At 42.1% G+C, this 144,179-nt stretch overlaps 1 protein-coding gene and 1 long non-coding RNA gene across 3 annotated transcripts; one reads left to right on the plus strand and one right to left on the minus strand.

The window, feature by feature from the left end:
- The first annotated feature begins 20,986 nt into the window (after positions 1 to 20,986).
- LOC102462652 (chondroitin sulfate proteoglycan 4-like) lies at positions 20,987 to 90,257 on the plus strand. Its single transcript, XM_075932467.2, has 10 exons — positions 20,987 to 21,151; positions 35,420 to 35,583; positions 39,104 to 42,664; positions 44,358 to 44,828; positions 47,197 to 47,373; positions 55,274 to 55,472; positions 66,752 to 66,883; positions 79,663 to 79,835; positions 84,143 to 84,326; positions 85,107 to 90,257. The coding sequence occupies exons 1-10, from the start codon at positions 21,082 to 21,084 to the stop codon at positions 87,143 to 87,145; spliced, it is 7,170 nt and encodes a 2,389-aa protein (XP_075788582.2). The 5' UTR covers positions 20,987 to 21,081; the 3' UTR covers positions 87,146 to 90,257.
- Positions 50,363 to 101,486, minus strand: LOC142829953 (uncharacterized). 2 transcript variants are annotated; one of them, XR_012904914.2, is made up of 4 exons: positions 101,324 to 101,467; positions 61,992 to 62,067; positions 57,491 to 59,872; positions 50,363 to 50,444 (listed from the first exon to the last, which is right to left on the minus strand). It is a non-coding gene; the product is annotated as an uncharacterized LOC142829953 (long non-coding RNA). The 2 variants fall into 2 exon arrangements; XR_012904912.2 differs by lacking the exon at positions 50,363 to 50,444 and having other exon boundaries at positions 56,986 to 59,872; positions 101,324 to 101,486.
- Positions 101,487 to 144,179: the final 42,693 nt, after the last annotated feature.

Consider the following 144,179-nt stretch of genomic DNA (forward strand, 5'->3'; position numbering starts at 1 on the left):
TATGTCTGCAAAACGCACTATGCGGCCTAGAACTTCAAACACAATGGGGTCAGCTTGTCTGTTCGAGTCATCCGTTTTCCAGCAGCATACCTCCATCAACTTCAGTGGCTTCACATGAGTGTGACTAGCAGAATCAGGCTCTCTAAAAGCAATCTATGTTTTTTTTCTCCTTCAGAGAAACATATACAAGCATGTTGCATGAGGTCATTTCTAATCAGCAGTCTCAGAACTGGCATTAGCCTGTATCACCAATCATTGAAAAAAAAGAATTGCAGAAACTATTTCTGGTTTTAAGATTTTTGGATAATATTCAGCTACAATAGATTCCCCATGCAACAATCCCATTAACAGCAAAGAGAATAGAATCCAAGAACATTACCAGGTGAAGATATACAGGATTCAATTGCCATTCAATTTTATGTCCCGGTAATATAGAATTTAGCAATGCTTATTGAGAATGCAAACCTATTTTTCCTTCTATTTTGTTAGTGCTACTTATTTGGGCTAAAGAGAATGACAAGGCCAAAAATACACAGATATCCTGTTGCTTAAAAGTTACTGTTTGCGTAGAAATGTTGTTAGGGTATGTTAAAAGAAATTTACCTTTCCTCAGTAAGTAGAAAACAAAACTAGTCTCAGGAAAAACTCTTTTCCACTGAATCTTATTGCAACATACACACATATCAGTTTTTAATGGGTGCAGTCATTAGGTCCTATGGGGAGCCGCATAAGCGTGGGATATTTAGGAGGAGGTTCAAGTAAGAATTGCATATAACTTGCCTGCTGGCCAATAGAAAGTTCTATAAGCTTTCAATCAAGTTAAATCATTTTATTTTTTTCTCTTTTTTTTAGTAAAAATTTTTTGAATCAGGGTTGTGACTGGCATTTTAAAGTTCTGTGTGTAAAAGGAGAAGTGTCTGTCACAGAGAACATTCGAGAATACATTGGAAGGGTAGGATACGGTAGGTTGGGCTGGGCTGGGCTGGTGGCTGCCATTTCCTTCTCCCCCCTGCACCAAAATGAGAAAGTGGAGGCGAGGTGGGGAGGGCAAGAGGGTGGCACGGGGGAGGGCAGGATGCAGGAAGACCAGGAGGGCACCGGCTCGGGAGGGCCGGGCTGAAGTGCAGCGGGCAGGGATTTACCACTAGCACCACCGCTTGCAGCATCTCCCGCTTCTCTCTGTCCCCAAGCCAGATGTGCCACTCTGAGAAGTCATTGTGCCACAGCAGCAGTTGTTCGATGATGCGAGGCACTGCCCGCCACCATGCTCTGCTGCCCCCATCTGCTGGACAGGCCACCCCCAGGGCACAGGAGCAGTGTGGGGCTCCAGCTCGCAAGCTGCCTGCCCCAGTGGCCACAGGTCAGCATGGTACCACTGCCACCGCCAGCTCCCCACTGCACCTGTTGGCCACTTCTTAGGGACGTGCCCTTGGGGCGGCCTATCCAGCAGATGGGGGTGGCAGGGGAGCAAAACATGGCTGGGGGAAAAGCAACACCTCACATCCATCGAACAGCTGCTTCTGTGGCACAATGATCGGCCTGGGGACAAAGAGAAGCAGGGGATGCTGTGAGCAGTAGGGATAGTGGTAAGTCCCTGCCCGCCGCGCTCTGCCCAGCCCTCCATTACCCCCGAGCCAGTGCCCTCCAGGTGTTTCCGCACCTGCACTCTGCTGTGCCTGCACCCCGTGCTGCCTACTTGCCTGCCCCACCTCACCTCCGCATCCTATCTCTGCCGCCCCTCAGACTGCTGCACTGCAGCCGTGAGGCGGGATTCAGCCAGTAAATATAATTCCTCTAGCTCACCCAGCCTTAGTGAAAATGCGATGGCTGGCTCTCCACTCTGTGCACTTTGAAACTGTCCACATGTGGGGTACACTGCCAAGGCAATAGTTTCTGTACTATGAGATTAACTAGTTAACTGGGTGACTCAGTTTGTCAGCTGGAAACAGTTAAAAGAGAGGCAGGACGAGCCAGCAGGGAGGGGAAAGGCTGGAAAGAAGGGTCAGAGAGGCCCAAGATCTCAGAGCAGCCTGGGCTTTGGTAATAAGTAAAAACTTGAAGAAGAGCCTTATGCTATGGAGAACAAACATTTAGAAAGCACCTGGTAAATAAAGCACTTAGGGTTGAACTTGCCACTTGTGTGTGAAGGCTGTTTGCAACTAGGAATTCAAGGTGAGGAAACCCTGCTCTGTGACAAGGTGGTAAAATAGATAACTAGGAGACTCATCAAACAGTCTATTGGCTAGTTACCACTTTTCTGAAAGTCCTATGTAAATCGTGCCCACCTGAAATGCAAGCATGACCCTGAATGTAAATGCAATGAACAATTCTTTTCTTTTCTTTTTTTCTATTCAGTATTTGTGTTTCCCTTGGACTTGTCTCCCCTTGTCTGTTTTCCTTGCCTCCACACCTTCTCGTTCTCCTTGCTCTGCATGTCGCCTCTTCCCACGATCCCCTTTTTCCTTCCTGGTCCTTTGTAAAAGTCAGACCTAACCATTGCTTAGCATCCAGATTCTCTCTGTCTCAATTAATCTTCTTAGAGTTTGGCTCCTGTGCTGCTGCAGTGAAGAGCTTTCCACTTTGAAACTGCTTCACAGGCTGGGCTCATCTTCAAAGGACACAGAGCAGCCTGGATACCGTTCAGCAAGCAGTTTTGGAACACAGCAGGTTTGGCCCCGTCTCTGCTTGCTATTAATATTAGATCAGATACACTAGTGTTATTCTAGGATTCACAGTGGAGATGGATCTCTAGCTGCAGCCATGATCTTTAACACAGTATGAGAATTGCTCTGGGCAAGGTGCAGGACACGGTGTTCTGAATGCTATTGACAACTAGTCAACATGAGAAGACTTAATGATACAAGTATTGTTAGAGCTGAACCTGTTGTCAACAGTGGGATAGCATTAGAAAATATTCCCGGTATAAGCAAGACTAAAAATCTGCCAATATACGGGATGTGTTCTTCCAATAGTATATGGTGAAGGGAGAGAAAGGCAATGCTGGCCTAGCAGAACAGAGTCAGCTGGAGAACAACAGCATTATAATGATTTTGAGACACAAAGAAGAAAGGGAAAGATGTATCCATTAATATTTAGATATGTATTGTATTGTAAACATGAGACAGCTGCTCTAGAGCAGTGGTTTTCACACTTTTTTTCTCATGACCAAGTTAAAGAAACCAACATAATTAAACTAGAGTGTGGGCTCCGGGATGGGGCTGAGGATGAGAGCTTTGGATGTAGGAGGGGGCTTCAGCTTGGGTCAGGGCTAGGGCAGGAGGTGCTTACCTTGAGCGGCTCTCAGTCAGTGGTGCAGTGGCAGGTGCTAAAGCAGGCTTCCTGCCTCTTGTGGCACAGCAGACCATCCTGTGCCCCAGAAACAGCCAACGGAATGTTCCCAGCCTGTGGGATTGCAGAGCTAGTGCTTGGGGAAGGGGCAGTGCACCGAGTCCTCTGCGCTCTCCATCATCCCTCCAACTAGGAGCCAACAATGAGACCCAGTGCCTGACATTCCATGACCCACTACTAGGCTGCGACCTGTACTTTGAAAACCACTGCTCTAGAGCAACTATTTTCTGGACTCCTATTCCTCTTAGAATCTATCTAGTGAATATGAGCAGGGTGATAAGGCCAGGGAAATGGTCAGCAAAGACTCTTGGTGACCATCTAACCTCACAAGACCTACCAACTATGTTATGACAGATTTCAGAGAGATAGCCATGTTAGTCTATTTCAGCAAAAACAAGGAGTCCGTGGGCACTTTAAAGACTCCCAAATTTATTAGTGCACGTGAGCAGCGTTTCCCAAACTATGGGCCGTGGCCTGGTACCGGGCCGTAGGAAAAAAATACAGGGCCTCAGCGTGGCTGCCAGGAGGGGAGCAGAGTGGGGCGGGCTGGGAGGAGGTGTGTGTGTGAGGGAAACGGGCCACCGGGAAACAGGGTTGGGGGCAGCGGGGCTGTCCCGCGGAGATGGAGATGCACTCAGGCAGCGTGAGCACATCTACCAGTCAGGCAATTCGCAGCTAAGGACTGATACAGCTAATTATAATAAAACTTACCTAATTAGAAAATACCAGGCAATTTATATGTCTGGTAATTTCTCAATTTGTTTCCCAGACAAAACCCTCAAATACCAGACTGTCTGATGCAAAACCAGACACCCGGCAACCCTACCCTTCCTTGCACCCTCCCTCCTAGCCAGATACCCTACCCCCCATCTGCTCCTGCTTCCACCTGCTGGAGTGCCCATGGGGCGCCAGGTCCTCCAAGCCATGGCGCTGGGTCCCCAAAAAGTTTGGGAACCCCTGACATATGCTACGTGTGAACTTTGATTAGAACTTAGAAGCTGACCAGTGTGTGCAAGTATCTTTTGTAGGCTTCTTTTTCAGCAGGGTTTTGTTTCATATTTGTATGTTGACATTACTGGTGAAAGATCACTGGATCTCCGTAATTTAGTTCACTCTAAAGTACAACCAGTTCTACTATCTGACTCTGTCCTATATAACATAGTTGAAACAACAAGTGCTCCTGTGGCACATTAAAAACTAACAAATTTATTAGGGTACTAAAACATAAGCTTTTATGAGTTACAACTCACTTTCTCAGAGAAGGAAGGAAGGAAGGGCTATAGAGATGGTACTTTACTTTTTTCTGTCTTTCTTTCTTTTTCTCTTTAGCATCAAGGAAGTGAATTGTAGGTCATAAAAGGTTATGCTCTAGTACAGAGGTTCCCAAACTTTTTGACACAGGGACCAGTAAATCCATTCACGAGCTTTTGGAGGACCGATAACATTCATTTGCATATTTGCATATTCATTAAGCAAATGATAAATAATCAAATACGTTGTTTCTGGTCCTCCCAAAGCCCCCAGTGCCAGCGTTAGCAAAGCTTTTGATACAGTCACCCACAATATTCTTGCCAGCAAGTTAAGGGAATATGGATTGGATAAATGGACTGTGAGATGGATAGAAAGCTGGCTAGATCAGGGTTTCCCAAACTTTTTACTTTAGTTGGAACCCGTTTTTTTTCAGTACTGTTTTTTGCATCCCAAAAATATAAACACATATATAAAAGAATGAAAAATGAATAAATTTTCAGTGTTTCACCCGGCTGCATCCTCTGCCCAGCCTGGGCCAGGGCTTGGGGGACCCGGCGCCGCATGGGCACTCCAGGAGGTGGAAGCAGGAGTAGATGGGGGGTGTGGTATCTGGCTAGGAGGGAGGGTGCAAGGAAGGGTAGGGTTGCCAGGTGTCCGGTTTTGTACTGGACAGTCTGGTATTTGAGAAAGAAAATTGAGAAAGAAATTGAGAAATTGGGAAAGAAATTGAGACATTACCAGACATATAAAATGTCTGGTATTTTCTAATTAGGTAAGTTTTATTATAATTAGGTGTATCAGTCCTTAGCTGCGAGCTGCCTGGCTGGCAGATGTGCTCATGCTGCCTGAGTGTGTCTACCTGCCAGGCAGTTCACAACTACTCGAGTGAGGGTATGGGGGGGGGGAGAGGGGGCAAAATGGAATCCCCGGCCAGACTCATTCGTCTGCCAGGGTCTGCAGGGTCTGCATGTGCCTGGGTCAGTCCTGTTCCCCACTCTTCTCCTCCCAATCTCCCCAGTCCAGCCCTGCTGCCTCCGTCCAGCCCTGCTTCCGGCAGCCGGTTCCCACTGCCCCCCACCAATCTCCCCCGGTCAGCCCTGCTCCCCCAACAACCTCCCCAACCAGCCCCGCTGTCCCCGTCCAGCCCTGCTTCCAGCAGCTGGTTCTCCCATCCTCCTCCTCCTGATCTCTCCAGCCAGCCCCACCCCATCTAGCCCTGGTTCCGCCACCTGCCCTCCCCGATCTCTGCAGGACAGCCCCACTGCCCCCAACCCTGCTTCCACCGGCCGCCTGCCTCCCTCCATCTCTGCGGGACAGCCCTGCTACCCCCAACCCTGCTTCCTGGTGGCCCGTTTCCCTCACATGCATACCTCCTCCCAGCCCGCCCCACTCTGCTCCCCTCCTGGCAGCCAAGCTGAGGCCTGGTATTTTTTTCCCGCGGCCTGGTACCGGGCCACGGCCCATAGTTTGGGAAATGCTGGCATATGTCTATACTGCAACCAGAGGTGTGATTGAAGGTGAGGTAGGCATCCCCCCTCCAGCTTTAATTTAGCTAGCATGGCTATAAATTGCAGTGAAGAGGGGGTCTGAATCTAGGGTTTTGGGGAGGGACTGGACAGTCCACAATGAAGAATGTGCCCCTATCTGCATGGCTATTTTTATCCAGGCTAGGTAGATTAACGCCTACATGAGTTGCAGTCACCCTTCTGACTATAGTGTAAACATGCCCTCAGACATCCATATGTTTTCATAAACTGACTTTTTCTAGCAGTTATAAGAATTGTATCAAGAAATTAACAAACACATGTCTACTTAGCTGTTATGTAATATTTTTTCATAAGAACTCAAAATATTCTACAAATGGAGAGTACGTACTGTAGAACTCAGACTTATGAACACCAGAGTTATGAACTGACCAGACAATCACACACCTTGTTTGGAACCAGAACTATGCAGTCAGGCTGCATTAGAGACTGCCCCCCTACCCAAGTAAATTCAGTACAATACTATCTTAAATATAAACTACTAAAAAAAGGAAAGAAACATTTTTCTTTTGCATAGTAAAGTTTCAAAGCTGTATTATAGGGTTTGGGGATTTTTTTTCTTCTCATTGTGTGTGGCCCCTGACTGATTTTTCTGAGAGTCAGTGGTCCCCAATCCAAAAAAGGTATCCTACCCCGCTGTATTAAGTGAATGTCCAGCTATGAACATTTGAAAAAATAACCTGAATGTTTCGTGAAAAGTTACGAACAGCCTCCATTCCTGAGATGTTTGTAACTCTCAGACTTCCCTGTCATTGTACTCACTTTATCGATGACAAAACTGAGGCATGACTTTGCCCAAACTCACATAACAAGTCAGCAATAGAGCTTGGAATAGAACTCAAATCGCCTCACTCTGACTTGAATGCCCACCTCACTGTACCACTGGCTCTCTTCAGAGGAGCAACTGGAACCAAATTATCTGAAATTCAGTAAGTCTGGAGTGTGGTTTGGGATGAAACAACCATGCTGCTACAAAAATGTATTTGCAATGTTGAAATTCAACAGCGCAGAACGGAGTGTTCACACAAGGGTGTAGGACAATGAAAGCTCTGCCAGATTGTATGACTCAAGTTCGTGCCTGAAATGTCAAGAGGAAATGCTTAAAATTGATCCCAGGCCTCTCAAGAAAACTAAAAGAATTAAAAGATTAAAAATTACATTGCTCTTCCATAAATAAACATATTGGAAGGAAAATTTTGAACTATAGGAGATGGTAAATTTGTCCAGGATGATAGAAAATAAAAAAGTAAGGTCAGAAAAATGGATTCTCACTAGCTTCTGCAACCTGGCAAAAGCGTGATTGCCAAAAATAATTTCCAGTCCATTGCTATGTCCATGTCACCCCAAAGATCACTACCACCTTCCCATTTTTCTGTGTATTAAATTCTGACTTTTTGTATTAAATTGTGGTCTCACTCGAACCAATGGCAAAACTCCAGTAAAGCCATACTTCTACTCTTGGCTTTGCATTCAAAATCATACATCACTTAGTTCCAGTATAATTAGTGTCCTCTTACGTTGCCTCATCTCGTTTATTTGACTAATGACCCTAGTTTTAATAATCACTTTGATGCCTCCTCCTCTCAGTACATTTTTCTTGCCAGTCTATATATTTGCAATGATCCTTCAGAACCTATGTGCCTGCCTCATTCAAATCCTTCCTTAAGATCTGTTTCTAGAAAAAGTTAATTACAATATTTTAACTTACAGAAACTTTCTCTAAAATATGTACATGGGGTAACAGGGTCACTGTTTGGACTCAGTTCTGTAATCCAGACCATCCTCTCCCTCTCTTGTTTGTGCTCCCCTACTTGGTAATATCATCATGTCTACATTCTAGATGATAAATGCCTTGGGTTGAGGCCTCATTGAACACTCTATTCAGTGAGGTGTCTATTCGTCATGCATCTGACGAAGTGGGTCTTTGCCCACGAAAGCTTATGCTCCTACACTTCAGTTAGTCTATAAGGTGCCACAGGACTCCTCGTCGCTTTTGCAGATTCAGACTAACATGGCTACCCCTCTGAAACTCTATTCAGTGAGGTGTCAAGCATAATCTTGGCACAGATGGAGAACTAGCAGAAAGTCATCATGAAAAGTATAGCATAAGGTGACTTTGGGAAAAGCTGAAACAGACCTTTAATTAGCACAAGATAAATGAAGACATCCAAAGCTTAAATGCAATACGCAGCACATACAGCCACCACAGTGTGCAAATCATAGATGACGCAAAATAGATTTACAACAGCCTAAGAGTTGTAGCTTTCCCCAGTATAGTGAATCCCAGAGTGGTATAAGATTAACATAGGTGTTACCCACCTTGCTACTGGGGACATACAGTGTACTGGTGTGTGTGGCGACAGTGTACTCTACTCCAGCAATCACTAGCAATGTACAAAAGCTTCAGAGGGGTAGCTGAGTTACTGTAACTGAAAAAACTTAAAAAACAATGAAGAGTCTTGCAGCACCTTAAAAACTAACAAAACATGTAGATGGTATCATAAGCTTGGTGCCCAAGCTTATGATACCATCTACATGTTTTGTTAGTCTTTAAGGTGCTGCTAGACTATTTGTTGTTTTTAAAGTTTTTACTAGCAATGTAAACTGCCTTCAGGAGCCCCTGACATTGTAGTACAAGCTAGAGAGTTTCAGCACTGGGAGATAGCCATCTTTTCTTACATCTCCAAATTTACCATATCCTGAGGTGATGAGCAGAACTTACCTAGACTTGAGATGTGGGTAACACACATATAAATGCTTCCTCTGACGTTAACATGAGAAAAGATGACAGAATCTCATCTACAAAAGGGCTAAGGGGAGAAAAGAGAAGGTGATTGCTCATTGGTATAAATCTAATCATTTAAATAAGTCCAAAGTAGTTAATATCAGGCAGGTATATAACAAACTGAAATGATGTTTAAAAAGTGTCACAGATGCATGCCTAGGAATATCTGCCAATGTCTGCACAGGGTAAAAGAGCAAAGCAGTCGACAGAGGGCCCACTAACAGATGCTAGCAATAGCCAGGTTGAATTTACAATAGGAGTCAACTTCTACCCAGCCAGGGTGAGAAATTATTGTAACTTCAACTTGACAAGTAACCTCAATAGCACAGCAGAAAGCAGATGCAGTTTTAATGCTAATGGCTTGCAACAGAACAATTTCAGAGCCTTCATTCACTTCCTGAAGAATTTCACGGGGATTTCAACAACTTCTACCCCACCATCAACCTCAGCCTGGACCAGTCCACACAAGAAATCCTTGACAGTACAGTACAATTAAATTATGGATACATATCCACCACCTTATACTGGAAACCTACTGACTGCTACACTTACCTTCATGCCTCTAGCTTCCATGCCAGACACATTTCTCAATCTATTGTATACAGCCAAGTCCTAAGATACAACTGGATTTATTCCAGTCCCATAGACAGAGACAAACACCTACAGGATCTATATAGAACATTCTTAAAACTGAAATACCCACCTGGAGAAGTGAAAAAACATATTGACAGAGCCAAAAAAGTACCCAAACATGAACTACTTCAAGACAGGCCCAAAAGAGAAAACAACAGAATTCCACTTCTCATCACCTAGGGTGTGTCTAAACTACACTTGACAGAGGGATGTAGATTAGACACATAGCTATTGCGAATCGGGGATTTAAATATCTCACGCTTCATTTGAATAGAAATGGCCGCCGCTTTTTGCAGATGCGGCACTTTACCGGCAAAAAGCAGCAGTCTAGATGGGGATCGGTCGATAAGGAAAGCCTTTTCTGACTGATCCTGTAAACCTCGTTGCATGAGGCATAAGGGATCATTCGGAAAAGGCTTTCCTTGTCGACCGATCCCCTTCTAGACTGCCGCTTTTTCCCCAGAAAAGTGCTGTCGGCAAAAAGTAGAGGCCATTTCTATTCAAATGAAGCGTGGAATATTTAAATCCCCACTTCATTTGCAATAGTGATGTGCCTAATCTACATCCCTCTGTCGGCAGAGGAGTATAGTTTAGACACACCCCTACAGTCTACAACTTAAACCCCTCCAATGCATAATCAACAATCTACAACCTTTCCTGGAAACTGACCCCTCACTCTCAGAGGCCTTAGGGGAAAGGCCAGTTCTCGCTTACAGACAAGTCCCTAACCTCAAACTAAATCTTTCCAGTGGCCACATATGAACATACAGATCAATGCAGGGCTGCTAGAACAAATTGTACAGTGGGAGCGCTGAAAGCCATTGAACCAAACTGTAAACCGTGTATATGGTGGAAAACACATCAAGTCAGCAGCATCTTCAGCAGCCCTAGTTTCAGCACCTGTGGGTCAGTATGAACAAATGTACATTAATTAACTTAAATGTAAAACTCAGTCTAAGCTAGAAAGGGGAGCTACAAACAGCAATCATCAAATTGCCCCATTGTGTCACTGCCACTGCAGTTTCCCCACTGTGAGACCACATGCCCTGTGATAGACCACAGTTGACACTAGTGACTGAGTGGACAATGTGCAGTTCTCTCTGCTCTGCCATTCTAGAGCAAAAGGTGTAAAATCCTACTCCTCCAACTGTCCCTCTCAGGGACTCTGCTCCTTTTAGCCTGAGCAGTGTTGCAGGTTAAACCTCTGCCTGTAGTTTTAGCTTAAAAGTATGTGACTAATAACAAGCCAACAACTTCTTACATCTGTGTTGGACTTTGGCTGTCTGCCAGGTCTCTCTGCTTTGACAGATGAGGGTTCAGGAGTCTTTGCCCTACAAAATTATTCCTAAAAATAGGATGAATCCTTAGGGACTCAGACGCTGTAGAAATGCTTTCCTGCAAATGGTGACCTGAGACCAGGATCTAGAGATGAGAGTATTCAAGCATATGCTGAATTTCAAGCGTGTGAATAGTACCTTTGAAGTCAATGGATTAATCACAAATGTAAATTAGGTACATGCTTAAGTACCTTAGAAAAGCGATGCCTGAATAAACCATTCAGAACCAAACAAGCCAACAGCAACAATCTAAGTCTGCTGTATCACAAAATATACTTGGCTCATTTATTTTCACAAGTGGCGTTTCACTTTAATAATACTCCATACCATAATAGCCCATGTACTTGGTAGTAAAAGCTGTAAAATTAAGGAAGACTTGCTAGTATCAGAATGTAAAATAGCATTTTGCTTTTAAACCCCTTGGAAAGAAATGCAGAGAGGCTAGTGTCAAGGTTTTCCAAATTTGAACTAAATTTGAAATCCATATTCAGATGCCTAAATAATAAATGGCCTGATTTTCTAACATGTAGTGCTGCTGTACCCATAAACTTCCCTTTGATGCAGGTGCCTGAATATGGGTTTAGAAACCAAATTTAGCCATCTATTTTTTAAAACATTGGTCTATAGTTTTAAATGTGTTAATAATATTATACTTCCCTAACACTGCTTTCTGTGTGAGTCACTTTGACTGAACTATGGCTTTGTCACAAGCCCTGAGCAAGTAGCATTGTCTAAGAGCAGCTCAGGAATCAAATTCTGACCATGGAGCCACAATCTGGGCTGTGCTTCTTTTTTACTCTATGTGTGCTTGGAGAAGAAATAATCATAGTCGCTCTGCTGGGATGGTCAGTGCATTGAAGGACAGTGGTGGTAAAGAAAAGGCTCTGCTCACAAGTGTGGGATGGGAAGTAGATATCCTGCAGAGGTTGTTCTCCCCATTGTGTTTTGGGAAGGAGATGGAAAGGAACATGGGGGCAACAGATACCGCCATAGCTACCAGTGTGAGTGTCAGTTCAGGGCAACTGCATCTACATTCCCCTGTACAGAGCTGGTCTTGGGGGGGGCAAGCCGGGCGGTCGCCCGGGGCCACCATTTTCAAGGGGCCGCTGACAGAGCTGGTCTTAGGTGCAGGCTGCAACCGCATTTCGGCCCGACCTCCCGAATCCTCCCTGAATCCTCCCCCCAGGTTTCCCTGGTTACTTCCAGCCCCCCCTTTTTTTTGCTAGACAAATTTTCATCTGGTATTTTTTTTAAAACCATCTGGCAACCCTACGGGCGAGCTGGGCAGTTGCCCAGGGCCGCCAATTGGTTAGGACTGGCCCTGCCCCTATATCATATACCAAGGACACCCACTCTCAGGCTTTTGGCTCCCCTGACTGACAGCTGTCATGTGTGGAGACACAAATCTCATTTCCTCTTGACCAAGGTAGTTCCAGGTTGCACAGCTACCCTATCTTTGCTGTGTTGTTGCCAACAAAAGACAATTGACCTAAACAGGCCTGCTTGCTTTCTCTTTTGACTAATAGCAACAACTAAGTTACCAATGACAAGCTACTAGACAGCATTTCTTGTGCAAGTCCGTTTTTTTTTTTAAGGTAACAGCACTACACACACACAAAACATTATTACAGCTGCAGCAGAATCTGTACAAATGCTAATAAGCTGACCAGACCTTGCTCCATCTCTCTCCTTTATGGGTTCTGTCAGGAGGGTCTTTCAACAAAGAGATCTCTTTTGTCATCATGAGTTCATAACAATCCACTACCAAAATAGAGAATTCTTACCTTAACACAGTATCCTTTTTTAAAATTTCTTTTGGCTTATTAATGGAATCTGTGTTAAACTGGGACTTTAGAACTTGTGAATAGAATATTGGTCGAGCCCACTTGAACTGAACCATACTAGTTTACTGTTTTCTTCAATTTTACCAGAAGCTGGAATGGAGTGGTATTTTATTTTATAAGAAATTATATAGCTAAGAAAATGTTACATGAGCATTTCTATTTGGCAACCTAATGGCTCCACCTAGTGGTTCTGCCGCCCAACTTTTTGCTACATTTCCAATACTGGTGTTTTTTGCAGGTTTAATCACAGTTCTGAACCAAACAAAAATCTGATATGAAGTAGATGAACAAGGTGCAGAGATGTTTTTGGTTTTTGGGGCGGTGTTTAAACTACCGTCCAGGTCCAATCAGCAATTGTCTCTGCTTGGAGATGGACAGCACCACTATAGCAGCTCATGGATCAACAGGAAATACTCTACAGGTTATTGTTTGAAACTAGACATATAACCAGATTTAATTGAAACTTCTTACTTATGAAATTGAATAAAGCAAAATTAGCACATGATATACAGGATTGCACATGAATCAGTCTTAGCACACATTAGTCTCTAAATAGTTGATGTATTTGATGTTATATTTGGTAGCTACCCACAAGCAGGTATGGAAAGAATCCATTAATTCCTCTCCCATGGGATCAATGCTTGATCCCACATTATCACTTTCCCCCTATAAATATACCAATATCAGATTCTCAAACATGGGCTGCTAGTGAATGGGAAACATACAACTGAATGGGTATTAATACTTTATCAATCACTGACTTTATTCAACATGAGATCTGCTGTAAATTCTTTAAATTTCTATATCTTTGCATAAGTTTGCTTAGAGCACTGGAAAGGGAATTGATTTTTAAAACACTGGAGTTCCTAAGTAGGCGGCGTTTTGATGGTTAATGCAAGAACTTATGCCTTGAGCCTTAGGATTTGAATAAAGGTGGGTATTTTCATTAACAGGGTTATACCTTGAGCCTAGGAACTGGGTAAAGGTGTGTGCCCCTACAGTGTGGGAGTGACAGAGACTTTTGTGCAGTTAACAATGCCTAATTCCTATTAAAATCAGAGTCTTCCTGCTTATTCTTCTAGATATTCTGCCCCCTGACATCTCTTTGGCTTCCCATTCCTTTCTTATAAGCCCCATCCTGCAAATTACTGAGTACCAACAAGAGTTGAAAGCACTCAGGCCGAGGTCTTCAATAGTACCTAAGGGTACGTCTACACTAGCCCCCCTAGTCGAACTAGGGAGGCTAATAAGGGCGACCAAAATTGCTAATGAAGCATAGGATTTAAATATCTAGTGCTTCATTAGCATATTCCCGGCCCGTCGCCATTTTGGAAACTGACTAGTCCGAAGTAACTGCCCTCGTCTACACGCGGCAGAGAAGCGGGATTCTGAGATAAACCCCTTAGTTCGAATTAACTGTTAAACCTCATTCCACGAGGAGTAATAGTTAATTCGAACTAAGGGGTTTATCTCGGAATCCCGCTTCTCTGCCGCGTGTAGATGAGGGCAGTTACTTCGGGCTAATCTGTTTCCAAAATGACGACCGGCTGGGAATATGCTAATCAAGCGTGGGATATTAAAATCCCGCTCTTCATTAGCAGTTTCGGTCGCCCTCATTAGCCTCCCTAGTTTGAACTAGGGGGCCAGTGTAGACGTACTCTGTGAGCCTAACTCCCATTAATTTCAGTGGGACATGCAGGATTTGGGATTCAGTACTGCCTAGATTCTTCACCACCTTGTGAAGTGAATTAATTCAATAATAATAGTAATACAAATAAATGAAAAAAATCAAAATTTATTTTTGCATCTCCTTCTGCCCTAGTTTCCTGCAGGGATCTGTTCCAAAGTAAATGAAAAACAACCTTTACCATTATCTAAACAGCTTCCCTGCAGTAGCACAGGAGACAAAAAGTGACTTTGATATTGTGTCACTGTTTGAAGTATGTATTTGAATCTGTGTTGGAAATATGGGTACACTATATTCCTTTTTTATCACTTGTCTTTGCACACTCATATACTAAGAGGTAGGGATAAATCACATATCTAATTTGGATTATTATTTATATGATATTTGAGTGTTTTCCCTTTAAAATAAATACTAGCAATTATGTTCTTTGTAATTTTGAGTGCCTGCTGAATAAACAGACAGCATAGCAAGATTATGATAAATGTGATATGAGCTGATCATTAGATCATTTCTTAGTTCATTAAGCAAACTGATGTTATATTTGGACCTGCAGCATTCTCGATACTGCAAGGAGAAATCAGATGTTAATAACTTCCAGATATTCTAGTCCAGAATGCACAGACTTAATAGGGCTCAGAAACAGTCTATTTCATGTATTTTCTTCATATTTGTATCATCTCTTTCTATATGCATTGCTATCTTTCTTTTAAGATTATCAGTGCACTAAAAGAGTGTGTTTTTAACAATATTAGTCTGTTTTGTAGATGTGGTGAAAAACACAGTATCTTTGGTCTTTGAAGTATTTCTCTTTGTGTTTGTATACTTTATACATTTAACAGTGCCTAGAAAGCAATCATTTTCATTGTTTTCCCTGCACTCTCTGTCTGTTTCCCCTTAAATTCGTACCAAAAGGGTATACAAAATTTGAATTGATAGAAACATGGTGGTGTAAATCCACTAACCAGTCAGAAGGGATTAGGTCAATGTAGCATCTGGCATCACTTGTAACTAATTTTTAACATTGAGTACAAGGTAATTTATTAGAACTCACAGAGGTTATGTGTTGAGAGCATACTGCTGAGCAAAAGCTGGTTTCTGAGCCCAGCCCATCTGAAAGGGAGAGCACAAAGAACAGAAAAGCAGAATTTTTTATATTCTGTGTTTCTGCCTCACAAACCACACAACAGCAAACTTTGAAAAACGAGTTGTGCTATGAGCTCAAATCAGGAGGGCTACTTGGGAAATAAATATAACAAATACCAGTTATAAAAGAGACCAATGATTAAAGACCTAGAAAACGTGACCTTATGAGGGAAGATTGAAAAAAAATGGGTTTGTTTATTCTGGAAAAGAGAAGACTGAGAGGGGTCTTTCAAATACATAAAGGCTACGTCTACACTGCCCTCTCTTGAGCAAGAAAATATGCAAATAGGGCGAAGTGGTGAATATCGTCACGCCTCATTTGCATACTTAATGAGCCACCATTTTTACGCAAGGGGCTTTTGCGCAAAAAGGAGCCATCTACTCTGCTCCTTTGCAAAACCCTCCTCTTGTGCAATAGCCGTTCTTCCAGAAAAAAAGTGGCAGAAAGGCTCTTGCTCAAGAGGGTTTTTTTGCACAAAAAGGAGCTGTGTAGACAGCTCCTTTTTTAGCAAAAGTCCCTTGTGCAAAAATAGCAGCTCATTAAGTATGCAAATGAGGTGAGGCGATATTCACCGCTTCACCTCATTTGTATATTTTTTTGCACAAGAGAGGGCAGTGTAGACGTAGCCAAAAGGTTGTTACAAAGAGGAGCAAGAGTGATTATTCTCGTTCACCTCTGAGGATAGGGCAAGTCGCAATAGTTTTAGATGGAAGCAAAGAAGATTTAGTTTGGACATTAAGAAAAGCTTCCTAACTGGCAGAGTGATTAACCACTGGAATAAATTACCTAAGGAGGTTGTGGAATCTCCATAATTTAAAAGTTTTAATAACAGGTTAGACAAACACCTGTCAGGGATGATCTAGATAAAAAATAATCCTGCCATGAGTTCAGGGACTGGATTAGATGACCTCTTAAAATCTCTTCCAGTCCTATGATTCATAAACCTTAAGAGCTGCAAACACCAAGTTTAAGAGTGTGATAGCTGAGTTATTGAATTTGGATAACTGGGTCACGTTAGGCCATAAATCTTATTGACATAGAAACACAGGTAGAGATGCTTGGAAAATTGGAATAATTCCCGAAGTATTTATGTGATTCTGGAGTGCTATCAGGGAGAGTAAGCACAATGAGGATTTCTTTAATGGGCAAGCTTGTTTTGAGGTCGAAAGCCTGTCTCTACATGGATTAAGACTTAAAAATACTATTAAATCTCTGTGTTGAATCTGATAGAATAGGTATTCTCTGTTTCTAGATTATTGGATGTTCAAAATTCTTGGAGCTTCTTGAGCTTTTTGCCTATATATTAATCCTATTGTGCAGATGAGAGACAATAGTGATAGTAACAGACATTTCAGGAGAAAGCCATGCTAGGAATCATATTGTTTTCCAGCACGTTTAATTCCACAGATGATTAATATTTGTCCAAGAGCAGAAGAGCAGAAATGAAAGATATAAACAACCTGCTAGGCTCATAAGTAGCTTGTAAAAATGGACTCCTAGAGTCGTATTTACAAAAAGTATTTAGGTGCCTAGAGATGAAGATAGGCACTTCCTGGAATTTTTAAAATGCCTAAAGTGGGTACTTAATTCCCATGAAAAGGGAATTCCCTAACCGGCTGCCATTCCCTTTTATGGCTGGGCTCCCTGGTTGGCTATATCCCCTCAATTCAATGCTGTCTCCCCTACTCCTTGGTGCTTCATAATTTCAGTAGCAATTAGGTACCTAGGCACTTATGAAAATGCTACTACCTATCTGTCTCCATAGGTGCCTAAATACCTTTATAATGCTGGCCATCAAGCACTTAGGAGACTATAGATAATATTTTTAATGTGTATAAGGCTATGTCTACATGACAGTCTATGTCAGCATCACTTCTGGGGCTTCAGGGTGTGAATAAATCACCCCATGTGACATAAGTGCTCAGTGATGTGAGTTTTTATGTCAATGGGAGAGCTGCCATGCATTGGCATAGAGTGTTACCACAAGATGTACTGCAGCAGTAAAGCTGCAGTGCAATATATGTAGACACAACCCTAGGTCCAGATATTCAAGTGCTAATTCATGAGAATTAAGTACCCACCTTAGGCATTTTAAAAATCCCAGGAAGTGCCTATCTTCATCTCTAGGCACCTAAATACTTTTTGTAAATACGACTCTAGGAGTCGATTTTTACAAGCTACTTAGGAGCCTAAGTTAATAGGATTTAGGGTCTGAAGTGTCTAAGCCACTTTTGAAAATGAGAGAAGTAGGGATGTGGAGGTTGAACTTGTTCAGCCCCCACTTTGTGATGGAGAGTTCAAGGAGGGATGTGCTTCCCCGAGGCTCAGTTTTCCCCAAGTTTCTCTTGAACTGGGCAGATTTGCATTGCTGTATGACTATAAATCTATTCTTAATACAATAGTCATATACTGCTTGCACCTTTGAAAGGCCTGTATTTGGGCAGCCTCTGTGGCCAACTTTTGCCAATAGGTTCTGCTTAATATTTAAATTTTGTTTTGTGCTTCGACACAACGGACACAAGAGATGCGCAATCAGGAGTATGGAACTTCCTCTGGATCTGGCTTGAGCCTGTGGCAATTGGAAGGAATTCACTAGAAGTCATCAATTCCAGTCTCCTGCATTCATGGCAGGACCAAGAACTATCTAGAACATCCCTGACCGGTGTTTCTCTAATCTGCTCTTAAAAATCTTCAAATGATGGAGATCCCACAAGCTTCCTAGGCAATTTGTTCCAATGCAGACAGTTAAAACGTTTTTTCCAGTGTCCAACATAAGCTTTCCTTGCTGCAGTTTAAGCCTATTGCTTCTTGTCCTATCATCAGAGGTGAAGAGAACAATTTTCTTCCTCCTCCTTGTAACTCCTTCTTAGGTACATGAAAACTGTTATGTCCCCTCTCTTGAACTGGGCTTGTTTAATTTAGAAAAGAGAAGATTGAGGCTACATATAGACTGCAGGCTTCTTGTGCAAGAGTGCGTCCACACTGCAAAAATGCATTGGAAAAGTGATGCACTTTTGCACAAGAGAGCGTTCACTCTGCATGGACGCTCTCTCGCAAGGAAGCTCTGATTGCCAAAAACAGAATGGCCAGCAAGGCACCTGTGCTTCTTTTGATAGGCTGTTTTTGCGCAAAAACTCCTGTTTCCTGTCTACACACACCTTTTTGTGCAAGAGCTCTTGCAGTGTGGATGCTCCATGAGATTTTGTGCAAAAACTCAGAAGTGTAGACGTAGCCTGAGAGGGGACCTGATAGCAGTTTTCAAGTATCTCAAAGGGTGTTATAAGGAGGAGGGAGAAAAATTGTTCTCCTTGGCTTCTGATGATAGGACAAGAAGCAATGGACTTCAATTGCAGCAAGGGAGGTTTAGGTTGGATATTAGGAAAAATATCCTAGGGTGGTTTAACACTGGAATAAATTGCTTAGGAAGGTTGTGGAATCTCCATCACTGGAGATATTTAAGAGCAGGTTGGATAGACATGTATCAGAAATGATCTAGACCAGTGGTCCCCAACACGGTGCCCGTGGGTGCCATAGCGCCCGCGGGGGCATTTGTGTGCACCCGCCAAGTGCTTGGGGCTGGCCTGGCCCCGGGCACGTGGTACATGGTGAGCGCTGGCCCCGGAAGCGCCGCAGATTGGCCGCCCGCGCTCTGGGCACGCAGCACATGGGGGGAGCGCTGGCCCCAGGCGCGTGGCACTCGGAGGAAGCGCTGGCCTCGGGTGCACAGCGCTTGGGGTGAGGCGCCGGCCCCGAGCACGCAGCCCTTGAAGGGGGCCTTGCTATGTGGGGGGGCCCCACCGCCAGGCATGCCCCCTGGTACCTAGCAACCTCAAATGGTTGGGGACCACTGATCTAGACAGTGCATGGTCCTGCAGTGACGGCAGGGGACTGGACTTGATGATCTCTCAAGGTCCCTTCCAGTTCTAGAATCTATGATTCTATATCCTATGCTCAGAAGCTTGTATGTGGGACAAAGGAATTACTAGTCACATGGGGAAGAAAAAGAATACAAAAGGCAACTGCATCATCTTCATGTTGTCTTCATTCCTGCTTCTTACTTCTGCAGTAACTTTTCTACAAACTGAATCTCTGAGGAAACTGAATGACCAAGCTGTGAATGTGTTCCAGAGGGACTTTCAAGCCAGAAAACTCCCCAATACTGCTAAGAACCTGATATACGGACTTTGCAGACTTCAGACATATCTGAGAGCTTTACCATTTAACAACTCTCATCTTATTCTTCCATTTATAACAGGGGTCGAGAACCTTTTTTGGGTTGGGGGCCACTAACTCACAGAAATATCATTCGGGGGACAAGTGAGAAGCAAAGTGAGAAGCAAAGTGAAAAGACCCTGACTGAGAAGGAGAAAGACACTCCCCACATTACCCTTGCACAGTAGAGTCTAGGGCAGCCCAGGCTAGTAGATTTTGTGAGCTCCAGCTCTGTGGGTGGGAGGCATGGGACTTGCAATGCTAGCGCAGGCTCTCCAATGCTGAGCCTCTGGCAAGCAAGGGGGAAGCATCTGGCCCCCAGGGCCTGAGGTTCCCCACTCCTGATTTATAATAAACATTTAAGTTTAGATACTAAAGGATTGGTTGGCAATGTGATATTTTGGATAAGATCTAAGCTAATACTGATCTGGTAACATGGCCGATCCTTTGAGGTCAGAAGAGCATTTTGTGTATAGCGAGCAGTGTTTCAAATAGCTCCTCATTGGACTGGACTATGTGATGACTGGAAGCTAGAGAACTAAAATGCAGTAAAGTGGGAAGGAGAATGTGTTTTCTTCCTTCCCTCCCCCCTTCTTGATATGCATAATCAGGATTATATTTTCTCATGTGCATTACTTTGCATCTGCCCCTGAATTCCATCTGCCCTTGTGCTGCCCAATCACCCAGTTTTGTGAGACCTCTGTGTAACTCTTTGCAGTCTGTTTCGGATTAGTCACTGTTTACCCCTTTTTCAAGAACATTTATGAGAAGTTTAACAGCAGTGGTTCAAATGCAGTTCCATGCAGCACACTCATTCCTACCCCCTCTCCCCTTTTAAGTGGAGTGCCTGTCAATGTTTTCATGATGATCTAACAATCTCTGGAATGCCCAGCCTTTTGTTACTCCGAATCACCTTGCTTCCCTCTGCAAGCAGCTCAAACTCTGTTGCAGTTAAGAATGGCCTCTGGAGTCAGGGCATGGGCTTTAAGCAGACCTCAAGTAAAATTCAAGGGGTTCAAACTCAGGAGTCCGCCTTCTTCCCCCATATATGGAGCCCTTGTAGCAAGGGGCTTCAGGTAGTATGGGTTGGGGGTTTGGAGCTGCCTTGTAGCCCTCCTGCAGCCTCGTGTCCCCAGGGCCAGACATCCCCGAGCCCCGCCCCGGGAGCAAGCCCGCGGTCCTCCCCTGTAACAAGAGAGACAGCTGCTCCGGCGGGGCGGGGCTGCTGCCCCCTTCTCCGTAGCCGGAGCTGGAGCAGGCGGCCCGTGGAGCCGGGAGAGCTGGCGGCACAGCGGCATGGCTCCGGGCGGCGGCCTCCCCGGCGCCCTGCTCCTGCTGCTCGCCCTGAGCGCGCGGGCTCTCGCAGGTAGGCTGGAGAGGGGCCGGGCGGGGGCAGACGCGGCCCGGAAACGTCTTGTGTGGTTGGGCTGGGCCGCCGGAGAAGGCTGCCCCGCTCGGTGTGCGCCGCGGGGGGCTCGGCTGGGCCTCCCCCTGCGCGGCCTGTCCCGGGCTCTGTGCCGGGCGGGCGGCTCTGCAGACACACGCGTGGCGTGTTTGGGGGAAAGGCCCGAGCCCCCCCCCCCCCGCGTGGGTCTGGGGCGCTGCTCCCCGGGCGGGCGGTCCCGTCCCCTGGCATGGGGCACTTGCGTGCGGACCCGCGCTCAGACCCGCATGACAGGCACGTCCCTCGCTTCGTATTGACGCTGTGCAGAGCAGCTAGCTCATAATCGGTGCTAACAGGAAGGACTTTGTCGTCTTGTTCGTAAAGAGTGGCCCAAACCTCCGTTTGGTGGAAGCGGAAAGGCAGGCTCAGGAGTCTGAATAGAGGTGTAAGAAACACCAGGTCTTAAATAGGTGCTGAAGTCGTAGCCCTTTTCTTTGGACTATGTTATATACCTACAGAGGCTTGAAGATGTATCCCCGCATTCAAGTGGTGTGGCAGAAGACATTGCTTGTGCTATTTCTTTATGATGCATAACAGAAGCCTTCAAGACTCTTGTTTAAAACTTTTTCCTACCTTTTTTTGCTTCTGAAATATCAGGCATAGATTCCTGGTATAGTTTAGAGGACTGTCGGGAGAACTAGGGGGACAATGACACCACAAGAGAGACACCGTGGCTGTGTCTACACTGGCGCGATCTTGCGCAAAAGTGGCAGCTCTTGCGCAAAAACTTGCTGCCTATCTCCACTGGCCACGTGTTCTTGCACAACTAAACTGACATTCTAATGTATGAAATCTGGCTTCTTGCGCCAGAACTCTGATGGTCTTGCTCAGGAATAAGCCCTTTTGCGCAACTGTTCTTGCCCAAGAGGCCAGTGTAGACAGGCAACATGAATTTCTTGTGCAAGAAAGCCCGATGGTTAAAATGGCCATCAGAGCTTTCTTGCACAAGAGAGCGTCTACACTGGCATGGATGTTCTTGCGCAAAAGCACATGCCAGTGTAGACGCGCTCTTCTAGAAGAGCTTTTGCACAAGAACTCTTCTGCAAAAGAGTTCTTGCGCAAGAAGCTGCCAGTGTAGACGTAGCCCTTATGTATTCATATTTATTCATGAGAGTGTTATGCTTAAACGAAGCACACAAAATCTTTTATAGAGGAAAAGGCAGCATGCCTCATTTATTGAGAATACAATAGTTGCATATGCTTTTCAGTCATTCACACACAAACACCATATAAACACAGTCCGGCCAGATGATGTTATAGTTACCAGTCCAGAGACTGGATCAATCTAGTGGCTAGCCAGATCGATCACATAGGGGGAGCTGGGCTCTGTCGATTGATCTGATGCTCCTCTGTAGTTGGTGGCAAGACGAACCCAAAGTTCCATAGCAAAGCACCCTGCTTTTATAATCCTTTTCTCTGTTGAAGTCTGTGGATTCCACTGTGTCAGTCTGTGACCAGAGTGTTATCTTTTTGATGTCTGTGTTCCCAAAACATTTTTCAAAGCTCATCCTATAATCAATAGTCTTTCAGGGGTGCTGGCTTTGCTTTAAGGCTGTCAATCTGCCAATAATCTAATTATCCTGTGAGTAAGGGTACGCATCGATGGTTATAGATGGTTCTTCTCTGATGTCGGGTCGTCTAGTTTTCACCCACGTTCACCCCTCCTTCTTTAGCCATCTGGTTCTGAGCAATAATTTTTGCACCGTTATCTCGACACATACATACCACTCTCACACATAAACAATCTCTTAAAAGGATTCTCAAGGAAGCGCATAATATCAATATCTGCATTGGGCAAAGCAAAAGGGCATTGTAAACCAGACAATATCAAAACCCTATCTTTCTACTTTTAGGCCAATTACTAAACTCACTAAACTTTAAAATGAAGGAATATGCATTTAACTGAAAGGACTTAGTTTAATAAAATATTAAATGTGTGTTAATATGTTACCTTACATTACTATATTATTGCTACATTATTAAACTACATTGCTACAGTGCTTACGTCATTAAACCTAAAATACAAATATAAAAAGGATAATATAGAAAGGAATTAGGCAGATACATAGAGGCTTGCAGGAACAAAGCTGGAAATATGAGCTGTAGCTGCTCTGTCCCTCAGTAGAAGGGGAGTTGGTGTTCAATTTTTTATATTAATTTTTTGTTAAAACTGGTTTAACTAAAGCTCCTGACAAACAGGATAGAAGCCTTTTGTGAAAGAGTCAGCATCTCTTCCCTTTCAACTATAGGCAAAGAAATGTCACTGCAGTCTTTTGTGATATGTCTGTTCTGCGGCTACATCTACATTGTACATTCTTGCCAAAGAAGATATGCAGATGAGGCATGGTGATGAACAGGGCTCGTTGAACCGTGGCGAGCCATGCTCGCCAGCCGCACTGTCCGGCGATCTGCGCATGTGCAGATCGCCCAAACCCGGCTCTTCCGGGTTGCAATCTACTCGCCACAGGCATTATTTGTCGAGTCCTGGCGATGAATATCACTGTGCCTCATTTGCATACCTAATGAACTGCCATCTTGCGCAAGAGCTATTCTGCCATTTACTTTCAGGCACCCCTGTGAAATTGGAAAAACTTGGTATGTCTCATCTCTGTAATAAAAAAAACAGAGAAAACACTTTCCTCTCCTTTTAAAACTTGCAGAGAGTCATCCTACACCACAGAAAATAAATAAGATACAGGCAGATGGTTCTTCCCTTTTATTTAGTTCACTTGTAAAGTAGTGGTCCAAATTTTCAGAAGTAGCTATTAAATTTGAGGCACCTCAGCACTTACAACTCCCCTAGACTTTAAAGAACTTCAAAGTTCAGTCCCTTGTGCAATCTTTAAAAGCAACAGCGTAACTAAAATTTCAAATCTTTTACTTATAATGGCACCAGCTCTAGTGTTTCTTACTACCTGTATTCTAACAAATTTTGCAATTAAAAATAGCCATTTAGAGAGTCATGCATTGTAGCTGTAGAAGTGTCTGTTATAGCAGAGCCTCAGCTTGCTTCGGAAGTTGAGGGTACTTATCATTTCAGAGGTCCCATAAGTGTAATATGGATGTCTTAATTCTCTGGGATTAAGCATTAAGAGATCATGCATCTTGGTAAAGAAAATAAAAATTTTTTTTAAATAATTTGCAGTACTTCAGCTCTTTGGTAGTGTTCCCTCCAGAACTAGTTTAATGCATTCTACATTAAATATAGCAGGGTTGTGTTGCAATATGCTATTTTGACCTTTGCTATGTAGTACCAGATTGTGTTCTCACAGGATTTTCATCAGGGGCAGATGACAATTTTGCGGGGCCCAGGCAGCACAATTTCGCGGGGCCCCCCCTTTGACATGGTGCATGCGCGGGGCTTCTTGAAGCGCGGGGCCCGGGGCGGCCGCCCCGCTCTCCCTGCCCTATGTCTGCCCCTGGTTTTTATGATAATAAATCCTAATTACAGTTGGGAGTGCTTTTAGGTATAGTTCTGTGGTGTGACTTTTTTTTCAGAAGTGCTCACTTTGGCTGAGCTCCCATGGAAATTGATAAGAGTTTTGCCATTTACTGCAATAGTGGAAGTGTTAAGCCCAGGTTGAGCACACTTTCAAATCTCTTGACTCTTGCAGCCTCTCTCTAAAAGTGAGTTCTTTAGAGAAAGCACTTGCATCTATACTGTATGTCTTAGTATAAAATAAGAAGTCTATAAACAGTGTTTAATCTATATTTGAAAGGTAAGCATTCTGACTTCTGTGTTAGGAAACTGGTTTTAAATTCTTTGATTGTTTTTAAAAAAATATGTAGTAGCTGAAAAGGGTTAGTTCTTATATTAGTAAGATCCCAGCAGAAATTGATTTATACCATATTTTCATCATCATGTTGATGACTAAAAATGAAGCACACCAAGTGAATGGACTTACATTCAAAACATATTTTTGCTGTGAGACTGCCTTTATGAGCCAGATCCTGCAAACTTCTGAGATTGATAGGTATTCAACGTATTTTCGGGTTGCAGATTTGGGACCTAAGTTTGTCACCATTTTTTCTTTCTGAATAACATTTTATGTTAAAGTGTAGTGTGTATATATAGGTTTAATGATTTTGGATCCAATCTAAACATGCACATGGGAATTACTCACACATAGTTTGAGTGGCTTCCACGGATTAGTTTCACTCACAGAAAGATGTATATTTACATAAATGTCCCGTGGACCAAGATTTTTCTTCTTAACTGTCATCATATCTGGGGTGTTTTAGTGTGTTTTACTTACTGGAGTGTATATTCATTTTCCAGGAAATTGCATTTTTAATTAGGTAGATTTTTGTCTATTAATTAACATTTATGAAAGATTTCACTTCTTTTATGTAACTCTGTATGCTCTCACATTATTGTAAACAGCAAGCAGTAAGGAGTTTTGACCTTTTTGGTGTCAGCACTTACCAGTGATAAAATACCAGATCTCCTTTCTTTGCTCTTTACTTTTAAGGGAAGTGTGCTTGGCATGTTGAAGATTAACATCAATAGATTATTTGTTCTGATCTCAGTGTGCAAGAGTTACATGTGGAATTTTCCATTCACCAAGATGATACTAGATAGTTAGATTAAATAGCCTTCTCTTTGATTACAATGCATAGTCCCTTTTCCCAAAAAAGAGTTTCTTTTGTATTTCAATTATTTTTTGATTTCTCAGCCCAAAATATTGAACATGAGTATTTTTAGTAAGAAGGGAAAAAGAAAAAATGTACCAAACAGAACATACAATTAACAGTGGTTACTTCATTTACAATCTCTTTTGCATGTTTTTATGTGGAGAGCTTTCAATCAAGATGGGTCTGCTTTACAGGCACATTCTTCTCTAGGTAAAAAAGGTCCAAAGTAAATTTTTCCCTAAATCAGTAGAAAGTCCCATTTTAGCATGTGGATTAAAAAAAATGTTTGTAGATGAGCAAAGGAATTAATTTAAGGGTTAGTGAATTGTGTTTATCAAGGGTGATTTAAACAGTTTATATATGGTCAGGGAGAGAAACATTAGCTAAGTCCTAAGAACCAAATAGAGTATTTGCTTTAAAAAAAAGGCATTCAAGGAGGAATCATACACTGAAGTTGAGCTAATGTGATGCAGTTATGAAAAGGGCAAATCTCATTAACAGAGGTGTATTAACAGAGGTGTTGTATTTAAGACACGGGAGATAATTGTTCTGCTCTGCATTGGTGAGGCCTCAGCTGAAGTAACTGTGTCAGTTTGGGATGCCACATGTTAAGAAAGATGTGCACAAATTAGAACAGGTCCAGAGGGAAGCAACAAAATGACAGAAGGCTTAAAAAATCTGATATATGAGGAAGGATTGAAAGAATTGGACATATTTAATCATGGATGGGACTTGATAAATTTTCAAACATTTTGATGGCTGTTATAAAGAGTATGATGGTCAGCTGTTCTCCATATCCACTGAATGGACAAGAAGTTAATAGCCTTAATTTTTGCAGTATGTGAGATTAGGTTAAATATTAGGAAAAATGTTACAACTATAGGAACAGTTAAGCAATAGAATATGGTTTCAAAGGGAGATTATAGAATCCTCATTATTGGAGGTTTTTAAGAACAGATCAGATAAACACCTGGTAGGAGTGTTTTAGTTATACTTGGTCTTTTCACAGTACAAGGTACTGGGATGCATTGCCCCTGGAGGTCCCTTCTGTTCCAGCCCTCCATTTCTGTCAGACTGTGGCATTGATACTCAGACCTTGTTGGGTCAGGAGCCAAATTACAATTAACAGTAACCAAAAGAGCCACAGTAGTGTGAATTCCTTGTTTTATTTATTATAGTATTATTCATCTGTAAACAGAGGGAGAGGGAAAATATTTATGTATTCTCACAGCAAATAAGTTATCTTATTGCGGGTTGATAACTTAATTGGTTTATAACAGCAAAAGTCTCTTGATTCATTAATAATTAAATCTCTCACATGCAGGCTGCAAAAAGCTGCAGGGGACACATTAAAAAACTATTTGCAGCTTGTGAACTGCAGTCTGAGTATCACTGATGTATGGTAAACAGACATTGTAAATATGGGTTAGACATTTCAGTAGCCAAAATGACATAAGTACTATTAATGCTAACATCTCCTTTTTAGGGTTTGTAAGCACATACATGGGATCACTTTGTGAGAGGCAAAGAGGAACAAGTGTTACCAATTTCTGCAAAATTAAATTAAAAACACCCCCCCCCCCCCAAACTTCTGTCTCTTCTGTCTGGGAAGATAATCTTCCAGATATGAACTGAGTGTGAACAGGTGTCTTATTAACCTTTAAAACTGCAGATATAGTTCCACTTCCTTTGCAGCTGCAGATATAGTTCCACTTTCCTGAACTGTCTTTACTAGTGTTCAGAACTATTGGGCATCAGTGAAACTAACAAGAATTAAGTCAATTTCACTTCTTTTGTGGCTTGGAAAAGCTGTGAGCAGACACACAGGCACCTGCTATAGCAATATAGTTGGAGGACTTAAACCATACAGTTACATATCCAGACTTACAACAGTTAATATAAATAAATAATTCAGGATTTAAGGGACTAGGAACAAACCATCATGGGGCAGATTATTTCACATCAGACTACTGTGGGAGTTTTGCACTCCTCTCTAGGACATCATTCTGGCTGCATCTAGACTGGCAAGTTTTTTCGCAAAAGCTTGCCAGATGCCTACACTGGCTGCTTGAGTTTGTGCAAAAGCACTGATGTTCTACTGTCCAAAATCAGTGCTTCTTGCGCAAATGCTTTGACGTTCCCGTTCGGGCAAAAGCCCTTTTCCGGAAATGTTTTTGCACGAGGGCCAGTGTAGACAGCTAAAACTGTTTTGCGCAAAAAAGCCCCGATGGCGAAAATGGCAGTCGGGGCTTTCTTGCGCAAAACCGTGTTTAGATTGGCCCGGACGCTGTTCCGCAAAAAGTGCTTTTGCGGAAAAGCGTCCGTGCCAATCTAGATGCTCTTCTCCGGAAATGCTTTTAACAGAAAAACTTTTCCATTAAAAAGCATTTGCGGAAAATCATGCCAGTCTAGACGTAGCCTCTGGTTATAGGGACCATGGATCTAACTTAATTTTGGAATCCGCATGTTCCTAACTTTGAAGAATTAACTCCTTCTGTGCATACTAGGGACAGCAAATGTGTTATCTCCTGAAGTAGTGATCATGAAATTTAGATACTATAACAATTTAAAAAGTAGAAACTGTTTGACAAATACTCTGCCTTTCTATACTTTGAACTTTAATAGCTAGATAATTTACTAGATTGCATGACATTTCACACCATAATATCACACAGGTTATGTAAGTGGTTGTATTCTCTAACTGTGTGAAACGTAACTAGGCTACATTAGTGCAATTAATCTGAGCAACAGTTGTTCTCTGATCTAATTCTGGTATTTCTTTTAGAACCAATAAATAAATAAATAAATAAATAGCTTAGCATATTTTTAGTTCCATATCAGAAGGGCTCAGTGTTTCTGGAAGTACGTTCAGCATTAGTTACATTATTTTTGCTTGTACTGTGGGCCTACAGCCAAATTTTTTTTTATCTTTTAAAAAAAAGCACTGATGCCAATGTTTGTTAAACACTTTGAAGACCAAAAATGTTCTGTAGTCATTCTGTCTTGTGGGAGCTGAGTCTTGAATTGTATGGGATGTGATTTGTTGCTTTTAAGAGATGGAATGATGTAGTTCAAGATTTTTCATACAAAAAGACTACCAATTTTAAACTTGGGAAGGGCAAGGGAATCTAGTTAACTCTCATTGTCTTGTACCTCTCATAGTTAAGTCTTAGGGTACGTCTAGACTATATGCCTCTGACGACAGAGGCATGTAGATTAGACTACCCGGCATAGGAAAATGAAGCGGCGATTTAAATAATCGCTGCTTCATTTAAATTTACATGGCTGCCGCGCTGAGCCGATCAGCTGTTTGTCGGCTCAGCGCGGTAGTCTGGACGCACCTCCCAGGAGGCATACCGCCAACAAACAGCTGATCGGCGCTGAGCCGACAAACAGCTGATCGGCTCAGTGCGGCAGCCATGTACATTTAAATGAAGCGGCGATTATTTAAATCACTGCTTCATTTTCCTATGCTGGGTAGTCTAATCTACATGCCTCTGTCGCCAGAGGCATGTAGTCTAGATGTACTCTTACTGTTTTCTACCTTGAGGGACTTTCTTTGATCTCAAGTCAGGCATAGTAGGGAGGACAGGCTTCATGTGTCTGCTGCTTTGGGTGACATGCAAAAATGGAATAGCAGAGCCTTGGTTTCTCTCTCCTCAGTGCACTGGAACTGAGCAGATGTGATGGAGGATGTGAGCTGCGCCCTGTAAAAGCCTGAAGTAAATTATTTCCCTCCAAGAGCACGGGAATAGCCAGGAAGGAGTTGTGACTCCAAGTTCACCTTTCCTTCATAGGTTTCCTCTTGAAGCAGTGCAGCTAGGTACCACCCCTTTTGCTGGGCTTCGTCTAGCCCAAAGTGAGCAATTTTGATGAACAAATTGTTGTAAAATCTTTGCAAATTGCAAGTAGAGTCTTTGATCCCAATTTTGTTTTCATATATGCATGCACAGCTCCCGGTAACTGCACAAGGAACTATGTGAGTGGAATTGAGTACAGATTTAGGCTTCTTGTGTTTGGTAGTTGCATGTTTTGACTGTTGCTTTTTAAAATTTTAGAAGATAGAAGTTATTTATTGCGTTGTGTTGCAGGTAGAAAAGGCCAAGAAAAAAATCACTTGAAAAGCAGTCTTCAGTGGGACTGGAGAGCTTAAACAGCAGTGAATTAGGGCTGAAGGTGGACTACATGTGATCTTTGTTGTATGGTGAAAGTGAATATGTTCTGCATACAAAGTTCCTCAAAGGAGCAGGAGATGCCATGCTGCCCTGCACTAGAACTAACACAACTGGATAATTACATCCTACTGTAAATGGTCCTGATCAGAGTAGTGATTTATTCATAAATACTAAATGGCTAATAGATCTGTTTGCTGAGTTAGCTCTCTCCTTCTATTCCCACCCTCCACACAACTATGGAGTTTAAGGGTTGACTTGTAAAAGGCAAAATTTATAATCCCAAGAATTCTTCTGTCAATTCTTCTGACATTTCTACTAATATTAAGTATAACACTAGTTATTTTCCCCAGAAGTTTACTGTAAGGCATTTGTTTGATCCTCTGCGATCTCTATCCTAGTTCTCTAGTTCATCCAGGAAGATATATATATAAAGGTATAGTGCCGTGCATAATAAAGCCCAGAGGGATGTGGTAGGTTCTCCAAGACTTGGAATCTTTAATCAAGATTCGATGTTTCTCTAAAATATATTCTCTAGTTTTGCCACAGGGTATCAGTCTTGGTGCGGGAATCACCGGATGAAATTCTGTCACCTGAGTTATGCATCAGGACAGACTACTAGATGATCATAAAAGTTCCCTTCCAACCTTAAAATCTGTGAAAGGTTTATACTTCAGCTATAGATTTACTAAGGGGCTGTATCTACATTGGCACCCTTTTCTGGAAAAGGGATGCTAATGAGACACTTCAGAGTTGCAAATGCCACGGGGATTTAAATTTTCCCCACGGCATTTGCATGAACATGGCTGCCGCTTTTTTCCGGCTCGGGGCTTTGCCGGAAAAAAGCGCAAGTCTAGACAGGGATCTTTCGGAAAATAAAGCCTTTTATGGAAGATCCCTTATTCCTCTTAAAATCAGGACTTAAAGTGTTTCACATACCAGTAGAAATATAACTTTTTGAAACCTCTGCATTCCTTCAGTTGAACTTCTTGCTGCCCATGATATTATACTGCTTTCCTGAAATCTACTATGGCTATAGTAGAAGAGGTAATCTTGTGGTTAAGGCATAGGATGGTGATTCAAATAATCTAGATTCCTTTTCCATCTGTGGTACAGACTTCCCAGAAGTCTGGACAAGACACTTAATTTCTCTGTGCCTCACACTGACAACTGTAGAGGGGGTTATAGTACTTCTTTTCTCAGTTTCTGTTGTCTTTTGGGTAATAAGCGCCTCAGGATAAGATCCATGTTTTACAAAGTGTTAGTACAGTGTATAGCACAATGTAATCCTGACCTCAGTGGGTGCCTCTACACACTTCCACACTACTACTTCTACTAATATCATGATTAATATCCATTCTCTTGCCCCTGTATTTCCTGTGAAAAAAGGGAGATGCTTACATTCCCTCTTGTTATTAGAGCAACAGCATTTTATCTGAAGAAAATGCCAAACAAAAAGGTCAGAAGAACAGCTTTTGATTTTTCACTCACAGATTAGAACATAATGGCCATACTGGGTCAGACCAAAAGTCCATTTAGCCCCGTATCCTGTCTGCTGACAGAAGTCAACGCCAGATTCCCCAGAAGGAGTGAATAGTACAGGGAATCTTTGAGCAATCCCTCTCCTTTCACCCATTCCCAGCCCCTGACAGAGGCTAAGGACACCATTCCTAATCATCCTGGCTAATAGCCATTGATGGACCAAACTGTTGTGAATCTATCTAGCTCTTTTTTGAACCCTGTTAAAGTCCTAGTCTTGACAACATCCTCTGGCCAGGAGTTCCACAGATTGACTGTGTGCCGAGTGAAGAAAAACTTCCTTTTGTTTGTTTTAACCCTGCTGCCTATTAATTTCATTTGGTGACCCCTAGTTTTTATGTTATGAGAGCAAGTAAATAACTTTTCCTTATTCCCTTTTTCCACACCAGTCATGGTTTTATATACCTCTATCGTATCTCCCTCTAGTCTCCTCTTTTCTAAGCTGAAAAGTCCAAGTCTTTTTAACCTCTCTTCATATGGGACCGGTTTCAAACCCCTAATCATTTTTGTTGCCGTTTTCTGAATGTTTTCCAATGCCAATATATCTTGTTTGAGATGAAGCAACCACATCTCAGTATTCAAGATATGGGTATACCATGGTTTTATATAGAAGCAATAAGATATTTTCCGTCTTATTCTCAATCACTTTTTTAATTATTATTAACATTTTATTTGGTTTTTTGACTGCTGCTGCACATAGAGGGGATGTTTTTAGAGAACTATCCACAATGACTCCATGATCTCTCTCTTGAGTAGTTATAGTCAAATTAGTGCCCATCATATTGTATGTATAGTTGGGATTATTTTTTCAAATGTGCGTTACTTTACGGCTACGTCTACACTGGCATGAATTTCCGAAAATGCTTTTAACGGAAAAGTTTTCCGTTAAATGCATTTTCGGAAAAGTGCGTCTAGATTGGCAGGATGCTTTTCCACAAAAGCACTTTTTGCGGAAAAAACGTCCGTGGCCAATCAAGACGCACTTTTCCACAAAAAAGCCCCTATTGCCATTTTCACGATCGGGGCTTTTTTGCGGAAAACAGTACTACGCTGTCTACACTGGCCCTTTTCCGCAAAAGTCTTTCGGAAAAAGACTTTTGCCCGAACGGGAGCAGCATAGTTTTTCCGGAAAAGCACTGATGATTTTACATGAGATCGTCAGTGCTTTTCTGGAAATTCAAGTGGCCAGTGTAGACAGCTGGCAAGTTTTTCCGGAAAAGCAGATGATTTTCTGAAAAAACTTGCCAGTCTAGACACAGCCTACATGTATCAACATTAAATTTCATTTGCCCTTTTGTTGTCCAATCACTTAGTTTGATGAGATCTTTTTGAAGCTCTTCAGTCTGCTTTGGTCTTAACTATCTTGAGCAGTTTGGTATCATCTGCAAATGTTGTCACCTCACTGTTTACCCCTTTCTCTAGAAGATCATTTATAAATAAGTTGAATAGGATTGGTCCTAGGACGGACGCTTGGGGGACCCCACTAGTTACCTCTCTCCATTCTGAAAACTGGCCATTTATTCCTGTCCTTTGTTCCTGTCTTTTAACCAGTTATCAATCCATGAAAGGATCTTCCTTCTTATCCCAGAACAATTTACTTTACTTAAGAGCCTTTGGTGAGGGACCTTGTCAAAGGCTTTCTGGAAATCTAAGTATACTATATCCACTGGATCCTCCTTGTCCACATGTTTGTTGAACAAGGTTGTATGAGAGACTGTAAAGCATCTGAAATCTATTGGTCATTTATTTGTCTCTGGTCTACAGCAGGTTTATGGGAAGAGGAACTCTTCTCCATTCAACTCCAAAACTTATTTTACTAGAACAGGGGTTTTCAAACTCTTTTATTCTGCATATTATTTCATTGGAGAGAGATCCTTTAGCGAACCATGTAACTTTCGGAATATTCTACTTACTATGAGATTTCTCTCCTTTCTGGAGATCTTTAGACCATAGATTGAGAACCAATACACTAGGTGTATCCCCTCTTTGGTGTCCTCTGCTTTTGCTGTAGAATTATGAACAGTGATAATATAAAAATCTCTTCCCTGCTTCTCTAAAGATTAGACACTTAGGGTATGTCTACACTACAGCGTTATTTCGAAATACCTTATTTTGAATTAGTTAATTCAAAATAGGTTACTTTGAAATAATGCGTCTACACACAAAATGTATTTAGAAATAGCATTTTGCTATTTCAAAATAGCACATCCATACTGAATCGCATTTAAGGCCAGCCGGAACCAGGTCCAGCAGAGCAGCAGGTCAGGAGTTACTTTGTGTGGCTGCTGCCTGAGGCTATCTGAGGCCTGTGCTTAAAGGGACCTCCCCCCCGGACAGCCAGTTCTCCGGTTTCCCTGCTTGCTTATCTACCTCAATGAGGGACAGCAAAGCATTTTGTCTCTGCGTGCTCTGGTTGCCCTCACTCGGGACACCACAGCACTCTGCAGCATGGAGCCAGAGCTGCCCCTGGGCATTCTGGTGCTTCTCTTGGACGTGTTGCTCTGAGCCTGGCTGCACTTTCTTCCAGCTGCCATCCAGGAGGTCCATTGGGGGGCTGTCAGTATCCAGGAGGCCCTGCGGGAGAGCTTCCACCCTGAGGAGCACTAAGAGCCTCCCTGGTCTGCCCCATTGGGGGCATATGCTTCATTCCTCCCTCACATCCTTCCGCTTACCCCTCCCTAACCCCGCTTCCTGATGTCAAATAAAATACATGTATTTTCATGAACACAAACTCTCTTTATTTAACAAAAGTGTGTGTGTGGGGGGGGGAAATGAAACTCTAGTGAGACTGGGGAAAGGAGGTGGAAGAGGGGAGAAGAGAGGGTGGGGGAGGGGAGGGGGAAACCTGGGAGGAGGGAGGTGGAAGGGGGAAGCAAGGGAAAGAAGGGGGAGCGAAAGCTCAGAGCTCAGGGTTGGGGGTCTCGCCGGACCAACTTAATTTTCATGTAAACCTGCTCCTGGGTTTGCATGTGGCCTTTGGTGGCCAGGCTGGCAGCTATCCTGCCATAGACGGCCGCATTCCTCCATTTAGTGCGGAGATCATGGACGTTGGGGGGCATCCCCCCAAACCTGAATAAGGTCCATGATGTCTACCCTGGACCTGAAAGGCGCCTGCCTTCTCTGGATCATGGCAGGCTTTTGGGAGCTGACAGACTGCTCCTGGGGAGCGGTGGCGGGCTGGCTGCCAGTGGCTTGCTGGCTTATGTTTTGGGGCCAGTGGGTCGGGGCAGTGACTGCTGGCTCTGGGCTGGCAGGTTTGGAGTTGGCACAGGCACTGTGGCCAGAGTCAACCCCTTTAAGGGCTACGGGGAGGGGGGAGGGAGAGGAGTGTTCTTGATTGAGGCTGGAGTGGCCACCAGGGCACCGTGGGAAGGCTGGAGGCCCCCTATTTCGATATAAGTGTCTACACAGCTCTTATTTCAAAATAGCTAATTCCAATTTAGCATTATTCCTTGTGGAACGAGGTTTACCAAATTTGAAATAAATGCTCCACTATTTTGAATTAATTTCGAAAGAGCAGTTTGGCTGTGTAGGCACTGGTAAAGTTATTTCGAAATAACTTTGCTGTGTAGATATACTCTTAGAGGCATCTATATCTTTGACTGTTGGCCACAAAGTCCTCAATAGCATTATTTCTGTGATATAGTGTGTATCTATGTATGATTCTATACTGCATAGCACTGGCTATCTGGATTGGCATATTGTAATGTGCAGAAAAGGAAATCTAATTCTTATTCTTCAGTTAAGGATTCAGTAGACACTGTGTAGGTGTGTTGAATTTGGTAAGGATGTGGATGCATTTTGCAAATGTAGATATATTATAATTCTTTCTTTTTTCTTTTAGCATCATTTTATGGTGATAGCTTTGTGGAGTTGAACATTGTGGAATCGTCCACTCGAACATCACTGCAGTTACGATTTCGAACTAGCAGGCCACAGGGATTGCTTTTTCTTGCAGCTGGAAAGGAGGATCATTGTTTGGTGGAACTTCACTCAGGATATTTACAGGTGTGATTTTTATTACAAAAAATAGATAGCACATCTACTGGTTTGCCTAGGGTTTGTCTTTAGAGTCATAGAGTTTAAAGCCATAAGGGACAACTAAGTCATTTAGTCCAGCAGTTCTTAAACTGTAAGTCGGGACCCTGAAGTGGATTGTTACCCCATTTTAATTGGGTCACCAGGGCTGGCTTAGACTCCCTGGGGCCTGGGACCAAAGCCCCAGCCTACCACCCAAGGCCAAAACCTGAGAGTTTCAGCCCTGAGTGTACAGGCCCCCTGCCTGATTCTGAAGCCTTTGGGCTTTAGCTTCCTTGTAACCCCTGGGGGTCAGTGACACTCGGACTGAGGATTTGGTCACCCGTCCTGGGGTCATGTAGTAATTTGTGTTGTTGGAAGCAGGTCATGTAGCAATGACGTTTGAGAACCCCATAGCTAGTTTGATCTCCTGTGCATCACGGGCCACTGAACTCCACACAGCCATCTCGGTACCTTGCCCAGCAACTAGAATTAGACCAAAGTCCTACATATCTTGGGAGACCAAACTGCTGTGTGCTGCAAGCAGAGAAGAGGTGGGACCAAGGTGTACCAATGCCTGAGGCCCCTGCAGTGGCAAGAAATTGATAAAGAACAGTAAAACCTCAGAGTTACTAATTGTTGGTCCATTTCATACTTCATTTGGAACCGGAAGTATGCAATCTGGGAATAGAGCAGGGGCAGGCAAAATGTGGCCTGGGAGCTGAATCTGGCCCCCAGGCCAGCGGGAACCTCCGCCAAGCTCCCTGCCTGTGCCATCCCCGTACACTGCTCAGAGCAGCTCTCTGAATATTGCGAGCCCAGGGAGGAAGGAAGAGGTGTCATATGCTGACCCTGCCCCAGCATAATCTTGCAGCTCCCATTGGCTGGTTTCTGATTTTCAGGACAGGCAGCGCATGAAGTACATATTCTCTCCTCCTCTGGGCTTGCAGCATTCAGAGCAGCATGTGCCCTCTTCTGAGCAATGTGTTGGGGGTATTGAAGGCATGGAGCCTGGCTGAGAGAGCAGCTGGGATGTTGACTGGAAGTTGCCCAGTTAACACCTGGTGCCCAGACTCTGCCTCTCCTCAACTTTCTATCTTCCCCCCATCCCTACCAAGCACTCTGCCCTCCCGTTCCTGCATCCAAATCCCCTCTCAGACCCTGCACCCAAATCCTCTACCTCAGTCTCATTCCAGATCACTGCACCTTTCCTGCACCCCTACCCCAAGTCATAATCCCTTCCCAGACCCTGCACTTCCTCCTCCTCCAGGTCACAACCCCCTTCCAGACCTTGGACCCCCATCCCGTACCACCAGTCAGAATCCAAATCCCTGCTTGACCTCCTGCACTCCTGCCCCAGGTCATAACCCACTCCCACTCCTTGTACCCATTGTACATCTCTCCTCCAGGTAAGAATCCTCTCCAGCACTCATATCCCTTTCTGGATCCTGCATCTCACCCTGCATCTCAGTACCCTGTCCCAGGTCACAACCCTCTCCTTCACCCAAACTCCCTCCCAAATTCCATACCCCTTGTGCACTCCAGTACCTTACGCCATGTTCATTTCTACACCCAACCTTCATCCCAAACTCTGCCTCACCTCCCACCTCCATTAATATCATGGAAGACTGCAGCCCTCAACTACTTACCAAATTATTGGCGTGGCCCCTATAAAAAAATATTGTCTACTCCTGGAATAGAAACAAAAAACCAACTACAGATACCATACAGTACACTACTGTGTTAACTGTGAAGTACTCAAAATATAAAAGGAAAGTTTAAAAAAAGGTTTGATGAGGCAAGGAAACAGTTTCTGTGCTTGTTTTATTTAATTGAAGATAGCTAAAAGCAGTATTTTTCTTCTGCATAGTAAAGTTTCAAAGCTGTATGAAATCAGTGTTCAGCTGTAAACTTGAAAGAGTGACCATAATTAACATTGTGTTCAGAGTTTTACAAATAGCTTCCATTCCCGAGATGTTTGCAACTCAGAAGCTCTACTGCGCCCAGATAATCCTGGCAAGTGAGCCATATCCCATGCTGCAGAGGAAGGCAAACACCTCACCGGGTCTGACCGGGAGGGAGGGGGGTAAATTCCTTCCCAGCCCTCAATATGGTCATCAGTTAGACCTTACTCATGTAAGTAAGAATCAGCAAGCAAAATATCTGAGACACAATGCTCAGTGTCACCTTGGAGCCCTGGCCCTTCCTATCCAGTGTCCTGTTTCCAGCTATAGTTACTCTTGATGCTTCAGGGGAAGGAGACAATCCCTTCCTCTCTCCCAGAATATACTGAGGAGAAAATTCCCTTCCTGGCAGTGTTCCCTCTAAGCTGTGGAGCAGCAGAGCTTCACAGGTGATTAATCAGTCCTGCCCAGTCAGATTCTCAGGGCTCTGTGCATGGAGCCTACGGAATGGATGGGTCTGATTAATCACTTTTGAAGTTGTGCTGCCACGCAGCTTAGAGGGAACGCTGTTCGTGGCCCCCCTACAAGTGACTAGCTGAAAAGAATGAGATTTTTAGGAATATAAGACATAAAGGGACCCCCCCCAGGACTGTCAAATGCATCCCTCACACCACCTCAGGCAAATCTTGTCATACAATGTCACTTAAAAGTGTAACAAGAGTGATCTTAAAACTGATTGAATTATTTGCCCCCACTACTTCCAGAATCTCACTCCTCTGATGGTTAGAAACCATCATCTTAAGTTTCAGTCTGCGTTTATTCACAGCCAGTTTACACCCATTTGTTCTTGTGTCTTGCCAATACTGTTCTTTAGATTAACTAGCTCTTCTCTATCCTTGGAGAAATTTATAGAGAGCAATGAAATCCCCTCTCCGTCTTTTTTGCTAGGCCAAGTGAAGCAGGCTCATTTAATCTCTTGTTATAAGATAGACTCTCATTTCTCTGATCATTCTAGTAGTCTTTCTCTGCACCTTTTTACATTTGAGTTATCTTTCTTTAACACAATTGTACACAATATTCAGAGTGGAGTCTTTCCAGTGCCTTCTCTCCTGCAAATACCTCACCTAACACGTCCTAGGACTGCATTTGTCTTTTCCATAGCTGCATCGCGTTAGTAGCTCTTAATCATCCTGTGATCGACTTATACACTTGGATTTCTCTCCTCTTTCACTTTCATCTGTTGGGCCCCTTCATCCCAGTTTATAGCAGAAATGTATGCATCACCTTGCGTTTTGTGTTCACCTTGGGCTTTTGTAGAACTGGAAATAGTTCTTTCCTGCTTTTTCATCTGACCTCGACTCAAATTGTGTTGGCAGGTAACCTTCCCAATATGTATAGATGGTTTGGTTTTGAGGTTGTGGTGTTGGCACACCCATAACAATAATAAATACATTTGTGCTCGTAGTTTGAAAATTCAGTGATTGAAACTTAAGTTGAGCTACTGTCAAAACATTAAGTATTACTTTTTTCTTTGAGACAGACACAATTCATTTAATTGTCATCCATCCACTCACTGATTTTCATCATTAAAATTTTTTCTCTTACAGTTGAGAATTAACTTGGGAGCAGGGGAACGAGTGCTGCATTCTCAGCGAAGCTCTCGACTAAATGATTTAGCCTGGCACCTGGTTGAATTACATCATGAAAATGATAATGTCACCTTGGTAATTGATAAGCATTATAGAACGAGTACAAAAATGCCTGGGATTCTATATCAGTTAAACATTGAACATGGACTCTACGTTGGTGGGAGTGGTAATCTTGATGTTCCTTACCTCGATAGAGCACTAGCCAATTTCCGAGGATGTATTGATAATCTGGTATTTAATCAGCATGAGATCCTAACATCCCTGAGACCTTATCCTGGGTTCAGAAATGTTCACGAAGTGTCACTCGGATGCAGCGATGAATTCTTTGCAGGGGAAGATGAACCTATCAGTTTCTTTAGTTCCAAATCTTATGTTTCTTTCCCTCTGTGGAATGTCCAGGGAGAAGGACGTTTGGAGTGTGCAATACAGACCTCAGCACAGAGAAGCTTGCTGCTTTATAATTCTGGACGAGCAGGAGATTTCATTGCAATGGAAATTGAGGATGGACTAATTAAGGCCCATATTGGAAGGAGTAAAAGCAGAATGCACCTTTCCTCTCTAAAGACAGTCAGTGATAACAAGTGGCACTCCATTGAGTTAAAGTTTACTGCACAATATTTGCAGCTGATGATAGATGGGGAAACTGTGAAAACATCATTTTCTTCCCATAGCAAGATGCCCCTTCTTAAAGGGCCACTCTTTGTAGGTGGTGTGGATGACAGCACACGGGTAGAAGTGATAAAGTTAGAGCTAACTTCAGTTTCTGGAAAATATGCCAGAGGAGGATCCTTCAAAGGTTGCGTAAGAGGCCTGAAAGCCAATTCGGAAAAGAGATCATTAAAGAACGTACTGGTTACAAAGGATGTTTCAGCTGGATGTAAAACAGATAATTATTTTAATACAAATTCTTCTGTAGTAACAACAGTAAAGACTCTCGTAACAGCAGCTCCCATTTTTGTCTATTTTCCTGAAATCTCTGAACCCCAAGACAAAGAAGATAGTGGTCATTTCTTGGTTCTAAATAACTTGATTGTTCCAGAGGGTGGACAAGCTTTACTTGAATCTAAACATATTAAAGTCAATTTAGAGTTTAAAAAATTAGGGGTTCGTCAATCACAGATTCTTTTTAAAATAAAGGAGCAGCCCTCTCACGGTGAATTGAGGTTAGGTGTTGAGCAAGAAGAGGGCACATTTACCATGTTAGATTTGTGGCAAGGAAGAGTCCTGTATGTCCATGATGGATCTGAAGACACTTATGATTATTTTACTTTTTCCATTTCTGTGAGTAGTAAAAAGGACATGCCTCCACATCTACAAGGAAACGAGCGCCATGTGTTTAGGATTATTGTGTCTCCAATAAATGATGCTCCTGAACTTATGCTCCCTAAGGGAAACTTATTCCTTTTGATAGAGAACTCAAAGAAACACTTGACTGCTGACCTAATAAAGGTTTCAGATCAAGACACTGACTCTGCAGATCTCAGCCTTTCAGTACTTGGAAATCTGAATACAGATGCAGGATTTTTAGAAAATTCCAGGAATCCCGGGAGAGCCATTACTACTTTTTCTAATGAGGACTTAAAAAAAGGCAACATTTTCTTTGTTCACACTGGGGTCAAGAACTCAAGGATTGTGCTGCGGGCAAGTGATGGAGAGAAAGTGAGCAACACAGTTGTGTTGCGTGTCATGGCTGTTCCATTGGATTATAAAGTGGCAAACAACACAGGAATAAAAGTGCTACAAAGCAATGCAGCTTTGATCACACTCAGCCACTTAGCAGTTGAAACAAATGCCATCCAGCAAGAGATGGAGATACGATATGAGATCACAGAATCACCCCAATTTGGTGAAATTCAAAGGCGGCTGTCTAGCGGAGAGTGGAAGCAAGTAAATACTTTCTCTCAGCGCTCTATTGAGCGCAGCCGTTTGAGATACTATAGTATTTTCAAGGAAATGCAGCTGGGAAATGTTACAGAACACTTTAAATTTAAGGTTAGCGTTGGAAACAAAATCAGTGATGAACTTATGTTTCCAATCACAGTGAAATGGTTGAGGTATAATTTATTGAATCATGCTCCTCTAGAAATTGAAAAAACAAAAAAGAAATGCCTGAATTCAGACAATCTTTTCGCTGCAATGGTGGATATAGAAATACCTGAAAGCGAACTTAATTATAAGCTGTTGTCCTTGCCCAAGAAAGGACAAATGCTCCTTAACAATCAGACTTTGAAAAAAAATTCAACTTTTAGCCAAACAAACATTACAGATCATCAAGTGGAATATGAATTAATCAACAGACCCCATGAGAACACTCAGGATTCCTTTAGATTCCTTATTTTTACAAAGTATTTGGAGTCAAATGTCTATGATTTCAAAATCAATATTAAAGCAGATCTTAGGAGCATTATTTTGACAAATAACGGCTTGACCATAACTGAAGGTGAAGGAGTATTAATAACAAAAAGCAGATTGTTTTCACAAACCCTGGATAATAAGGCCTTTCAATATAAAGTTACAAAGAGTCCTCAACATGGGAAATTAAAACTCATTAATTTTTCAGATTCACCAGAGAGTAATGATAATGTCACTATGTTCAGTAATCAAGATATAATGGGTGAGCGCCTTATGTATGTCCATGATGACACTGAGACCACATACGATGAATTTCTAGTCATGGTCTCCACCAAAGAATCAGGAGAATCGGTGAGCTCTGCTTCAGGACCAGAGCCTTTATCAGCAGAGATTAGATTTAATATTTCTGTTGAGCTGAAGAATGATGAAAAACCAGTGCGCGTGGTTGAGAAAGTATTTAATGTTGTTAAGAATGGGCATCGCTTATTGACCTTAGAAGACCTATGCTACCATGATCCTGATTCTGATTTTGATGATGGACAGTTGCTGTATACTAGACGTGGTATTCCTAATGGGGACTTGACTCTAGTGAATGATACCACTCATAGACTCTATCAATTCAAACAAGATGACCTGGAGCAAAAGCGAGTTCTGTTTACACATAGTGGTGCAGATTATGGGCGCTTTGTGTTATTTGTAACTGATGGCAAACACTACACCTCTTCACTTCTAGAAGTGAGTGCTTCAGATCCCTATGTTAGACTAGCAAACAATACCGGTTTGTTGGTACAAAAAGGAAAAGAGAGAACTATTACAACAACTAACCTTAGTGCCATCACAAACCAAGACATTAGAAGGGAGCATGAGATTACTTATGAGATCTCCTTATCTCCAAAATATGGAAAAATCTATGTAAATAATCTAGCAACAGATTCCTTTACCCAACTTGATCTAAAAAGAGGACATGTGATTTATAGGCATGATGACAGTAACAACCTTGTTGACACATTTAACTTCACAGTTTATGCTAAGGATATCCACCAGGATGCTGCAGTGTATGTTCGTATGTACTTGGAAAGCCATCAGCGTCCTCCAAAGATTGTACACAATTATAACCTTTTAGTTGAAGAAGGAAAACCAGTTAAAATCAGTAAGGGGAAATTGCAGGTAAGTTTAAAATTTAGCATTGATCTTGTAATGGAAATCAATTGTAATTGTATTTTCGTTTTTATTCTTGTTTTCCTTGCTTAGCAAGCCTCTTTAATTTCTAATCTTTAACCTAACTAACTTCAGTTATTTCTAGATATTAATTTTGAAGAGTAACTCCAATTCTTGTTTAAAAGCTTCAGAGGGGAAGCCGAGTTAGTCTGTAACAGTAAAAACTTAAAACAACAAGTAGTCTAGTAGCACTTTAAAGACTAACAAAACATGTAGATGGTATCATGAGCTTTTTGTGGGCACAAGCCATCTGAAGAAGTGGGTTGTGCCCATGAAAGCTCATGATATCATCTACATATTTTGTTAGTCTAGTAGCACTTTAAAGACTATTTGTTGTTTACGCTTTTCGAATTATAGTGTCTACATTTGAGAATCTGCTGGCACTTCTGTTAGCTCAGCATTCAATGATTCCCTAAACACTGGTATTGAGAAAATTAAGATGCAGGAACACTGCTTCTCAACACTACAAGAAAACCAATATTTATTTAAATATTTTTACCCTGCCTTTCTATTTAAAATATTCAAGGCAGCTTAAATACATTTTAAATACATTTATCAATGTACAGTAAAACCTGTGCTATCTGGAACTTAAGCATCTGGAAAACTGTAGAAACAGGCAAATTTCTAACACCGGGAAAAGCAAAAAAAAAAAAAAAAAAAAAAAGGAAACTGGCCCTTTAAATGCTGGGCCATTCCTCAGAGGAGTGTCCAGCATGTACCTGGGGGAGGGGCAAATGGCAGCTGGAAGCAAGCAGCAAGCATCTTGGCCCCCTCCACAGCTCCTGGCATCCCCAGCAGGCTAACGCTCGCCCTCCCCCCCCCCCCCCGCCCTGCCATCTCCACCTCCTGTCCCTGGCTTCCATCCCCTGCCCCCAACAGGCCGCATTCCTCCCTCCTCCCCGCGGCTCGGGGCCCCCCTAACAGGCCACATCCTAGCCCCCGTATGGCTCCTGTGCCTCCCCTCCCTCCGTAGTCCTCGCACGGCTTCACCCCCCCCCCACTCAGATAACCAGAATTTTTAGGTTACTGGCATGCCCTAATCCCCAGGCGTGCTGGATAACACAGGTTTTACTGTATTTGCATTTCACACACCATGGTAGCTGAACCAGTAAAAAATTTCAAGCAAAATATTTGCTTGAATATAATGGATCTGATTGGAGCTATGACAAGTTACACCAGCTGAGAATCTGGCTTCAAATTTTAAAAGCATCAGTTTAGAAGCATTGCTTTTTCTTTGCACCTATTTGGATCATTTTAATCATTAAAATAATTATCACAAAAAGGCTCATATTGCACATTATTGTTCTAATTGTAAAATCCTCATTCCAGGCAGCATTCCACAGTTCTTAGATACTTAACATATGATGTTTTTTGTTTTGATTTGTATTTTCAGTTGAGAAATCTTATGGGGCATGTTTTGGATTGTGAAATACTTTCTCATTCGGTATTACTTAACATGATCCTTCTTAACCTAATATTGGAAATGCTTTGTGCTAGGCAGACAGAGAATGACAGCCAAATGGGTGGATAAATAATCCATGATTTACTGTCCCATGAGTAAAAGTGAGGAATTCAGAATAGAATTAAATAAATTGTCTTTTTAAAAATTTTAATGACTTTTGTGTGTGTATATAAATTCAAGGTTGTGCATGAGAACAGTTCTCCAGCTGAGATAGTGTTCACATTAAGGGTCCCTCCAGTGCATGGATACATTCGGAAGTTTGCATCAGCAGAAGGTTATCTTGGTGCAGAACAAAAGCCAGTTTTGACCTTTACCCAGCAAGATATTGATGATGGCAACCTTCAGTATGTGCAGACAGTTTCTGAACAGCTACAAGACCATTTTTTGTTGGATGTGACCAATGGAGTCCGAGTGGTCAGTGGAATAGAAATCTCTGTAGACATCATCCCTAAGCTGATTCCATTAGAAGTGCAAAACTTTACAGTAATAGAAGGTGGTTCTAAGGCTCTAGTGGAAGACTATCTAAAAATTCCTAATCAGCATTTCACAGGACTCAATTGTGAATTTATTTTAGTTGAGCCACCAAAGAATGGTCATGTTGGAAACTCTCGCTTTCCTGGAGTAAAGTTAACCAGATTTACCAGAAAACAGGTAATGTAATTATGGTAAGCTTGATTTAAATGTCAGTCCTTTTTTGTTTAAGGGTTTTTCTTCATGATGATTATTGAATTGCATTTATACCTGTGTGTTAAGCACAATACAAACTCATCAAAAGACAATCCTTTACCCAAACTTACTATCTAAGATGATGAAAAAGAGAAGAAAGGAGAATGAGGGAAAACAATGATAGGCACACATATGTTTATATGCCTGCAGCTATGTGATTTAGAGTCAGTTAATTTTTAAAAAATGAACACAACACAAATAATATGTCACAATTCCCTAATAGATCTCATTTAGCTATTACTAATTAGCAGTTTTTGGCAATATTCATGATAACAGTGGCAGAGGGGAAGACATTGTTTTTCAGTCTAGTTAAAAGTGATTGCCAAATTAGTGGCAAGTAAAAACCCTTAAATATGCTTAGTGGAGAAATGGAAAAATATTTGGCGTTACTGGTAGAGCAGAGAAAATGGAGAATCCATTATAAGATAGAAGTGCAAATAAGTTTTGTGCAGCCTTGGAAGACTATGGAAAAGGGGAGAGAGCCAGTCTCAAAATCATCTAATTATAAGTCCAGAACAGAACATTATGATGTTTTAATCTGGTCTCCTGCATAACAATAGACACATTATTTCACCAACTAATTCCTACATCATGCCCATACTTGTGGTTGAGCTAGAGCATGTTTTTTAAAAAGACATCCAATCTCTATTTAAAGACTTCAAGTGTTGGAGAGTCTATCCCGTTCCTTGGCCTGGGACAGGAGCAGCAATTAGGGCAAAATGCTTTGTGATTCATTAGCTTCAAATAATAATGTTTCAATACTGCAAAATAATTAAAATAACTAAATAAATAATACTGATAGTTTGCAAACTATCTTCCATTTTCAAACATCTGTACCAGGGTTATGGGTGTTAAATCCATATAAAAACATATATATTCCTTAGTATGCTTATTTGAAACTGATGTTCCACATTATGTGTTACTCTAATATGTCAGATTCCAGTGTGACAACTTCTGCCTGTACATGAATGTGCATGATTTTATATTACTTTTCAGACTCCAGAGTATGGGAAATTGTCTTAAATGGTCTGGGATGTAATAAGTCAACCATTCAGAATGAGTAGAGTCCTGAAAAGTATCACATGCTGTCAGTGTTGCGAAGGTTCATTTTTTACAGCTGATAACTTTTGATAACTTTCTATTTTGAAGGTTTCAATATTTAACTTGCTCCAGACTGCATAAACTGAACTGTTACCCTTTTAAAAATGTTAGGGTGCATCTACACAGCACCCTACATTTGAAATAAGATACACAATTTGTGCTACGCAAATTACGTATCTTCTTTCGATTCTATTTCAGAATAGTTTATTTTGAAATTTTGCGCATCTGCACAAATGCCAAAATTCGAAATAACACACTGTTCTGAGACATCGCTTAACCCTCATGGAACAAGGGTTACAGGGATGCCAAAATAGCGCACCCATTATTTTGAAAAATATTTCAAAATAACAGGCAGCTTGTTAAGACTCAGAGTAGCTTTTTTAGGATACCTCTGGTATCCCAAAATAGCTGTGTAGTGTAGACATACTCTTAGTGAATATGGCTATTTAACCTTTACAGCCCCAAATCCAACATTTAACTTTCTGATAGTGATGCCTTAAGTCATTTTGCTTCTATAAAAATCTATAAAAAGGAATAGAAATGTAGCCGTGTTAGTCTGGGGTAGCTGAAGCAAAATGCAGGACTAGGTATACATGGTTGTGACTCTTTTCTTCCACTATTTGATCTGAGGAAGTGGGTCTGGCCCACGAAAGCTCATCATCTAATAAACCATCTAGTTAGTCTTTAAAGTGATACCTAGTCCTGCATTTTGCTATAAAAAGGAAGCACTTAAGAAGATTCACTTTTGAAAGTTAACTGTGCTTTAGCTACTTTTACAAGTTCTTTGGGATGTATTGATTTGTCTCTGACCTTCTGATATAGTGAGGCATGTATGCAATTATATCTCAGGTTATATCGGAATAACCAGTGTCCATATGGGGGAGGTCTAGGTTGGATATTAGTAAAAACTATTTCACTAGGAGAGTGGTGAAGTACTGGAATGGGTTACCTAGGAAGGTGGTGGCTTGACAAAGCCCTGGCTGGGATGATTTAATTGGGATTGGTCCTGCTTTGGGCAGGGGGCTGGACTTGATGACCTCCTGAGGTCTCTTCCAGCCCTAGGATTCTGTGATATGCAATCTGTTATGCAAAGTGTGTATCAGAGAGAGAAGAATGGGATCATGAAGGTTAAGAGAATTTCAAAACAGCTTTTATTTTAATTTCTTTAATTTTCAGTCCATTTACTTTTCAGGTAGAGCAAGAATTAATCTACTATATTCATGATGATAGTGAGAGGCTGACTGACAATTTTACTGTCATAGCAAATAACACAGAACTGTGGAAACAAAGTTTGCCTCAAACTATATTTGTGACTGTTATGTTGGTAAATGATGAAGCTCCTGTTATAAGTACAAACAAAATACTTAGGGTAAGTAATGCATGCTTTCATCTTTATGATTTTAAAATCTTCATTTTAATCTGATATTATTTTATAGGACTTCATTAAAGCAGTGAATAGAGGTAGATATGCGTAAACCTAGAATTATATGTTATGTACAAGAAGCTAGTTGCAGTGCTTAAGATACCATGCTGATTGGTTCTGTACATAAATTGGACAGTGCTAAGTTTTCATTATACAGTCCTGGGGATGCAAAGCAGACCTTAAGCTCACCTAAGACGCTGGCTGCTGATTTCTTTAGTCTACCAGGAATCCTTGAGTAGAGCAGGGCCTTTTAGCCACATCTGTGCCACCGCCTCCAATGTGGGAGATGGTCATGTGGTAGTGAACAGTGTTTGGCTCAAGCACTCCTGTGTTTTAACATTTCCTGACAGCAGTAATGGCAACTTGGATGCAATCATTAGCCTGCATAAGTCAGAGCAGTCCTAAGGCATTTGCCTTTGGCAGGCTTCAGGATGGAAGGCCCATAAAGGTTGCTTCCGATGATTTTTGCACCATCGTTTGTATTGTCTGTCTGGCTTCGTTGTGCTATTCCTAAGGATCAGGCCCACTGAGATTAATTCTGCTCTTTTTCATATCTCTGTAGCTCCCACCAAAGTCAGTGGAAATAACAAAGCTGTAAGAGAACAGAATGTCACCCACTTACTATGCTTTATGAAATTGATTAAGTAGCTGACATTTCTGATAGGAGATATGAAAGCTTCCCAAAAAAAAACTTTAATTTTTTTAAAAGTTCCTTAATAAAAAAAATAATATTGTCTATTATATAGTGAGTGTCCATTAAGGATGTTAACCAATGAGTAATTTACTAGTCAAGTAGTCAATGGAATTTCCACGACAGCTCAACTAGTCGATATGTACTTCCGCATTCCTCCTTTGAAATATACAAGAGCCCCTGCTAGTCTCTCATGCATTTCAAAGTGGAAGCACCCACATGGAGCCCGGAGTCAGCAGGACTTCCCGCTGGCCCCAGGGTGCATGGGGGGGTGGAGTGGGGGTGACGGGGCAGCTTTGAAATGTACAAGAGTCTCCAGAGGGGGCTCTTGTACATTTCATAGCTGCATTTCTGCAGAACCCAGGGAGTCACCAGCTGATCCCAGGCTCTGCTTGACATTTCAAAGTGGCAGTGCCATACGGAGCCCTGGATCAGCTGGGGACTCCCCAGCTGACTCCGGGTTCCGCAGAAATGCCGCAGGGAGTCCAGGGTCAGCTAGGGAGTCCCCAGCACATGGCGCTGCCGCAGCATTTCAAAGGGGCAGTGTAACCCACACACCTAGTGTGGTTACTGAGTACTGCAAGTGGCACCTAGACCACTGCAACAGTTAAGATCAAGAGACCTCTACAGCACGGGCTCGAAGCCAGCTGGCTTTTAGCTCAGAGGGTAGAGGCTCCTATAGTCAGGTCCCAGGTTCAAATCCGCCTTGGTGGTGGTTACAGCAGCACCACATGGAGTCTGGGGTCAGCTGTGCAGTGCTGCCTCTTTGATACACTTTGCAGTACCTTCTCTTCCCTCCCCCCCCCGTCTGTATCCGATAGAGGGAGGGAATTGACTAGTCAACTCGGCTATCCGATAAGCATTTGCTTATTGGATAGTCGACTAGTCCTTAACATCGTTAGTGTCCACAATAGAACCACTTTTCATAGTATCAGTAGTGAGACTGGAGCTACTGCTGCTGCTACTGTAGGCTTTCTGGTGGTGTGGCTGTTAATCATGAATTAAATATAATATTCTGAAACACCCAAAGGTGATTACTTTGTATATTTCTTAGAGAATTTGTGGATTTTAAGATTGTAGTTCTGGTCTGTTTTTTTTCTACTAATAACCATAGATAGCATGTAACCAGCCATTCAAGACTAAAGGATGTTTTTTTTTCTCATACCTATGTCACATTGGACTGGATTCATTCAGCTCAGTGGTACAATTCCAGATTTACATAAGTATGAAAGGATTATTATCTATGTTAGAGTGGTGCCTGCAGGCAAGGGCCCCTTCTTGGAAACATTGTAATAACATAGGAGACAGTTCTGCCCCAAAGAGTAGATGACTGGTGACTAAAACAAAGATTCAGGGAGTGAGGCACAGATAATGAAATGATATGGATCATCTTGAAAAATGGTGGTCACAGCATATCACCAGATATGTCTAATAGTAAACAAGCTGCAGACTTAATTTAGGCATGACATCAGAGAAGAGTTTTTTAAAGGAGAGTTTTTGAAGAAGGATAATGTTCCACATTTACGTAGTGCATTAGCCCTAGTATAGCACAGTGCAATTTACAAATTACAACATTTAAAACATATTTGCATTTAATCTCGAGTATGAATGGAATTTGAGTTTGTGTAGACAGATTGAATACTGTAGTGATTACCACATTATAGTACCATCCACAGACCTTTCATAGATGAAAAAAGGAGAGAGAATATATTTTATACTAATCAGTTTTGCAGTGTTGGAGTTTACAGTGTTGGTATTTTCCCTTTGCAGGCATCCATGCACACTGCAGTGCACCATAGATATTAGGCTTCTCTAGACCATGCTGAGCCCTGTTGATTTGGCATTTTTCTCAAAGAAGGAGTCAAATAGTACACAGTAAACTCCCACAGGGAAGGATAGTTATCCATTGGTGGTGCTCTTCAGGCATCTATCCACACAGCAGGAATTAACTATAATCTAATATTACACTAAGGGGGAGAGATGCCCAGCAAGAGTACTTCCTAATTTCTCTTTCCTTGTGTATTATTGCTTAGAAGAAATACCCTTTGTTAGAACCAAAACTCAGAAGTACAGCACTTTGGTTTTTTTTAAAATGATTGTTATGACAAGGCTTTGTAGAGCATATGAAGTTAGTTGGCAGACCCAAAATTTATTGTAATTTTGAAACATACATAAATAACACAACTTTTCAGTCTAATCTTGAAGTATATCAGTCACCCAGAACATAAAAAGTTCTCTACTCACTTGGGCAGCCTGTATTCATGGCTGTGGTTTTGCTTGTCATTCTTGACCCCTTACTGTGCTTCCATGCTCTGTTCTTGTGCACCTGCACAAGAAATACAGAATTACTACATTGCTGATTTATGTGCACACTATACAAAACTGAAGAATCTGATTTATTCCAACCAGACACTCCAAAATTGAATGCCTAAAATAGATGGGAGAAAATGGATTGTAAAGATTCTTCTTGAGTCTGCAGGCTGGCTGAGTACTGACTGTTATCATCAGCTGGGAGCTCCCAGGCAGAACTTACTTAGGGTGACACTTCCTAGCTTCCAGATTCCAGCAACTCTGTGCTTTCTCATCTGGGAATCCTATTAGGGATGTTAAAAAAAAAAGGGGGGGGGGGGGAAACCACTAACCATGTAACTGATTGAAATTCAGTCTGTGCCAACATGAGTGCCAGATGTGTGGGCTCCAGGCGGTTGCTGGACCTGCGAGCTAGTGGTATGCTGGACCTGCAGGCTGCCAGCAGTGGCTGGAACTTGAACCACTAAGGTTAATTGATAAGCTAATGCTTATCGGTTAACCATTTCTTAGGTTAAACTCTAAGATTCCTAAATCTTATATTGCTAGGTGTTGAATTTTAACCTGCTTGTAGTAATCTATGTATTTTTAAATACAATATCATTGGCTTAACTTATATCTTTTTAGAGAAAAGAAGTAAACATGCAATGTGTTGAATGAAAATTCCCTGAAAAGCACTTGATGAACTTTTTGCAAAACCTTGTCTGGAGGATAACCTTTCATGGAAGAAACTTTTGCATTTCAGACAATAAATTAGGTCATGTTTCCTGCTACAGAACTGGAAATATTAGTTTTGTGTAGGAGTGCTGGGGAGGCAAAAACCATATCTTTATAGCTAAAAAAGCTCTATTATTTCTTAAATTAGAACGAGGAAAATTCGTAAGCTGTGCAGAGGGTTAGCTAAACATTTGCACATATTATAATTTTACATACTATTTACCTCAGTAGGACTCTTCACAGTGCATGAAGCTAAGTACGTGAACAGGACAAAGTTCTTAAAAGAATTGCAAAGTCAGTAACAAAGCCGAACAAAAAAAGTTCTAAGTATCAGATGTCTTTATGGGCCTTCACTAGTAACAACTGGGTCCTATAGAAGTAAGTACAAGTTGAACATCTCTGGTCCAGGATTCTCTGGCCCAGCAACATTTGTGGTCTTGCAGAAGCACAGACGTTGCTGGACCAGAGAGCCCCAGTTGCAGAGGTTGCCACTGGTTGGGAATGGAGCTAGTCTGGCAGCTGGCAGCCCTCAGGGCCAGTGATCTGGGGACAGGGAGCCTAGTCAGTGGGTAGCAGCCAAAGCAGGGCCAGATGCAGGGAGCCCTGCTAGCCCAAGTGGGGCCAGCAGCCCAGAATGGAACCCTGCCAGTAGGCTGGGAGCAGCACACTGGCTGGGCCAGCGGCCAGAAGGGAAGACCTGAGAGAGCCCAAGGCCTGACCTCCCCTGATCCAGCAAACTCCCTTGTTTGAGACTGCTCAGGCCCTGAGGGTGATGGACTAGGGAGGTCCAACCTATTTTACACTTTTGGTGTTCTTCAAATGGATGCTGAAGTTAAATTTTTGGTCTTGTAATGGGACTTTGTGCCAAACACAGCAAACTGTCAAACTTACCTGCTCATATGTAAAGTGATCCCTTCGACTTCAGTCCCCATTTCTGAGGCCTCCTTAGCATTCTCTGTTTACACCATGGTATTTATGATTGGTATCAGAGTGGTGAACAGAGCAGGGTTTTTTCCATCAGGGTTTTGAGGGGGATATGACGACATTGTTTTGGTTTTGAAGGAATAAGGACTATTGGATTTTCCTCTCTTTTTTTTTTAACTTACGTACCATTCTGAAATATTTGCATGACTATAACACATTTGAAAACTTTTATTTTTATGAGAAACATTAGTCTTTAATTTCATTCTGTAACTTAAAACCATAAATATTCTATACAGTTTCTAAGGGAGTAAAAAAAAATAAAAAAGAGAAGAAACCCTGTCAGAGAACAGCTAACACGTGTGAGCTCTGATTCAGAAACGCTCATAAATATGGGCTGAGTTTGTCCTTATTCGTGACCGGTCTAGTACATGCTAAACGTTAAGCACATATTTGAAATCCATTTACCTAACCAGACGCTTTTTAATTTAAGCATGTTTTAAGCAGCTTTTTTTTAAAAAAAAATCGGGGGATTCCGGTTGGAGAAAATAAAAATCCTGATATTACTAGTCCCATTTATCTATGCATTTAAGTAAGATGTAGTAGTAGTAATTACTTGTGGGTTTACCTCTGTGTAACCACAAGGGGGCTATATTTGCATGCATGTAGAATTTTTCTTTTAAAAAAAATCTAACACTTTTATCCTTCTTGTTAGTTAATTCTGCTTAACAGGATATGAAAATGATTATGTATGTAGACTAAATAGTAAAAAGAGAATGAAAAAGAAGCACAACTAACCTAATGAATAATAGCTGATTGGTATAAGTAGAACACAGTGGATTAGGTCAAGGGAGTATTTTTCATTTCTCAGAAAGCAAGGTCATGAACCTTCCTGTGTACTGTGGTGGTGGAACGTGTCAGGCAATTGCGGAATTAGTGTAAAGTTGACATCTTGGAAGTTCTGCATGCAGTTTCCATTTTGTTTTAAAAGAAAACTTTGATTTCGACCCTGTGAGATGCAAATAAATGTGGGAAATAAGCCACTTGTCAAGTATTTGTAGTATTTCAAGTGTTTGGCGTCTGACATTCCATTTCAGCTCATGAATCTCCTTTCATTCCTCCTGTATCAGCACACAGAGAATCTTAATGGATAGTGTGCCCAGAAAAAGGCATTGTAAGTGTGCTAGGAAGGCACAGAATAAACAATATTTTATAGCTAATTAGCCCTGTTGTTTCTTAAATTAGAATGAGAAAAATTCATTAGCCCTGCAGAGATTTAACCTCGGCGTTACATATGGTTACACATTTGCATACTGCTTTGTAAATATTCTCTCTAGTGTTTTACCATTTATATGCAACATACTATATTTTTCTATATAGAGGAAGATGTAGCATAAAAGTATTATTGGCATATGAGGTTCGGGTGATTACAGATCATCAGACAAGTGACAATAAAACCCCTATCTGGTGATCATTATTAAAAAGTCAGCATTTACCATAAGTTGTGTGTCTTTAAAGATACAGCTTTGTTTTTAAATTAAAAAAAAAATTAAAAACCTCATGCTTTTAGGTTGAAAATGCTTAGCTGTTGGCATCAGGAAGAAATCTCCTATCTTTATTTTTAGAAGTGAAAGTGAAAAAGGGAAAAAACTGTTTTTTCCCCTCTTAAACTACTACTATAACCGTACCATCAAATAACTACCGATAATAAATTAAAGAACAGGAATTGGGCAGAGTTAAGAAAAGCTAATGGAATCAAATGCAGTATATTAATACATTAAAAATCAGAGAGATACATTATAATATCTGTTCTGCACCTTAAGTAGCATTGTTGATTATCAAAGATTTTATATTTTATAAATCAATTCTTCATCTGATGAGTTGGTGTGCATGTGTTGAACGAATGAATAGCTATGGACTTGATTTCAGTTTATAATAGATGTGTCCTGTGCCAGGCTCTAAGCAACTTAATCCATAATTAAAAACACAAAGAGATCAAAAGTAAGCCCAACAGTTGCTCTCTGCTTTCAGACCACAAAAGAACTGCTCAAAATTAAGTGAAGACCACACAACGCTCACTTCCTGGGGTATGGTGCTTATACTACTCTTGTCTGTCCCCAAACCTGGATAAACAGAGGGTTTTATCTCTGCCCTGAAGACACAGATGTCACTTGCACTAGAATTGGTAGAATTAAAATGGTGTGTTTTGTGCTGTTTTCACAAACTCTGGTTAGGGCTTAATGCAAAGCACTGAGCAACTGTCAGAAGTGTTGAGTGCTCTCATCTCCCAGTGCAGTCAATATTTCTGAGAGCTATTCAATCCTTTATAGAATCGAGCCCTTGGTGCATATTGTGAGCAGATGGGAGTTGAAAGAGAATATTTAGTTTTAAGAAAGTGTTGTCTTTTTATTAGTAGTTGTACTTAATCCATTGTCTTTCTTATGCCCAAATCTGTGACATCTCCATTGCCATTTACTGCAGTGGAATTTGAGGGCACTGAATGTTTTGCCCATAGTGAAGAACATGGCACCATCACTCCATGAAAATAAACTGCTGCATTTGTCAGAATATAGACATTGTCAGAAAAAGCACACATTTCCACTGTCCTCTGAAATACTGATTTATAGGACCCTAAATATTGGAGGATATCCCCTTTATATCCACAGGTATCTGCATTTGTGGTTGTGGAAGCGGATATTTGCAGCTCAGTTTTACAGAAATGGGTGCAGATGTGAACACAAATTTTGCATCTAGAACCCTGCAAATTTGTGGATATCTGCTTTATATCCACAGATATCCGCATCCACAGATATTGATGGGGATGTCCACGGCTCACAGGTACAGATACAAATTTTATATTTATTTAGGGCTCTACTGATTTATGCAGGATTTGATTGATGGTGTTAAATAGGACAAAGGTCTGGAGGGGTATTCCTCGTTCATCAAGTCCAGTTCTCTGCTGTCTCAGGAAACCACATTATATAATCCTGTTCATAAATTGGATTATATCATTTATCAAGCTCCATCTTAAAACTAGTTAGGTTGTTTGTTGGTATTGCTTGATGCCTTGAAATTTTAAATAATTTCAGAATGTTAAGTCAGTGATAAGAAACAATATTGGATTATCGAGTTACCTATTTGAGCAACATGAGGTACAGTGAATCAATCCAATCCATGTCATTTTTCTTCACCTGTGTTTTGTTTTTTAAGGTTTGGGTGGGCTCAGTAACGGAAATAACAGTTGATGACCTCTGTGCAGAAGATAAAGACTCCACAGCATCAGAACTAGTGTATTCTGTTACTCCACCTAGCAATGGCCGCTTGGCTCTTAAGTCTTCTCCAAACAAAAGCATCCTTAATTTTACCCAAGCTCATATAATGGAAGGACAGCTTGTATTTGTACACAACGGTAGGTAGTTCTAAAAATACCCCACTCTGTTAACAGAATATTCCCATAAGGGAGTATTCTGCTATGTAATCCTATGAAGAGATTCCTGTAACACGATGTAATTTTAGAAGCACTGATCAAGTGATGTATAATCTCAGAAGCAAAAGAGGGAAGGGTTCAGATCACTACTTAAGTGGGTAATCTCCAGCAAAGATGTAGGTGTTTCAGGAAGTAGTAGTATTGGTAATTCAGTAGATTCATTTTTTCATTTACTAGAAGATTTACCTGGCATTGCTCAGGTCAGCAATGTTCCCATATGAATTGGTGCTGGAGGGGTGAGCTTCAGTGTGCCCCCCACACCTGCCCTCCATAAAGGGTGCCTGGGGGGTGGGAGGCTCAGATGCGGATGGGGGTTTCAGTGTGCTGGCTGCCACCGGGAGAGAGGACTACTCCATCCCTCTCTCACCGCAGCAGCTTGGGTCCAGGTGAGAAGCACCTCTCCGTGGCTGCTGCAGTTCCAGTGGGCCAAGGAAGAGGTGAATGTCACCCCGCTGGGGGAGGTCCAGGTTTGTCTGTGCCCAGTGCTCCCCAGCCAGAGTGAGGATTGCAGAAAACTGCACTTACCCTGTGTTGGGGATCAAAGGGAAACAGCCAGCAATGTTCCTGTATGAATTGGGGGGGGGGGTTATCCCCCCCCCCCATCCCTGAAGGGCACCTGTGGAGTTAGGGGCTTGAAAGTAGGGCAATTCCAGCGGGGGATGTGCTCCCAGCCAGCCCCTTTTACCTGCCTGATGATTCTGTCTATTTTCTGTATGGTTTTATGAAACACAGTTCCATTCCAGAAATATCCCATTTTCCTGGCATAACCAAACCCTACCTTCCTTTCAGTTATAAGAGGAAGAGTATACTGAGTGCAGTAGTCCTAGATCTTCCTTTTAGGAGGAGTTCTTGACCAAATAGACATATGAGCAGACAGACACACTCTCAAATATATGGTTGCTTTAGTTAGTTAGTTATATTACCTTAACACCTAGCAGCAATGCAAAGAGAAGAGTGACATGGTCAAAGCAACAGGCTAGAAATATTTTAGAATTTTCTAGAATTTTAGCTGAGTGGAAGAATAGGGAATGGAAAGTATCTCTGGTACTTTTCCTTCTGTGCCAGTGCTAAACTGATGCCCATGTGTTATATTAGGAAATACTGTGATGCTGAAGAGGCCATTTTTAATGAGATTTAAAACTTAGTTTCTAACCACTGTTAAGAACATCAAGTGATTCTTTTGTAAAGGAAGAGTTCTTAACACTATTGTTTCAGCTAGATGATCGCATCTGTATTTATTTATCCTAATTTCCTTTGTAGTTTCAACTGGATATAATATTCTTTAGATGTAGAATATACCTTAATTCCTCTTCTAAACTTTTGTGTATTGTTGCTGTGTGCTATTTGTCAGTGGCTGCATTTTGTTACACCTTGGTTCGGTGATGTGGTGGAAGCCTCAAGGGTTAAAGCCGATTACCCAGTGAAAACTACTGGATGATGGTGTAAAACAAATTATTTTTATTAAGTTGAGTGATTCTTTTATCAAAACCAACAATTAGAGAATGGTCTTTTTAACTAACAATTGCCTAATGCTTTTACAGGGTAGAAAACTTGAACACGACTATACCTAACTGATTACAATTCTTAGATTACAATTTACTTATATTAAATCACTATCTCTAATTCGCTTAACAAAAATACAAAAACGAAGACAATATAATGATAATAAAAACTCCGTCTAAAGCCAGCCTCTCTATGGTTATTTTAGGGCAGCTGGTGGAGTTAGTCATAAATCTACTTTTACAACTTAACAACTCTTGGACTTCTATTTCTAACACTTACACTTAACCTAAATACAACACTACTACACAACACAAAATTATACGATTTACACAGTGTGGTTAACAGAACTTAGATACACTTTACAGAATTACACAGTGAAATTAACACAATTTAACTATTAATTAAACCAATAACTAATACATTTAAGCAATACTTACAAATCCAGCATCGATAATAACACAAAGACACACTAGAACTCGGAGCATGCTCGGGACTCGTGTACCCCTATATTTGACTCGAAGGGTGGGGAGGCAGCCTCAGGGTGATCAATCCTTTAGCCGGGCAAAAAAAAAGACACGTGCTCTCAATACACGGAACCTCCGTCGAACAAAGGGGTTGAGGGTCTTTTATACCATAACCTGATATCCGGTACCTTATTAGGGTTAGTTCCTTGGCCGGGCCTGATAGGCTGGTAATGAGGTAACGTGAAATACTGCCCTATAGGATTTTTCATGATGCGTGCCTGATGGCCCCGTGGACAGTGCTGGGTGTGGCCATGATCTGTGTGCATGGCAGTTGCGTCTTATCTCCCTATGCCTACCTCCCTGCTTTCAAGGACTGGTCAAGAGAGTCTTATTTATCTCTTGCAGCTTGTGTTCTATTTTTTCATGCTCACCTCCCTGTTCTATGATGCCTACAAGGCCAAATTCCGTTTTACAGAAAGCTGCATTGTGCTTCCTATGCTTCTCTGAGTATCTCACAGTCTGGGTTTTCTGTGAGGGGCCTTGTGTGGCAGGATGGGCGATACGCGAAGGCCATGGACAGAAAAAGCCTGCTTTCCAACACATTTCTGTGGTGTAGGTGAAATGATTTTCCTGTTTAGTTCTTATTTCAGTGTGTATAGTAAGAAAGGATATAAAACAAACCTTTGTTAAGCAACTGATGTCTAGTACTACCTGACTTAGGGTTTTTTTATTTTCATTGCTCCACTAAAGAAAAGTGATTCAATTGATTCTACTTTTATAGACTCAGAGAGGTAGCTATGTTAATCTGTAACTTTAAAAACAGCTAGCAGTCCTGTGGCACCTTAGCTAGAGACTTACAGGTATATTAAGTCATGAGCTTTCATGGGTAAAATCCACTTCGTCTGATGAGTTGGAGTGGAAATTATAGAATCTACCCAGGAAAAGCAGTTATCTGTCAGTTGTATTCAACTCATGTTGAATGTGTCCCATTCGTAGGATTTGATGTGGAAATGTGAATATCAAAGATGGGAGAAATTGCCATAGTAGTGCATTAATCAGTTAATATCTTATTCTAGCCCAAGTTGATAGTGTTGAACTTGTAAATGAACTCTAGTTCAGCTGTCTCCCTCTGTAATTAGGTGATTAAAATTCCTTTGTAGAAGATCAGCTACTTTTAAATCTGTTATTGAATGTCCAGGGAGATTTTAGAGGGTTTATTAAATATCCTTAACAACAGTGATTAAGACTATAGGATATAAGAAAGCAAAAAAGAATGGTACTGGGCTGTGATTTGGCTACATAAATTAGAAAAATGGTTGATATTTAGATTTTCAAAATAAAATTACACAAAGCAATAGAAAATAAAAGTTGTACACAGTTAAGTGAAGGAGATTTTGTTTAGATTTTTGACTGATTCCTTCAGAATAGGGCCTCACTTTTGTCAACTGGCTATCAACTCCAGTGTTGCTAAGACGATAGAGAAAAAACAATCCAAAACTGGATCACAAAAGTTTGGTCAATTACTTACAAGCCAGTTCACCAAGGTCTCCCTCTGAATAGATCTATAATAGTCAACCTTTTGTAACCTATTTCCCAGTGAATTATATTAGCCCCAGAATACAACTAAGCCTTCTAACTACCTAAAATAAACTCCTACATTTATGACAAATTCTAGACTGTGTGTAGTACAAGAAACTTGTTCACTTGGTCTCATTTTATGTCAGTATACACCTAGAATTTGAAAGGTAGTATTAAACTATTAAGTATGATAGACACATGCAATTCTACAATCTTAATTACTAATTGTAACTTACTCGGTTTTAAAGGTATTATACAAAATTTTTGAGTGGAACTGGATCCAAAACAAAGACACATGCTCTAACTCTGATAATCTTTAAAATACATACACTAATTAGTCAGTTTTAGGAAATGATCAATTGACAGATTTGGGTCATTATCTAAGAGAAATTATATTTGGTACTTATCTCCGGATCTTTGCTCAGCTATCCACTTTCAGCTCAGTTATTGTTCACAACAGGAGTTAACACTACAAATACTGCTGGAACAAAGGATGGACATGACTGTAGTCCTTTCCTGATATGCTGTCAGGCAGCCCAACTTGCTGGAAATTAGTAAAAAGGCTCATATCTGAGATACTTCTGGTCACCAAGAGGACTTCCAGGAAGCTGGCCCAGGACCTCTAGTTGTTTTTGGCTTTTGGGAAGCAAGGTATCGAAGGAGGCAGGCCATTTTATTCTCTGCAGTATGATCCAACTTGATTCCTCTGCTTGTAGATGGTTGCATTGACCGATTACAGAGTGATCCATACTTCTCCCAAAGATTTGAATTGTCCAACTAAAATGAGAATCATTCCCACAGTCAGAGACATTACATTAACTTTTGAGTTCTTGTAGATGGGAGTGGGTTTTTACAGTCTCTTTGTGTAATACATGTGATTGCACCAACTTGTGTAAGAAAAGTTAGGTCATAACTGTTGGGGCAGTCATCTTGAGACACACGCTGGATGTTTTGCTCCAGCAACTTACCTCTGCATATTGCTTTCCATTGGCCCCTTTTCTACCAATACAGGCAGTCCCCGGGTTACGTACAAGATAGGGACTGTAGGTTTGTTCTTAAGTTGAATCTGTATGTAAGTCGGAACTGGCGTCCAGATTCAACCGCTGCTGAAACTGACCGCCAGTTCTGACTTACTTACAGATTCAACTTAAGAACCCCAAGTCCCCAAGTCAGCTGCTGCTGAAACTGATCAGCGGCTGATTCCAGGAACCCCGCTCCTCGGCGCTACTGGACCAACCTAGCAGCACCCCAGCTGCTTTGCCCCAGGCGTCCTGATTTAGCCGCTGCTGAAACTGACCAGCAGCAGCTGAATCGGGACACCTGGGGCAGAGCAGCTGGGGTGCTGCCGGGTTGGTCCAGTAGTGTCCAGAGCGGCGCTGCGGGACCAACCGGCAGCGCCCCAGCTGCTCTGCCCCAGGGTCCACAACAAAAGCCTGGTCTGCTGGGGGGGAGGGCACACTAGCTGCGCCCCCCCCAGCAGACCAGGGACACGGGGAGCAAAGCGGCAGCGGCGGAGTGCCGCGCCTCTGAGGCTTTGCTCTGGCGCGGGACCCGCCGCCGCTGCGGCTTTGCTCCCGGTGTCCCTGGTCTGCCCCCAGCCCTTCTGAGGCTTTGCTCGCGGTGCCCCTGGTCTGCTGGAGATGGTCCCCAGCAGACCAGGGGCACCGGGAGCAGCTTTTCTCGCCCCGGAGGTCGAGGTGGTGGACCGCTGCCTGCGGGCTCCGGGGGGCGAGAAAGCCTCGTTCGTAAGTGCGGATCCGACATAAGTCGGATCCGCGTAAGTCGGGGACTGCTTGTATTACAGTTATGCTTGCTCAAATTGCAGTTTCTCCAATATTTGGCTACCTGCTGAAATGTCCAGTTTAAAATTAATGTAGTTTGTACAAAAATCTCTCCATATTCTTCTGTACTCTTTAAATATAACAGTCTATTATAGAATCCAAAGTCCATTTAAGAACTGTTGTTTGCTAGCTGATCAGAATAGTTTTATGCATCTTCCATTTCTGTTATTCTTTTAACAGCAGTGGTCAGGTCTTCTAACTTAGTCAGACCCTAAGGTCTATATTGCCAGCCAGTTAAGCCTACCTTTGTGGTAGATGGTCTCTTACACAGCAGTGTTCAAGTTATTCCAAGTCACAGTGGACCAGTCACTTATCTCAGATCAAATGCACCTTAGGTCTTACATCAAACACTACATTTGTAGCCAATTTGTGCAGTATTATTCAAACAGTTACATTTCTGATGATTGTATTCAGTAGTCAATATTCTTACAAATACTGTATTTGGGTTCAGTTCCTTTATTTATTGCCTCTTTCAGCACAGGTGTATTTCACTAACTTAATAGCATAAGCATGTTTGATTGCACATATTAGCATTGCTTCTTCTCTTTATCATTTATCCTATAGGAAATTAATGTGAATGCAACCTCTTTCTTTTTCTAACAGAGTTGCCCAGTAAATTCTAACAGTAAATTCTGCCACTAAAGTTTGTAATATTTTGCCAAGGCTGTATTGCCTATAGTTGACTTCCCTTTCGTACACATTTTACTTATAATAACAGATTCCACAAAGTTTCCCCCATTTTATTACTGTGTCTGGCATATCCATGTAAAATCAAAGTTTGTGTCAGACTGTCCTGAAGTGGCTCAAGTGTGAGTAGCAACTTCAGGGAAGAGTGTTAAAAAGCAGGGCACAAACCTCAAATTTAGTTAAGTTCTGTATTTAGACTTCACCAACCCAGTTATCAAGTATAAACTCCTCAAACACGATAACATAAAGTGCCCTTGGGTATTTGGCTCTATCTTGCCACCCAGTTAAACTTATCTTTGTGGTAGATGGTCTCTTACACCAAAAATCACAGCAATGTTCAAGTTACTCCCAGTGGACTAGTCACTTACCCCTACTCAAGTGCACTTTAGGTCTAGGGTTGCCAGGTGTCCGGTTTTCAACTGGACATTCCAGTATTTGAGCTTTCTGTTACGGGAAACAAATTGAGAAAATATAAATGTCCAGTATTTTCTAAATAAGATGTAATGTAGATTGTGATGTAATGTCAAGTGTGTCCTGTATTTTTGTTGAAACCATCTGGCAACCCTATTTAGGTCTTTCACCAAACACTACATTTGTAGTCAATCCTATAATAAACTCTCTCAAGATTCATTAATTAGAAAATGGAAATAAGAGTTATTTACAAGGTTACAGCAGGTAAACATGCACAAACACAAATGAGTTCCCGTTCAGTTTCAAATGGTAATAGAAGCTTCTGTAATAACTTAGGCCAAGTATTGTGGATCTTTTGCTTATACTTGGTAATCCTTGTCCCTCAGAGTCCAGGCAGCATAAAAGATACAGTCCTTTTTTCTGTTAAGGTTTTTTAAGTCCTGCCCCTTCTACTTAACATTGCCAGCTCAGCTATTGGGACAAATTCACTTGTATGTCTCCTTTTTCATTGGGTTGGAGGTGATATGTAGCAATCAGGGAAGTCTCTTATCCTCTTACGTTCCACAATAGTTCATATGGTATTGATAGGCATTCTTTGTAAGGTCAGAGGCAATGTATCGTGTATTTCACACTCAGTGATGCTTCGCTCCTGTCTGGTGATTTACAGTGACAGAGCACACACTTAAATAAATGTACATACAGCATGGTATACAAATATTATATGTGAGATTAATGCATGCAACAGCTGACAAGTATGTCAAAGTCTAAACACTAAAGTGACTAAACACATTATTATATCTCTAATATTTACTTATTTTAACAGTACCAACACACAGAAGAGCAAGACTAATTTCAGCTATGCATTTGCTGTCAGTTGTCAGGGGCCTAGGCATGAGCTGGCACCTAGACTGCCAGCATCAGTTAGATGTTAATTTAATATTTTTTGTTCATTCATAGGGAAAAAGGGGAAGTCTTTTTAGCTATACCAGCAGCACACTTTTGGGAAATGCTGCAACACCACAGTTTCCTCCAACTATTGAAGAAATTGAAGCTGTTAGATCTTGGGGTTTTATTCTTTCAGTACTCTGTTCTTTCTTTATTAGCTATCCTTCATGCCTGGGCAATTCTTAAATAGAAATAACTCATAATTTGGATCTTTGGGGGCCTTAGTTACTACAGTATGTTAAGTGCAGGGTGAAAGGTGATATATATAGTTCCTAATTTGTGTGCTGCTTAACCACAAACCCCATGTTAAAAGCAGATTTCCAGGAACACAGCTAAGCAAAGAACAGATCAATGATATTCTACCCCACGCTTTCCATAGATGACGTCAGGCTTTCCATGAGGCAATGGAGGACATCCACACACCACTGGGCTTGTGCCTGATCATGCATAAAGCCAGGGCCATTAACTAACATGTCCCATAGCCAACTTTACCCCTAAAAGTAGGGAGGGTTTTAACAAAATAGTCACCACCTTTCTTCTCATCCTCCTCTATTCCCTTATTACAGCAGCAGAAAGGAGAGGGTCCTGGGGAGGATACAGAGTAAGGAACTGTATCTTAGGCTATGTCTAGACTGCAAGCCTCTTTCAAAAGAGGCTCTTTCGAAAGATACTTTCGAAAGACCCTCTTTCGAAAGAGAGCGTCTAGACTGCACGTTGAACTTTCGAAAAAGCGGCTTGCTTTTTCGAAAGAAAGCATCCAGTGAGTCTGGATGCTCTCTTTCGAAGAAGCCCTATTTACATTGAAGAACGCCTTCTTTCGAAAGAGGAACTTTCGAAAGAAGGCGTTCTTCCTCGTGAAATGAGGTTTACCGCCGTCGAAAGAAAAGCCGCGTTCTTTCGATTTAATTTCGAAAGAACGCAGCTTGAGTCTGGACGCAGGGGAAGTTTTTTCCGGAAAAAGGCTACTTTTCCCGAAAAAAACCCTGAGTCTGGACACAGCCTTAGAGATTATCTAGGATGCAGCAAAATAAGTTAGTAATTTTAACAGTAGTGACTCTGGAAAGATTTTGACCTTTTGATAAATGCTTACAATTGAAGTAGAAGTAGATGTCCTAGGTTTGAGGAACTGAATCCTTTGTCACTTGGGTCTGAGAAGTGAAAAATGCACATGTGTAACCATAAGAAATAAACATAGATAAAATGTTCGTGCCCATTTAGTCTAAAAACTCAGTCTGTAACAGTCCTTTTTCCAGTGATCAGTGGTGTGGAACCTACTCTTATGTCTGACATGCAGTGCTGCACAACTCTCCTCTTGAGTCTTCCTCTCAGCTCAGAATCATGCCAGATACTTCAAAGAGAAAAAAAGACACCTATCTGGCAAAAGATTTCTCCCTGTCTACTTTCTCCCACTTTGGCTCTCCTTCCACCTGCATCCTTCTCTCCTTCTCCCTGTGCTATGACTTGGAGGAGTTCCTCCTATTCATAAACTTGAACCTGGAGCCTTTCCACACCTGGGCTCCCCTCAGTATCTCTCTTGCCACTTTCATCTTCCTCCTCTGGTTTCCTTCCCTCTCCTTCCAGACGTGCTGTTCTTGTCCCAGTCTTCAGAGTCCCTTTTTTGGCTTTGCTTGTCTTGCCAGGTGTCACTTAACTTCTCTCTGTTCCTCATCTCCAGTCATCTACCACTGCTTTTTTGACTGCCTTACCACTAACCATCCCCTGCAATCTGTCTTCTGCTTCTTCTATTCCTGAGAGCCTCTCTTCCCAAAGTGGACCAATGACCCTTTCCTGGCCAAGGCTCCCCTTCTTACTTTCTTCCATCCATTATGCCATTTTTGATACTGTTGATCCTTCTGAGAGTTTTTGCGTCTCTTGGCACCAGTGACTTTGTTATTCTAGCACTCAGTTGGTGTCTCTGACCACTCTTGTGGCACATCCTCTGGCTGTCTTGATGTTCTGCAAGGCTCTGCCCTTATCTCTCTATGCTTTTCCCGTTGATATCACACAGCTTTGATTAATAACTCTTACATTGTGAGTCATTAAGTGTGTGTCTTCCTCTTCACGCTTTCCCTCTCCCTTCAATGTTGCAATGTTCTGTCTCTTCCACATCTCATCCTGTTTTTCCTGTCACCAGCTCAGACTCAACATAGTTAAAATGGAACTTCTCCTTCTTTCCATATCTGTTGTTGTCCTCTCTTCTGTGTCTTAATCAGCATTATAAGTTTCACGTTAGCCAGTCTTGCAGTCTGTGTCACTTCCTTCCTTCTCTCCCTCCATAGAGCCTGCCATCTTATTTTTCCTTTCTAACATGTCTGAAATCAGGTTTCTTTCCATTCTCCCAGCTGAATCCTTTCCCAAGACCTCATCATCTCTCCTTGTTTCTGGCCTCCTTTCTTTTCACATCACCTTTTTTTCATTCTGATCAACTATTCAAGGGCCACTTCAAAATCAGTTATGATATAAATAACACTATAAGAATGTTAGTCAGTGAATAGGAGATAGCTCTCCAGTCAGCTCTTTATGGCTAATTTCTGCTCCTATAGTACACCTCTGTTTATGTCTGTTAGTCACTTGATCCATGTTAACCAGAAAGTGAGTGAAGCTAAATAAGCGTTTTTCTCCTTGCCTGAAGCACCTCCTATCAACCCTTTAAATCTGCAGCCAGCTGTGCAGTTTTATCAAGAGAAAATATTGGAAATGTTAAAGCATGAAAAATAAAAATGATGCAGCTTGAGCTCCTAGAGCTGATGTTCAGTTCAGCTCGTGTTGAGGGTATTCCTTTGAGAAGTCATCTCAGAACCAACATTAATTCTTCTGATATGTTAATTTATAACTTGGCAAACAGCAGTGCTGAGCATTACATGAAAGTGTATAGTGAACTCTTTAACTGACAGGATATCCATTCATATAGCAATGTAACAGAGTTAAATGAAGCATAACAGGCAGATTCTTATAAACGTTTACAGCTGTTGACAGCAATTAACATTTTTAATTTTTCATTGACCCTCCTCTTAAAAGTAATGTTAGGGACCCCTACTTATGACCTGTTCAGCAATGTATCGGTGGTGCTGTGCACCTCAGAGCATCAGAATAGTAAAGCATTGCAGTAGAATTTACAGTACTCCAATCTACATGCAACTGTTGGGACATATTTTGCTGACAGAGTAAATCTGGGCTTGGAGATGTTAAAGAATAACTGTATTTCTTTCTTGCTACTGTATAATAGTTTAGTTGTGGCTGTGTGTTCTCCGCAGTGAAACTGTTTTGGCGTGCAATATTTTTAATTGATCTAGAGGAGAGGCAAGCAGTTTAAACTCAGAGCTGATTCATCTCTACAAATGTACTCCAAAGTAAAACCATTATGTTTGTTTTGATACAAAAACTGCATCTGGCCAGATCACTACTTTAATGATGACACCACTTCTGAGATGAAAAGGAGAGAAGATAAAGATGTTAAGACATAGATTCCTTTAGAGTAAATTGGCATAGTTCCATTAGACTCTGCTGATTTACCCCAGTGGAGGATCTGGCCTTAAAAATGCAAATTGAACTCAGTAATTCTTATTGTTTATAATCTCATCTGAATTATGCTTTAACTCAGGTGCAAAAGTACAAATGGGAGGTGACTTCAGTGGCATTACTTTGGTTTTTCTGTGGTGTGAGAGCAAAATTTGTCCAAGTGTGTATTTCTGTCATATTCTAAATAAATAACAAGATATTTTTAAAATAATATTTGAATTTACAAGAAAGTGTTTATTTTTATTTTCTTTAGGAGCAATGTCTGGAGGCTTCAACTTTCAGGTTACAGATGGTTTGAACTTTGCACCTCGACAAATTTTTAGTATCACAGCTCGGACTTTGATCATCAGCCTAGAAATAAATAAAGGAGTGGGAGTGTTTCCAGGTATAGCTTTGGTTATTAAATTATTTTGATTCAATTTATTTGAAATAATTTCATAGGAAATTAATGTGTAAAATTATATATGAGAGATTTACCTGGATGTAAAATAGTTGCAGATAGACACATATCTATCTTTGTTGTTGCAACCATGGTGGTCCTAGGATATTTGAAAGACAGGGTGGATAACATAATTTATTTTATTAAACCAATTTCTGTTGTTGAGAGAAACAAGCTTTTCCGCTTTATTGAGACCTGAAAAAGAGCTCTGTAACCTTGAAGCTCTGAGTTTAATCACCTTACATCTATTGGGAGACCAATACAGCAGTACACAGACAATTCAGGAAGTTTTTGGAGAATGTTGGGGATAACTTCTTGGTACAAGTGCTGAAGGAACCGACCAGGGGCCATGCGCAGCTTGACCTACAAAAAGGGAGGAACTAATAGGGGAAGTAGAGGTGGGTGACCACCTGGGAAGCAGTGATCATGAGATGGTAGATTTCAGGATCCTAACCAAAGGAAGAAAGGAGAGTAGCAAAATACACACCCTGGACTTTAGAAGAGCAGACTTTGACTCTCTCAGAGAACCGATGGGCAGGATTCCTCTGGGATGCTTACATGAAGGGAAAAGGAGTCCAGGAGAACTGGCAGTATTTTAAAGAAGCCTTATTAAAGGCACTGGAAGAAACCATCCCAATGCGCAGCAAGAAAGGCAACTAAGGTAGGTGACCAGATAGTTTTACCGGGGACATCCATGGTGAGCTTAAACACAAAAAGGAAGCTTACAAGAAATGGAAACTTGGACTGATGACTAGGGAGGAGTATAAATATATTCTCAAGAATGCAGGAAAGTTATCAGGAAGGCGAAAGCGCAATTGGAATTGCAGCTGGCAAGGAATGTCAAGGGTAACGAGAGGTTTCTACAGGCATATTAGAAATAAGAGGGTGATCAGAGAGAGTGTGGGGCCCTTACTGGATGGGGGAGGTAACCTAGTGACAGATGATGTGGGAAAAGCTGAAGTACTCAGTGCTTTCTTTGCCTAGGTCTTCACGGACAAGGTCAGCTCTGAGACAAATGCACTAGGCAACACAGTATGGGAAGGAGGTGGACAGCCTTTGGTGGGGAAAGATCAAGTTCGGAATTATTTAGAAATGCTAAACATACACAAATCCATGGGCCTTGATTTAATGTATCCGAGGGTACTGAGGGAGTTGGCAAATGTCATTGCGGAGCCTTTGGCCATTATCTTTGAAAACTCGTGGCCTTTGAAAAAGGCAAATGTAGTGCCCATCTTTTAAAAAGGGGAAGAAGGACAATCCAGGGAACTACAGACCAGTCAGCCTTACCTCAGTCCCTGGAAAAATCATGGAAGAGATCCTCAAGGAATCCATTTTGAAGCACTTGGAAGAGGGGAAAGTGATGAGGAATAGTCAACATGGATTCACAAAGGGCAAGTCGTGCCTGACCAATCTGATTAGCTTCTGCGGTGAGGTAACTAGCTTGGTGGATATGGGAAAGTCAGTGGATGTGATATACTTTAGCAAAGCTTTTGATTCGGTCTCCCACAATATTCTTGCAAGCAAGTTAAGGGAGTATGGATTGGATAAATGGACTGTAAAATGGATAGAAAGCTGGCTAGACTGTCGAGTCCACCGGGTAGTGAACAACGGCTCGATGTTAGGTTGGTGGTCGGTTTCTAGCGGAGTGCCCCAAGGGTCAGTTCTGGGACCAGTTTTGTTCAACATCTTTATTAGTGACCTGGATGAGGGGATGGACTGCGCCCTCAGCAAGTTTGCAGAGGACACTAGGCTAGGGGGAGAGGTAAATAAGCTGGAGGGCAGGGATAGGGTCCAGAGTGACCTAGACAGATTAGAGGATTGGGCCAAAAGAAATCTGATGCAGTTCAACAAAGACAAGTGCGGAGTCCTGCACTTGGGGCAGAAGAATCTCAAACACTGTTACAGGCTGGGGACTGAATGGCTAAGTAGCACTTCTGCAGAAAAGGACCTGGGGATTACAGTGGATGAGAAGCTAGATATGAGTCAACAGTGTGCCCTTGTAGCCAAGAAGGCTAATGGCATACTCGGGTGCATTAGGAGGAGCATTGTCAGCAGATCCAGAGAAGTGATTATTTCCCTTTTATTCGGCTTTGGTGAGGCCACATCTGGAATATTGTGTCCAGTTCTGGGCCCCCCACTATAGAAAGGATGTGGACGCATTGGAGAGGATCCAGTGGAGGGTGACCAAAATGATTAGGGGGCTGGAGCGCATGACTTATGAGCAGAGACTGAGGGATTTGGGTTTATTTAGTTTGCAGAAGAGAAAAGTGAGGGGGGATTTGATAACAGCCTTCAACTTCCTGAAAGGAGTTTCCAAAGGGGATGGAGAAAGGCTGTTCTCAGTAGTGACGGATGGCAGAACAATGAGCAATGGTCTCAAGTTACAGTGGGGGAGGTCTAGGTTGGATATTAGGAAAAACTATTTCATTAGGAGGGTGGTGATGCACTGGAATGGGTTACCTAGGGAGGTGGTGGAATCTCCATCCCTAGAGGTGTTTAAGTCTCGGCTTGACAAAGCCCTGGCTGGGTTGATTTAGTTGGGATTGGTCCTGCCTTGGGCAGTGGGTTGGACTTGATGACCTCCTGAGGTCTCTTCCAGCCCTGTGATTCTAAAGCTTGTCACTTTCATCAACAGAAGCTGGTCCAGTAAAAGATATTATCTCACCCACTTTGTTTCTTACTAATCTATATTTTTTAATTTTTAAAACCAGTTGAATTCATTTGTTAAGTTTATTCATATGAGCATTGATATACAGGCAGTCCCCGAGTTACGCGGATCCGACTTACGTTGGATCCGCAGTTACGAACGGGGCCCTCTCCCTGGTCTCCAGCAGACCAGGGAGAGGAAGCAAAGCGGCGGAGCACGCGGGCAGCGGACAGCCCAGTGCCATGGCTGTCCTGCTGCCCGCGTGTTCCTCCGCTTTGCTCTGCTTTGCTCCCCGTCCCCCTGGTCTGCAGACCAGAAGGACGGGGAGCAAAGCGGCGGAACACGTGGGCAGCAGACAGCCCAGACGCGCGTCTGGGCTGTCTGCTGCCCGCGTGTTCCGCCGCTTTGCTCCCTGTCCCCCTGGTCTGCAGACCAGGGGGACGGGGAGCAAAGCAGAGCAAAGCCGTGGAGTCCGAGGGCAGCAGGACAGCCATGGCACGTCTGGGCTGTCCCGCTGCCCCCCGTGCTCCGCTGCTTTGCTCCAGACGCCTGTGGTACAGCAGCTGGGGCGCTGCCGGTTGGTCCTGTAGCGCCTCTCTGGGCGCTACTGGACCAACCCGGCAGCACCCCAGCTGCTCTGCCCCAGGCGTCCTGATTCAGCCACTGCTGGTCAGTTTCAGCAGCGGCTGAATCAGGACCCTGGGGCAGAGCAGCTTGGGTGCTGCTGGGTTGGTCCAGTAGCGCCGAGGAGCGGCGGCGCTACTGGACCAACCCAGCAGCACCCCAGCTGCTCTGCCCCAGGCATCCCCAAGTCAGCTGCTCCTGAAACTGACCAGTGGCTGACTACCGGAAGCCCCTGCCCCGGGCTTCCTGGAATCAGCCGCTGATCAGTTTCAGCAGCAGCTGACTTGGGGATGCCTGGGGTTCTTAAGTTGAATCTGTATGTAAGTCAGAACTGGCATCCAGATTCAGCCGCTGTTGAAACTGATCAGTTTCAGCAGTGGCTGAATCTGGACGCCAGTTCCGACTTACATACAGGTTCAACTTAAGAACAAACCTACAGTCCCTATCTTGTACGTAACCCGGGGACTGCCTGTATATGTACATCAGTATGACTCTGATGTTTGTACTTCTAAACACAGGAGATTACTAAACTGAAATAATTCCAAACATTTTTTTAGCTTCATATTATAGGTTGAACCTCTCTAGTCCAGCGCTTTCTGGTCTGGCAACATCCGTGGTCCGACACGATTTTAATTGGCTGGATTTTTACTTATTATGGGTGTAGCCAAGTTTTTCATGTCCCATAAAGTTTGTTTACAGCCACCAGTCCTAGCTCTCACTGTTATTTAGGTCTAACTTACCCCTAAATGTCTTTTAAGAGACCACAGCAGTGGAAGTGTTGGTAAAAGTGCTAGACAATATTAACCTCCCATAGTCTTGAAAATTCTCTGGTTTGCACCAGTCATGTCCCGAGAGCGCCAGACGAGAGAGGTTCAACCTGCAGCTAGTGGCATAAAGTATGTATTAGAGTTTTGAGCCTGTCTGAACAGCTCATAGGTTACAGGAACAAAGTAAAGTTTAATGCCCTCAGTGCTCTGAATAGAAATGTGGATACAAACTGGTGTGTTGATTCCCTTAGGCTCTGTCTGCATTTGCAGAGTTTTTGCATTGTCAGTTTTACTGGTGATAGGAAACTGGTAAAAGTAAAGTGCTGGTTTATGTTCTAACTTCCACAGGCATCAGTGTGTTCACGTTTCCAGCGTTTTCTTTGCTGATGAAAGCAGGACACAGAGGGCTATCCCATAATGCAACTCTCTCCATTTTGTGGATAGGTCTTGTGGGAAGGGGGGGGGGAGGAGAGAGGATAATCGTGGGGCATCCTGGATCTCTGCACAGCCTCCATCCACAAACATTGATCAGCTCTACTAGTTAAGCATTGGTCCAAGCAGGGGATCATTTGCTCTGTGGAGGAGCCATAGTCACCTGGCCAGATAAGTGAGCGCTTGCCAAGAAAAAAGGAAGGGAAGTTTCAAAGTTCCTGGGGCTTTACAGAGGAAGGAACAGACATCTGTTTACTTGGCATCACAACAGTAGAGCTGCTGGCCAGAATAGACACTGAGGTTAAAGACATAGGAGGCAGTGAGGCTATATGCCACTGAGCCTCCTTTGGAGGCTAAAAATTGTGTAGACAGGAAAAAAGTGTCTTTATTTGCTTATCGTTACAAAAGTGTATCACTAGTAAAAACTGAATGCCTCTCACGGAGGTGGTTTTCTGTCATTAGCAAGTGTAGATGCTTACATAGATTTTGCATAAAAAAGGGACTTTTTATTTTAAATGGCGAGTGTACACATGTCCTTAGGGGCTGCTGCTTGAGAAAATTATGAAAAGCAGCAGTTGTCTTTTTGATGACTGGACAAGAAAAATTGTTTGGTTCACATAAGTTTGTAGCCATAAGAGACAGCATCTTAACTTTTTCAATGAAAGCCGAAGTCCTGAAGGAGTTGATGTATAAGAAGTCACACTTGTCAGAGAAGTTTTGTATTCACCATGGGCAAACAGATAATTTTCAAGTTCTGCTATTGCACAACTCTGCCCAGGAGAGATCCCTGGATCAGACAGTAGCATAACACTAACTTTGGGAAGGGTCCTAGGTTTAACTCTTATAACACTGTCTCTCACTTTGTTATTGAGGTATACGAAATAAAAGATTTGTTTCTTACCAGCACATCTTGTGTATTGTACCTTTTGTACAAATAGTATGTAGCCTGAACTACCTTTGTCTTTCAGGGAAAGTTGTCCATCAAGGCAGGAAGAGATTCAGTGTTGGAGAAGTTTGCACTGCAGGGCTGCGTCTAGGCTGGCATGATTTTGCGGAAATACTTTTAACGGAAAAGTTTTTCCGTTAAAAGTATTTCCACAAAAGCGTGTCTAGATTGACACGGATGCTTTTGTGCAAAAAGTGCTTTTGCGCAATAGCATCCGTGGCCAGTCTAGACGCGATTTTGCACAAGAAAGCCCAGATCACCATTTTAGCCATCGGGGCTTTTTTGTGCAAATCAGTTCTTCCCTGTCTACACTGGCCTTCTTGCGCAAGTATTCTTGCACATGAGGGCTTTTTCCTGAGCAGGAGCGTGAAAGTATTTGTGCAAGAAGCAATGATTTTGTACATTACAAAGTCAGTGCTCTTGCGCAAATTCAAGTGGCCAGTGTAGACAGCTGGCAAGTTTTTGCGCAAAAGCAATTGCTTTTGCACAAAATCTTGCCAGTCTAGACGCACCCCAGCTGTTTGTCTATATGTCTTGTCTTAAAGCTAGTATAAGAGAAATATTTGAGTTTGTTTACCTTATAAAACATTATTCTCATAAATAAAGCCTTATAATACAAGCCAACTTAAAGGAAATATAAAATAGGTTATTGTGCATGGTCTTGTAATTCGGTCAGTATAAATGTGATTAAAATAAATGCATTTATAAGCCCATTAATTTGTACCACGCCTGTCTGGTGGTTATTTCGGTTTGTAAGGTTGCTTCAGGCACAGGGTTTACAGGAATGTCTAGTGTAAGCCAAAGATAATTATAAGAAAAACATGCCTGATGCATTTTTGTAGGAAGAGTCTCTAGACTTTCTGACAGCCCTCCAGCATGGAAAATATATTTCTTTCACCACCTGCTCAGCGTGGTCTACAGTCACTGCTTTGAGAAGGTAAATATGTATACGGAGATAGAGAGAGAAATAGTGCTAAGTTTTTTCACACTTTGATTGACCTGAATTCTGCAATTTTTTTTACATTTTTTTCACTTTTTCCCTTTTTGGCACTTTCTCTGTATAAATGAAAAAGCTTGCTTCTAAATACTGAGATCGTCTGTGGTAATGTACAGGCAGTCCCCGAGTTACGCGGATCCGACTTATGTCGGATCCGCAGTTACGAACGGGGCCGTTCCTCTCCCTGGTCTCCAGCAGACCAGGGAGAGGAAGCAAAGCGGCGGAACACGTGGGCAGCGGACAGGGCTGTCCGCTGCCCATGCGCTCCAAGGCTTGGCTCTGCTTTGCCCCCCCCCCGTCCCCCTGGGGGACGGGGGGGGGGGCAAAGCAGAGCAAAGCAGAGCCAAGCCGCGGCGCGATCAGCTGACAGCCTAGACGCATCTGGGCTGTCAGCTGGCCGGGCGCTCCGCGGCTTGGCTCTGCTTCCCCCCCCCCCGTCCCCGTGGTCTGCAGACCGGGGGGAGGGGGGGGGGCAAAGCAGAGCAAAGCAGAGCCAAGCCTCGGAGCGCGTGGGCAGCGGACAGCCCTGTCCGCTGCCCACGTGTTCCGCCGCTTTGCTTCCTCTCCCTGGTCTGCTGGAGACCAGGGAGAGGAACGGCCCCGTTCGTAACTGCTTAAGTCGGATCCGCGTAACTCGGGGACTGCCTGTATATACAGTTTCAGCTAGGATTCAGCTATTGCCTCATAAATAAGCGGAACCATTAAGGTAGTATCTGATTAAAACATTCCCATTCTTCATGTATTATTTTGCTTTACTCGTTTGCAAAGATGATATTATCAGTTAATCTAGTTGACTACTTGCATTCCCCCCCCCCCACTACCTCTGTATCAGAGGCAGCAAGGGGGGGGGAGCAGGACCCAGCAGCAAATGTGGTGGGGGGCAGAGGAAGCTGTTATGAAGCAGCCTCCAATTCCCCTTCTATCCCCCCCAGGATTGCCAGATGGTTGAAACAAAAATATTGAACACCCCCATCCCTCCAAAAAAACACCCGCAAAAAATTATGTTGAAGAAAAAAAAAGGGGGGGGGAGACCAAAGTTGCTGAGCAAAAAAAAAAAGACTCCAAGATTAATTAAATTAAATATCCCCTTTAAGAGTGCAGGGATAGAAACAGAGGAACGGTTGAGCACTAAGACCCAGGGGAAGCATTGCTTCCCATTGGACGGCAGCCACTTCGTGCTGGCAGCCTTGCAGAACCAGGTAAGCATGGGGGCTGGGGTAAGGGGGCTGGGAGTGCTGGGAGCCAGGAAGGGTTCGGGGGAGGGGGAGGATAGAAGCCGGGCACTGACTGTTTATAGGGTTGCCAGGTGCCCGGCATTTTCGCCTCCTGGCCGGGGAAAAAATCAGAAAATACCGGACATTTTAGGTGTTTGGTATTCTCTGAATTTTTTTACCGGACAGGAGGAGAAAATACCAGACTGTCTGGGTGAATACTGGACACCTGTCAACCCTACCCTGCAGCCTCTGACTGTGGGGAGCTCGGAGCCCCCAACCGACAGGGGCTGCTGTACCTCTGCTGATGCCTCTGTGTCAGAGGCAGCAGCACGGGGTGGCAGGCAACTGTTCTGCAAGGGGGGCTGGTTTTTAAACTGGCTTTCCTCATGGACCAGCTCCTGTTTGGCACTCCGCACTGCTGCCTCTGAAACAGCAGCTTGACTAAGCTAGTTAGTCAACTATTCATGCAGTTAGTCAACGATTCTGTTACCTGTTATCTAGTCCAAAATGATCTGTGTGTACCCACAAATGCTTGTTGTTGAAAGGAAAGCTAAATCTGGATGGGTGGGAAATTCATGAGACTATTCATTATTGTAATTTATGGAAAACTATTGCAATGTTGGTTTTAAGAAGCAAAGTACATTTCCTATCTAGGAAGCTGAAGTGTAAAAGTTCTTTAATTTATTGAGAATGATTTGTGAAATGTTTTGTCAAAAGGAAAATTCTATAAGGTGATTTTGATGAATAAATGAGTTGTTTCAGAAGTATTTATTTTCAAGCAGAATAAAATGTCTAGCATTGCATGATAAGGTTCAGTTTACAGAGCTTCATGCATGGCATTTGAAGATAGTGTTCAGAAAAATGAGGTTTACAGGATATTTTGAAAAAGCCTGCCATTTTCTAAAGAACTGTGTTTAGACCACGGTTTTACTTTCAAAATGATGCTTGTTCGAAAAAGCGCCATGACGCAACGATGCAAATGAAGCATGGGAAATTCAAATCCTCTGTTCATTTGCACTTTCCAAGTGCCTAATTTACATCCCTTTATCGAAAAAGGGATGTAGTTTAGACGTATCCCTAGGTAGTCACGAGCTTTGTTCTTTTGTCACAACATTTCTATACATTGTCTTGGTTTGGCTACATTTCAGAGTGCCTTTTGGTAGCCCCCTAATCCAGTGAACATGAGTAGGCAAAGGATTTTTTGCCTAAATATCTATGCATATGTTTTAATATTAGTGAAATAAATCCTTATGAGGATACATTTTCCATTTCACATCACTGTGGTAATCATGTAGTGTTTTTAGGTTTGGTTTTGTTTTTAATTTTTTAAAGTGTTTTATGTTTTTGTTTAATTGAATTTTTTTTGAGGATGACTTCAGTGCACTAGTATCACTGATATGAACAAAGTGCAGTACAGGCTAGTATAAAAATACCTTTTTCCACTTCTATGAGTCCTGTGGGCTGCACAACTTTGCTGTCTTAAGCACAGCATGCTAATCACCCTAAATTGTTTATCATATGCATTTTTATTTGTGCTCTGAGTCAGAATTTAAATCCATGTCTCCATAGTTAAAAACCTAGGGACCTAACTCACCAACTGTGCTTTATACTTTAATTTTGAAAGTTACGTGATCTTTACAGAAACTGATGCTAAGACATTGAGTGTGCTGGTGGTAGCTGTACTCATTTTTTTTTGTATTTGCATTAAAAACAAGGTTACATTACATGAGTTTGCCTATTAACAAAGATCTTCATTTATTGGGGGACACCCTTATTATTTGAGTATTCAGAGATGAGGACTGGAAAACATTGAACAACTAATTTTATAAAGTGCCATATCAATAGCAAGAAGATTTACCCAGCATTGCTTGGGTCCTTAACTCAATTTTTGTTTTTTGGAAAATAAAATAAAAATATGCAAGTTTCATTTAAATTATTGCTCTGGAGTGAGGCTGGGGATGATGGGTTCAGTATGCCGGCTGCCCTCTCTCACCACAGCAGGTTGGGGCCAGGTCAGAAGTACCTCTCCATGGCTGCTGCAGCTGCAGAGGGCACAGCTGGAGGGAGTGGTGCATGTCCTCCAGCTGGGGCAGGTACATGTTCATCTGCCCCAGCTGCATGGGTCCCAGCTGGAGTGATGAATGCAGCAAACTGTGCACTTTCCCCTTGCTTCCTGATAAAGACTAACAGCCAGAAATGTTTCAATATGAATTGAGGTGGAGGGGGAACTTCAGCCCCACTCAGTCGTCCATAAACTACAGTGTACAGCAGCAGTCAAAAAAGCAAACAATGTTAGGAATCATTTAAAAAGGGATAGAGAATTAGGCAGAGAACATCTTATTGCCTCTATATAAAACCATCGTTTTTATACAACTTGAATACTACGTACAGATGTGGTCGTCTCATCTCAAAAAGATATATTGGCATTGGAAAAGGTTCAGAAAAGGGCAACAGAAATGATTAGGGGTTTGGAACAGGTCTCACATGAAGAGAGATTAAAAAGACTGGGACTTTTCAGCGTAGAAAAGAGGAGACTAAGTGGGGATATGATAGAGGTCTATACAATCATGATTGGAGTGGAAAAAGTAAATAAGGAAAAGTTTTATTTACTTGCTTCCATAACATAAGAACTAGGAGGTCACCAAATGAAATTAATAGGTAGCAAGTTTAAAACAAACAAAAGGAAGTTTTTCTTTACACAGCTCACAGTCAACCTGTGGAACTCCTTGTCAGAGGAGGTTGTGAAGACCAGGACTTTAACAGGGTTCAAGAAAGAACTAGATAAATTCAGGGAGGTTAGATCCATCAATGGCTATTAGCCAGGATGGGTAGGAATGGTGTCTCTAGCCTCTGTCAGGGGCTGGGAATGGGTGACAGGAGAGGGATTGCTTGAAGATTCATTGTTCTGTTCACTCCCTCTGGGGAATTCGGTATTGGCCACTGTCGGCAGACAGGATACTGGGCTAGATGCACCTTTGGTCTGAGCCAGTATGGTTGTTCTTATGTCTTATGCCTGAGAGGAGTGAGGCTTGGTGCAAGAGCAGTCCTGGATGTGTGTGTATGGGGGGGCGGTTATCTGCAAGTAGTCCCTTTCCACCTGCCTGGTAATTATCTTATTTTTTCTGTAAGGTTTTATGAGAAACTGTCCCATTCCAGGCACATCCAAACCCTTACCGTGCTTTAAGTTATGCTAGAGGAAGCTGTTTACCAAATTTGGTGGTCCTAGCTCTTACCCATTAGGAGAAGTTCTTGGACAGAGAGAGACTCACTCAGATAAAATTTTGAAGGAGAAAGTAGTTAGGGACATTAAGGTTAATGGCAATTGGGACAAATTACAGCATGGTTTTACAAAAGGTAGATCATGCCAAACCAACCTGATTTCCTTCTTTGAGAAAGTAACAGATTTTTTAGATAAAGGAAATGCAGTGGATCTAATCTACCTCGATTTCAGTAAGGCATTTGATACAGTACCACATGGGGAATTATTGGTTCAATTGGAAAAGATGGGGATCAATATAGACTCATAGATTTCTAGGTCAGAAGGGACCCTTATGGTCATCTAGTCTGACCCCCTGCACAATGCAGGCCACATTGATAGGTGGATAAGGAACTGGTTAAAGGGGAGACTACAGTGAGTCATACTGAAAGGTGAACTGTCAGGCTGGAGAGAGGTTACTAGTGGAGTTCCTCAGGGATCAGTTCTGGGACCATTATTATTTAATCTTTTTATTACTGACCTTGGCACTAAAAGTGGGAGTGTGCTAATAAAGTTTGTGGATGACACAAAGTTGGGAGGTATTGCCAATTCAGAAAAAGATCGGGATATCATACAGGAAGATCTGGATGATCTTGTAAATTGGAGTAATAGTAATAGGATGAAATTTAATAGTGAGAAGTGTAAGGTTATGCATTTAGGGATTAATAACATGAATTTTAGTTATAAGCTGGGGACACATCCGTTGGAAGTAACGGAAGAGGAGAAGGACCTCAGAGTCCTGGTTAATCACAGGATGACTATGAGCTGCCATTGTGACATGGCTGTGAAAAAGGTTAATACGGTCTTGGTATTTCCAGTAGGGATAAGGAGGTGTTAGTGCCATTATACAAGGCATTGGTGAGACCTCGTTTGGAATACTGTGTGCAGTTCTGGTCTCCCATGTTTAAGAAGGATGAATTCAGACTGGAACAGGTACAAAGAAGGGCCACTAGGATGATCCGAGGAATGGAAAACCTGTCTCATGAAAGGAGACTCAAGGAACTTGGCTTGTTTACCTTAACCAAAAGAAGGCTGAGGGGAGATATGATTGCTCTCTTTAAATATATTAGAGGGATAAATGCCAGGGAGGGAGAGGAATTATTGAAGCTCAATACCAATGTGGACACAAGAACAAATGGATATAAGCTGGCTGTTAGGAAGTTTAGACTCGAAATTAGGCGAAGGTTTCTAACCATCAGAAGAGTGAAGTTCTGGAACAGCCTTCCAAGGGAAGTAGTGGGGGCAAAAGACCTATCTGGCTTCAAGATAAAGCTAGATGGGTTTATGAAGGGGATGGTTTGATGAGGTAACATGATCTTGGTAATTAATTGACCTTTCACTATCAGTGGTAAATAGGCCAATGGTGGGAAGATAGGAGTTGCTATAGAGAACTTTTTTCTGGGTGTGTGGCTCGTGAGTCTTGCCCAAATGCTCAGGATTCAGCTGATCGCCATATTTGGGGTCGAGAAGGAATTTTCCTCCAGGGTAGATTGGCAGAGGCCCTGGAGGTTTTTCTCCTTCCTCTGTAGCATGGGGCACAGGTCACTAGCGGGAGGATTCTCTGCATCTTGGGGTCTTTGAACCATCATTTCAAGGACTTCAATATCTGAGATATAGGTGAGAGGATTATTCTAGCAGTGGGTGGGTGAGATTCTCTGTCCTGCATTGTGCAGGGGGTCAGACTAGATGATCAAAATGGTCCCTTCTGATCTTATAGTCTATAAGATATATAGTAGATAAGTAATATACTTAGATTATGAAATTTGTGGTATATATTAAAGTTTTCTTGTAGTGCAAAATCTACATTGTTGTAAACTTTTATTCTTTTTAATTATTATTTAGGTTCGAGGAAACTTATTTCAGCTCATGATCTGAAAGCTGTAACCAATGATGTGGCCAACACTGGAAACAGAACTATCACTTTTTCAGTTGTCAGAGCTCCCAAACTTGGAAGACTGATCAGAATAGGCTCTAATTACATCTCACAGAATATTTCTACTTTTACTCAATCCATGGTAAGCATTCATGTTACAGAATGCCCAGTGGCAGACTATTATTGTAAAGTGCATCCTAGTTATTCATTCTTTGCCCAGTCCTTTTACACTTGTTTTAGTGCCAGGCAGGGATGTGAATGGTTAAATGGTTACCAGTCCCTCTCTTCCACTCCCATTTAATCAGTTAAACATAATGTTTAACTGGTTAACTAACTAAATGGATTTTACATCCCCAGTTCCATCATAATCATTGCCTAATTTAGCCGTATCACTCAATATCTGGCAATTTGCAGCAGTGGCATAGCGAGAGGCAATGGCAGAGGGGCAGTTGCCCCTGGGCGCTACACTAGGGGGGCACCAATTTAGTCCCCCTTCGCTCCCCCTGTCATCCCCTGGCTCGCCTGTTCCACCTCCATCTCTGCTGGTGGGTTAGTGTATGCAGGGGCCTTGCCCCAAACTAGAGGGGATGGGGGAAAACGCAGTACAACCCCCCACTCCCAGGGTTGGGCTCATCTGTGTGCCTTGAATTTGAAGGGTTAAAAAGAAAGAACATTTTTATCTTCCATGAAGATTCTTATAGGGATGGTTGCTTCTAAAAGAGAATTACTGAGTCTTTATGTAAAGTATATCTGAATGTAATTGTATCATCTACAAAACAAATTGTTCTCCGAGAACATTCCTTATATTCCTTATTCCATAACGGTCCCTTTAGGTCTCAAAATCCATGAATTTATTATCATTAGATTTACATAGATATGTACTCATGTCAGGATATGCCATAGCTTAAGTTGCACTACTCTGTTCCCCTGTGGATAGGATATCATCTTGAAATGTTATAGATCAAATAATACTGTGAAATATCATGCACCTTCTTCCCATAAACTTAGATCTTTAAAACTCTAACACTTGTATACCTTACAAATTACAAAAATACTAAGCTAAATTTTGTGTCTGCATTTTATGATAGGAAAAATTCTTACCTAGCTTAGCTCAGTATGTTTTAGCCATATAAGAGGAAGCTAAAACAGCAATGAAAAAGTTGGCAAGTATGTTTGATAATGTATATTTGGAACATAGAATTGTGCAAATATTAAGTAGATATTTGAGAGAAAAATAGTAGGGTCCATGAAGAATAAGAAATTCAGTTTGTTAGTAAAAAGTCTGTGAATCAGATTTGAACTGGAAAGCGTTTTAGTTCAATTTAGTTCTTTCCGTTTCTTTGGCCTTATAGGCAGTGTTCAGAAATATACACTTCTCAGCTCAAGTGAAACTCATTTATCTTGACTAAAAAAGAAGTTAGCTAGTCTCCTTCCTTATGTCTGTGTTTCACTGCCTCATTGCCAATAAAGCTTTAATTATCACCCCCTTTCCCCTGAACTTGACCAAGGCCAGTTGTTTTGCAGCCAACAGCAAAAACTAATTTGTGCAACTTTTCCAAGCTTGTTAGATTAATTTTGAATACAGTTGATTGTTTTCTTTGGAGTCTTTTCCTAGTTTCTCACCATCTCTCTTTTTTTTTGACATTTAACTAACCACTTGCTTCCTCCCCAGACTAATTAAATAAACATTTTGATTTAAACTGAATAAAACTCCTTTAATTATCTTCTAATTTGTAATCCTGTTTGAAACATTACATATATGGACAAAAAAAATCTATGCCAATATCATCCTCTCCTTAGCCCAGAGACTCCTATGTTTTACTATGCAGCAAAAATACCCTAGGTAGATTTTTAAGAAATAGTAAAAATCATGAATTTACTTTGTCCATGTATCTCTTACTTTGGAGCTATGCTTAGGTGAGTGATCCTGCCCCAATATCTACATGGACCTATGAAATTTTTGCATCAGTTTTCAAGAGCCACAAAGGGAAAAGTTTAGCAATAACTGTATTTTTGGGCAACACACATTGTTATTTGGACATTTGTTATGGAAGATTGGTCCCCAGGGCTTAGTTCTCCCATCAGTGTCAATGGAAAACTTTTTCATTGATTTAAGTGGGACCAGGACCAGGATTCATAGTTAGAGCTTAGTTTCTATAGATCAAAGTGCTTTAAAAACACTAAAAAGACTCCTTTTTAGATCACTAGAATTAGTCATTCAAAACTACGTCATGGAAACCTGTGCTAGAGAAGGCCACTAAATGATAGCAAGCTGTGTAAAGAAGTATTTTATGTGTTAGTATTTTTTCTAAATTTATATCTCAACAGTGATCTCATCGGCAATTACAGATTAATACAGGTTAAGCTATGTCAGTAGTTGAATAAGAATTCTCCAAGGATTCGGTAGGTAACCCTCTTCTCTTGGAGTCAGTGAACCAGTACTTTTGCATGAGGATACATCGGTCAGATGAGACTTGAAAAGAAAGTCCTGACGTCTTGTGCTTTCTAGAGATACCGTGGAACTTTGACAAGATTATGGGTATTATCCATGAGATTCTGACCAGATTCCAGTGCAGGAAATTGCTTTTTGTAGACCAGAAATTCAGTGGAAAATGTATTGTTCGTTTCTTGCCTTGACTGATACTTAGTGGTTTTGCTGTGTGCTATTGAATAGATATGCATTCCCAGGGACAGATGAACTTCAGTGGTGGGAGGAGTGGTATGTGTGTGTTTGTACATGTGTGTATCATTTGAACAAAAAAAAAGTGTTGATGAGAAAAATGGCAGGCAAAATATTGTATGTAAGTATGTTTATGTCTCTCAAGATATACTACTGGACTCTCACGCCTGAGTTTTAGCTCCTTGTCATGTGGCTGGCAGAATTCTATGAACTCTTAAGTTTATTGATCCTTAAAGATACCAATACTAGGATAGAATGTGAGGTATGTTCCCTGCAGACTGTTGCATGCTGCTCCCTGCTGAGTATACAAGTTGCCCACCAAGGATTCTAGTCAGCTCCTTATGGTGCATAGTTGGTGAATGAGCTGCCCTAGAGAGAGCATGACTTAGTAGTCACCAAACTAGCTCCTTCGGCTCCCAGCAGTGCCTTACTAGGTATCTTTTATTGTCTTACCTTTTTGAGGGTCTTCTGTACCACTTCTGCTACTCTCAAAGGGAAGCAAATTTATGAGCTTAAGGAGTTTTGCCAGTCTGGCACTAATGACTTGAAGGCTACGTCTACACTGGCCCCTTTTACGAAAGGGGCATGCTAATTTTAAACTTCGGAATAGGGAAATCCGCGGGGGATTTAAATATCCCCCGCGGGATTTAAATAAAGATGTCCGCCGCTTTTTTCCGGCTTGGGGAAAAGCCGGAAAAAAGCGTCTAGACTGGCCCGATCCTCCGGAATAAAGCCCTTTTCCGGAGGATCTCTTATTCCTACTTCAAAGTTTGCACAGATTATGTATTCAGAGAAGTGGAACTATAAGGAAATTTCCCCTCATACACTATGTATACAATCATTAAACATTGTCATGGACATTTTGTTCTGCTTCAGACTGTTGTCAAAGTGAGACAGGACTCACTCAGATTTGTCAGACCGCTCTGTTTATTAGCAAAGCCACTCTGCTAATTCATCCAGAAAAATGTGAGTACCCCACAAGGTTCAAACTCCATGATTTATACAGTCAAAAGAAAGCCAAGTTAACAGGATTAAAAAGAGGGGCAAAACTTCACATGATTAGTGTGAGGCTAGTCAAGTATCTTCATTTCCACATCAAGCACACAGCAATCTCCTGTCCATATCTCCCTGGTTATCTCTATTGCTTTGTGCCTAACACCTAATGTTCCTTTTCCTATTAACTCAGGCCCACCTGGCTAGCACTCTGATCTGCATACCTACAAACAACATTAACATACTTTTCTTCTTCCTGTTAAAAGACAAACAGTATTCCTTCAACTTATTCAATTATTACAGCACAATTCATCTTTCTCTTAGGCTGTGTCTAGACTGCAGGGTTTTTTCGAAAAAACTTCACCTGCGTCTAGACTACAGCCGCATTCTTTCAAAATTAAATCGAAAGAATGTGGCTTTTCTTTCGACAGCGGTACTCCTCATTTCACGAGGAAGAACGCCTTTTTTCGAAAGTGCTCTTTCGAAAAAAGGCGTTCTTGAATGCAAACAGGGCTTTTTCGAAAGAGAGCATCCAGACTGCCTGGGTGCTCTGTTTCGAAAAAGCGGCTCACTTTTTCGAAAGAAGAGATTGCAGTCTAGATGCTCTTTTTTGAAAGAAGTTTTTTCTAAAGTATCTTTCGAAAGTATCTTCGGAAAAAGCCTCTTTCGAAAGAGGTTTGCAGTCTAGACGTAGCCTTACAGTATAATTCTTTCTACTTTCTCATTGTTGTGCTTTTGATTATTCTCCAAGTGGCTGATTCCTCTATTTTGGACAGGTGGATGAAAGCCTGATCCTCTATGAGCACACACATAATGAGGATGTTGGCTGGAGTGCAGAAGATTCCTTTACATTTACAGTCTCCTCTCCACCAGCAACTCTGGATCTCCAAGTGTTTCCCATTGCCATTTCATATGAAATTAACAGACATGATCAAAATAGTCGTCTGCTTGCAAATACAGGTAAGGTTACTGTGCACTTTGAGCCTCCTAATATTTATGATCACATGTGGGATCCAGTGAGCAAATTAGAAAACTTGAGAGAAACTTTTCCTCGTAACAAGTGACTAAAATATTTATAGCATAGACTGCAGTGTAGATAATATTTTGCAAATGATTTCCAGTTGTTTCAGTAAACATTTAATGAGACACTGGCCAAAATGTAGTTAAGCCCCAAATGTAGGTTTGCAAACCATAAAGGTTTTTGAGTTTATCATTTACAGAAAGGTTTTTATGAATTAATTCTTCTGTATGCTATTTCTGATGCCTGGACAGAAGACTGGCCTGGGATATTAAAATTCACTAACTCCTTACAAAAAGGAGTCCTTAAAATATTAAAGCACTTTAGAAATTCAGTATATTTATTTGTTCCTCTTTAATGTTGTGGCTGCAATTCTCCTTTTTTGTTGCAATGATGTAGTAGTAATTTCTAGAGATAATAATAGAGTGCCTACTGTAGCTGTCGGGTATTGTTATATCTTTAATCCAGCACCCACCCCTCAGTTAAGAAATGTATCCTCTGACTTTTAAATCTCTACTTTTTAAAAAACTGTGGTAATATATTTCCAGCTATGACAGACGGTAATGTAAATATAGCAGGAAAGCATTTGAAACAGTGACTCCACATTGCTCTTTCCTGCATACCATTTGTATCACTGCTGCACATGTACATCTTATTTCTGAAACATGGCTATGATTATGACCAAGCAATAATTTTTAAATCGTTCTTTTTCTTTCTGCAAGGTGCTATTGTCCAGGAAGGAGGTGAAATCCTAATCAACAAAACAAATTTAGATGCTTCAAATCTATTGGTTAAGTTACCTAAGGTGCAACGTTCTATATATGAAGTCTGGTATCAAGTCATATCTTTACCTCTGCATGGCATAATATTGGTTGGAGAAAGAAATATTACCAAAGAAAAGCCTAACTTCTCACAGTACATACTTAACAAATTTGGAATCGTTTATATACATGATGACTCTGAATCACTTGCTGATCATTTCACTTTTGCTGTTTGGTTAAACTTGAAGAGCAAATCTGCAAGAAAGCCTGATACCGATGTTCTGGAAGAGATGTTTAATATTACCATTGTTCCAGTGAATGACCAAGTTCCAGAGTTGAAGACTAAAGGGCTAAGCTTGAAACTTCTGCAAGGAGATATATCAGTAATAGGACCAGAAAATCTGAAGGTTGAAGATTTGGACAACAGTCCAGGAGAGATCAAATACACCATTATTAGCAAGCCCACCAATGGCTATTTAGCAATGGAAAGCAATCTCAGCACATCCATACAAGATTTCACACAAGCTGATGTTGATAGTGGCAGAATTTGGTTTGTACAAGATGGAAGCTCACCCTCTGGGGTTTTTTATTTTAGTGTGACTGATGGCAAACATCGCCCATTATACAAACTTTTCAACCTTGAAGTCACACCAATCTCTCTCAACCTCGTCAACCTTACTGATGTGGTACTTCCACAGGGTCAGAACTCTGTCATGATTACTAATGCACAACTGTCAGCTACAACAAATGGAAAAAGTACCGATATTAGTTATGTAATAACAGTACCCTTCAAATATGGTCACTTACTGATTGGAAACGAGCAAGTTACTAAGTTTGAGCAGGCAGATTTACACGCAGGAAGACTGTCTTATTTTATGACAAATTTCAGTGCATCCTGGGATATATTGGAGTTTATGTTATTCACCTCAGAAAGTAATCTTACAGGACAGGTACTCAATATCACAGTAGGGCCTTTGGTGAAAGTTGCATCTGACCTGAAAATTCCAAACAGCGTCGCTTATAAATTAAGGACCAAGGACCTGGATGCTACAGAATTAGCTAGTTTGACAAATAGCAATCCCAGATTTGAAGTGATAGTGCCCCCAGCTCATGGGAAAATTGTAAGAAGAAGGTTGATCAATGATTCTTCGTTTGTAGGAATTAATTTGTTCACACAAAACGACATTGACAGAGGAGTTGTACTGGTTTATATAGATGCTAATCTGACAGGTATTGATATGTTAAACGACTCATTCACATTCATACTCAGGGCTGATGAAGTGCAGCCTGCTGTAGGCTATTTTCACTATGTCATAGTGCCATATGATCCTTTACTTGTGCAGGTTTTTACTAGTCAAGTGCCTTTCTTTACCCACACTGATACTTTAAAAATTCATACTACTTCCAAGGAAGAACCACCAGGTGAGGGACATATGGAAGCACTGGAAAAGACTGTACAGATCAGGTGGCAAAACCAAAATCGCTGGGGAAATCAAAATGAGGAAGATTCATTGCTTAATGGGGAACCTGTCGAGAGTAGGTCTGCAAGAACTGAGACCACAGTGAAAGCAAATGCTCAAAGTCCCAGAGTGCAGCCAAGAGAAACTAGCAACCCTTTGTCCATCATTATCCCACTTGCATCCGTGGCATTTTTACTCATTGTCGCTGTTATTTCTGTGTGTTTTTTTCTAATGTGTCATAAAACAGAAAAGGCAAAAACTCTTATAAAAAATCAAACACAAACAGTTCCCAACACTCCAGGTCTCAGTCCAGAACGGAGCCTGACTGTACCCATGGTCACGGTGACACGTCTTCCAAAAGGGGCTGAAAACTACATAGACACCCCATTTTTGGCAGTAAGATGTGAACAGCTACTTTCCACGCCAGTTGCTCCAGCTGAAAAAAATGCTCTGCAAAACTGGTTGAACCTGGACCCTGAAATGCTCCAGCACTGTCGAAAAACAAACCCAACTTTGAAGCACAACCAATATTGGGTATAGAGTGTGGCCATTTTGGTCATGTGGATCAGTGTGTGGTTTTTTTTTAAAGTATATAATGTTGACATTTCATCATTCTTTATTATAATTATTTATTATGGGTCAGATTCCGTTTTCTTTACTTTGAGCATGATCCAAACCTCAAAGAAGGCAATGTGCTAATTCCTATTGACTTCATGGAACTTTAGATACCTAAGTTGTTACATAGACAGATTACCCACTGACATCAGTGCCTTTTCTATCCTTGCATATTTTAAATTAACTCAGTATTTGAAGTATGTTTTATTTCCCTGGAAAGGGATAAGGCATCATAAACATTTTTAGTGCCATTTACTGTATATTTGTATACAATATCACTTTTTAAATAATCAAATTTGATACAGATAATTTGTATCTTGTCTGCGCCAGCCTACTTCAAAGAAAATGCAACTGTTTTCTTAAATAATTGCCAAGGTACTAATCTCAGGAACGTCAGTTAAGACTGAATGCTGTTCAAAGACCAGTGCTAAAGCAACAAAGCCGTGATTATTTTGACAAGTATTCAGTAAGGTTACTGGGCTGGAAGCCTAGGATTCTTTTCCACAAGGATACTACAGGAGTGATAGATACACTTATTGCTGAGAGCTTTGGTTCTCTCCATCACTTATTTTTAAACTCTCGCCACAAAGGTCTGCTGAATGTCATAATGCATGTCTGACCTCTAATCCACGTGGCAAAAAACTATCAGACAGCCTGTCTACAGCATTATCTTTAAGCTCTGGGTTTTCTCTGCAGAAACATCAAATTTCCTACTGCTGTCTAAGGGATTTATTCTGTACCCAGTAACAGAAGTTCTGCTGTGTTAGTCAGTGAAGCCAATGTAAGGGACAGCGGAATTTAGTTCTGTACTGTACAATAGAATTTGTTGCTAAACTACTGAGAAAAATAAGTGTGTGAAGTTGAGAATACGAATATACTAAGGAATAGTTTCATAATGCATTGTTATCAAGGAACTCTGATCCTTTGTGGCTGAAACACTATGGGTATGTCTACACTTGCGCCCTAGTTCCAACTAGGGATGCAAATGCAGGCGTTCGAAATAGTCAATGAAGCGGGGATTTAAATATCCCGCGCTTCATTAGCATGATCTCGCCGGCGCATTATTCTGAATGCCAGTTGTTTCAGAAGTGAAAGTGCATGCCAGGACGCGCTAATTCGAACCAAACCCCTTGGTTCAAACTAACGTTACTCCTCATTTTTTACTCCAGTTTAACTCTGTTGATAAAATATGCAGTAATTTCTCTTTAAGGGGAATATTTTTATTTCCATAAAAGCCCTTGCAAAGCCAATGATTTACAATTCAGTTTTAAGGTCATCCAGTGATGACAAGTGGCAAAACTTCCATTGACTTCAAAAAGGGAAGAACTACCTGAACCTGAAGATAATTTTATTGAGATTTTAACTGGTCTCATTATTATCACTTGATCTGTTTTTTAAATTTTATTTAAAAAGATGCATTTTTGAACTTCTAACCCAGCTTTGATGTGGTGATAATGATGTACCTAGTGTGTACTCAGCACAATGTTTTCCCCCCACACCTCCATTGCCTCTGTATCAGAGGCAGCGGGGGCGGGGAGGGGGAGCAAGAGCTGGTGCTGGGGGGAGCCCTCAGCACTGTCTCCAGAGTGCGGGGATGGAGGGTGCAGGGAGGTAGAGCCCCAGTAGTAAGATGCACTTATTACGTGCAAAGTGCAGAGCTGCAACGGGCGCCCCCTTTATCTGCTAATCAAGTAGTTGATGGAAATTCCATGGACTACTCAATTAGTCCATTAACCAAAAGGTAACATCTCTATGTAATTTCACATTCAAATACTACCATTCATACTTTAACATCTAGAACTGTAGCTGTGTAAACTTTCTCATTGCCATTTCCTTTGCAACACAGTGAACTGTTTTGCCATAAGCTCTATTCCCCCATTTATTTGTTCCATTTAGATTAAATTCATCCCAGTGCAGAAAGCCTTGCCAAGGCCTTGGTTACCACTATCCCCAGAGGGCCAAATTACAGGCAGGAATGTTGTGAAATGGAAAGGTATCAGGAGCTTTCCTAATCTCTTGCCTCTCCCAGCCACAGACAGCCATGTGTCATATGGCACAGTGGTCCCAGAAGGTACACAACAGCTCTGCCACAACAGCATACAAAGCTTAGGGCCAAATCCTTAGCTGGTGAAGTCAGTGGTGCTACCCCAGTTCAGACCAGCTAATGATCTGGTCCTTAGGTCAAGTATTTCATTATTAAAATGTGTTTTACTTAGGGCCTAACCCGGTAGTCCTTGTACAGGCACAATTTCCACTGAGTCCATAATGATAATCTGAGTATGTTCTGAATAAGAATTACAGAATTAAACATTGGTCACCTATGGATTATTGTTGTGACTTCAGAAACCAATATTTTACAGGCCAGTGTCTGATGTGTTGTTTTTACTTTTCCAGTAAGTATCTTTTTTTTGTAAAAGTGGGATTTTTAAATTATCCTTTCATTCCTGAATACGTTTCAAAATGGCAGCATTAGTGTGTGATAAGATTTGTAAGAGCAGCGAAGAATTCAGTTCTATGCATTACAACATGTGCTGAACAGGAATACATCACTGTATACCGCTACAAATAAAATCCTGTTTTTTAAGTTTTGTGATATTCTTCTTTTAATATATTTAGTTGGAAAACACATAAGCTTTTCCACACAAAATGAGATCACTGATACATCTGAACTGGTGTTCTGCTTCTAATAGTGGTCGGAACTTGATGCTAAGAAGACAAATGGGAATTTTATCCCACCACTCACCTACTCATTCTGAATTATTTAGCAAATATGTGTCTCATCCTTTGTTCTGTTGTCTGTTTGATCTTTTAAAGCAGGGGTGGCCAACCCATTCTGGGCAAAGAGCCAGGATAGCAGTGGATCCAGCGCAAAGAGCTGGGGCAAATTGTGGAGCAAAAAAAAAGACAGTCCCTTTAAAAGGAGCCCCTAGCTGAGCAAAAAAACTGTGCTTTTAAATGTGTTTTGAGGCTTTTTGGCCACAGGAGGCTCCCACCGCCATCTTTAATTCTGCATCTTTCATGGCCGCGCAGAACAGCTCCCCTGCTCAGGTCAGCACAGGGAGCCGGGAGGAGAGGGCTGTTTTTGGGGGGAACTGGGGTGGCATATGAGTAATGGCGGGGGGGGGGGGGGCTTCACAAGCCGCACCCAGGGGAGGGGGGCTTCACGAGCCGCACCCAGGGGAGGGGGGGTGAAGAGCCGCATGCGGCTCGCAAGCCTTGGGTTGGCCATAGCGGTTTTAAAGTGTAAATCATTTTGGGCTCGTCTACACTGGCCCCTTTTCCGGAAGGGGCATGTTAATTTCACCTATCGTAGTAGGGAAATCCGCGGGGGATTTAAATATCCCCCGCGGCATTTAAATAAAAATGTCCGCCGCTTTTTTCCGGCTTTTAAAAAAGCCGGAAAAGAGCGTCTACACTGGCCCCGATCCTCCGGAAAAAGCGCCCTTTTCCGGAGGCTCTTATTCCTATTTCAAAGGAAGGAATAAGAGCCTCCAGAAAAGGGCGCTTTTTCCGGAGGATCGGGGCCAGTGTAGACGCTCTTTTCCGGCTTTTTTAAAAGCCGGAAAAAAGCGGCGGACATTTTTATTTAAATGCCGCGGGGGATATTTAAATCCCCCGCGGATTTCCCTACTACGATAGGTGAAATTAACATGCCCCTTCCGGAAAAGGGGCCAGTGTAGACGTAGCCTTTATGTTTAGTAAACTGGAAGATCTATCTAAAACATGTTGCTCCTTTTAGTTATGAGGCCTTTGTTCTTTTCATCTTGTGAAAATTAATAAGAGCAACATGAAACTAGTAACTGATTTCTGCAGCAAGTTAATGCTGGTTTAGCTCTCTTGCTAAGGTCAAACTCAATCGTGAGACTGGTGCAATACCCTAAAATTCAAACTTCCTTCTCCTCCTCCTCTCATCCAGCATTTTTTCAAATCTATGCTGTTTTTGTTTGAAGTGTAATCAGTGAATATTTTTAAATGTGGCGAAAATAATTGTTTTGGCAAATGCAATGGAAACTCAGTTAATTTATCTTAAACTTGATTCAAAGTAAAATGTAATGTTCAGTTTCTGCCAGAGCTGCATATCTGACATTCAATCCCAGCACTAAGTTGTTCTTTCTTTGTAATTTGTGAAATCTCTGACTTGAAAGATGTTCATAAAAAGGTTCTGTGGTGGAGCCTTCACTTCAACATGCTCATTTCCTCCCATTTCTAGACTTCCTTCTTGGTTGCCTAGTGCTACCATGCATCTATTGAAACCACTACTTATTGATTAAGTTGTTTGTTTGCAGGCTGAGGTTTTAGCTGAGTAACATTTTCTTGGCCTCACGGTGAGAGAGGCATTAGATATCTTTTAGACTGGCTGGAAAAGAAGAGACTGAGCAGATTAAGTATTAAAATCAATTGTTATTGAATATCTTAGAACTGTTTGGATAGGAAACAAAAAAAAACCTAGATCTTAATTAAATACATAGCATATGATAAAATCCATGTACTGCATTTAATGTACTTTATTTTGCATAGTGGCTTTCATGTATAGTGCCACAAAATATTTCAAAACATAATTGCAAAAATTGTTAAAAATAACTACAGGGAGAGAGATGAGATATAATTCACCTAATAACCAGAATGGAATGGAAAGTCAGGATGGTAGAAAGGCTTTTTCAGCCAACAAAAGATGCTGACAAGGTTCCTACATCAACAGGCGATCCATGTAGAAGAGAGAGAGAGGCCCAGCTATAGACAAGCAGAAGGAGTGAGGAGGACAAGAAAGGCAAGTTCTGTGAGGCTGGCTGGACTCGGCTGGATCCAAGTTGATAAAAGTTTGTAAGAACAAGGAGAGCAATTTTGAACTGGATCCTGAAATTAGCGACGACTTGTTAAGGTTTGGGAGGCAAAGATGAAGAAATAACTCTTCTCTGTATATGTAAGAAACAGGCAGTAGTATTCTACATAGACTGGGCCTTGAAAATTGGCTATGTGCCAGAGAAAATGGAGTTGCAGGAAAGGAAGTGAGACCTTGTAGTTAAAGGGTATGTTTCTCTATGTAACTCTACGTCTGTAGCAGGAGATCAAAAAGGGAAGATTCATTTGGCTGTAACAAACATTTCTACAGTTTTTTCCATTTACATGAGTTGCTGGCATGTAAATGGAGAGGGTACTTCTTGATGGGTAAATCACTGAAATCCTAACTTACTGCTGGGAATAACTGTTTCGTTTTCAGACTAACACTTGTTCAGTCAGTCTCAGATGAGTATCATATGATGTGATCCAAATGTTGCAACAACATTTTTTGTTGAATGAAAAAGTTAAGGTATATTGCTTTAAAAATAAATATTGCAAATGCCTTCAGTAGTTTAGTAAGGAAAGGTTAAATGTGAATTCACGTGGAGAGTTTTAACTCCCTGTGTTAACCACAATTTGAAAGGTTTTCATATTTAAACATGCTTGTTTATTTGCCAATATATTAAACCATTTATAATTTGGCTCTAGCAACCCTGATTCTTAGCAGCATCCACTCAGTGCGGCTAAGGATGAGGAGTAGTACAATCCCTGCGGACTGCTCTTATTTACCCCTTGCTTCTCAAAATCACCCTAAAGGACTAAGAAGAGCCAAAATGCAGAGGTAACCATTCTACTACCCCTTTGGACAACCCAAAGCAGAGCAGGCACCAGAATCTGGCCTGAAATGTCATGCTCTATTTCTGTATCTAAAACTGGTATCTATGGATATTTAAGATGTCCAACTAGCCCTCTTTTAATCATGCATATCAATTTCTAGTCTGTGTGAGATATGCAGTACTCCATAAAAATAAGTGAAGAGGTGGTGTTTCTACAAAGTTCAGGTGCAGTCATGAAATTATCAGAGTAGTTGTGTGACTAATTTCACTTCCATCCCATCATATATCTGACGACGACTACGGTTCATGAAAAATAAGAAAAATGAAATTCTATTGTTATTAAAATGATGATTCTATTGTTATTAAAATGTATTGCCTCTGTAAGTAGAATCCTACCAATTTCACAGCCATGAAAAAGACATCACAGCGTGAAATCTGATCTCCCGTTACGACTAGTCCACCCCAGTTAGGAAACTCCTACCTTCGTCTGGGCTGGGGTGGGGGGGGGACAGTACTTGTCCATCTCCTGCATTGTTGTTCTCAGGGAGCTCAGACCCATCTCCTCCTCTTGGAACCTCATATGACTGCAGGAAACGCTGTATTACTGCCTTCAGAATCCAGTTCTGAAGGTAGCACAAAAGTGAGGGTGGTAATTCTGTAACTCTCCCATCTCCATTTGGTTTGGGACACTCATATTTACAACACTGACATTTCAGATTTAAACGTCTGAAAAGGTGAAATTTACCAATTTTCAAATCTTAAGGCCCTGAAATTGACCATATTGGAGAGTGAAGTTGGTAGGGTCTTATCTATAAAAGTCTCTAGGAGGTGGACTTTTACAGGATTCAGGGTCCTAGATCCCAAGACCAAATCTGGGTGCCAATAGATTTATATATCTTCTGATGGGGAGAAAAAGAAAAATCATACTACTTTCAATAATGTATTTATAATCTGGCCTATTTAACTTTCTGGACACAAGTAAATCACCTGTAAAGACAAGCATATGTCACTTATTCAAATGGTTTCAATTGAATACTTACCTATGTGTCGCATTGATGTCATTTTGAGCCTATCGTTTGGAAATGTTCAAAGGAGCGAAGACTCCTACAGCTGAGAGCTAATTGGTATAGAATTATTAAGGTTCTAGTATCACTGCTGCTGATTTAAGTATTAGAAGAGGACCTCATAATGACACAAGTGTTTAAGTATGGATATAGGAGCCTAAATGTAAGCAATCCGTGTCAGTAAATCTGATGAGGCTATCAGTAAGCCCTACAAGAGGCTCCATTTCTCCTATGCAATACAGCCTAGAGTTCCTCATTCAGAGTTTAGTAAGGTTGTGACTTGAGAATAATATTGGTGAAATGTGTTCCCTAAGGAACTACACCTGGGAAATGAGAAGAGTCCAGCAGTGTTCTTTGTCTGACACCACTTTGGCTTTGTTAGCTGAATCTTTTAATGTAAACCACCCAAGTAAATCTTTAGCCAGCTCTTGTTGTGTAAGTAAAGCAAATTCTAGTCAATCACAGTGCAATGCTTTGAATCAACATTCTCGTAACTTCTTGTGTGGAATATTCAGGGGCTTTAAAATTTCTAAACAGAAGATATTATTTTACATTTTTAAATGGAACAGATACTGGCATATGTGTAGTTCAAATTGTGTAGCTAATTTTGAGCTATGGGTGCAGTGTAGATAAACTCTTATTGTTTTCAGTTGGTTAATTATGGAAGAGTGTGAGGGGGGGCAGTCAGCCTTTTTTAGAAAATATCTTGAGAAGAGTCCCTAACATAACATTGCTATAGTTAGTATTTTATTACATTATTTGTTTTATTTTATATTTGATTGTGTCCATAATATGTCAATTGCTGTAAAAAAAAAAAATAAAAGCTCAACACCTGCCCTGAAGAGCTTAGAATATGGAAAGTTAACCACATGGCAAAGCATGAGGAAAAGGAGACAAAACATAAGTAAAGTCAAGGTACTTTCATCTTTCTAGCTCATTTTTTTTAACTTAGATCCCCAAATGTCCTTAGCTTTTCTATTTTAATCTGATAGGTTCTTAAAAGGTTGAAGCAGTGATGCTGCTGCTGAAGATATGTTACGATGAACTCAAGCGTATTGATCCTGCACTAAGAGTAAAAATATATACTTACGTAGAAAAATATTAGTAAAATAAATAGTCACGATTTAAAAATCTTTTCAATATTATAAATCCCCAAATTAACAGTGAGCTCTTAATTTTAGCAAGGATCAGTTTTTAATATTTTTCCATTATTCCTTAATGCAAATTTAGCAATACAATTATTTTAGACTTCTTTGATACTTCAGTTGGCACACCAGTCCCTCAGAAATCTGTAGTTTAATTGGAGAGAGAATCAATTCCATACTGAGTATTTTTTCTAAATGATACATTTTATATACATCACTAATGAAAGCACTATATATTTTAATGTACATATTTTTAGCGGTGTACACGGTATACTTGGATTTTCTAGTGGATATAAAATGTTTTAAGTTCACTAATGCATAGGAAGACACTTCTGATCTGACCTTTAACTTACAAGTGTCAAAGACAAATGAACTCTTCCCCACAAGTTCACAAAAAATAAAGGTGTACTTGTGGTTTTTTCTGCAAAACACTGACAGCTCTCAATTGTGAAACTCACACTAGTCATTGCTCAGAAATCTGACTCATTAGATGGCCAGTGGCTTTTACAGGAAACATCAGCTCTAGTTCAGTATTTCCTTCAACAGAATATGACACTATAGGAATGATAATTAGCCTTTTCACAAGTGAAACTAAGCATGCATCATTTACTAGGCTCACTAGTGTGACTTTCAGAAGGGTAGCCATGTTAGTCTGTAACTGAAAAAACTTTAAAAATAACAAATGATCCTGCAACACCTTAGTGACTAACAAAAATGTAGATAGTTCCATGAGCTTTCATGGGCACAGCCTACTTCTTCAGATGAATGGAGCAAGGGGTCCAGAGATACAAATAAATAGCAGAAAAAGAGGGAATGGGGAAAAAAAACTTGTCAATTAAACTGTCCATGCTAAATGAGGCTAATAGAGTGGGCTGTAAGTGCCCGACATTTAGCTTTTTGATATCATTCAGTTAGGCGTTGAATATAATAACCATCCAGTTCTGGGCACCACATTTGAAGAAATGTGGAGAAATTGGAGACGGTCCAGAGACGAGCAACAAGAATGATTAAAGGTCTCGAGAACATGACCTATGGAGGAAGACTAAAAGAATTGGGCTTGTTTAGTTTGGAAAGGAGAAGACTGAGGGGGAACATGATAGTAGTTTTCAGGTATCTAAAAGGGTGTCACAAGAAGGAGGGAGACAAATAATTGTTCTCCTTGGACTCTGAGGATAGGACAAAAAGCAGTGGGCTTAAACGGCAGCAAGGGAGATTTAGGTTGAATATTAGGAAAAACTTCCTAACTGTCAGGCTGGTTAAACACTGGAATAAGTTGCCTAGGGAAGTTGTGGAATCTCCATCGTTGGAGATATGTAAGAGTGGGTTAGATAGACATCTATCAGGTATGGTCTAGACAGTACTGGGTCCTGCCATAAGGGCAGGGGCCTGGACTCGATGACCTCTTGAGGTTCCTTCCAGTTCTAGTGTTCTATGAAGCAGTTCTAAACTGCTCTGCAGATTATACTAAACTGCTCAAGATAGTTAAGACCAAAGCAGACTTTTGAAGAACTTCTAAAAGATCTCACCAAACTAAGTGAGCAACAAAATGGCAAATGACATTTAATGTGGATAAATGTAAAGTAATGCACATGGGAAAAAATAACCCCACTATACATACAATATGATGGGGACTAATTTAGCTACAACTAATTAGGAAAGAGATCTTGGAGTCATTGCGGATAGTTCTCCGAAGACGTCCAACAGTGTGCAGCAGCAGTCAAAAAAGAAAACAGGATGTTAGGAATCATTAAAGAAGGGATAGAGCAGTGGTCCTCAACCATGGCGCCCACTGGGGCATTTATGTGCACCTGCCGCATGATCTGGGCCAGTCCCTCCCCCCCCCCCCCGGCGCACGGTACATGAGCGGTGCTGACCCCAGGTGCATGGCACATGGGCGGCCCCTGCCTCATGGCGCATGCGCGGCCTCGCCCCGGACGCATGGTGTGTGAGTGGCCCGCCCCCGAGCGCCTGGCGCATGAGTGGCCCAGCAGCCCCAAAAGGTTGGGGACCACTGGGATAGAAAATAAGACAGAAAATGTCTTATCGCCCTTACATAAATCCATGGTACTCCCACATCTTGAATAATGCATACAGATATGGTCTCCTCATGTCAAAAAAGTTATACTGGCATTAGAAAAGGTTCAGAGAAGAGCAAATGATTAAGAGTTTGGAACCAGTCCCTTATGAGAAGAGATTAAAGAGACTAGGACTTTTCAGCTTGAAAAAGAGGAGCCTAAGGGGGGGGGGGATATGATAGAGGTTTATAAAATCATGAGTGGTGTGGAGAAAGTGAATAAGGAAAAGTTATTTACTCGTTTTCATAATATAAGAACTAGGGACCACCAAATGAAATTAATCAGCAGCAGGTTTAAAACAAAAGAAATTTCTTCTTCACACAGCGCACAGTCAACTGTGGAACTCCTTGCCTGACGAGATTATGAAGGCTATGACTATAACGGGGTTTAAAAGAGAATTAGATAACGTTAAGTCTATTAATGGCTATTAGCCAGGATGGGTAAGGAATGGTGTCCCTTGCCTCTGTTTGTCAGAGGGTGGAGATGGATGGCAGGAGAGAGATCGCTGTTCAGTTCACTCCTTCTGGGGCACCTGGCATTGGCCACTGTCAGCAGACAGGATACTGGGCTGGATGGACCTTTGGTCTGACCCAATATGGCCATTCTTATGTTTTTATGATTCTATGATTCTTGTCTTTGTTCAGTCCTTAGTTAAATGTGTCAAATTTCCGTGTGAAGGCAAGTTTCACACTTTCTCTCTCTTGCTGGTTTCTGAAATTGCTTTGTAAGAAGACAATCACTTTTAGATTCATTAATGAGTGTCCGGACAAGTTAAAATGTCCCCCAACAGGTTTCTCTGTGTTACCATTTTGAATATCTGATTTGTGTCCATTAATCTTTTGTTGTAGAGGCTGTCCAGTCTAGCCATTATACATGGCAGAGGGGCATTACTGGTACTTGATGGCATAGATCACATTAGTGAAAGTGCAGTTGTATGAGCCTCTGATGTGGTGGCTTATGTGTTTAGGTCCTGTGATGAAGTCACTTGTATAGATGTATGGACAGAATTGGCATCGGGGTTGATTGCAGAGGTAGGTTTCTGGATGAGTATAATGGAGGTATGCTGCATAGTTGTTGGAAAGATTTTGTTTGAGATAAGGGATTGTGTATAGGCGAGGATTGGCCTGTCCCCCAAGTTCTGTGAGAATGCGGGATCATTTTCCAGGATAGGGTGTAGATTGTTAATGATGCGCTGGAGGGGTTTAAGTTGGGGCCTGTAGCTGATGACCAGTGGTGTTCTGTTGTTTTGTTTGTTGGGCCTATCTTGAAGAAGCTGATATCTGGGTACTCATCTGGCTCTGATAATCTGTTTTTTCACTTCCCCTAGTGAGTATTTAAGTTTTAAGAATGTCTGATAGAGATCCTGTAGGTGTTTGTTTCTGTCTGTGGGACTGGAGCAAATCTGGTTGTATCTTTGGGCCTGGCTTTAAACAATTGATTGGAAAAATGTGTCTTGAATGGAAGCTAGAGGCATATAGGTAAGTGTAACAGTTGGTAGGTTTCCAGTATAAGGTGGTGGAGATGTGGCCATCATTTAATTGTACTGTAGTGTTAAGGAAGTGGATCTCTTGTGTGGATTAGTCCAGGCTAAGATTGATGATGGGGTTGAAGTTGTTGAAATCCCTGTGGAATTCTTCAAGGGTCTTCGTCCCTTGGGTCCATATGATAAAGATGTCTTCAATGTAGGGTAAGCGTGGGCTGGGGGAGAGAACTGAGGAAACGCTGTTCAAGGTCAGCTGAAAAGATGTTGGCATATTGTGGGTTCATGCAGGTGCCCATAGTTGTGCCACTGACTTGGAGATATAAATCATCCCCGAATTGGAAATAGTTGTGGGTGGGGACAAAACAGTTTAACTATGGGCAGGCTTTGAGGGTGAAATTACAGGTGCAGTGTAAACCTCTTTGTAACATGCCAATACAAAATGAAAACGGTTCATAAATCATGTTCTTTCAGCAACACTATTAATGTGTAAACAGTTGACACCTACAGTTTTTCTGCAAATACTCTAATAAAGGGAAAATACATGCTGTGAAATAGTTACTTTTTAGAGAGTTTAAGGTCAGTGTAGCCAGGTCGTCCTTCAGGGGTCACAGGGCACCCCCAGTTCGTGGGCCCTTGCCCCAGTACGCCCTGCGCTGCCCCTGCTCCCGGCCTCTACCTCTCCGTTCCCACGGTCCACCCTTTGCTGCCGGCTCCCACCGAGTCTGCTGCCCCGCTGGCCACTCTGGTCGTAGCCCGGATCTCGGGGCCCGTCGTCCCCAACTGTCCGTCCGTCGACTGCCACCAACCCGGGATCGCTCCACTCCGTCCCGCTCCTCACCGGACCGGCCATCCGCGTCGAGTGCCTGGATTTTGGATCTTGGCACCACACTGCCTCCAGCGGGGTCCCTCTCGTATCCTGCGGAGGAGGCTGAGAGCAGAATCTCCCCGGGCCTCCACCCTCTCGTGCCCCTCCCTCCGCCCTTTTGAATTCCCCGCTCGGCGTCCTGTCGGTCCCCACCTCTCCTTGGGCCGCCCACGGGCTCCTGGGCCCTAGTGCCCGCCGGCTATCGCCCGGGCCGTCCTGCGCTTGCGCGCCGACCGTGCCGGTTTCCCCCGGCTCTGCAGCCTTAGCCTCTGCGCCGCCGGACTCCCGGCGCCAGCTGATCGACCGTGCAGGGCACGGGGCCTCAGCTCCCGAGGCCAGGAGTGCGGGGGTGAGGCCCCCCGTCACAGTCAGAAGGGATCATTAGTTCAATTAGCCTGACTTTTTGTAAATTAGACGTCACTACGTGTCACCCAGTTACCCTATACTGAGCCCTAAGACTTCAGTTAGACCAATGCATTTTAGTGTCAGGAGACTAGATGGCATGCCACAGACAGAAATGGAGCAGCCCAGATGCCAGGACTGGAGGCAGAAAATTAATCAGGTGAAAGAGAGGCAGGTGACCCATGCCCCAAGCTGCTGAGGAAGGCAATTCCTCTTACCTCTGGAACAAGGTCATTGCCAGTCTGATGGGAGTGTGGGGAATTAATTCTTAATGCCAAGCAGTATGACCTGAGTGTACTGAGAAGAGGCTGTTTTATTACAGCAGTTCTGGGTTCTAATCACAACTGCAACTGTGTTGAGCTTGGAGCAAATTATTTAGGGTAGATTTTTGAAGACTGTGTCAAACTGAGATATGTGATGGTGGGGGAGGGGGAGAAAGGTTGCCAGTTTTCATAGGTTTGCTGAACCTACAACTCCCTTGTCTTCAATTGGAATTTTGCAACTCAGAACCTCTTGGAATGAGGCTAAAGTTCCCTCTCCCACCAAAAAACGATTACTTGAAATCTTAACTTTTCTTATCTCATAGTTTCCCTCCTCATACAGTTGTAAGGAGGCTTTATTTATTCATCTGTTTAAAGGTTTTTGAGATCTTCAGATGAAAAGGGAAATGGAATTTTCAGTATTATGTATTTTGGTGGGAAGGAGAGAGACCATAAGAAATAAATTGCCATTAACAGAGGGACATATGGATTGAAATAAAAACTACTGTATGAAAAGAAAAGCTTCCTAAGAGACCTCTGGTAAAAGTAAAGTGGAAGTAGATGCATAGGCTACAACCATATCTGTACTTCAGCATACCTGAGGGTATGGGCTACTCTGACCATACCCAGCCCTCATCAGCGGATTGATTCTTGTACATGTTGAGTACTCTGGCTCTGATTCAGAGAAGCACATAAGCACCTGTTTTACTTTAAGCACGTAACTCAGGCCAGGTCTACACTAAGACTATTCTCCAAAGTCATGGCTTCCTTTCCCTTTCCACCATCAAAGCTTTGCAAAATCTACTTTACTGTTTGTAAAGAAGTCACGCTATCCGTGCCTTTGGTGGGTTCCTGTCACCCATTTTTATTGCACCCATCGGATAGCCCAACACCCTTCAACATAGTCCCAGCCCCCAGCCCTTTAGTCCCAGAGTCCCTCTAGTTCCTGCTTTGGCCTGAACAGCCGGCCTCACAGAAGCGTTTTGCCCTGCCAGGCGGAGTAGGGGAGTTCAGGCCCGCCCTCCCTCCGAATCCCGGCCCAGGGCTCTTAAGGCAGGGACTACTGGTCCCTGCCTAGCGGATGGGGGTAGTGCCCCTAAACACATCCGCTCATGGGCTCCACGACCCTGCACTGGGCCGCTTCCTACTCGGTCCCTCTCAGGGACCAGTCCCCTCCGAGGGTCCGCGCCTCACCCTCGCTCTCTGGGGTCCACGTCGCCCAGTCCTCCTCTCCTCTCTCCCCCTTCAATGCTGTGCTGGACGCAGTTTTAAACCCCGTGCCGGCCTGGCTCCCTGGCGTCACCATGCCTGCGATGTCCGGCGGCCCCCCTCCCCCCATGACATCATATGTCCGTGCTGCGCTAGCCCCTTCTCCCAGGGCATTCTCCGGCGGCGCCCCTTGCTTCCCGCGGCGCCGGACCCTGGGCCCGCGGTCCGCCCCAGGGTTCCCGCGGTGGGCCAACTACCCGCCCCCCAGTGAGTCCTCCGGCTCTCGCCTCGGCCCCCCCGAGTGCGGGGCGGAAGCGCCCCATCACACTGTTCATACTGCTTTTCATTCCCCTCTTTGTTCTACCCAAGTAACACAACTAATTTCCCCATTTCTATTCTTTGCCTGCTTTTGCCTCTGAGCTTTCCCATATACCCAAATCCCAAATCAACTCTGCTGTGCCCTCTCCCCTCCCCAGCAGCCCCTTCAAGTGATGTCTTTCCAAGAGGTCCAGTAACACAATAGCCTCCTTATTTGGATTTTTTAAAATAAAAATACAATTAAAAAAATCCTGGAACAAGAGTTCTTGTAGTGAACCATTTCCTCCTTTCCCCTCCCCCTCTGCCTTAGTCTTGCTTCATGATCTTTTTACATTCTATTAGAATTGTAATAACTTTAGAGAGAGAAAATACTCTTGCCCAGGGTAGATTCCTGTAATACATTTTTCCTTACAAGAAACCTAATCCCAATTCATAAACTAACATACCAGTTGCCTAAAATGCCCCTTTTCACTGACATCATGGCATATATCACATCAGTTCATGCTTAGGGACTGATCTTACAGACTCCAATCTCTCTCTCTCTCTTCTCTCTCTGGAGTGAATTAAGTCTGTAGCATCATGCTATATGGAGAGTGACTAATGTTCATGTGTCCTTCATTAGCAGCTTAGTTGGGTAAACATTTCCTGGCTGCAATAGTCCTGGAAGTCTCTTTCAGTCAGAGAGGCACAATTGTGCAATTTGACCTCTTCCTGTGAATTTTGAATTCTTACGTTATAAGCATTACAGAAAAGGTGCTTGGTTTTTAAAATTTCTTTTTCCTTTATTCCAAAGGCTTCTTGCTGTTGTTTTTGTATGGCATGAAGAAAGTACATTTGAAAAGGAAACGAAGGAAAAGGAGTGACCGATTACAAAAAAAAAAAAAGAAAAAGAAAAGAAAATGAGCAGAAGATTGCACAAGAGGTTAAGATAAATAAGGCCTTTTCCAAGTACATTAGGAAAAATTCACCTCATCATTACTTAACTCTTTGTCTATTTTAACCCTGTTAATTTATATGAACAATGCAATTGCTAAAGAAATAATGCCTAAATTCACTTCCCTTCTAAAACTTGTTTAGATTCCTTTGCTGTGTTTTGATGCAATACAGTTTACCATTATCAATGTTTGGAATAATTGTATTTACAGAGATAATCAGCAAAAAACAAAACACCAAACCCTTTTACTCAGAGTGATGAAATTCAGCTATAGATAATCAAATGTTGATCCTGCTTCTATCAGTAACAAAACTTCCATTCACTTCAGTGGGAGCCGGAGCAGGCCTTTGTTGTCTTTCTTATCCTCTGTTCTCTCTCCATCCCGCAGTCTCGGAACTGAATTTTATAATTGCTCTGAGGACACCAGGGCTTGGTGTCACTCTGATCTCTCCCAGCAGTGAGTTCCATCATCATGGATCAGTTACCAGGAAAGATGTCTCTTTGGACATTAACAATTCCATAGTTCCAAGCTTACGATACCAGGTAGTAAGGTGGTTCCTTGAGTAACCTGAGTCATTTTTATGGAGAGCTTTGAAAATCAAAGACTGAAACCCTGAATTTGACCACTACTCTGCAAAACAAAACCTCATAGCAGTGAATCTCAGAGCACAGGTCAACTAACTTGGGCTAATTATGTGGGGCTAAAATCTTATTCTGTCACCAGACACAGAGGTTGGGTCTCAGAATCTGGGTTCTAGCTGCAATGCCAGGGGAATATCTACAGTGCTATTTTTATCCTGATAGCATGATCCCAAGTTAGCTGACCTGGGCTCTGAAATGCATTGCCGTGGGGGAGGGATGGGAGGATGGGAGGAGTTTGAGTAGTGATACTATTAGTACTCAATACTGCAATAGTGATACTATTAGTACTTGAGCCAGTGAAGACAGCAAAGCATCAAGGAAATATGTTCTAGGCAGTATGCGCTGTTCAACAGATAGCCTGTAGGGTTGTGAACCAATTGAAACAATTTTAAGGTACAGAATGTGGTAACAATAAAGTCTAGAGGTCACAAATATGAAGATTGCCATGGGAAACTCTGGATCTGATGTATTCTGTAAGCTCTCTCAGTAACTTCACCTTTAATAGAATACTCACGTTAACACATTCAGCTGGTAAACCATGGGGAAAATCCCTACAGGTAACATCAAAAGCACTCAAATCCCATTTTCAAAAATAACTAAACACTTAGGAGTTCAAATCCCCTGGAAAGTGAGGCTTTCCTTAAATTGCTTTTGAAAATGGGACTTAAGCACTACATCACTAGAACACCAGTGTGGTAGTAATAAATAAATAAACTGCTCAAATAAATAAACATGACTTAATAAACAATTCACCTACTTTTTGCTGGTATGTGAGAACCTTAGCCATATTTGATTTAAACAAAGTCAGGCTGGAACTCTGTTCATGGTCCAAAAGAGAAAAGAGCTTTTTTCAGTTTGAAAGACTCACGGGTAAAGTTCTTGAGCTGAGCTGCATAAAGTAGAGGAAAAGTATATAGTCATGTGTTTGGGTGGGAAAGCCATAACTTCTTTTAATTTGTTATATAAGCCATCATTTTACCAAAATTTATAATGCTAAGGTATCTTCTAGTTCCCCTTACAGGGTGCTGAAGCTAAAATATTCTAAAAATTAAGATCCTGTATCTCTCAACTTATCAGTGATGTTTTTTAATTTACTATAGTTCTGAAGCAATGCTGATCTCTTGGGTAAGGGGGAGAGCTTTAAAAGGCAATCAGTCTAAAGGAAACATGAGAAAAACACATGATCAGACTGAGTGCCATAAATTGAGGAACAAGGAAGAGCAAAAATGACTCATGCACTGCCATTCATGAAAAGTGCAACATCTAAGAAAAATGTCCTGTAAAACTACACATTTCTATAGAAAAGATGCTGACTCACTGGAAATACTAGGAATTCATAAACAGGAAGCTGAGATTGTAACCACAGGCAATCGCCATCAGATATAAAGTGCTGAGTAAGCTTTCAAGTATTTCTGTGCTTACCAATGGGAACTCTTCAACTAATCTTCTGTCATTCTTGGATTTATCCTCTCAGTAAAGTCTCTTAATGTTTGCTTTCCCTGGAGTGTTGCAAAAGGGCTAGTTGGCACACTGACAAATAAGAGCCTAAGTCTGCCATCTGCCAAATGGATCATGGAAAGTACAGAGGGCCTTCAATGCCCTTTGAACCCAGGGTCCCTCAGCATCTCCCAAAAAGTCTTCAGTTGGATCTAGGATGTGGACCTACATGCCCTTCCCTTAGGAATGACCCACTTTGCTCAGGTTTAAGACAATGGAAATGGGACATGTTCAAATCCTGAATGAAGGAAATTTTTAATATGCTGACTACACCAAACTGTTTTTGCATGTTTCATTGTTCTGTAATACCTTAAACTAGCCTCAACAGATCTGAAAAATGGTGCTGACTTGGAAAGCTAATGCATAGCTTGCTTTATACAATGTATGTTCTGAAAGGGACTTTGCAAACGACTGCAGGCTGGATTTGCTTTGAAAAGTAGCTAAACGGCTGGAATCTCTACCTTGTATATTCTCTAACTTACACACCAAGATATGTGAATGATTGCAGAATAGTTTAATTGCTTCACTGTTTCCAGAAAGAAAGAAAAATGACACCAGCTATAATGCTTCCAAGGGCGGGGAGACCCCCGGCTACCATTTGCCTTTGGCATTAGAATACATTATCTGTGCCCGCTTGGCATAGACACAGGCTGTATGGGTGCTCAAGGATCAAGCAACCTGGGAAAAAATAGGGGGTGCTCAGCACCCATAGGGCTGGGTAGACATGCGCCATTTCAAATTTTGGTAGAGGGGGCAATCTTTGCATGCCGTGATGGGAGGGGGGAGAGAAGAGAGTATGAGGGTGTGGTCTGAGCACAGAGGCTTCATCAGTCTTACTGAGCATGCTCAGCAAGCACCAAATGGAGGGGGGGAGCCAACCTCATCTGCCCTCTTCCACACACATCATCTCTATCTAGGGGCTACTAAGGCACTCTAAAAAAACTCTATTTTTTGGCAGACAACCTAGCAGTTAGCTGGCATGAGCACTGTATCTAATTCCTATATAAAAGAAAGAAAATTAAATATTAGACTCACTCAACTCTAACACTAACATTCTGACATCTTGTGGCAACTCACTTAAGGGATACTGGTTAGCTTTAAAATTTTCATATATGTTTTTACTAGGTTAGTAACTCTGTGGAGAGAAGAAGCAAAATGCAGGACAATGTAGCACTTTAAAGACTAACAAGATGGTTTATTAGATGATGAGCTTTCGTGGGCCAGACCCACTTCCTCAGATCAAATAGTGGAAGAAAGTAGTCACAACCATATATACCAAAGGATACAATTAAAAAAAAATGAACAAATATGAAAAGGACAAATCACATTGCAGAACATTTAATTCGAACTAACGGAGCGCTTAGTTCGAACTAGGAAAACCTCATTCCACGAGGATTAAGCCTAGTTCGAACTAGCTAGTTCAAATTAAGGGGTGTGTAGCCCCTTAATTCGAACTAGTGGGAGGCTAGCCCTCCCCAGGTTTCCCTGGTGGCCACTCTGGCCAACACCAGGGAAACTCGTCTGCCCCCCTCCTGGTCCCGGACCCCTTAAAGGGGCACGGGCTGGCTACGGTGCCTGTGTCAGGTGCAAGCCTGCCAGCACCCAGCCAGCAGACCCTGCACCTGGTACGGCTCGAGCCAGCCACCCGATGCCCCCCAGGCCTCCCTCTCTTCCCGGGACCAGGCTGGCGGCTCCCGGGAGCTTGCCCGGGACTGCAAGAGACGGGCACCCGCCTGGGCTAGTGCAGACATCGTGGACCTCGTCCTCGATCTCCGCACTAGGCACAGGAAAGTGGCCGGCTAGGGCAGGAGAGCTGCCAGCCTGGCCACCCAGGAGCAGGTGTGCAAGAGAATCAAGGGGGTTCATTGAGACCCCCGACCCTGAGCCCTGAGCTTACAATGGCCGTCCTGGGTCAGACCAAAGGTCCATCTAGCCCAGTAGCCTGTCTGCCAACAGCAGCCAACCCTAGGGACCCTGGAGGGGATGGACCGAAGACAGTGACCAAGCCATTTGTCTCGTGCCATCCTTCTCCAGCCTTCCACAAACCTTGGGCAGAGACACCACTCCTACCCCTGGCTAATACCACTCCATGGACCCAACCTCCATGACTTGATCTCAATTCCCTTTAAACTCTGTTCTAGTTGTAGCCTTCACAGCCTCCTGCAGCAAGTAGTTCCACAGGTTGACTCTTTGCTTTGTGAAGAACAACTTTCTGTTACTAGTTTGAAGCCTGCTACCCATTCCTTTCCTTTGGTGTCCTCTAGTCCTTCTTTATGGGAACTAATGAAGAACTTTTCTGTATGCACCCTCTCCACCCAAGTCCTGCTTTTAGAGACCTCTATCCTGTCCCCCCTCCGTCTCCTCTTTTCTAAGCTGAAAAGTCCCAGTCTCTTTAGCCTCTCTTCATATGGGACCTGTTCCCAACCCCTGATCATTGTAGTTGCCCTCCCCTCTCCCACCTCCTTTTCCCAGTCTCCCCCAGTTTTGTTCAATAAAGACACATTCTATTTTGGAAGACACGTTATCTTTATTTTGTACATCAAGAAGAGGGGCTAGGGAAGGGTAAGTGGAAGGAGGTGAGGGAGGAATGGGGCACGAGCCCCCGATGGGGAGGACTGGGCTGGCTCTGTGGGCTTCTGGGGGTGGAACCTCTCCTGCAGCCCCCCAATTGCCCCCTCTCCCCAGATGGCAGCCTGCGGCAAGTGCAGCCGGGCTGATGGCCGAGTGGTGTGATGTGCCCAGTGTGGGTAGTCCAGGTAATCCAAGCCAGGACTGCTTTGCAAGCGGGGCACCCCTGAGAACTGTCTGTCCGGGGTGGGGGTCAGGACCCTTTAAGCAAAGCCCTCGGCTAGCCTGAGACAGCATCTCCACCCTCTAAGTCCTCCTCTGATGCCCTGCTGGCACTGCTTCCGGCCATCCTTAACCCCGGTTCAGGGTCCACTTAATGTGGACATGCTAGTTTGAATTAGGAAAACGCTAATTCGAACTAGTTTTTTAGTCTGGATCCGTTAGTTCGAATTATCTTAGTTCGAATTAACTAATTCGAACTAAGTTAGTTCGAATTAACGTTGTAGTGTAGACATACCCTAGGACAGTTGTTCTAGTAGTTATTTACCCTTGGAGTTAAGAAATTACACCTTATTTCTGGTTTTAAACTCTGTAACAGCCTACTTTCAACCATTAGTGCTTGTTATGCTTTACTCTGTTAGATTCAAGAGCCTTTCATATCAGATAGCTTCCCAGAGTAATTATAGACAAGAGCTAGCTGAAATTTGTATACATGAATTTTTAAATTGTAAAATGGCTTTATTTGTTCAAAAATAACATTTTTAAAAAAGACTGTCAGTGCTGTCAATGTTTTCTATTCTTTGCTAAAAGTTGGTACATATTTGACAATTAAAAATATTGCTGAAAAAGGTTATCAAAAGGTTATGGTAAATATTTCATTTACCAAAACCGAAGGTATTTTTGTAAATAATATTTTTTCATAACTATTTAAGTATATAAGTTAAAAAAAAAGAAACTGGCTTCAGCTTCCAGACATTGGTTGGAATACATGTTGTTTGTCTGCACTCTGAATGTTCCAGATTTTCTGTGTAAATGACCCGTCTTCATTTTTTTTGCCATATGTGCCACCATCCAGCCCTAATGGTTAAAATAACAATCATAAAAATAAGAATTTATAAATGAAAAAAGTGTGTCAAATTTTTGGTCCTTCAGATGTTGAATATTAATTAGAATGCAAATATGGTTAAAATGACCAACCAATCCTGATATAAATCCTGCATAGTTAATGATTGATTTTTCCAAAAAGTGACAGATTCTAGTAGATTTATACTTGTTATAAAGTACAACAACCGAAGGCCTGAGGTAGAAAGAATTAATCATGCTCTATGAAGAATCACGTGCCTATAACTGGACACTCAACAGTTTTTCAGAATCAGTGAGTTCATGTAATTTGCAAACTTTTCTCAGAAATGTAAAAAGTGAAATGACTCTTTCATTATTTCCCATTTCCTTTATAGAGCTGTGGTTTTGGCTGATGAAGGAATGGAATGCTATTTATGGACCTCAGATGCCAGCTAAAAGAGAAGTGTATTATGATGTTCCTCATTAATTTTTTTCTTATTTTTGTCTGCATTGTCTAGGTATGCCAGAAGTACAGGAGGTGCTGGAAGTGGGTTTAATTAGATTGCAACTTTTTTTTTCTTAATTATCTGGGGATATCCAGTAGATAAAATTGTACAGGACATCTAATTCCACAATCCTTTCCAGTTGGGAGCTGTCATCAACCCTCCCCCTTACCCTTCCTGGTCCAGTTGCTGCTAGGAAACTGTAATCTACCAAGTGGGAGAGGATTAAGGGAGAGAGCTAGCCAGAAGCAGGGGTATTGTTCCCCACTGTACAAGTCATAAAAGTCCAAACCCATTTCTTTGCTCCTTTACAGAACTTAGAATATCTCCTTTAAAACTTCTTCCAATCCATTTTATCTGATTAGGGTCTATCCCCTATGGAGTACCTGCACTGAACATCCACTGCAAACTAACAGAACGAGTTGAGACGTTATAGCCTGAGCCCCTTTCTAATGCCACTACAGCCTGGCTCCACTGTGGGAAAATGATTTTTTTTTATTTTGACAGGGAAACTTCTGATATTTGAGTTTAAATGGAAATAGCTGATGTGGATGGAGAAAAATACAGTTGCAGCCTAATATGTCATTTATTCTTTATGTTGTTTTCCTTTGTCTTTTCCTCCCTTTTGATTGTTTTTGTGTGGGTTACAAGAAAAAGTGAATCTAAGGCTATGTCTACATTGCACGGCTGTTTTCCAAAGTAACAAGCACACTATTTCAGCATCCTGGTAACCCTTGTTCCATGAGAGTTAAGGGATGTCTTGAAATAGTGTGTTGTTTTTATTTATATATATATATATATGGAGATATACCTATCTCATAGAGCTGGAAGGAACTGTGAAAGGTCATTGAGTCTAGTCCTCTGCCTTCACAGCAGGACCAAGTACCATCCCTGACAGATTTGCCCCAGATCCATAAATGGCCCCCCTAAAGGACTGATTTTATAATCCTGGGTTTAGCAAGCAAATGCTCAAACCACTGAGCTGTCCCTCCTCCCACATTGTGCAGACATGCCAAATTTCTAAATAAGCTATTTTGAAATAGATTCAAAATAAGATACACAATCTGTGTAGCACAAATTGCATATCTTATTTTGAGTTTAGGGTGCTGTGTAGATGCACTGAGATTAAATTGTACAGTGGAGGAGATACCTTATCTTACTTGTGGAAAAGTCCTATACATCTTAACAGAGAATACTATCCTTACTAATCGGATTTTTACCCAACTTCATGGACATTTATAGCCCTGGTATAAAGATGTCTCAAAACCCCATAGAAAGAATATTGTCTATTAAATTCTATGTATTTTTGTAGTAATGTGTACAGAACTTCTTGGTTGAAATATATTACGTTCTAAGGGAGTTTGCCATGCCAAACAACACAAATGCTTTGTTGTTACTGTACTTCAAGAACATTTTTTCTGGTACATCTATTGCAGGATCTTGAATAGTTTACTGGGAAAGAAAATGATAGTGTTCTATAGAAATGTTTGTATTGAATTGAAAGAGGATTGTCTCTTTTTTATGGGTCCCGCAATATTATATTTTAGGAATAAAATTATTTGTTAAATTCTATAAATTGTTTACAAATGAAGATATAGAGATGTCATCATTTCCTGATAAATTGTGCAGGGTTTTTTCATGAGGAGAGTATTTATCATAGGAAATACTTATCAGGTTGCCTATCAGTTAAGAGAATGTGAATGGTCATAAAAATACCCTTGTAGTTCTGATTCTGTTTCGCCTACACTGATTTTTCTCCATTTACTTCATTGGAGTTGCTCCTTATTTACATTGATGATGTTCAGTAATTATAAGTAAGGGAGAAGAAAATACACAGAAAAAATAAAACAACAGATAATAGGGATTATGTATAAAAGTGGAGAGATTAATGTCTGCACAGTTATATCTGTGTGTCTTGTATGATTTGCTACCACAAGGGGAGACATGTCTTTATAAGGTTCAAGCAAAAGTTAGCCAGCTGCCTTGGATGACATTGAAACTTATGTCATAAATAGTAGTAGACTTCAGATCAAATATAAAGAATTAGGGAGTACTTGACAGACTTCAGGATAGGGTTATAAATCTTACTGGCTCATAAATCTTACTGGCTCTAGACTCAGAGCCACAATTTTCATGTTAGCATAGCCAACATTTGCCCATAGGAACCTCATGAAATACCAGAGTTATTTCCTATTATAAGCACAGGGGGAAACTGGTAACTAGTAGCATATGCTGCAGTCATTATAAGTAGATCAAGGTAGAGTTGACATTATATGTGGCTGACAATGGATGCCTACAAGAGATTTTAAATGTATTTAGCATAAGGACCATCTACAGCTGAAGGAATGATCTACTGTGGCTGTCTGGTGAGAGAACAAACAAAACTGGAGGAAGAGCAGAGGAAGACATGAATAGGAAGTCTACAGAAAAAAACCCAGAAATTAAAGAAGCAGCGCTAAAGTAAGCAGATGGATGAACAGAGAGAAAATAATCTAAAGCAATGAAATAAGTGGGAGGGATAGCTCTGTGGTTTGAGCAGTGGCCTGCTAAACTCAGGGTTATGAGCTCAATCCTTGAGGGGGCCAGTTAGGGATCTGGGGAAAATCTATCAGCAATGATACTTGGTCCTGCTCTGAGGCTGGACTCAATGACCTCACAAGGTACCTTCCAGCTCTATGAGATAAGTATAGGTCAGAATGTCAGGAGAGAAAACAGGAGGCATGTTCTTGTGACATAAACATCAGAAAGACAGCAATGAAAAATGGTGACTCATGAGAAATGCTGAAGATATTAGCAAAGAAACATGCAGGTAATGCTGGAAACATGTTTTGTTTAAAATGAAAATCTAACAATTTTTTCTTTTCTTTATGTATATACCTCATACCTCTCATTTTGCCATCATACAGACACGTTTTATTATTTTTCTTTAAGAACTTTTAACCGTGTCAATTTTTTGTTGTTGTTTTATATCCTTTGCATATTTTAGCTGATTCTCTTTGGCTTTTGTCTAGGCTATGGACCAAATATTTCCCTCTGATATATATTCATGAACTCAGCAAGAATTATTGTGATCCAAGGACCTCTTCATACTAATTGGCAGAGGACACAGGATTACAAGGATCCCCAGGGTTCACCAAAAGGGGTCATGTTAGATTTCTACTGGAAAAATGTGTCAGATTGGTCATAATAATTACTGTGGATATGTCTACACAGCAGTGTTATGTCAGAATAACTAATGTGCATGTCTTCACTACAAGCCTTAATTTCAAAATAATGTCAAGCTGGAGGACTTCTTACTCAGACTCATGGTAGTCCTCATTTCACGACGAGTAAGGGAAGTAAAAGGAAGAGTTTTATTCCTTCACCTTCCTGCTGTGTAGACACCGCCTAAAGCCAAGTTAAGTTATTTCGACTTAAGCTACGCAATTGACGTAGCTGAAGTTGCGTAGCTTAATTCGCCTTTAGCCCTGTTGTGTAGACAAGTCCTGTGGGATGTGTGCATGCTAAATATGTGATGAGTTATACTGAAAATTGGTCATTATGCCTTGTAGTTAAAGGCAGGTGACTCAAAAGTATTGCCTCTTGGAAAAAACTTGACTAACCAAGAGGTGGGAGACACTTATCTCCTTAGTGTGTTGTGTCTTTTACAATAAAGTGCATTAACATACTGATTCTAATGCAAATGAAGAGCTTGTGGAAACTTCAGAAGGAAATTAAAAGGAAGAGGTAAACTGGGGGATGCGAACCCTGTTTTCAGGTGAAGATCAAAGGTTGAGTTTGATATATCTAAGGTCTAGCTGAACTCCCAGGTATGTTTCAATCTGTGAGGACAAGCTGCCAGTGGACCTGATTTTTTTGAAAAGAGGATCTCAACCAACCTGGCAGAAAATTCTGGAAAAAGGACTTGGGATAAACTATCCAGTTGGAGACAGGGAGGGTATGTCTACACAGCAAAGTTATTTTGAAATAACAGTCCTTATTTTGAAATAGCTTTCCTAGCATCTACACAGCCATACCGCTATTTCGAAATAAATTTGGAATAGCGGAGCGCTTATTTCAAATTTGGTAAATATCATTCTATGAGATTCTCTAAGTCAGAAAGAGAGGAGGGGAGAGGGCAAACCATGGGCCAGAGCAGACAAACAACCGCATACAAAGGAATCCAATGCATCAGGGAAGGGCAGACAAATAACCAGTGGCAAATTTTTAAAGTGCTTGTACACAAATGCTAGCAGTCTGACTAATAAGATGGGTGAACTAGAGTACCTCATATTAAATGAGGAGATTGACATAATAGGCATCACCGAAACCTGGTGGAATGAGGAAATCTGTGGGACACAATCATACCGAGATATAAAATATATAGAAAGGATAGAGCAGGCTGGGTGGGTGGCGGAGTGGCACTGTATGTGAAAGATAATGTAGAATCAAATGAAATAAAAATATTAAGTGAATCAACATGTCAATAGAATTGCTATGGATAGTAATTCCATGCTCCAATAATAAGAAATTAGCAGAAATTAGAATAAGAAAAATATATGGTTGTGACAATTTTCTTCCACTATTTGATCTGAGGAAATGGGTCTGGCCCATGAAAGCTCATCACCTGTTAAACCATCTTATGAGTCTTTAAAGTGCCACCCAGTCCTGTTTTTTGTTTCATTTGTTTCTAGACTTCTTACTCTCTCTCATTTTAATGGTTGTTCTTTGACAAGGAAAAGTCTCAGATGGATAGCAATGTTAGTCTGTATCTGTGAAACCAACGAGGAGTCCTGTGCCATCTGAGGGTACGTCTAGATTACATGCCTCTGTCGCCAGAGGCATGTAGATTAGGCTACCAGGCATAGGAAAATGAAGCGGCGATTTAAATAATCGCCGCTTCATTTAAATTTACATGGCTGCCGCGCTGAGCCGACAAACAGCTGATCAGCTCATCAGCTGTTTGTCGGCTCAGCGCGGTAGTCTGGATGCGCGGGTGTCGACATCAAAGGTATTTGTCGACCACCCAGGGGAATAGAAGATCTGAGGCTACGTCTAGACTACACGCTTCTTTCTCAAGAAGCTTTTTTTAGAGGAGATCTTGCCCCTGAGTGGGAGCTGCATTTGGTGGCCCGTACATATCCCTGGTAGAGCTTTTTTGCCTTACTCTGGACCTGTTCCAAGGTCCAGGATGGGTGTCCGTGCTCCGCCAGGGACTTAGCTATCCTGTCATAAATGTCCGCATTGCGGTGCTTTGCCCAAGGATCCTGCAGGAGGGCCTGGATCTCCGCCTCTTGGTCCCCTTAGGTGGGTCCTGGGGCTCCTGGGGCTGCTTCTGGCAAGGGCCAGGAGGGTTGCGGGGGGGCTTCAGGTGTGGACATGGCTTGCAATGCCTGTGGCAGGGAGAGCCGTGCGGTCAGGGTGCTGCTCTCTGGCCAGCTTCCTGTCACAAGGCTTGTCCAGGGAGCGTGCAGCTTTTAGAGGGGCCAGGAGAAAGGGACTATAGAGATGGGATTACCTTGTATGGAGTAGCCACCAGGGCACTTGTGCTTTTTCCTCTTTCCTCTTCTTCTGAAAGAACTCCCTCTCCCCATCCACACGCCTTTTTGTGAAAGAACTCTTTCACAAAAAAGCTTCTTCCTTGTAGAATGTGGATTACCAATGTTGGAAAAACCACGCTGTTCTTTCTATTTACTTGTGAAAATGCAATTGCAGCATGAATGTTCCTCAAGTTTTGTCGGAAAAATAGCCATTTTTCCAACAAAACTCTGTAGTGTAGACATACCCTGAGAATTCAGTGTGTGTTCATTGGCACACTGGCTTAGCACTCCAGAAGGATGGTCAGTGGACTGGGAACATTGTGTGACTAGAGCTGCTCTGTACAGAGAAAACAAGGTCTTTGGAGGCCTGGAAGATAGTGCTCGTGTTGCCAAAGGGTGGTAGAGTCAAGGATCTAATTCATGTTAGGCACAGATAAGATGGCTTCTTACTAAGAACTCTCAGAGAGTATCCAGGGTTGAGAGGTACACATACAAGAAGATGTATGAAATACACAGGCCTGTCGACAGAAGGCGAGTGGGCAAAACAGGCAATTGCCTGGGGGCCCCAGCAATTTAAAAGGATATGGGCTTGATGCTACAGCAGCAGTGGTGCCTGGAACACCAGGACCTTTGGGGTGTGTCTAGACTACAGAGTTTTGTCGACAAAAGTGGACTTTTGTCAACAAAACTATACCTGCGTCTACACTACCGCTGAGTTCTGTCAACATAACGTTGACAGAACTCAGCAGTTTTGTCGACGCTGGTAAACCTCATTTTACGAGGCATAACACCTTTTGTCGACAGAGTTCTGTCGACAGAAGGTGTTATTGCATGTAGGATTGTGTCTAGACTACAGGGTTTTGTCGACAAAGCAGCTTGCTTTGTCGACAGAACTGAATGTAGTCTAGATGCTCTTTGTCGACAGAAGTTTTGTTGACAGATACTGTCGACAAAACTTCTGTCGACAAAAGCCTGTAGTCTAGACACACCCTTAAACTGCTGCTGGCTTGCCGCAAGATGCACTCAAGTGAGTTCTGAATGTCTGGCTGCCCCCAGCCCTGCCCTTTCCACCCAAGGCCTTGCCCCTTCCAGGGCAGGCTGTCTACTCCCCTGGAAATACATGTAGAAAAAGAGGTATATATGCACATATAGTTGGGCCAAATCAATAGGTGGCATAAATTATACATCAAAGTAAACTACACACAGAAAAGCATAGCAGGATCAGCTCCCAGAAGTGTGAGAAAAGGCCCTTTCTCCCAGCCCTCACTTCACCATACTCTGAATTACAGTTTTGTGATAGTTGCCTTTTCTGATTTACCCTGGCAGCTGAATTACCCAGGATATGCTCACTGACATCACCCTCCTGTGACACCCTAATTTATAAAGAATACCACCATCTGTGAATTGGTCCCACTCTGGCTTTAAATTAAAAACAGGAAATGAAGGGACATTGAAAGTAAAAATTGCCTATTGATCATGTGATCAGAAATATCAACATCAGAGGATAATATAGCAGAAAGTAAGTTTAAAAAATGATTTGTGTAGTTCCTTTTGCAGAAATCAAAATACTTTACACAATCACAGATTATACCTATACAAGAATGATAATTACAACCACTTCCATTCAACCATTTCTGAGCTGCAACCACCAAAACCCTATAAATTCATTTCCCAAGAGGACTGGGAACAGAGAAAGAACATTACATCCACAGGAAGCCACATGAAAACACAGTCGGCAGAAGACAATTTATCACATTAGTAGTTGGCCAGAAAACTGGAATTAACATTCTTATTTTTGTGAAAAGTGCCATGGAATCTTTAATCACCATAAGTAGTTGGGGACTCACTTTTCCCATCACATCTGCTCTTTGTATCTTTGGTTTTAAAGAGCTTTTATCACTGTTACATCTAAATGCTGTCACCCAAGGGATACTTATTTCTCCCATGGGAGAAATAAGAGATAATGAAAGAAATTAAAAAGTTTGTGTGAAGAGCTAGAAGCCATGAGCTGTTTCAAGTAATTGGCCAAGCACTGGAACACACTATTTCCTTCTGTAACGAGATAGCATAAATTCACCAGTAATGGGCTATGTCCTGAAGAGGAGGATGTAGATGCTTCTCACCCCTTGCAAACAAGCATGTATGAGTAGACAGCAGAGTCAACAACCTCCACAGGCCTCTGAGAAAAGTGTATGGGTGGGGTGGGGTGGGGTTAGGTGGAAGGGGGGGGAAGAGAGGGGAAGGGGTGGGCCCAAGATCAGCCAGACATCAGTGCTGCCCAAAGCATGGCTCTCACAGCCCTTAATGCTGCCCAGAATGTGCAGTGCAGCACAGCACTTCAGCAGTGATTTAAAGGGCCGGAGGCTCTATCTGCCACCACTGATACCTCTGTGGGCCTGTGAGTTAATGGAGCCTAATCTACAGATTTGGATCTGGCTTCCTTCAAACTAATGCTGCAATGAATAGCAAATACCAGTGAGCAGAAGTAGGAGGATGATATTTTGGCCTCTCAGAGGAATTGCACAGTGTTAGGCACAGCAAGGTGCTCCCTCCCTGTGGAAGGCTATTCTGAGCAGCAAGTTTCCTATGGCAGAAGATGTGTGGGTCATGTCACTGGTATGCTAGCCAGGGTATGACTTAACCCTTAATTTGGGGAATGGCATAGGACTGCTTCCTTCCATAATAAGTTAAGCAGGGAGGGGACACAGATGGAATGAGTTGCAATGCAGAGACTAATGAAAAATTCATTGACATTTCTCACTAGGTTCCCAATGGTGAATAGGAGACAGATGTCAGAAGCTAACATGGATTTCTCAGGGGAGAAATAAGAAATGGTGAGTGAAATAAAGGTCATATCAGAAGTGATTAAAGCTTTAAGTCCTGACAGTAACAATTTCTGTGTAAGATGCAAGTGAAAGAGTTGTGGTTTAATAGGATAAACTTTAATAGGAGAGATACTGGCGGACCAGCGAGAATCTAAGGTAACATCCATAATTCAGATGGGATCCAAGGGAGGATCCTGGAAACAACACGTGTGTGACCACATCAGTGGAACCACATCGATTTACACCACCTGAAAATAGGATCTGTGGTACTGAGGGAGAATTTTCAGCACAGTGAAGTGGGATTTAATTGCTCTATTTATTATACACTGTGCTAGACATACACCTCTGGGTATTAATTATCTGGAGGAAAGGAAAATGGGGTCCCAATATGTTAAACATGGATGCCCATATTTCTTAAGACAAAAGATTAATTTAGCAGAATTTACCTGAAACTGCATGACTAGAAAAGCTCTAATTATAAGGCTGGCTGGTTGTAAAGAACTTTGTCTCCTAATAATAACATCCCAATGGCTGAACACTGCACTGAGACTTTGATACCTTTACCAGCTGCAATTAAACTTTTCATGAGTGACAGTTACCCCATACTGTACCTTTGCCTGAGCAGATTTGGGGGCTCTTCATTTCTAAGGGAGTCCAAACATTTTCAGAAAGAGCTACATTCTCTCACTGCTTCCAATGCTCCAATTAGCCGCCTTCATTATTAGGACCAATGTTTTCTGGAATTGCCTTGCTACAGCTGAACAGAGAGTAAGAGAGGCATGTGGGGTTGTGCTTCTCCCCACAGATTTTTGCTGAGTCTTTCATAATATTACGAAGGGCCCTAAAGAGCTCACCTATTATGATAAAAGGATGAACACATTTTCATTTTTTTAAATCTAGAAGTTGAACCGAAACAGGAGAAAATTAAACCATCAGAAATGGGTGAGTTTTAATATTTATCCAAAATATCTGGAAATATAGCAAATAGTGTAAGTGGTTTTGTGTGAGTGTTTGTGAAAAATGTATGAACAGATTCTGGATCGGTCTCTTGTGTGCTGAGAGAAGAGGAAATACAAAATGCCATCTTAGGTACATCAGTATGAGTGAAGCCATGAGTACCAGACTTCCTGTTTGCAAGCTTTCACAAAAGAAACAGGATTGAGAGTTATCCTCATTATTTGCAAATCATGACAATGAAAACAATAGCTACACATTCAGCTCATTCCACTGTATTGCCCATGGCACAAAGTTCCCCCTCCTGAAACATGTGATAGTTAGCACAAAGGGCACAGTGTGTCACATGGAGCATCCATCGGCACATTTGTTGCATTCCTCTGTATACTTTTGGCTGTACTGCAGTTTAAATGTAGCCAGCACCTATCATGAAAAGACAATGAGGTACTTGTTACACATATATAAAGTATAACATTGAAACCAAACCACTGTCCCCATCACTGGCCTTACTAGCCTGTTCTCCATCTCAAACATTCACTGATAAATCTGGATGATACAGGAGTCTAAGATCACATGACCTGCAGTCTGACCCAGAGCAAGTCCTGAACATTGCACCCCCAGGATCAGTCTGAAGTGATTATGGAGGTAACAGGCACCCATGCACCAGAGTCTACAACTGCCACAGCAACAGATGTTGCTTTCTTCTCCAGTGAACTCTAGTCTTGCAGGAAAATGGAGACAGCTCCTGCTGACTTGCACAAGGACAGCCTGAGCAGCTCCTTCACCAGGCCCAGGAGCAGAAAGCAGAAAGGTTATGGGGTTAAGCAGGGCTGAGTGAGCAGAAGCTGTATGTAGAGTACATAGAACAAAAGCTGGCATGAAGTCAGGACCTCCCTCAGATACTTAAGAGAACAGGAATTCCATGTGTGAGAGAGCAGAAGCTCTGTGGGTGGTGGGCTAGACAGCGGAGCTGACGGCCACCATGGCCCCAGAGAAAGGTGTGGGGGTGGGACCTCAAGCAAAAGGAGCAGGGCTGGGGGAAACCAAGCCTCAGTGCTGCCCGGATGATGGAGTGGTGCTCTAGGGGCAATTTAAAGGGGCCCGGAGCTTTAATTGCCACTGCTGCTGCAGTACCGCTGGGCCCTGGGACAATGTTCCCTTTTGCCCCTCTCTATCGGCAGGCCTGGGCTAGAAAGTACAGTAATATCTTTTATTGGACTGACTTCTGGTGGTGATAAAAACTACTTTCAAGCTTGCACAGAGTTCTTCTTCAAGAGTATGGGCAGCTAGCCAGCTGAGCAGTACAGCCATTATAGAGTAATAACAGAAGGGGTGATGATATCACTTGCAATGGTCTTGACTAAGGAATACATTCACTGATTCAAATATTTCACAACAGCAAAGATACTTGTCTATTTTGTTGAATGCATCTGGCCATTAGTAGCGATAGATGAATTATTCGTTCTGAAGGTTACTCATTTTTATGTTGAAAAATTACCCACAAACCAGATGTGATTTCTATTCTTTGTTCATCGTTGCAATTGTTTGACAGAAAGATTGTGTGGAGAAATTTTAGCCTGTGGGTTAGGTTTGTTAATATGTTTATTCATTGTTTATGATGTCTGACTGATCACCAAAATCACATGCTATTGTTTTAGTTCCCCAACTAGATACAGTAAAACTCCAACTGTCCAGCATCCAGTGGTCCGGCACTCCTGATAGTCCGGCACCAACTGGAACCCGGAAGTGCTCTGGCCAGCCGGACAATTGGAGTTGCTCTGCCCCCGGCTTCCCCAAGTCAGCTGCTGGTCAGTTTCAGCAGTGGCGGACTTGGGGAAGCCGGGGGGCAGAGCATCTGGGGTGCTGCCAGTTTGGTCCCGCAGCGCCACCCTCTCCCACGCTGCGCAGTTCCCTGCTGACGCCCCCCCCCCCCCGACCCCTGATAATCTGACACCACCTGGGTCCAAAAGGTGCCAGATTATCAGAAGTTTACTGTGGTTCAAGTTTTATGAAAAAGAATCCCTTTTTCTGTATGCACATTATCTGTAAACTACCATACTTTTTTTAAGGCACACATAGATATTCAAAGCAGAAGTTCAAGAAATGATAAATATGAATTACAATAATTGGTCATTAATATTTTATATTAAACAAATAGTTAAAATCTGACATCTATCCTAGGTAGGATAAGGGAGCAGCAGATATGGGACTCCATTAATAAAGAACTAAAGGAAAATTTCTCAGAACTTTTTGCCTATAGAACTAAAATGACATAAAAATAACATAACACCTCACAGGGCATATATGTACAAAGATTATTACAATGAGGAACAGTAAGGTCCTTATGGTCACACATAGTATCTTCTTTTCATTCTTCGGCCACTTACAAATCAAATCTGGGTCCTACTGAAGTCAAACCCAACGAAATTGTATCCTGGTTACCCAGGTTTGAGGCAGTTCCTGGTTTGCCAATCAAGGATTTTCATTTTCATAGCCTCCTGTATAAAAATAGATTATTTACCATTGTAGTGTACTGCCCCATAATTTAGTACTTGCAAAGACATGAGCACACGGTTTACATTAATGCTCATATGGCAAATTTTTGGGGTTTGTGCTAAAAACAACTTCAAAATAAAGCATTCAAAATGATGGCAGAAGCAGGAAGTTGTTCACTTGTTTCAGAGTCAAGATGGAGAGAAAGGCAACTCAGTTTTCACTTTTTTTGTTTGAATACTGTAGGTGATTAGTACTTGGTTCTCTCAAAGGCTAATTAAACTAAAAGAAAAATAATTAAATCATTTTAATCTCATTAATTTGGATTAAGATCAATCATTAAAGCTAACAAGTTATTAAATACTTTGTACATTTTTGTTCCTGTAGTTTAAGCTTATTGAGCCAAATTTCTGCTCTCAATTACCCTGGCATATTCTGGAACAATTCCTTTATCACTGGAGTTGCTCCATCTTTATAGCAAGATAACTAAGAACAGAGTTTGGCCCATTTATTTCCTCTGCATGGAGGAATCATTGGTATTTATTGTAATGAGCTATTGAATGTTATCCCAACTCAAAACATGAGCCTATTTTTCAGGCTTCCAGTGGCGCAGAAGTCATGGTCTAGGCTATTATTCAAATGAATGGAAAATACAGGGTCTGCCCCAAAGATGATATCTGCAGTCAGTACTAGTGGAAATTCCAGGTGAAAATGTTCAATTGACTCCTGCCATTCCAAAGGATGGTCAGATTTTGGAAGAGAGCAATGAGTCTATTAAATCCCAAGGCTATGGGTCCTCCAACAAAAGCTCAAAGAAACCAGCAAATATTAACAAATACCACGAGTTCAATACAAGGATTCCAATGAGTCTACACTAATGTCTGCTAGGAAAGATAAGACTAAGCAAAGTTAGTTAATTCACAAAATCAGTGCTTCCTATTTGGGGACTGATTTTTCTAGCCTAGGTATCTTCCTTACAGGCATCTGGAAACAGTTATTTAGTCACAGATACACTTATTCTGAAGGAAAAAAATATCTTTTGTTGCTGCTATTCTTCTAATTAATCACTTCTGATGTACAGAATTATCCTTAATATTATTCCTCTAGATAGCTGAGATAAGTATTCAGCTAGGGGGTTAGGTTCTGTATTTTTAAGTCTGACCAAGCATGTTTTTACATGTGAATTTGCATAATTTGAATTGACAGCTGTATGTGATGACACAGCACAGCCTTGAAACTATTTCACTCTGACTGTACTTAATTTTTCACTGTTGGAATTCCCATTTAATTATGAGTATGTTTATGAAACAGTGGTCTATATCCTGTGCTTGTGGTATGAAGACAAACATTTTATTTCTAAGTACCACCTCAAAAGGTTCATGCTAATTATAACTGGAATATATTTAAAATGTTACAATGGAGCTTACCCTAGATAGAGTAATGGCTATCATCCAGTGTTCCTTGAAAGCTTCTATCTTTTGATACAATGAAGTATTTAAAACTTCACTCAATTAACAGAGCTGTTTGTATGATAGCATTTGGAATAGATGTTCCCAGTATGTGTATTGATCTCTCTGGCTGCTCACCAATTGGCAACAGCAGTGAGCCACTCCTCACAATTAGTTTGCACCTGTAGCTGAATAGGTTCTTATCATGTCCTGGAAACTTATACAACATGACAGGAGACAAGATTTGTAAAATTTAAAAAAGGATATATCTTTAAGTATATTCAGCAATGTCTGAAATGTTTTTGTGAGCTAAGCTGGCATGTTTTTTACCAGCGAGTTTTCTGATATTTTTCATTTATGCTATAATTAGTATTATTTCACTATTTAAAGACTAGCAGTAGCCTCGTGCTTGTTATTTCATTGACTGTATGAATCTGACACAACTGGCAGTTTCTGCAAGTGAGAAACTCAGGACTGGAACTGCAGTGTTGCTATAACTCAAATTTGAACTTGAAATCTGCACAAAAGTCTGACTTCTTGTCTACCTAGAGGTAAGGAACTGGTAATCAAACATGGAACTCCCACCTGGCATGGCAAGGCACTTGTGATATTTGCAGTATAGTTAGTTACAGTGATATCATCTGCAGGTTGTAATTGATTGGTTAAGAAAAAGCAACAGAAAAATTCCTATTAAATGATTCACTTCATAACAGAACATAAGAACGGCCATACTGGGTCAGACCAAAGGTCCATCTAGCCCAGTATCCTGTCTGCTGACAGTGGCCAATGCCAGGTGCCCCAGAGGGAGTGAATCAAACAGGTAATGACCAAGCGATCTCTCTCCTGCCATCCATCTCCACTCTCTGGCAGAGGCTAGGGACACCATTCCTTACCCATACTGGCTAATAGCCATTTATGGACTTAACCTCCATGAATTTATCTAGTTCTCTTTTAAACCCTGTTATAGTCCCAGCATTCACAACCTCCTCAGGCAAGGAGTTTCACAGATTGACTATGCGCTGTGTGAAGAAGAACTTCCTTTTATTTGTTTTAAACCTGCTGCCCATTAATGTCATTTGGTGGCCCCTAGTTTATTGGAACAAGTAAATAACTTTTCCTTATTCATTTTCTCCACACCACTCATGATTTTATAGACCTCTATCATATCCCTCCTTAGTCTCCTCTTTTCCAAGCTCCTCTTTTCTAATCTCTCCTCATATGGGACTCGTTCCAAACCCCTAATCATTTTAGTTGCCCTTCTCTGAACCTTTTCTAATGCCAGTATATCTTTTTTGAGATGAGGAGACCACATCTGTATGCAGTATTCCAAAAGTGAGCGTACCATGGATTTATATAAGGGCAATAAGATATTCTCCATCTTATTTTCTATCCCTTTTTTATTGATTCCTAACATCCTGTTTGCTTTTTTAACTGCCACTGCATACTGTGTGGACGTCTTCAGAGAACTATCCATGATGACTCCAAGATCTCTTTCCCAATTAGTTGTAGCTAAATTAGTCCCTATCATATTATATGTATAGTTGGGGTTATTTTTCCCAATGTGTATTACTTTACATTTATCCACATTAAATTACATTTGCCATTTTGTTGCCCAGTCACTTAGTTTGGTGACATCTTTTTGAAGTTCTTCAAAGTCTGCTTTGGTCTTAAAACAGGAAGTTAAGTCCATAAACAGGGCTGGCCTTACCATGAGGCGAACTGAGGCGGCTGCCTCAGGTGCCAGACTGTGGCGAGTGGGTGCCACTAGGACCCAGTGTGTAGAAAATTGAGTCTTCTGCTGGTGCAGCAAGGAGGCATGGGGCATCATTTGAGCTCCCTGCCTCAGGTGCCAAAATGTTGTGGGCGGCCCCTGCTTCATAACAGCATGTAGTGAACAACTCATTCCTAGGGCCAGAGAAGGCTAAAGGATTTAATCCTCCTGATTTTGAGCAAACAACTGAGAGAAGATTACTTGGAACACAGAAGGGGGGGAAAAAGGAAGAGCTTGAATGAAATCCTATACCATTCCATGAAGCTGCTGTCTCCAAGCCTCTTAGATGGAAGATTGAGATTTATTTAAGTTCAGATCTAGAAATGTCTCCTGTAGGTCCTCCTCTAAAGCCCATTTCACAGCAGTCTAATCAATCAGGGTTATTGATTAGGTCTCCGTGCATGGACACTCTGTTTGTATCCACCAGACAAAGCCCATCTTTCTGAGTTCCACGTAACGGAGAGCTTTGGAAGGTACTCTGCACCTGGCTGAATTATTTCACCCAATGTATCTTTTATATATATATATATATATATATATATATATATATATATATATATATATATATATATATATTAGGAATGTTTACCAACGATGTGTGTCCAATCATTTATTTCTTAACTAACAAGGAATTCACAAATCTTAGAAGTCCACATCCTCTCAAGTCTCAACTAAAAGCAGAAGATGCTGCATTAGCCTTGACAGCTTTTCTGGGCTAATGTCTCCTTTTGCAGTGTTCAGGGGAGGAAAGAGAAAGCCCATTACACAAGCATATCCATTAGCTATTTGTACCATCTGGCCCTCAATTAACCCCAGGGAAACCAAATACTGCTGAAATGAGCTACCATCATCAGTCACTACTGGTTAACTTTTGCAAATTAAATATTTTTTCTACTGATGAAGCAAGCAACTCATGCTGATAAATGCAGAACCCAAATCACATTGCAAAATCAAGATCCATAAATAATGGAAACCTCTTTAAATCCATTAGACAGAAAGATTATAGTAATTGTTAGACATTAGGGGCTAGATTAATTTCTGGTGTAATTCCACTTCCTTAATGACCTGAGCAATGCCAGGTAAATTTGATAGTAAGATTATAAGGCATAGCCAAAATGGATTTGTAAAGAACAAATCATGCCAAACCAACCTAATTACTTTCCTTGATAGGGTTACTGGCATAGTGGATGTGGGAAAGGAAGCTGTGGACATGATAACTTGATTTTAGCAAGTGTTTAGAGACAAAACCCCTTATGATATTTTCAAAAGCAAAGTAGAGAAGAGTGGTACTAAGGACATTTCTATAAGGTGTGTGCAAAACTGTTGGAAGACCATACTGAAATAGCCATTATCTAGTAATAAAGACAAGTGTGAAATAGTACACTTAGGAAGGAAATAGCAAATGCACAAGTGGTGAGGAGGTGAATGGAAAGGCAAGAGGCAGACAGACGGGTAGGGAAGGTGAGGAGGCAGGCAGATGGGCAGGGGACAAGGAGGAGAGTGATGAGCAAGGGCTGAGGGCATGTTCCAGATTCACGGCAAGAAGACCAGCAGGAAGGCTTTGAGTAGGCAGGAGGGTGAAAAGGCAAGTGGCAAGCACACAGACTCTAAGAAGGAGAGTGGTGGGTGGGCAGGCAGGCAGGAGGGGAGGAAGTGAATGCAGTCAGGTGGGCAGGCACACTGGGTGGAGGATGCAGAGACTAGTGGGGAAGTTGATTTGTCCTGGTCCCTACAGCTCTCTATGGACAACCCTGACTACCAAAACAACAGAATAAAATGTAATGTAATTTCTATTTTAAAAAGATCCCCAGTTTTAACATTTGTTCTAAGTAACCTTCCCTAAACTAGGTAGAGGTCCGCTTCTCATTGGTGTCTGCAACAGTCCCTTTTCCCTCAGCAACACACCCACAAGTGGGTGTTTTGACACACTTTAGCGTTTTGGCACCCTCTGCTTCCTGCCTTTGTTATGGTTAACTTGATGTTGGACTGCTTCCAGGGGTGACATGCAGTTATGTACAATAGACTAGTGTTATTCTAAGAATTTGGCTTAAAAAGCCAGGGAATATGAAAGTGATAAGCACCTGTTCAATACAGGCTAGACATGATACCTGAGCTCCATAACACTATTGATTTTTGAAAGAAGGGCAAAGAATTAAACATTTAGGCTGTGTCTAAACTACACCCCTCTGTCGGCAGAGGGATGTAAATTAGACGTATCAAAAGTCAAATGAAACAGGGATTTAAATATCCCATTCTAAATGTGCATAATGGCGGCCACTGCTTTTTTTCAAATTGGGCTATTCAAAAAAAAAAAAAAAAACTGGCAGTTTAGACGGGGCATTTTCAACAGAAATGCCCTGTTTTGAAAGATCCTGAACTCCTCAAAAAATGAAGATTTTTCAGGATCTTTCAAAATGGGGCATTTCTGTCAAAAATGCCCTGTCTAAACTGCCAGGTTTTTTTCAAAAAGCCCTGTTTTGAAAAAAAGTGGCAACTGCCATTATGCAAATGAAGCACGGGATATTGAAATCTCCGCTTCATTTGCTCTTTCGATACATCTAATTTACATCCCTCTGCCGACAGAGGGGTGTAGTTTAGACATAGCCTCAGGTTTTAATTCAGCAACCTGTCACTGCTCAGCAAATACTTAGTCACAGAATCATACGGTTGGAAGAGACCTCAGGAGGTCATCAAGTCCAATCCCAATCCCAACTAAATCAACCCAGCCAGGGCCTTGTCAAGCCGAGACTTATAAATTTCTAGGGTTGGAGATTCCACCACCTCCCTAGGTAACCCATTCCAGTGCTTCACCACCCTCCTAATGAAATAGTTTTTTCCTAATATCCAACCCAGACCTCCCCCTACTGCGACTCGAGACCATTGCTCCTTGTTCTGCCATCCGTCACTACTGAGAACCACCTCTCTCCATCCTCTTTGGACCCTTCCTTCAAGTAGCTGAAGATTGTAGACTAAATCAGCCCAAATCTCTTAGCTTCTCATGAGTCATGTATTCATGCTCCCTAATCATTTTTGTTGTGTCCACATCCTTTCTGTAGTGGAGGGCCCAGAACTGGACACAGTACTCTAGATGTGGCCTCATAAGTGCCAAATAAAGGAATAATCACTTCCCTAGATCTGCTGGCAATGCTCCTACTAATGCACCCCAATATGCTGTTAGCCTACTTGGCTACAAAGGCATACTGGTGACTCATATCCAGCTTCTCATCCCCTGTAAACCCCAGGTCCCTTTCTGCAGAACTACTACTTAGCCAGTTGGTCCCCAGCCTGTAACAATGCTTGGGATTGTTCCGTCCCAAGTGCAGAACTCTGCACTTGTCCTTGTTGAACCTTGTTGATTTCTTTTGGTCCAATCCTCCAATTTGTTCCCTAGATTCTCCTTCTTTCCTTTTTAAAAGATGGGTCTTTAAAAGATGCCTTTTTCCTGTCGTTTGGGACCTTCCCTCATTGCCACAAGTTTTCAAATATAATGGCTCTGCAATCACATCAGCCAAGTCCCTCTGCACCTTCAGATGCATTAGATCCAGCCCCATGGATTTCTGCATGTCCAGAAATAATTCTTAACCTGTTCTTTCTCCACTGAGGACTGACCACTTACTGTTCAGCACATGCTTAAGTACTTTGCTGACTTGGAATGCACTTTAGCACATGTTTAAATACTTGGCTGAACTGGGGACCAAGTTTGTCAAACTATTCTCAGATGCTCCATTTTTACTTCTATGATTAACATATTTTAGACTGAGTGCCCTGTATGATGAATGATTCATTAAAAGGAACCAATAAGGGAAATATGCATCATCTGTAAGTTATGCATGACACTTCTCCCTGAGTTTAACAGCTTAAGAACATAAAAACAGTTAGACTGGACCAGACTAAAGGTCCATCTAGCCCAGTATCCTGTCTTCCAACAGTGGCCGATGCCAGATATCCCAGAGGGAGTGAACAGAGCAGGTAATCATCAAGTGATCCCTCTCCTGTCATCTGTTTCCAGCTTCTGACAAACAGAGGCTAGGGACACCATTCCTACCCATCCTTGCTAATAGCCAGGGCTCGCCGAACCGCGGCGAGCCCCGCTCACCAGCTGCGCTGTCCGGCGATCTGTGCATGCGCAGATCTTTCTGCGCATGTGCAGATTGCCCGAACCCGGCTCTTCTGGATTACAATCTACTCGCCACGGGCAAGTAGATTGTATAATTTGTTGAGCCCTGCTAATAGCTATGGATGCACCTAACCTCCATGAATGTATCTCGTTCTTTTTTGAACCCTGGTAAAGTCCTGGTCTTCACAACATCCTCTGGCAAGGAGTTCCATAGGTTGACTGTGCACTGCATGAAGAAAAGCTTCCCTTTGTTCGTTTGTTTGTTTGTTTCTTTTGTTTTGTTTGTTGCTCTCTATTAATTTCATTTGGTGATCCCTAGTTCTTAAAGCAGGAGTAGTCAAATACCAGCCCATGGGCTGGATCTAGTCTGCCAGGGTTAGCATCTGGCAAGCCCTCGCTGCTATATTTACCTGCATCTCTGCAGGTATGCGCAATTGCAGTGCCTGTGGGCCACAGGTCACTGTTTCCAGTCATTGGGAGTGGTGGGTCTGTGCCACTTCCTGCCACTCCAGCTGGCAGGAGCTGCGATCAGCTGTACTTGTGGAGAAACAGGTAAATATAGCAGTGGTGGCCTGCCAGGGGCTAACTCTGGTGAACCACAGCTGGTCACCCCTGGCTTGAAGTGTGTTTGAATAGAATCTCCCCTGGAAGTCCATGAAAAATGAGAGTACCAAATAGTGCATCTTAAATGTGAAATGCACACACAGACCTAAACAATGAAAGGAAAATATTTAGTTTTCTTTCTTGGGGGTCCGCTGCTGCAATTTTAATACTGACTTTGGTAGTCATTTTGCTTGACTAAAAACTGTAGGATCAAGCCCAACAGATTTGGCCAGGGTGTGATAGCAACCTTGGCAAATGGAATTCTTCTTCGAGATGTGTTGCTTATTTCCATTCCGTTTAGGTGTGTGCGCGCCCCGTGCACAAGTTCCAGAAGCTTTTTACCCTTAGTAGCACCCGTTGGGCCAGCCAGGTAGCCCACTGCAGTGGTGCTGGTATAGCCATGCATATAAACCCCTGCTGGCCCTCTCCCGCTTCAGTTCCTTCTTTCTGCCCATGACGGTTGTTGGAACGCTTGGACTTGAGATCCCAAGTGCTCCCTTAGCTTATCTTAATTTTCTTCTAGTGTGTAAATAGAGTAGTTCACAGTTAATTGTTAGGTGTTTGTTCTAATTAGAGTTAGTTGTTCTGCTCCGCTCCCCCAGGCATGTCAGGGCCCCACAGCTTTAAGCCCTGCCGCTGGTGCTCCAAGCCCATGCTGTGTGGGGACCCGCATAAAGATTGCTTCAAGTGCCTGGGGGAAGGCCACCTGACAGATTCATTCAGAATCTGTAAGTCTTTTAAGCCTCGGACTAAGTGAGAGAGAGAGACTCCAGATTTAAGCTGATTTTAGTAGAGTCAGCGCTTCGCCCCATGGCGCCGGAGTTGGAGCCATCGATTATGAGCGCACCGGGGTCGATGAGAGAGACTGAACATGGTTCCAGGCACTCAGCGGCACCGGTCAGCACCACGGCACCGGTCCCAGTCCCCGGTTCCGGCGACTTCGAAAAAGTCATGTAGCGGGAGATCACCCACCAGGCATGACCAGATGGAGTGCCATGGAGCCTCCCCTTCATCACGCAGATGGTGAACCCTGCCGAGGGCCGGCACCCCAGAGGCCCGGGACCTGCCTTTGGAGGAGATCATGTGGCCTGGACACTTTTGCGGATCGAACTGACTGCTTTGCCGGCTCCAGCACCATGGGGTGCCGTAGAGCGTGAGAGCAGAGAGACCCTCAGGGCCAGGCTGGTTCCTTCCTCAGTACAGGCACCAGCTCCACAGATGGCGCTGAGGCACCAATCCTCAGATCCCCTAGCACCAGTTCAGTTGGCACCATCACAACAGGTGCTGGATGTGATGCAGCTGACGCGCTCGGCACCAGAGCTGCTGATGGTACCATGTCTCCCGGTGCCAGGAGCATCAGACATGCCACCACCAGCACCACTTGCACACAGGAGTAAGCTGTCAGCAATGGCACAGGATGTAAGAGGAGTTAAGCACTCCTCTTCCATGGCACCACCCTGGTCTGCATCTGAACTCTCTTCAGAATTGGATGGAAAGTTCCTGGTATCCGGGGCATCCTCCCTCCATACCATGGACTCCAGAGGGTCATGGTCCTCATGGGCTGTGAGACAGCGGCACTGTTCCCAATGGGGGCATAGACCCCACTCCCAACACCAACAGAGGGACCAAGACCAGGCCATGGTGCAAACTTGGCCCCCACAATGGCAACTACTGCCTCAGTATCCCTTCTGGATGCCTTGGGCCTACCACCAAGGCCAAGGTCCAGATCCCTCCAGACCGGGTTCGGTTGTGACATCATCACACTCGACCCACAGAACGGCTCCCTCAGCAACCTCTACTGACCAAGGTGCAGGGGTCAGAGTCCAGACCTAGTCCCCCAGGCTCAGTGGGAACCCCTACCCACCCACCTCCTCGACCACCTTTGGTGAGGTCCTCAGGTGGCCATGACACCTGGCCTGAGCCTAGAGCAAAGGTTGAGAATCACCCAGAGCAGAGGGAATCCTCGTCCTTTCCACCGGACAAGGCCCTGGCTGATCCCTCCCTGGTCATGCTGACAATAGACATGCAGTCCCACCAGGAGCTGCTTAAGCGACTGGTGCAAAACCTTGGGATCCACACTGAGGTCAGAGAGGAGGCTGATCCAATGGTGGACATCCTCATGGCAGAAGCCCCATCTAAAATTGTGCTTCCTCTCTATAAGATGGTGGCAAAGATCACAAAGAACTTGTGGCAGACACCGGCCTCGATTCCCCCTACTCAGAAGTGGGTTGAGAGACAGTATTTTGTATCCCAAATGAGGCACGCGCATCTGTTTGCTCCCCCACCCCCAGGCTCGGCAGTGGTTCAGGTGGCCTACCAGAGGGAAAGACAAGGGCAGCCAGGACCCACCTCAAAGAGCAAGAAGCCCAAGAAGTCAGACTTGCTGGGGAGGAAAGCGTATGCCACAGTGGGTCTGCTGTTGAGAATTGTGAACCAGTAAGCAATGCTCAGCAGATATGCTTACAACTCCTGGGTGGAATGGAAAAGTTCAAAGCCCAGTTCCCGCAAAATTCCCAGCAGGAGTTCGTGGCACCCATTGAAGAGGGCAAAATAGTGTCCAGGACAGCCCACCAGGTGGCCCTCAATTCTGCGGACTCGGTGGCAAGGTTGATGGCAACGGGGATTGTCATGTGCTGGTGTTTATGGCTGTAAGTCTCTGGCATCCCACAGGAGATGCAAGTGACAGTCCAGGACTTGCCCGTTGAAGGTTCAGGGCTCTTTTCAGAGCGAACTGACAGCAGGCTCCACAGCCTGAAGGACTCTAGGGAAACTTTGAAATCACTGGGGATACACACGCTCTCCCCACAGCACTGTACGCCATTCCAGAGACCTCAGAGAGGTCAGCAACAAGGGCCTAGGTACAATAGCAGGAGGAGTAATAGGTCCAATAACAACAGGGGATCTGGAAGGGGTCCGCAGCCTAATACCGACCAGGGCCAGGGACTATCTAATAGACCTCAAGATCCAAGATCGGGCTTTTGAAGGTACGCCCGGGGACTGAAAACCAGTGCTAGAGTCAGGTCTCCCTTTCTGTTTTAGACTTTTCCCTTTCTACAGTGCTTGACACTCCATCACATTGGACTGTTGGGTCCTGAACACGGTGGAAAGGGGATATTCTATCCCTTTTCTTGCCCACCCCCTTTCTCATCCTTCTTCCCAGACATAAGCAAGCACTCAAAGAAGAAAAAATGATTGCTTACCTTGTAACTGTTGTTCTTCGAGATGTTGTTGTTCTTTGAGATGTCCAATTCTGAACCCGCTTGCCTCTTCTTCATCAAAAGTAATACATGAGATGGAACTAAAGACAGGGCGGGCCAGCAGGGGGTTATATGCATGGCTATCCCAGCACCATTCCAAAGAGCTCCCTGTCTGGCCCAACAGGTGCTGCTAAGGGTAAAAAGCTTCCAGAACTTGTGCACAGGGCGCGCATACACCTAAACGGAACGGACATAAGCAACACATCTCGAAGAACAACAGTTACAAGGTAAGCAACCGTTTTATCTTTGGGGAACAGGGAGGATAATAATTAAACTTTCTCCCCTCCACCCACTGTTTTCCTTAGAGGATAGTTCTGAAAGCTATATTGCCCTCCACAACCATTGTACAACATTGTGTTTCCTATTTTGTCACTTAAGTAATAGGCCTATACTTCTTCATAAACAGGAAAGTGTTGATAATTGAAGCCCAAGTCTGAGCATCCAAATCTCAAGGGCTACATCTAGACTACATCCCTTTTTCGTAAAAGGAATGTAAATTAGACGTATCGCAATTGCTAATGAAGTGGGGATTTAAATCTTCCCTGCTTCATTAGCATAAAAATGGCTGCCGCTTTTTTTCGGCACGGAGCTTTGCCGGAAAAAAGCGCCAGTCTAGACACTGATCTTTTTCGAAAGATCTCTTATCCTTCTATGAAATAAGTATCCCTCTATGAAATCAGTAGAGGATTAATGGTAGTTCGGAACAGGAAGCCTAGTCCGAACTATCTAGTTCGTGTCACGTGTAGCCGCGGGGCACGGAGTCCGAACTAGAGGACATTTAAAAATGGCGGCGCCTGGCAATATGCAAATGAAGCCCAGGAAATTCAAATCCCGGGCTTCATTTGCAACTCCGGTTGACTACATTACCACCCTAGTTCAAACTAGGGTGGTAGTGTAGACATACCCTATGGGTCATGCCTTGGTGGCAAAGTGAGGTATGAGGAGGAAGGGGGGAATCCAGGCCCACCTACTACTCCAGGTCCCAATGCAGGGACCCTCTGGCAGCAGCCTTGTCCTGCCCTTCTCTACACCCCTTTACTGTGTCTTGTTCCCTGGATCACTTACACTGTGACCCCTGCACCTCTTTGGCCCTTGCCACAAGGCCTGCAGCCTAGAGCCTTTGTCTTTAGCTCATCTTAGCCTGCCCAGCACCACTCTACAGGGCTTTTCAGGGAACTGGTCCTGCACCCTCTGGTTGGCTCCTTAAAAGCCTCTCTCTGATTGGCCAGTGCTCTGCATAGGCTCCATCCAGCCTTCTTTAATCCCTTCTGGCCAGTGAAGGGGGAGTTGCCCCACCACAATGGTCAACACACAGACATAATTGAAAAGCTGATGTCTGTTAGTGAAGTAGGAAAGGATGGAAGGAAGGAAGTGACATTAAGTGGGCTCGGACACCATGGGAAACTTTTAATGGAAAATACTCCCAAAACCATGCAATTAAAAGTTCTAGAGCTGTCCTGGCTGATATAGCCAACAATTTACTTAAACCCCCGAAACTTGATGGCTATTTTTATGGAGTTTTCTTTCAGTATAGAGCAAAAGGGTCCCCACCCCCTCAGCTCTAAGCACACTGGCAATTATTTAAAATGACAAAATGAAATAATAATGCCCCTTATACCAACCAGCAACTTTAAACACAAATGATGATTATCCTACACACTTGCCAGTGCTTCTATCTTCTCTAGCTCTCCTCTAAGACCAGGCAAAACAAATGGGTCCTGTGTTAGATATTGCAATCTGGATAGTCTACAATACCTTGAAGTTAATGGGAAAAACCCATCAAATCTATGGTTCATTCTTGATTAAAATATTACAATGGGGAAGAGAAATCATGCTGTGACATTCCACTCAGAATAATCTGCTGTCTTTAAATGTTCTCTGTGCAATTCAATGTGTCACAAAATGTCTGGTTTCCCTGCATTCAGTGCATGTGTACCACAGAGATCATCGGGTCTTGCCATAGAGTTTAAATACAGCAGACTGAAAAGACAGAGAGGAGGGGCTGGTTGCACTAGACAACAATGAACACTCTCCTATAGGTCTTAACTTTGCGCTACTAGGCATGCTGCCAGTTGACTAGACAGCAATCTTGTGTTGAAATTATTATGCAGTCTCCTTTCATGTGCTGAGCTCTGCATCTTCCAAAATGGAAGCTTTCCAAAAACAATTGACTACAATGGAGCTAAATCTATTTACACCAGCCGTGGGTCTGGCCATAATTCAGATGAGTCTCTGTGATCATTTATGTGATCTGGTATTGCAATTTGTAAGTCTACTTCATTGCTGATTGAACTAAATGAGGTTATGAGTGCAAAGAATTTGGAACCTTATATTTCAGGAATACAGAGGGCCATTTCAGTGACTCTAGATTTATTCAACTGTATAGGAGATCAGAAAATCTTCTCCTTAACACTTATTCAGTTCTTTTCAAGAATGCTACATCACATATTTAAATTAATATTAGCAGCATGCTTTTCTTTCATTGAACGTGATTCACTGATCCATTACTGATGTAGAAACGATTTCATAATTTCCCTGTGGAATACATAATAGAATTCAGTTGTAATCCATTACCATGAATTATGAAGGGAAATAGTGATGCAGGACAAATCACTGTTCTTCTATGGGAGAACTGATGAGGGAAAGGAAGAAAGACTGATTCTTTTCCCAAATTGTGTGACTACCAATGAGTAAATCCCTCAATCAAACAAATGTGCAACAAAGTTATATTTATTATACACACTATTGCTCACTTCCCTTTAAGATATCAGTGAAATCTAATGACATTTCTTGGATTCAGTTAACAGCAATAATACTGATTATTTATGTCAAATCACACAACAATGTGGGTATCATTATGTCCATCTAAAGAAGGGGAAACTGACATACAGAAGCCTTAACTGACTTGATTAAAATTACCTGCTGAATTAGTGACAGAATGAAGACTAAAACATAGTCCTGTGGACTACACAGCATCAGGGACCACACATTAGATATATACAGAATCTTCAGATGACTCCATGCAGTAGTAATCACTGGTCTTCTCAAAGGAGTGTACATTTAGAAGTATGGTGGCTTGTACTTCCTTCTTTCCATTAGCTTCATAGAATCAGTCAGCATAGCCCGGAAGAGAGGATTTGGCTTTCACATTAATGACCTTATATATTATGTATACAAAGATTTTAATCAGTCCAGGGCACGCAATATTTTATTACTGATTCATGGCACCTGTGTGGTAATATTGCTTGAATTTAAAAAAGGACAAGCAGTGAAACAAGGCTATTTGCCAGCATTTAGTATGGATTATTTTTCTATGAGAACCTCATCTTGCTGTCCTTTATGCTCACAAAATTTTCCTAAAGTCAGCTTAGTTTAATCAAAACATGTTCCAAGATATCTACCCTCAATCTTGCTCTTCTGTCCTCTTCACTTGAGACAAGGGAAATTCTCTGAATCCAAGCCAGCCTTAGCAGCCTAATATTCTTGACTACCAATCCCATCTGTAACACTGATTTCCTTTCTGGTCCTGAATATATCCTTTAATGTCTCTGCCTTAGTATGCCTAGCTATCAAATGGAAATAGGATGTACCTATTTTATAGGGAAGTTGCATGAGAGTTATTGAGTTCATATCTGAGCTGTGCTCTATAGAAACTATGGATTATTAATACCTTCTAATACATATTTTAATGAAAAATGTTAATGTCAAAGTTGGCAGGAGGGTTGAGGATGAAATGTTTCAGAGGGATCCATTTGGGGTTTTTTTAATGTTTTTTTTTTAAGTTATCTAAGTGTTGATAGAACTTTTTGTTTATCAGAAATAGGTGCTTTGGTAAATGAAAACTTCCGATAACCTTCTCAATACATTTTTGATAATGATTTCAATAACATTTTTTAAAGTATCTCTAGAAAGCAATTAATTATTTATGCAAAAAGAAGACTTTTTTTACAATATTGATAAATGTTTACAAAAACAGTTTTAAGGGTAAAACTTTTCATTTGCAAAATTTAGGCCAACTCTAGTTCAAATGCATGTGAATCATAATTAATTATTTTATGTTATTGAATCTCAGGTTCCTTCTCTTCTATTTATTGTTCTCCTCTAATATCTTTCCAATATATGGCCCTTCTCTCCTCAGCCTCTACGAGTTTGACTGTTTGGCCTTTAAAGTAGTTTAAATGTCTAAAATGTACTTAGTAAGAATTTTATTATTTTGTTTCTTATTTCTGGTTTGTCAGCATTTCCTGCATGCTCTGGATTGCTCCTACTGCAATGGCGTGATTGTGGTTTTTAACAGCATTTGCTTCACATCCACATACTCCCATTTTTGCTAAAAACCGTTATTCTGGGGTTTAAGTGATTATGAAATAACCACAGCAATGCTTTGAGGAAGGGTCCTGGAACTGTCTCAGCAAGATTCCTGAAAGAAAGCAAACAATTGCATAGTACAAAGGATTGTTGTGCCTTCAACACAATTATCTGTTGCAGTAATTCTCTAATTTTTTGGCCCATGGCCCACCCGGCTCAATGGAAACCTTTCTGCAGACCCCCCAGTTGCTAATGGAAACTCGCTGTTATTTACATATTTATGCCCAAGCCATTTTGCTAGTGCTTCAGCTAGGGAGTACCATTTAATTTAACCAGAAAATATTAATTGAAATTATGAAACAGATTACGTGCTTTAACTTTCTCATGTTAGTTCATCAAACTTCATTTTAAAGAAAGCAAATGACAAAGCCCTGTCTGGGATGATGTAGTTAGTGACTCAATGACCTCCTGAGGTCTCTTCCAGCCCTAGCATTCTATAATTCTATGATTCTAAAATATTAATTTATGTCCAACTCAAAAGCAGGGAAAGCCACCAGCCAGAGCGTCCATGTGCTGCTGTTCCCCCAGCCAGGGGAGGGGAAAGTGGAGCAGCAGAATGTAGCTTCTGGCCCCACTTCTTCCCTGTGAGCCAGATCCAGTGTGGAGGCTTGGGACTTGCTCCCTTTCTCCCTTCATCCCAGAAGGAAGCTAGCACTGGCACTCCAACCTTGATGGGGGAGGGTGCGGGGGAGCATGAGGTTGGAGAACCAGCTCAGGCTCCTCGCTGCCTGGGGGAAGGAAGGAAGAAAGAAAGGGGAGGGCTGAGCTTGAGCCGCAGACCACCTGCAAGGCAGCCATGGTCCACTGCTGGTCTGTGGACCTCAGTTTGAGTACCACTCCTGTTTTGATAAGTGAACTGCAAGGGAGTTTAGTTTATTTATATAAAAGAGAGGAAAGTATGGAATAAACAGTGAAATCTGTCTCACTCAGGAGTTCAACAGTTGCATCTAAAGATTGAGCACTATTGTATCTAAAAGGCTCAAGCCTCTTTTCACTTACATTAGTGAAAATCCGGAGAAGAACCACTGAAGCTACCATTTACACCAGTTTTAAACTGGTGTGAATAAAGAGAGAGAGCCAATAAAACTGGAGCTATTTTGGTTCAGTCTCTTGAGAAGATATTTCCTAATGATGATCTTTTGTACCTCTGTCTGTTGGAGGTGGCATTGAAGAAAGCTTCCAGTTTCGTTTTTTGTAATAGGACGTGAGATTGAAATAGATGGCCACTATAAACAGCTACTGAAAGGATATATTGACTCAATCTAGGGAAAAGGGGTAAAAAGCGTTTTGAAAAATCCAGGAACTTAAAAAGAAAGTCAGACACATATTATTTGTAAGTATTGAAATTAGTAATATATGTAGTTCATACATTTGTTTACTGTAGATCACAAGCTTTTCTTTATTACCAATAACATAAATAATTATTACTGCCCCTTGCTATCCAACTATACCATCTTATGCAGAGTGAAATTATATGGTGCGAACATTTTTCCCAAAACCAACTTTGACCAAGTTTTTTTTAGTATGAAATTTGAAATTAAAATCTTATATAGCTACCTCTATTTATGCACTTTCTTTTCTGCTAGTGAACTACTGCCTATAGAGGTTCTCATGGTGGCACCCATCACCACAGTATCTGAGGGTATGTCTACACTACCACCCTAGTTCGAACTAGGGTGGTTAATGTAGTCATAAGGAGTTGCAAATGAAGCCCGGGATTTGAATTTCCCGGGCTTCATTTGCATCTCGCTGGGCGCCGCCATTTTTAAATGTCCGCTAGTGCAGACTCCATGCCACGCGGCTACACGCGGCACGGACTAGGTAGTTCGGACTAGGCTTCCTAGTCCGAACTACCATTTCTCCTCATTTCCTATCACTGTATTGACTCATCCGCTCTGCAGATTAGTGACTTTCAAAGAAGCTGTTCCCTTTTAGAGTATCCCTAAACTGACATGAGTCTAAGGCAACCCTGGGTCTAGCAATATGTATTTTTTGGAGAAAGTATTGGCATGTTCACAGTTCGACTCTGGGAAAGGTCCAGAAATGTGTTTAAAGAAATGCCATTCAAAGAACAATAACAAAGCAAAATTCTGACTTTCTCTATAGTCTTAAATGAAAATGGTAGAACATTTCTAAGTATTAATTCATACATTTGGTTACTGTAGAAAACAATTTCTGATAATGTCCTGATTTGAACAATTCAAATTTAATTCTTCTAATTTTTACAGGAATAGCTGTGTTTACTTCAGAACAAAGAGTAAAGATGAATCACATAGAAGAAGCATGATTCTGTAATCAGCAAAAAATAAGACAATAAATACCTCTAATGTATATGATATAGCTGCATTTGCATGCAATCAACCAGGGTTTCTGGTTCTGCTATTGCCACTGTTAAAGCATTTTCTAAATTCTGTCAGTATCTATTCATGTGGAAGATATGACATCATCTTGGCTATATGCCAAAGCCAAAGAGCTGCGTGCAGTTACTCGCTCTGTATTGACGCAGCTGTACTGGAAAGTTCTGAAATGACTTCTTAAGAAAAAAAACCTCAACAGCCCTCTAACCTAATACCCATTGACCCTGCAATTAATTGAATGGATAACCCAAAAGAAGTACAAAAAAGCTATGTTGTTTAAATGGAAACATCTCTGCCATTAAATAGCCCTATCTCCCTGGTATTATCTGCAAAGTTCTGGCTCAACATTCTCCTTCTAGTCTGTCTCTTCCACTTCCATGGAAAAATACTAGGGAAAGACATATTCTAAATAGAGTTATACCGACACCCAAAATTTGAGATCCAAGCACTACTCATGCTTTGCTGAAGGTGGGCCCATTTTTTCTTTTTTTTCATGTTATTTGCCTATTTCTATATTACTAATAAAGTTTAAGGATAGGGGGGAATCTCAGGCTCTTCTAGTTAGAACATGATTTTCTTTTTTTTTTGCAGACCGTCAAATTTCACCCAGTTGCTGCTGTTCTCAGCCCCCTAACTTGTGTTAGACTAAATTATATTTTCTAGAAAGGCATCTAGTCTTGATCTAAAAACATCAAGAGATGGAAAATTTATCTCTTTTCTTAGTAATTTGTATCAGTGGTTAAGAAACCTTTCTGTTAAAAATTTGAAGCATACTGCATTTATAATAGCTAAACCGCTCTCTGAAATCAGTGGGATGCTTTCCAATGATTTTAATGGAGCTGGATCAGGCCACAAGTGTAGTGCTATGATCTGTAGAGAAACCAGATGTACTTCTTAAAGGGTGAAAGTTTCAAAGCAGACTTTTGGTAAAGTTATGACACCGAGTATTCTTCAAAGCATATTTTCTTTCCACTCCTTTTTCCACTACAGTCTTCAACCCCATGAAATTAGGAGCAGAAAAGTTGTCCTAAATCAGTGGCATTTAGGTCAGCTATCTGACATGTTTTTTTCCCAGCATAAATTCCAGTAAATATTTTTATTAAATAGAAAAGAAAAACTATGATGGGTACGAGAAAGTCTTTCCCACTCAATAGGCCAAACCACAGTAATTTAATCAAATGTATTCATTTCCCCATAGCATAATGAATCAGAAAGAGATTTAAAGAAATCAGTGAAACACAATGAAAAAATAAGTTAAATTTTGTGAATGTCTGACAAAAGAAGTACACAAGGCATAGGAAAAATTAAAAGTAGAACAGATAAATAATGCAGGAATCTATGCATACATATTAAAAGTCCTACATGTATGGTACAGCTACCGAGACCTTCAGTGTAATCCATGCAATGTGTGTCCAATAAAATAATATGATATAGCCTGCTTACTCTTTATGCACCAGAAAACAAGACCTCTTAAGATAGTAGAATGTCCTAGACACTTGTGTTGCCTGACCCTTAATGGCCAAATCCTGGAAACTGCTCAGCACACTCAGCTTCCATTGTAAGTTTGGTAGGATCTTATCAATAAACATTAACAAGTTTTGGGGATGAGCTTAAACAAAAAGCCACAATGCAGGTTCAGATGATTTTCTTCTGATGCTATTCTGTTTGCTCTTCAAAGATTCCATTAAATCTTTGTACTTAACTTCTGCCCATTCGTAGAAAAGTTCAAGGAAGGGGAAAAGTTCTGGAGAGTACAAAAGTACCAGATAATGATGCAGCTATAGTGATGCAGCCTTAGGTGGCAAGTTATATGGGCCCATTGTGCCTGTGCTTCCCCAGCATTCAGGAACATTGTCCCACCTTTACCAGTGTTTGGGCTTATATTTTCAGATCCATCCCATCTATAGGAAGGATTGGGGCAAGGGCCTTATGTTCTGTGCTTTAGGGGACCCCAAGCTTCATGAGGACAGAGGGTCTAGAACGGCCTGGCAAGTGACCAGGCCCCAGCTCATTCCCACTCTACCCCTTGTCCCAAAACCCCACTCTGCCCCCTCCTCTCCTGCTCCAGCCTAATTCACCTCTTCCAGCTTCTGTTACACCCCTTCACTGTCCCCATTCCACTCATTCCCTCAAGCTCCCATCCCACCTCTTTCTAGATTCCACCCCCTTCCCTGAATGATGTCAGGAGCCAGTGAGGAGAATCGCAGGCTGGGACTGGGTTAATTGCTGCTATTAGCACTAGGTCTCCCACAACCTGAACCCCACATCCTCCTGAAGTGCAGGGCCCCCCCGGAAGCATGGTCCTGGGGGGATTCCCATAGTCTGTATGATGGACACTCTTTGGACCCTTTCTGGACATCACCAAAAATTATACAAATCTGGCACCCTACAACAGGCCTGGCCCCCTAGCGATTTGAATCCGATGTCTGGATGGCCTTTGCTGCTGCCTTCTGAACAACTTATAGAAAACGTAGCGGAGCTGATGCTTCCTTTTATCCTGCACCCTTCCAGCTTCTCCCCAGCACACCAAAAAGCTACCACCATGCCTCAGAACCTGCTAATTTGCCTAGGACCTGGCAAGAGTTGAATTGAATACCCCTGCCTTCTAAGGCCACCAACTGCACAGGGCTGCACTGGCTGCTGAGAGCCTTTCCTATCTTGAAGGGAGCCATCTCTTGCCCAGCGTGCACCTCATGTTCTTGGGGAAAACTGGTGCTAAAAACCTTCATAGAACACCTGGTTCTGGATCAGGGTTTTCTGTGCAAGGGTGTGTCTACTCTGCAGGGCGTAACTCGAAATAAGCTAAGCAAATTGAGCTACATCAGTTGTGTATCTTATTTCGAAATAGAGCACTCTTCCTCCGCCTTCCCTTATTCCTCATACAATGAGGGTTATAAGAGTCGGAGTAAGACATCCTCCAATTTGACAGTATTTTGACACTATTTCAAAATAAGTGCCTGCTGTGTAGACATGGACTTACTTATTTTGGAATAGCGCTAGTTATTTTGAAATAGTGTTGCAGGATAGATGTACCCCAGGCATGTCAAACAGGCCTTTGGCAGACCTTATGTGGCCCGGTCAAAATTTTGGCGGCCCACCACTACAATTTTATGAGAGAATAAAGTGCAGCCCAATAGCCACTCCGAGCATGTGGCTGAGTGCAGATCTCTGCACACGGCACTGCAGTGACTACTCACAGCCAGCTGGGCCGCTCTGCACACTGCACGTGCTCATGGCCAGCTGGGCCGCTCTGCGCTGGGCACTCCAGCACGTGTTCACAGCCGGCCGTGCCGCTTGGTGCTCCAGTGACTGCTTCCGGTCAGCCAGGCCGCTCTGCGCTCAGTGCTCCAGCATGTGCTCACGGCCAACAGACCACCCTGTAAGTACCTGGTCATAGCTGGCCACCGTGCTCACGCCTTCCCGTGCCTGAGGAAGAAATGTGTGGTGGCTCCGGGACCCAGGCATTAAGTTGGGGGGAGGGAGCTGAGAGTGCCTGCTGCTGAGGAAGGGGGGAGGCATTAGGATGAGGGGGCCTGGCTCTGAGGGAGGGAGGAGGCATTGGGTTAGAGTGAGGGGGAGGAGGAGGAGGATTGGGTTAGAATGTGGGTATGGGAGTGACTGGCTCTGAGGGAGAGAAGGGGGCATATTTTGTTAACATTTTGTTTTTTATTTATTTATTCCCAAATAAAAATCACAAAATGTATATTAATTTTGTATCAAATGTCAATTTTTTGCAATTGCATGAATAATATGTGTATGGAAAACCTCAAACTTACAAAATATCTGAACTTTTTCACAGAAGCCTGTTCTATTTGATTAACTATGGTCTATACTTGTTTTTATTTCAACAAAACAAGTTATGTATCATATAAAAAATTAAAAAGTACCTTAAATTAAAAATTATTTTATGTGGGAAAATAACAATTTTACACATCAAATTATTGTATTATATTAAAACAAGACCTGAAAAATTATAAAATATACCTAAAACATAATCTAGAATAATAAATAATTATGACATCATCAGCTGGGAATGGATGCCAGTCCAAGCACAGCTGGATCCATCCCAGATCCAGCACCCCACAATCTCTCCTGCACCCAAACTCTGCCAGAGCCCCACCCCTCACTCTTACTGCACCCAAATTCTGTCTAAGAACCTACATCCCCTCCTGCCCCCCACAGTCACCTGTCCCAGCCCAAAGCCTGCTCTCAGTACCCAAGCTTTCATCCAGAGCATTAGGCAGGAGGAGAAGGCAGGCGTTTGAGTGAGAGAGTGGGGGGGTGCATCTGGCTATTCTGGGGACCACCAACATTTCTGCAAACCTGCTGCCCTTGGTAGGAAGTGGTTTTTCAGTTCAGATGCAGAGTGAGGCCTGATTGGCAAATATTACCTTATTCCCATCTATTCACCCATCCCCACAGCTCATTCCAGTAAAGTCTGATTACTCCATGAGTGATTGGTTCCTCCAGCCCATATTACACCTTCGCCCTTGAAAGAGGCCAACAATAGGACACAATTTCAAGCTGGCAAGTATTTGTTTGCATTCCTGAGCATAACTGCAGGCTCCTGCTTCAGACAAGTTCTGTCTACTTATCCAAGAATCACTCACTAAGAACACATTGTTATCATGCTTTGACTGTAAGTCAGAACAATTCACACTGTAGAGAGCCCTCTCAAAAGCAATGGCTATTTCAACCATCTCCAATCAAAGGGTATGTCTACACTAGCCCCCTAGTTCGAACTAGGGAGGCTGATGTAGGCATTCAAAGTTGCAAATCAAGCCCAGGATTTAAATATCCCGCGCTTGATTTGCATCTTCCTGGCCAGTCGCCATTTTTGAAATATACAAGTCCGGACTAACTGCCCGCATCTACACGCGGCAGGGACCCAGTATTTTGAATTAAAGCCCTAAATTGAACTTCTTATTATTCCTCCTGCAAGGTCACTCTCCTTTTCTAGTGTTCTCATTGCATCAGTCTAGGGCAGTGGTTCCCAAACTTTTCGGCATCACACCCCCTTTTTGATTTTTGAGAAACCCTCACTCCCCACCTCCCAAAAAATAGCAGCAAAACTTGGGGTGGGATTGATGGGAGTGTGTGTGGCTCGGTCGTCTCGTGCCCCCCTGGAATTTCTTCATGACCCCCCCGGGGGGCATGCCCCCCAGTTTGGGAACCCATGGTCTAGGGCATCATTAATTAAAAATGTGCTTGAGTCTGTATATCTGGATTTTGGTTTGTATTTAAGGGGTACAGCATTCAGAATAATTTGTATTCATACTAAGGATGTTAAGGACTAAGCGACTAGTCGACTATCTGATAAGCAAATGCTTATCAGATAGTTGACTAGTCAACTAGTCGATTTCCCCTCGCCCCCGCTGCCTCTATCAGATAGAGACAGCAAAGGAGGATAGGAAAGGGGGCACTTCAAAGCCACAGTGCCACACAGATGAACCTAGGATCAGCTGTGCGGCATCCCCCTTTAAAATGCTGCCTCAGCGTTTCAAAGCAGCAGTTGTCATGTGGAGCCAGAATCCATGTGGCATTTCTGTGGAACCAAGGATCAGCTGGGGAGTCCCCAGATGATCCCGGGTTCTAGGGAAATGCC

The sequence above is a fragment of the Pelodiscus sinensis genome, chromosome 6, assembly GCF_052426305.1.
Source record: "Pelodiscus sinensis isolate ZL-2025 chromosome 6, ASM5242630v1, whole genome shotgun sequence".
NCBI classification, from domain to species: Eukaryota; Metazoa; Chordata; order Testudines; family Trionychidae; genus Pelodiscus; species Pelodiscus sinensis.

Bases quoted from the DNA above. Each gene is read 5' to 3' on its own strand.
- LOC102462652 (XM_075932467.2), top strand. From the start codon at position 21,082: ATGGCTCCGGGCGGCGGCCTCCCCGGCGCCCTGCTCCTGCTGCTCGCC. The intron at 35,584-39,103 runs GTGTGATTTTTA...TTTCTCTTACAG, and splicing joins TTCACTCAGGATATTTACAG to TTGAGAATTAACTTGGGAGC. The intron at 42,665-44,357 runs GTAAGTTTAAAA...TATAAATTCAAG, and splicing joins TCAGTAAGGGGAAATTGCAG to GTTGTGCATGAGAACAGTTC.